The 144,179-nt window shown below is 43.5% G+C and overlaps 4 protein-coding genes across 14 annotated transcripts; 2 read left to right on the top strand and 2 right to left on the bottom strand.

Moving 5' to 3' along the window:
- Positions 1–70,037: 70,037 nt before the first annotated feature.
- Positions 70,038–109,373, bottom strand: ERMARD (ER membrane associated RNA degradation). Of its 4 annotated transcripts, XM_084828062.1 has the most exons (20): positions 109,044–109,373; positions 105,051–105,302; positions 103,754–103,922; positions 102,511–102,650; positions 100,674–100,775; positions 97,778–97,867; positions 97,354–97,451; positions 94,269–94,405; positions 92,445–92,559; positions 90,985–91,087; positions 88,408–88,437; positions 87,101–87,169; positions 85,058–85,228; positions 83,017–83,100; positions 82,322–82,401; positions 79,598–79,726; positions 78,388–78,597; positions 76,411–76,524; positions 74,536–74,724; positions 70,038–72,694 (listed from the first exon to the last, which is right to left on the bottom strand). In XM_084828062.1, the coding sequence occupies exons 2-19, from the start codon at positions 105,051–105,053 to the stop codon at positions 74,565–74,567; spliced, it is 2,004 nt and encodes a 667-aa protein (XP_084684188.1). In that variant the 5' UTR covers positions 105,054–105,302; positions 109,044–109,373; the 3' UTR covers positions 70,038–72,694; positions 74,536–74,564. The 4 variants fall into 4 exon arrangements, with proteins under 4 accessions (XP_084684188.1, XP_084684189.1, XP_084684190.1 ...); XM_084828063.1 differs by lacking the exon at positions 105,051–105,302 and having other exon boundaries at positions 109,044–109,349; XM_084828064.1 differs by lacking the exon at positions 70,038–72,694 and having other exon boundaries at positions 73,292–74,724; positions 103,805–103,922; positions 109,044–109,349.
- Positions 109,091–114,831, top strand: DYNLT2 (dynein light chain Tctex-type 2). The gene is made up of 4 exons (XM_084828065.1): positions 109,091–109,331; positions 111,208–111,420; positions 112,901–113,059; positions 114,633–114,831. The coding sequence occupies exons 1-4, from the start codon at positions 109,233–109,235 to the stop codon at positions 114,741–114,743; spliced, it is 582 nt and encodes a 193-aa protein (XP_084684191.1). The 5' UTR covers positions 109,091–109,232; the 3' UTR covers positions 114,744–114,831.
- Positions 114,832–115,377: 546 nt separating this feature from the next.
- Positions 115,378–136,589, top strand: PHF10 (PHD finger protein 10). Of its 6 annotated transcripts, none has more exons than XM_084828054.1 (12): positions 115,378–115,541; positions 117,495–117,601; positions 118,208–118,338; positions 120,616–120,693; positions 121,774–121,907; positions 122,030–122,179; positions 124,794–124,903; positions 125,644–125,794; positions 126,920–127,069; positions 134,307–134,415; positions 134,649–134,837; positions 136,213–136,589. In XM_084828054.1, exons 1-12 carry the CDS (start codon positions 115,473–115,475, stop codon positions 136,296–136,298), a joined length of 1,464 nt encoding a protein of 487 aa, XP_084684180.1. In that variant the 5' UTR covers positions 115,378–115,472; the 3' UTR covers positions 136,299–136,589. The 6 variants fall into 6 exon arrangements, with proteins under 6 accessions (XP_084684180.1, XP_084684179.1, XP_084684178.1 ...); XM_084828053.1 differs by having other exon boundaries at positions 120,610–120,693; XM_084828052.1 differs by having other exon boundaries at positions 118,187–118,338.
- C1H6orf120 (chromosome 1 C6orf120 homolog) lies at positions 136,004–140,262 on the bottom strand. 3 transcript variants are annotated; one of them, XM_084828058.1, is made up of 2 exons: positions 140,147–140,262; positions 136,004–138,588 (listed from the first exon to the last, which is right to left on the bottom strand). In XM_084828058.1, exons 1-2 carry the CDS (start codon positions 140,253–140,255, stop codon positions 138,023–138,025), a joined length of 675 nt encoding a protein of 224 aa, XP_084684184.1. In that variant the 5' UTR covers positions 140,256–140,262; the 3' UTR covers positions 136,004–138,022. The 3 variants fall into 3 exon arrangements, with proteins under 3 accessions (XP_084684184.1, XP_084684185.1, XP_084684186.1); XM_084828059.1 differs by lacking the exon at positions 140,147–140,262 and adding an exon at positions 139,960–140,048 and having other exon boundaries at positions 137,215–138,588; XM_084828060.1 differs by lacking the exon at positions 140,147–140,262 and adding an exon at positions 139,254–139,305 and having other exon boundaries at positions 137,215–138,588.
- Positions 140,263–144,179: the final 3,917 nt, after the last annotated feature.

Raw genomic sequence — 144,179 nt, 5'->3', positions numbered from 1 at the left:
TGGTAAATGTAATGAATCAGTCCAATTCTCTAATCATCCCCAGCTTACTGTACTCTCCTGCCATTCAAATTCATAGCCTCTCCGTGGTCCTTTCAGGTTGTTGTTGTTTTAAGATCAGGTCAGTTGTCCAATTCCAGCCTGAGTTTTGTGAGGGAACGGCAGGACCAAAACATAATGAACCGACCAAGGCTGAGGAGGCAGAGCACATTTTCATCCCCCTGACCTTAAGGATCCTTGAGAAGCTATAAGTTTGCATGGAGGAAGGGGGTACTGCTTAACCCTTTGTCTTTTTTTCCACCTCAGAATCACACATACATCAGTTGTGCACTCGCTCTCGCTCTCTCTCTCACACACACACACACACACACACACACACACAAAGTACCCAAATCTGTCCCCTTATGGGTGGAAAAGCAGTCTGGAAGTGTGTCATTTTGAGCAAAAAAAAGTGGTTAATCTACCTCTTAGTCCTTTTACCTTCAGCAATCCTCCAAGAAGCAGGGCTTGCTGGTTGCTTGTCCATCCTCATTCCTCACCAACAAGACCTCTTGCCTTTCTCCTCCCCCTCTTCTCTCTGCCTATCTCCCCATGCCATTTATATCTCATTCTCTGCCGCCTGGGCTCACTGACCATAGGAGGCATCCTCCTGGCCCCACCTCCATATGGAAGGCTGTAATAGTTTTCAGGTGGAGCAACAAGCCTAGCAGAGTTTCCACCCAGGCCCAATATCTCACACAGGGCTTCCCAGGTCATATACAAACACCTTGCCCACTGCACTGCACTGGCTCATGTTGGTAATGCCATCAGAAAGGGTGCTATGCCAGAAAAGCGGTAAAATTCACTGTACTCTGACCTGAACTTTTTATTTATTAATGCAGTGGTGGCAGGATCCGAACTACCTGTAACAGTAAAGGGGAAGCCAGTCCCACTGCTTCACAGAAATAATATTCTGTACATAGCTTAAGCATGTAGAAAAAGCATAGTTTGTCATTTTTGATGCAACCTTGAGTTAAAAATGAATTAATATCACAGTGAAACAAATGCCACTTGCAGTTCCAAAAATGTGGCAGCAAACTATCATATAAGTCACCAATTCCTGGCCTCTTTCCAATATTCTGAAGTCTTGTTATGATTTACTGGACACAAGAATGTCAGGCAAATCTGTTATCTCTCCAGTGACTGTTTATCTCAAGCCTAGTCTCCAGGCCTCGACTTTTTTTTCAAGCCATGAAGTGTTATCTTGAATTCACAGTGACTGACCTGCATGACTCCTGAAAGAATACACTATGGTTACTTTCCAAACTATTCATATAGACATATATATATGAAGGAAGGTGTGTGTGTGTGTGTGTGTGTGTGTGTGTGGAGGGGGGAGGAAACTGCAGCAGTGCCTTTTTTAAAAATACGACTAGTGAATTCAACTTATCAAGATACAGTCATCATGTAAGCATGCTTTCTGATTATGTAAAATGTGAACTTGACTTTCTCTCTACAGCGGCAACAATCCTGTGACTACACAAGTGCCATTGACTCAGTGGCAATTAGAATACATAGCTTTACTACCCTGTCACGAACTCCTTACAAGTCCCACTTCAAAAGAAATGTCAGCGACCTGTGGGCCATGCATTGCCCATGCAGGTGTGTGTGTGTGTGTGTGTATGCATACATGTGTGTTTTCTCACTGTGTAGCTCTGAGCCTTTCTTTTCTGAGGCATCCTGTTATTCAAGGACGAGAGACCTTTGGCTGCAGTCCAAACCATATTGGGGCCCTTCTAAGGATCACTTTTACAGTTCAGGCTTTACCCAAAGACACCAGGCCTCTGTTTTCTAACAAACAGCTTTCTATAAATACACTTGCTTGTGCAAGGAGGAGACTATAGACCAGCCAGTGGTGAGAGGACAATAATAAGTCATTGTCCATCCCAACAGCTAGTAAATATCTATAAGGGCATTATCCTCAACCCTAGGCAATGGTAGGTCTAATACAAGCAGCATTCATATCTTGATAACATTTTATTTCACTCGGCTGGTGTAAAAATATTCTTTTGTGGTTTATTGCTTTGTAATGGGTACGGCATATGTAAAATAAGGGCTTGCAGCATTCAGTTTCCCTAGAATAGATAAGTAGCCTCTGTCTGTTCGGTTAGCCACTTCGCACTGTAGCCTCAGCAAGGCTGGTTTGAACATCAGGAGTCCTCAAGTAAACAGAAGCAGGCAACATGGAGGTAGACAGTGAGCAATAGGGTTAAAAACGCACTGAGAATCAACCAAGTGGCTCCCCTCGGTGAACTGAAGTGCAACAGCAGGCTGTGTGATTTACACAGAAGGAACGTGATTGGTTCCTCCTGATCACCTGATTCCCTGGCTAGAAAGGCTCCACCCAGGAGTTTCTCCCTGCCACCTTGAAGGGTCTGCAGTGCCCCCTTCATACAAGCTGGCATAATGAGTAAGAGTCCAGTGTAAACTATTACAGCAAACAATGTGTTCATAAAAATGACATGGTGCAGCCTGGAGCAGATGAAGCTGCATTGTACCAGGGCACCCTATCGGTCCATCTAGCCCAATATTGTCTACTCTGACTGGCAGCATTCTCCGGGGTCTCTTGCTGAGGTCTTTCCCATCACCTGCTACTACCTAATTCTTTTAAAGGGGGATAGCAGGGACTGAATCTGGGACCTTCTACATCAGGGATGGGCAACTTCAGGGGGTCTAGGGGCCATTTCACCCCCTGACCTGCTGACCCCTGTGGGCCATACTCCATGGGGCACTGCACAGTCTACAGGGCACTGGGGGGGGGGGCATATTGGTTTACTGCTGAAAGTCAGCAGCAAATGGTGATAGACTGCTAAAAAGGTCACATTTGGCCAAAGGTCAAAGAACAAGCTAAATGTGACCTTTTCAGCACTCTGTAGAACTAAAGTGGCCGATTCTGTGGCGCAGAAGGGGCCACATGCGACCCCTGGGCCATGCATTGCCCGCCCCTGTTCTACATGCTGCTAATGCTCAGCTATAGTCAAACCGTCCTAGGACTGTGCCACAAAACTGCAGGTAGCAGATTCTTCCCAATATCATAAACCAATACCTCAGGGATAAGGTTAGGCTCTAATCCTTCTGACATGTACTTTTCCCCAGATGGAGCTTTTGAAGTGGGGAAGCATTCAGTAATATCATCCATCATCTGCAGTCTGGTGGGACAGTTTGGGAAAAGCTGCGAAATGAAGCACCCCGCAATACACACAATGGCCACGTGAACTGGCTATTAATACGTAGGGTGGCCATTTACGCGTTGTGCAAAAAGAGGAAACACGTCACCCAAAAAGAGAGACCAGTCTGCATAACATTTACATATGTATGGATGCAAATTTAGAAGTAATAACTATAATTTAAATAGAAATACAATACATCTCACCACAGTGGAGATGACCAGGAGATCTGTGCACTTGCTTGGTCTGCTGTCCAGGTGCTGTTGATGGGCAACCTCAAAGCCCCTGCTCTCTCTCCTTATGGTTCTTTGACTTTAAACCAGGCTTGGACTGCCCATTCCATCAAATAAAGGACACCTTCAAATAGAGGACTGTCCTTGCAAGCTCTCCAAAATAGAGGGCTGTCCTATGTAAAGTAGGACACCTGGACACCCTATGCATGAAAACAGTCTAGAGACTGTAAATAATGGGGCTTCCTTGGAAGTTTGTGAAGAAAAGAGAAAAGAAATATAATTTTCTTTCCACCATTTGTGCATCGCAGGCCTAAGGAGGCTGGGAGAAAGAAGTCTGCCTGTCTCGATAGTTTTATATTCCAAGTTGTGGAATATATTTATTTAAGGTACAAGTAGCAAAATGGGTTTCCGTGCACTTTAGTATCTCAGGATCCATCAAGAGCTTTAGAGTACACAGTGTTTCCCCTGGAATACTTTCAAGGTCTTCTTTTCTCTTCTGAACCGGAGTTGGGAACCCTCATATAAAAGGTCTTAGTCACAATTGCATTACATCAAAGAATGTTTGTCTTGGTTAGGAGCCTGTTTGGGTTAAAACCAAGAAAAATTTAAAATTGGCAAACTGTGCTCATAAACATCACCCCCGCACACACACCCTTTAGTACACCACATTATGGATAAAGAATATAAAGTATACTTATAGTTCATATTTTTACCACCCTATCCTGTCCTTAGTCAGCAGTTTGGAAAGAAAAAAAAAAAGCAGGCTCTTTCATAATGGATCTTATTTCCTTTTCTACATTCTAGAAAACACAAAGGAACAAACCACAGCAAACCCTCTGTAATCTCCCTTCTTTTTATCTTCTATTTTGTTATTTCATGAATATACTATCATTCAGTAAGTATTTCCAGGGCAGCTGAAATGAAACAGAGATGAAGCCATAAATGCACTATTAACACAGCAATGAATAAAAAAGCAGAATACAAAAAAGTAGCATAAAATATCTTGAGTTAAAAGGCCTGGGAAAATAAAAAGGTCTTCATTTGGTATCAACAACCAATTTAAAAAAAACCCTCACAAAGTGGGATATATAATGTAATAAAAATGAACAAATGTTCCAAACACATATACCAACTTTATAACCTCAAACTTTTAAAAAATAAACAACTCTTACCAAGTTAAAAGGCCCGGGAAAAATAAAAAGGTCTTCACTTGGCACCAAAAAGACATTAACAAAAGCTCCAGACAAATGTCCCTGAGGAGAGAACTCCATAAGTGGGTCACAACAACTGCAAAGGCCTAGCTGAGGTTGCACTTGACTACAGGATATAGGAATTTCTCCATTCTCTACTAGCTGGGTCACAAAGTAATGAGAGGAATCACTGTGCTTGATCAGAGTCAAATCTGCCAGGAAAGCCATTTTTAGGGACTGACTGGTGATCTGGTGGAGACTGTGTAGCCCATTTCATGACTTTGATATAGAGCTTGCAGGCGTGCTTTTTTTTATCCCTACCATATAAGTCATAAATATATACACATTCATCTATAAATCTCCATTTATTCATGCCACATATAAGCAAATAAAAATACATGTGTTTTCTCTGAGCTTATAGAAGGACGAATCCTGACTCCCTGGAGGGGGTGAGGACGCCAGGTGTGGAAAGAGAGAGGGGTGTCTGGAGCTGGCTCCGGGCGTGCATGTTGGGCCAATCAGGCTCCAATTGGCAGGCCAGGGGGCAGGACTTCCAGGCAGACCAGAGGGAAGACCGGCTCCCTCTGGCCTGCCTTGGGGTTATTTAAGGTGACAGCCTTAGAATGTTCACCCTAATCCATTCGTTCAAGCGGTCTCTTTTCTCACCTTTGCCTTCATGAACTGAAGCACAGCATCAGAGAGATCCAAGGACTGAGGAATGCTATGTTCAATCGATTCAATAGCAAGGTATGTCAGTCTCTCATTGGCCATTGTTGGTGACTGGAAATATGCTTTAATGAGCCTGAGCTCCGAAAATCTACTTGTGCACCTTAAACCTAAGGGTGGTATAAAAACTGAATCGATAGATAGATAGATAATAAATAAACAAACAAATAAATAAAGCCTGGCACCCCAGACAGTTGCATGGGTTGACTTGCCCCTAAATCTGGCCTGGCTGAGGAAGACTAGGCTGAAGCAGCAGGCTGTAACTTAACATGAAACAGTTCTAGAAGGTTATATATGGTTGGGCATGGTATTATAACAACAACAACTGTTTTCGGTTTTTAGAACTTTTCTACACGAGGCAGTTAATCCACTGTGGCTACTTTTGCTTGGTCAAGACCTTTTCCTTTCCTGCTTTTCTGCTACATAACCTCTAGGTGGCACTGTGCTATAGCAGAATAATGCAATTAGACAAGTAGGAAAATATATTTCCTTTCATTTTCAGAAATAATACTTCATTTTCCCCACTATTAAAAAAAATGGTTAAGTGCTGTTAAAAAACAGAAGTGAAACTGTAGGGTCACAATGTCATCTAAAGAACCCATAAACAACAGTGAGTAAGGAATGATGAGTGTACAATAAATACTACATGTAGAAAAGGTCTTAGGGAAAAAGAAAGACTGGAGCAGGGAGTAAAGAGGAAAGAAAGAATTATTCTGTTTGAGACGGGCATCTGTGTAAGAATTCAGGCAGACTTCAAGTAACAAATACTTTTCTTGGAGGTCTGTAGGCTTCTCTTCTCTTTTTGGCTTTTCTTTTTGGTACACCTATGAACATTCTTCAGAGTGAACTCTCCCTCCCCCATCTCCCCTCCACCACCACCCCGCCCTTGCACAATCATGTTTCACTGCACAATTTGTCATGGTGTGACTGGAAGGCAGGCTAGAGAGGCACAGGAGTTGCCACATGTGACCCTACAGTGTGACAACCTGACTGGTGGGGAGGGGAGGAAGGGAAGGCTCTGAATGGAGTCGCTCCTGAAATCAGTTCGAATCAATTTAATTGTTAAAGTTGAAGGGTATGAGAGGAAGCACAACTCAGACTAATACTGTGTGGCTAATGGGACCAGAAGTGATAAAATATAACTTTGCAGCCTGCTGTGTAGCAAGTCTGGGAGAGATTAGCAAGTTATTGAGTGAGAGGACAATTAAACTGATTTGTAATTAACTCTGCAGAGAGTGACACAGCAGTGTTAATGGAAGTCTAAAATGCCACTTGCTGTGTTTGTCCCTTAAAACTGTTTCTGTTCCCAACCCTTACCCCCTTCCCTGCTTCATAATAACGTTGGAGAGTTGGCAAGATGGCATTTTGGGTAGCTAGCTTCACTCTGGGTGGTTGCATAATTAACACCTTCATTGCTGGGGTGTTCATAACACATGGAGCTTTAAAACTAAAAAACATGATTACTAGACAATCCCTATACATCTAATGGTGTCATAAAACTAAACAGAAATCTATTCTGTTGCCTCGCGTGCCCATATAAATGATCGCAAACATTGTGATCCCAAAAATGTTTTAACAAGCGATGCCTATATTCTCCTTAACCTGATACAGCTCTTACATTCCAGCAATTCATGTTCAGATCAGCACTGTAGTAATGCTATGTATCAATTTGCATGGGCAGAGCCGGCCCTATCATGAGGCAGGGTGAGGCACCTGCATCAGGCAGTGGTGTGGGAGGAATACTGAATTGCGCCACTCCCCCGCAAGGAGGGCCCGCAGTCACCACTGCACCACTGCCTCCAGCAGATGTTCTCCTGCTGTGGCATCTGTTGCAGCAAGAGAGCATCTGGTGGGGCTCTCTTGAGCAGCCACCTGCTCTCTGTTCCCCATGGTGTGCTCCTTCACCTTTACCACTGCGTGGCTGGAGGAAGCAGCTGCTGAACTCTTGCAAGAGTCCCACAGCTGGGAGAACCAACGCGGCAGTACAGGGAAGGGGACACATGACGGCAGGAACTGGATGTGACGTGGCAGCAAGGAGCGTGATACAATGGCAGCAAGGGGCGTAATGTGGTGGGGGTGAGGGGAAGGGGAGCCATGCAGCAGAGGCACATGTTCTGTCCCGCCTCAGGCAGTGAGAGACCTTGGGCCAGAGCTGTGCATGGACATGCACTGTGCAGAACCTACTTTGTCAGCCTTATACCCAGATCGGACTATTTATTCATTCAGCCCAGCATCTCATACTCTTTCCCCCCATTGGTTTGTATGGCCAGTACCCATGGAACCAGGTTCAGCTTCTCACATGCTGCCAAACCTAGAGTTGGAGTCACCAGTTTAGGAACTAAGAGCCAGTGTGGTGTAGTGGCGAGAGTGTTGGACTGGGAGTTGGGAGATCCAGGTTCTAGTCCCCATTTGGCCATGGAAGCTCACTGGTGACTTTGGGCCAGTCACAGTCTCTCAGCCCAACCTACCTCACAGGGCTGTTGTTGTGAGGATAAAATGGAGGAGGAGGATAATGAAAGCTGCCTTGGGTTCCTTGCAAGAGGAAAAAAGGCGGGATAGAAATGCAATAAATAAATAACTATACTAAATGCCAAGTTATACACAGTGTGTCTTTGTATCTGATGCTGGCAATACAGCACCCCTTTACTGGCATCTTTACTCCAGAATACCCAGTTAGTTGGATACCTGTGGGATGTATTTTCGGCCTTACTTAGAGTCTTTCATAATCTTTTTCAGGCAACACATTAACCTGAGCACGTTTGTCTAGCTTAAAGGACACCATTGTTCCTTGTACTTCCACTGGCAGATCCCAGTCCTTCTCATTCTCTCTGCCTGATTCCACGACATCCACAAAAAATTGCTTCTGCTGCTGAACAGCATGTACTTATGGTTTTAGTACTTGTGATCTGCAATATTTTGCAAAGTGATTCTGCTTGCCACAGTTATAACAGACCTTCCCAAATGAAGCACACTGTTTTTGCCCATGCTGCCTGCCACAGTTTCTGCAAGCTTGGCTCAACCCTCTGTTTCCTTCCCCAGGAGCTTTGTTAGGTGGCTGCTGCACTCTCTCCTTTAGCTTTTGCTGACCCTGTTGTTGCTTGCTTAATGCCTGGACAGTCTCTTCAGGTGGCCTCAGCTCTTTCGCTTGGGCCCTCACTACCTCTGCTGCCCTGCATATCTTGAGAGATTTTTCTAGTGTGAGATCTTCTTCATGCAACAGCCTTTCTCGTATTGCATTCTCCCCAGTACCACACATAATCCTGTCTGTGATCAGGGAGTCAGTTAGGGTCCCATTGCCACAGGTCTTGCTAAGAGTTTTTAGCTCCATCACATATTGCTCTATGCTTTCATCCATTTCCTGCATGCATGTAAAAAAAATTATGCCTTTCAAAGGTTTCATTCTTTTTGGGGATACAATGCTCCTAACATTTTAACATTACTGCACTGAACTTCATGTTTTCCCCTTCCGCAAACTGGACGTTATTGTAAATCTCTAATGCTTCCTCCCCCACCACATGAAGTAGTATTGATGATTTTACTTTATCAGGTTTCCCTTCAGCCCCTGTGGCTGCTAGACAGAGTTCAAATCTTTGCTTGAATTTTCGCAGTTTTCTGCAACATTCCCAGACATTTGCAGGCTGGATGGGGGTTGTAACAGCTCCGAGGTCGGTTCCTGGAGAACCGACCTTCCCCCTCTTCTGTATTGCCTCGTAGGCAGCGCAGAGAAGCCCTGTGCTCCGGGCTTACAAGAGGAGTGCGGAGCAGCCAAAATGGGGTGTTCCGGGGGGTGTTCCAGGGCTGAGAGGGTGGAAATGCCTGTACGTCACATCCAATGTGTCGTACGGCAGCCGCCTCCTCTGCTCTGCCCTCCTGTGGCTAGACAGCCGAAAGCAGCTGTCTAGCTGAAAATGCAGGGCAGGAGGAGCGCGGAGGGAATGATCCCCTCCGTGCTTCTCCTGCCCTGATTTGGATAGGCGGTCACCTCTGAGTTTGGAGGCGGCTGCCTATCTGCATAGGATTGCGCCCTAGGGGCACAATCCTATGCATGTTTAGACAGAAAAAAAAAGTCCTACAATTCCCAGCATCTCTCCAGCCAGGTATGCTGGCTGGGGTCATGCTGGGAGTTGTAGGACATTTTTCTGTCTAAACATGCATAGGATTGCGCCCTAAATGTCTAAAGTGTGTATATGTTGGTATCACTGCAGTGTTTCACATTTGGGCTGTGAGGATTGGAGAGGAGGGAAGTGCCTGTGGAAAAAGAAAATAAATATAAACTCCAAATGTAGGATTAAAAAATAATCACGCAATGGTAAGATTGGGAAGCCTGCTGCCCGGTTATTCTTGTTCCTAGCACCAGTACTGGATTCTTTTTGTTAGAAACTTGACAGGTTTGTGTTGCCCAAATGAATTAATATCTCATTTCAACATGAGATTCTACCCATCATCAGACAACGCAGTGTGTGGTTGCGTGATCTCTTTCCCAGTCTCCCTAGGTGGAAGCCAAGTCTTGACCTTTCTGCAAGCATCTCTCCCCCACCTCCCTTCCACCACTGCGCAGCAGCCGCCCGCCCAACCCCCAACTTCCAGTAGCTAAGAAACAACAACAACTTCTTTACATCTTTCTTGCCGAGACTGCAGAGGAGTTCATTTATTGCCACTGTGGTAAGTGGTTTCAATAATGCGGACACCTGTTCCCTGAAAAAGGAATCAAGTCCAATTTGGCACGGTCAGCAAATAAGCTTCAGCAGCAGCTACAAATTGCTTTTCCAAAAGCCAAAGCAGCTTTGTTTATCAACTGCTGTACACAGTCTAAAGGTTTCATGACAAGAGCACGCAAGTAACAGCCATTACACTACTATAAATAAGTTTATTCTGTACATCTGCCAGGCTGTTGCAAAGGCTGCTGTTGTACAACTAAAATGATTATGTTGCAAACTAGGTATGATCACAGGGCATATATATCGGATATGCACATATATATCAGAGTTGAAGAACATTCCATCAGAAACTAGAACTCTGCTTCCAGTTGGCTTGAAAGTTCGAATCAGTTTATGAAATCTACTCCTTTTCCACTATTTTTTGGCCCTTGCTATTCCCCAGGATAGATAGGTCACAGTTGCTGTGGTGTTGGGAGACACACATAGCAGAACTTTCACTTCTACACAAAGGTACAGGAGCTCCTCTCAGGGTCTTGATCCAGCAACTTTATGCTCCCTTTGGTTCTTTGGGGCCTCCAAAGCTCCCTTGCCTATTCACTTATTGCCCATTGCACACAAAGGGATTTTCTACACAAGGCATTTATCGTGCGCTCCTCATTCCCTACTCACGGTTGTTTATAGGTTCCTTAGACAACATCGTGACCCTCCAGTTTCACTTCTGTGTCTAACCAGCACTTTCAGTGAGTCTTTTTTAGAGCAGGGAAAATGTCACATTTAATTATGAAAGTGAAAGAAAGCGCAATTTCCTCTTGTGTATATGCTATACCACCTAATGCCACCTAGAAGTTGTGTAGTTGAAAAGCAGGAAAGGAAACACTGCTCATGTAGTGCTTGGATCTCAGTTCTGCGACCAACCCAAAGTAGATACAGCAGATAGAGGCTGGATCTACACTTACCGCCTTTTTTTTGCTTCCAATGAAGTTTCACCGCCCGCCTTTCACACTACGCAGTAGCCGTCTCAAATTGGAATCAGAATTTCCCACTTCCGTGCTCCTGCTTTCAATACCCTAATATGCCGGTATTTCCCCTTAATGTGCTCTGGTTTTCTGCCTTCGCTACCGTATCCGGTCATAGTCCCCTCCCCCGCCTGTCCTCCCCTGCCTGATCTTCGAAGCTTCGAAGTTGTCAACCAGCCCTTTGCTTGTTGCTAAGGAGACAGGGGGTGCTGAGAAAGCTATGTGATCGGTAGCCGGAAGAAGACAAGAAGACATGCCTCACAACTTTGAAGCTTCGAAGATATTGCCTCAATTAGGAAAAAAAAAATCGCGGAGAAGCCCTGATTCTGTGACGATAACGCCTGAATTAAAAAACAACATCCAGAGTGGGGGATAGGAGGGGGTAAAACTTAGTCTCATTTGAGGGGATACAACAACCCCCTGCTCAGTGCAGGAAGCCTGATTCCCAGGTGATCGCCCATCCAACTACTGACCGTGGCCGACCCCGCTTAGCATCCGAAATCAGACAAGCGCGCGCAGGAAAACAGCAGGAAAACAGCACAGCGCTCAAGTGTGAACCGAGCTTGTGCATTCAGTGAAGCACTGCAATGGGAAAAATGGGTGAGTGTGAATAATCACGTTTTAATGTGAGAGCGTTTAACCTGACGGGACACCAAATTCATTGCGATGGCGAGTGCAATGTAGATCGGCCCTAACAGCCTCATGTAGAAAAGCTGAAGGTCACTCAGTTAGCCCGGCCTGCCCTCTGACCCTATATGAGCTTTTGCTCCAGCCCCATTTGCTCCTTGGACCCTCCCTTCTTAAATCATATGCCCCTGCTAACCACTGTTTCCTCAGGTGTCTCCTTTTCAGCCTCTGCGTACTCTGCCTCACGTTCTTTAGCTAACCTGGCTCTTTGGCAGCCTCCTTGCACTCCTCTTGAGCTGACAACAACCCACAGCCACTCCTGGCCTTACACCCTGTGAGGTTTTTCCACCATTGCCCCCTCCATTGCCCCCTTTTCTTCATTCCCCACCTTTATCTCCTCTGTCCAGTAGCGCCCTGAGGGCAGGCCTTGGGGGCAGAAGTCCAGGGCCCAACTCTGCAGAATGAGGAGGAAGGCTCAACAGCTCAGCAGGGCTGGCTCAGCATATTTTGATGTAAGTGCGGAAATACGAATCACCATCTAAACCAGTGCCAGCTCCAGGTTTTGGGGGCCCTTGGGCAAGACACCCTCAGTGGGCCCCCTCCCTGTGGGTCTTGGTCCTCCTCCTCTTTCTCATCAATGCTACCACTTGCTTTCTTGATAGGCCGGGAGCCAGTGAGCAAGCAGGGAGTGGCATCTACTGCTCTTCCTTCTCTCCACCACCATTGTCTGGGAGCATCTCTACACCAGCCTAAAATCCCGCATTTAAAGGGGGGCTTTCTGCTTCGGTTTTAAATGCAGGATCACGATGGACTCCCTTGACACGCGCTTCCTTCCCCCCCCTTCCCCCCCTTCCCCCCCCTTCCCCCCTTTATCTGAGTCTCCCATATGTTTCATTGATCTCACTCCTCTTCTTGCAGCTTTTCCTTTTTCAGGGAGGGAACTCAAGCGGAACACAAGCAGGGTAATTTGATAGCTCATTATCTCCAATCTATTTAAAAACAGAATAAGGGTCATTTAGTGCAGGAGACGCCCTGGAGGTTCACGACATCATCTAAAGGGCCTGCAAACTTCTGTGAGCGAGCGATCCCAGTAGCAGGATAAAGGCTCCGTGTGAAGGAGTCTTGGGCCAGAGTGAGAGGCAGGTGAACAAGCAGGTTGCAAGGGTGAAGAGGAGGGACAAGTCCAGATGGTCAGTAGCACAGACCAGCTGAAGAGATAGATATGCGAAAATTGCACTGTTCAGAAGTAAGCCCTATCACGTTTACTTGGACTTACTCCTAGGTAAGTGTGTGTATATATAATGTCACCTTACATTTTATCCTGCATGCACCAGCACTATTCAGACCTGTTAGTAGTACTCCTCCTTCATGCAGCAGCCTCTGCCATCTCCAACTGTAACCTTATCCCATTACTCCAATACTGATTTCTTTCCTCCAGGATCAGGCATTGGCTTTAACTTGAACCTGCATAACTGCCTCGCCCGAGCAAAATGCCATTGCATACCTGCTCCAACTCTTGGCCTGCTCTGACTCTGGCTCAAGACAGGCCCCTTGACTTCCCCAGGCCTGACGTCCAGCAAGGTGTGTGAGGATGGCAGCTTAAGGCTTACAGTTTGGAAGTCTCACTCCTGCCTGTGTTCCCATAGGGGTCTGATCCTGCCAATCCAGTTATGTCTTCAGCCCAGCATATGAAAGATACGTGCAATATCGAAACTCAAAAAAAGCTGTACAATACCATAGAATGACAGGGACATTTATATATTTTTTTTATAATATTTCCTGGCCGCCTTTCAGGGCAGAAACCCTACCAAGGCGGCTTACAGCAACAAAATACATTAAAACAGTTAAAATATTGAAAACAATGAAAACATAAAGACAGTAAAATGCCAATGAAAACAACAATAAAAGCCAACAATAAAACCGGCAGCAGCAGCAGGAACAGCAACAGCAGCAGTCATATTAAGGGAAGGCCATGGTAAAATAATATGTTTCCCAGACCTTCTTGAAAGCCTGCAATGACAGAGCATGGCAGACCTCCAGTAGCAACTTGTTCCAAAAGTTCAGTGTTCAGAGAAAATTGAAGAATATATGATTAATTTTTTAAAAAGCAAAACTGTAGCACAAAAATAAATGTATGAAGTAACTGAGTTAGAATGTAGGGGCGTTAAAGCCACTGAAATGACACTCTTCTAAAAGAGAGGACAGCTATGAAAAAGGAGCAAGGACGGAACTATCGAAATGGGCTAGTTAAAAGATTCCCCTCTCCTCGTCCATTCTAGTTCCTAAGTGGTGGTGACTGGCAGGCCCAGCTGATGTTGCTGCCACTGATCAGGACTCATCCAGTGCTCCTGACAGATGTTTTAATCTGCTGTTTGAAGAATGACTTCTGCACAGCTCTGCTGTTCAAACATCTGTTTCTGTTTAGATAGACAGAGGCATTTCGAACTGCACCGGCTATGCCACACACTGGGAATTGTTTAAACGGCAGCCCAGACTTGCTTACATTACTCCATTACAGCAAGAGAAGGATTTACTGTAGCAAAGCCTGACATATCTTTAAACTCTGTAAAACAGATCATTCATGAAAAGGGGCAGTTTAACTTCCTAAATGCATCCTTTAAAAAAGAAAAAGCTGTTTGTGTGACTCCATCCTATAAAGACATCTCTAAAACAAGGCTTCTCAGATCTACTACACTTGATCATATCACATCTAGGAAAACATTTATTTCACTCATAATCCTGCCTTTTCTAAATTCCCAGGGCTAAAAAGAGAACTCCTTAGAATTTGTTTGTTTTTTAAGGGGGGTATGGTTGATATTTTCTATCCTAACAGGAAATAGCAGGATAAAGCCACAAGCGTTAGGTCAGAATCTTTTTTCTTCACTAGCCTTGCCACTAAAATCTAATATAATTCAGAATATTCAATTAATCAGTATGTGATCACTCCAGACCTTTATTGTAAGACTCAACAGTAGTAGAATATGTAAAGGTAAAGGTAAAGGTGTCCCCAATCAGTCGTGTCCGACTCTAGGGTGTGGTGCTCATCTCCATTTCTAAGCCGAAGAGCCAGCGCTGTCCGAAGACGCTTCCGTGGTCATGTGGCCGGCATGACTGAACACCGAGGTGCACAGAATGCTGTTACCTTTCCCGCCGAAGCGGCACCTATTTATCTACTTGCAATTTCTTGCTTTCGAACCGCTAGGTTGGCAGGAGTTGGGACTGAAGTTGGGAGCTCGCTCCGTCACGCAGCACTCGGGTCTCGAACTGCTGTCCTGCCGACCTTCCAGTCTGCAGTTCAGCATCTTAACCACTAAGCCACAGCAGCCAATAAGCATTATCATCATCATCATCATGACCAAGGACTTTTCATTGCAGGATCACTTTGCAGGATCATCTGGATACGCTCTAGGTCAAGTATTCTAATACTTGAATTTGTTCAAATCACATTGTTAAAGGTATGTTAAAATCACACACACACACACACACACACACGTGCACACCCTGCCCTAGCAACATTGCAAACACATGGGAAGCTTAAAGTGCCTTTGAGCCTCTGGGAAATTCCCTCTAGCTGTCCCCGTTGTGAGTGGTGTTAATGCTGATGCAAGAGTGACTGCAGATGAAAAATCTAGTGGGAGAAGGTCATACGGTTCTTTTACTTCTTATAATCATAGATCATCACAACATCAAATTATATAGCAATATCGCAAACTGAAGGCAACGGGATCAAAGGTGACAAATAAAGTCACATAGCCAGTGAAATATACTATCCATCAACAATCAACTAGTCTTGGTTATCTCTAGCTATACAAGATGGAATTTAAAGGTAACAGACAGAAAATAAGCTACATAGCGAAAACCTGTATTAAACACTCACAGGAAAAAGGAACTGCAATCAGTTTGATACATTTGCTTCAGATTTTTTTTAATGCCATAACAACATATAAAGCAACTGATTTATCATAATCAAAAAGCAGAAAACATAGATCAGATGCTTAAAAAAAAAAGTAGTCAGGCAAAATTCTATTTCTATGAACAACCTGCAGTAAATAAAGTCCTCAGTTCTTTTCTGGCTGATTTCTAATGTACGAATTTGAATCAATATAGATTTTACATTGAAATTACGGTTTATGAAAGGAAAAGCCAGTTTAAGCATCACATGTCCTTTCATTAAAAACTGCTAAATTGTTTGAAGGATTGTTTTGGTGCTGCTTGATCTCAAATGCTTGCAAAAAGTAATTAGTATTTACCAATTGATGTTAGGTTCTAGCAAGGAGCTCTGCTATAGGAACTTTCTTCCTAAAGTGAATTGCTCTGTGTTTGGCAGTGGCAGGGGGTGATTTTCATCAGGATCATGGCAGGGCAGGGAAGAGTTAAACCTCCCATTGCCCTGTGCTACAATTCCAGTGAAAGTCCCACACACACTTAGTTGTTGAAGAAGAAGAAGAAGAAGAAGAAGAAGAAGAAGAAGAAGAAGAAGAAGAAGAAGGAACAACCATGCAGGCACACAGAGAAAGCTGTGCACTATGCACCTAATGTGACCTGCTGTTTGTCCCTGAGTTCTTGGAAAAGCTAGCTCATTGTTGCATTTGTCGTAAAGTTCTTTGGAGAAACTCTGTGAAGAGAATCAAACTCTGTAGTGCCAGCTTCTCACACAACTGCAATCACCACGCAGCAAGGTTTTAAGCTAGACTTCCCCATCCTTCTACCCCCCAGATGTGTTGGGCTACAACTCCCACCATCCCTAGCCCAATTCCCATAATCCCCAGCCAGTTGGGGAAGGCTCTTTCAAGCACTCACCATAGGATAGATAAGCCATCTCAGTCAACCCCTGTTTGGACCCCCCCCCCCCCAAAAAAAACCCAGTCCTGGATGAATAGTTATCTTTTCTTGCTTTGCTTGCCCATTTTCTTCATTTCTTCTCAAGCAAATGCAGCTACGTTGATCTAATAATAAATTCTATAGTGCAATATGGTGTTTGTTAACTTGCTACATTTGTTGGGGAAATATGTGGCACTGTTTGTCTGGGATCTAAATATTTTAAAACACTGTTGGTTCTTGTGTGTACATTATACTGTGTATTCAACTATCCAACTTACAAAGGCCAGCGGATGCAAATTGTCCAAACAATCCACAGATGATTTGATTGCTATTATTCATATCCTACTTTCCCTCTGCAACCTCTTTTTTGTACGTTTGGGCTTGCTGGAGCACACTGCAACTATAGGTGGAGGCAGTAGGCTGAGAGTTGCCCATGCTACAAAGCAGGTCTGACTTGCGTCAGGAAAGGGGTCCCCATCTTCCAGAATGATTTCCTTCATCTTCAAAATATTGGTGAACACTCTGTGGACAGTAGCAGTGGAGTCCACAGGGAGTGTTTTCATCTGGGGGAGGATAAATGGGTACGTTTGATCAGGGTTGGGGTTCTAGAGGGGCCTGGACTACTCACTTTACTTTTCAGATTGTTGTATCGGCCACTTTTTACATCAGGTATAACACAGCCTTTACATGACTTGCATTTTTGAACTGCAGAAATTTAGAACTGCCCATCCCTCCCGCTCCCAAAACTGCACATTTTGTGTCTGGTTGCACATTTGGGGGGAGTCTGTCTCTTTTGTTAGGGAAATTATATTAGTGCGGTGCCAAAACATACACACTTGCACATCTTTTTTTTTTTTTTTTACCATTCTCATTCAATGTATAAAAAGAAACTGCTTTTGAAAAAATGTTCAAAGGAGAAGATTTTTTGCTGAAATTCTCATGGGTGGCGGGTGGGGTTCTTGCACTAACCGTAATTATGAGGTGGTTGGGGAGTGTGTGTGAGAGTGTCCTGAGATTGTACAATTAGAATAATCTCTCTGGCAGTCTGTAGTCTCTCTGACTTCCCATACTTCAGTTAAAGCCCTGGGGAAGATGTCACGAGGTAATGCATCTCCCATGGGGCTTTTTCTCTCAGGAAATGTGGGCAGCCAGGCAGGGAGATTGCAGAGTGATGGAAAAATGTGTGTCTTTTTTCTCTCTATTACACAGCACCCTTGGCCACCGTGTAACGATAAGGTAAGCACAAAAACACCACCAAAAGACATTCTAAAGCACCCCAAGAAAGAGGCAAGAAAACCCAGAAGCCTCTTTCACAGGGGAAGAAAACTTTTAGAAAATTGGAAGACAGAGTTTGGCACATCACAAAATTATAGGATGGTGATTCTCAAAAGCTGGCCTAAACAATGGCTAAGAAAAAAATCTAGGTGATGGCTTTTCTTCCCCCTCCCAGCTGAGGATGGTGTAAGCAAGGAGTTAGTGTGGAGAACAGACTGGCAGCTTGAGAAGCAGACTAAAGACAAAGTCAGAGAGCTATGTTTTAGGGCTTTGAGAAAAAGCAGGATCTTGGGTTGTTGGCAATTGCCCTGAAAATCTTATGTGGGAGTTTAGGATTCTGGGACATCTGTTGGAGTGTTAAAATCATAATTCCACTTGTGCTTAATCTATATATTTGTAGATAAATGAAAATATTACGAAAAGCCAGATATAATGCCAGAAGCCTCCTATGACCTCCTTTCAAAGGAAACCAAATCTGGGGAAATGCTGCATCTCTGAAATGTCTCACTGCTCAGAAAATTGGGGTGAGTGTAACAATATGTATATATAAACCAGGTGTGAAGAAAAGTAAATATGGTCATTTATGATAGCAAGTCATCATGTGGTGACTTTCCCATGTCATTCTCCCATTGTTAAGTTTTTGTGGCTCCTCCCCGCCTCTGTTCTGCTCCCTTCGTTGTGTGCCAAATGTGCTCTTGTGGTAGTATAGGGGTGGGTAACACATGGCCGATGGCCTGCATGCAGACCCCGCCCCCAGCCTCTGATGCGGCCCCTGATGCCAAGGTACTGAAATTCAGCAGCACTGTGGTGGCAGAAAACAAACACCCTCCCCCCCAAAGTGCAGTTAAATCTGTCACTTTTAGGGCTGGATGCGCCTGATCTTGTCTGATCTCAGAAGCTTAGCAGGGTCAGCCCTGGTTACTTGGATGGGAGACCGCCTGGGAATCAGGCTTCCTGCATTGAGCAGGGGGTTGGACTCGATGGTCTTTTGGCCCCTTCCAACCCTATGATTCTATGACATCTATGAGAATGTCCTCCATAGTGGTTAGTCACTGAAATTCAGCAGCAACCCATCAATTCTTTGCATTTATTTTTGCTGCTGCGCACCCCATGAAGGGGGGCCGCAGGGGGAAATGGCCCCAGAACCCCCCCAAAGTTGCCCACCCCTGCACTAGTGTTATCCTAGGCATTCTGGAGCTGGGCTCTTTGGGAAAATGCACACATGAATGTTCATCAAGTGATGACACGTGTGAAACAGCCATCACTGCTCATGCACCCCAGATATAGTTTTCATATCACCCACAATACAATACAGTGGTTTTCAGTGATGACAGTCCATACATTCAGGGGCTGTCTTCACAAGCGATTTAGTGTGAAGTTAGAGCAGTCTGGGTTCCTTCACAACAGATGACATTGTCACCAATCCGCTGTCAACCAGACGCTTCCCTCTTGAAAAGCTGTATTTTCTGAAACTCCTTTTACTCCAACTTTTTTTACTAAAAGCAGCTCCCTGGCAGTTTTACCACAGTGTTCCATGTTGTGTGTCCCCCCCCCCCGCCAGATTAAATTCTGGGTGTTCCTCTGTGACGTGGCCGTGATGTGGTCAAGGGGGTGGGATGTCCCATTCTCTCCTGTTTCCCAATGGAAGTAGTTTTTCCCCAGGAGCGCAGCAGTGACTCCTCATATTACCACAGTAGTTCATTCAACTTAGGTAGCCTGCTTTCAAACTTTAACATATCCCCCCGTTCTGTGCATGTTTACTGAGAAATAAGGAATAAATCCTGCTCCCCTGCAGTGAAAGGGTTAAAGGCTAACGTTAGTAACTCCCCTTAAAGTGCTCTTTCGCTTCTCTGATCCTCTCTTAAATTGCTATTGCGATGTTGTGCTTCTTTGATGTCCTGTAGTTTCTCTGATGTAAAGTTGTTTCTCTGTTGTTATGTAAAGTCCCTTTTCTGCTTTATCGCAGTAACAATCTTTCAGGTTTACAGGAGCTTCTCATTGTGAGCAGGGGAAGGAGAAAGCGAGAAAGGGGGGATTGGAAGCAACAACTCCATGGCAGAGTGCTGGAATGGGGCAAAATTGGGGTGGGAGAAGTTCTCAGGGGGAGCCTTCAGATACTGCACTCGAGAACATGGGCTTTGGGCTTCTTCAGGGAAATCTGCACACATGGGGAAAAATAGTTGCTCTCCATTCATACTAATGTAGTAGCAGTGGGGAGCCTGGACAGGGGCAGGAACAAGCCTTTGTCAATGGTTGAGCAGGCATTGCCAATTTGATGATGTTCAGTTCTACTCCCCCACCCCACCCAGAAGTGTGTTCCTTTCAAGCACTGTGTGACCCCTGAAAACCAGATTTTAAAAATACAGTACATTGGGCTTATCTCGCTTCGTTTGTCCCTGGCAGACCAAAGCCGGTTCCATGAAAATCCGGGTAATACTCCAACGCGCTTCTCATTCCGTTGTTGCGAAGATCTTTGAGTGACAAAATATCAACTCATAATGAAACATCAAGTGACATACGTATGCATGTGTGAATAAGCCTTATGCAAACTAAAGGCTTGTGTGACAGAGTTGCCGTAAGAATGAATACAAACTCTTTTTTACATTCAAAGAGCTTGTCAAACATAATTCTAAGCGGTATCTCTTTATCGATGTTGTCTTTTGAATTACTGTACCTACATTAAAAACAATTTAAAGGGGAGAACAGAAGGAGTTAACCACAATTCTAGTTTACCATGGCTCAGAGCTGGCCCGCTGATTAACTTCTCAGCTGACGAAACAGGCTTCCCCAGTGACGTGCCCTCCAAATGGGGTGAGCCACAACCAACCACCATCCTCCCTGGCCAATGTGGCCAATGGCTGTGCTGACTGGGGATGATGGCAGCAGCTATACCTGTCTGGAGGGCATCAGATTGGGGATGGCTGTAACAAGATCCGGGAATGACTGGAGCCAGTGTAATGACATTTTGCTGTGCTGCACATTTGACCATATCAAGAAGAGCCAGTTCCTTCACTTCAACTTACTGCACTACAAAAACATGTGTAGCTGGCAGACCCCACCATTAGGCAAAGTGAGGCAGTCACCTCAGGCAGCAGATGCTGGGGGGTGGCAGGAAGGTGTTGGAGGAAAGAGCTGTGTGCCATGCAGCTTGCCCTGCTAGCCTCCTGCCTTCAGGTGCAGCAGAGGATACTGTCTCCTAGGGAATGTAAAAGGGAGAATCAGCTGCCAGTCCAGCTGGTTTAGTACATGGAATCAGAGGGGGCGTCATCTTGTTCTTTGAATGCATTTGAGCACTCCTGCCATCACACCTACAGTGCCTTGCGTAAGTATTCACTTCACTTTGACTTTTCCACATTTTATTGTGGAATTAAAATGGATTTAATTAGGATTTCTTGTCACTGATCTACACAAAATAGTCCATAATGTTGAAGTGGGGAAAAAATCTACATATTTTACAAAATGATTTACAAAAAAAAAAAAAAATGGAAAAGTCTGGATTGCATAAATATTAATTCCCTTTGCTGTGACACCCCTAAATAAGTTTTGGTGCAACCAACTGCCTTCAGAAGTCACATAATTAGCTGAATTCACCTGTGTGCAATTCAAGTGTCACATGACCTGTCATGTTCCCTTGGCCCCCACCTTCCTCATGCACACACACAAGAAGAGAGGTTTCAGTCTCACGCCTTTAATTCACTATCAACAGGTTCATTACAGATGCAAATCCTCGAAGACTCTCAGGCTACAAAGGAATGACAACAGGGAATCCAAATGGGAGCTTCAATGTTGCCAGCTGTTTGAACACGGACTTGCTGGCTAGAATAACTTAGGGAGGGAAACCACTCCCTTCCAGTGGTGCTCCCCTACATCGACCCTCACGCATCGCCAACCAGGTCAACCATCTGACCTCTAACTTTTCCCACTTCACTCTGCGCCGCAGTCTAGCATCACTCAGATCACACCCCGTGCTCTCCTCCTCTTCTTCCTCCTCTTCCTCCTCCTCCTGGGTTCTCACGGAGAACAGAGAGGGACAGGGCTTTGGGCCCAGCTATCTGGATGTTAGCATCTTGAGAAGCATGCCTATCCATATCTGAACTCACTCGGGAAAATGCCTCCCCCGGTTCTGGCTGTTCCCCTTCTGAATCTGAACTGCTAACTAGGGATGTACAAATCCCTTACCTCGTTCCGTGTGGGGTCATTCGCGGTGGGGGAGAGGCGCTCTGTTCCTCCCCCCGAAATTCTCCCTGGCCGGCTCCGCTCTGTGGCAACTCTGTGGAGCTGCCGGCCGGGGCTGCCCGCAGCTGGACATCCGGCCGCTGGGCTGCACAGGGATGCAAATGGCGGCCACCGTAGCCGCCGCCATTTGCATTCCTGCCTATTGCCGTGATCGGCTATGTATATATTTACATAGCCTATCACAGTGTCCCTGCATTAGCTGTGATAGGCTACGTAAATACTTACGTAGCCTATCAGGGCCATTCGACGGAATGCGAATGGTGGCCGCAGACGCGGCCAGCATTCGCGGAGCACCAGACGGCCGACATAAGATAGGCTCTGTTCCCGGCCCATTTCGCGGGGTGGTGGTGGGGGGGTTGCTTCATTCCACCACAGATTCCGGGAGGCTGAATTCACTGGAATTCAGCCTCCCTGGGATCCATGGTGGAATTATCTGACATCTAACGATCTCCATACGCTCAGAATCAATCCTGACATGATCTCAGGTTAAATACACCTGTTTCTGGAAGGCCCCAGAACAGCATCATGAAGACCAAGGAGCTATGAAAACAAGTCTGGGATAAAGTTCTGGAAAAGCACCAATCAGGAGTGGGTTATAAAAAAAACCCCAAACTGTGAACATCCCCTAGAGCACCGTTAACTCCATTATTTTTAGATATATGTTGTCTTTGTGTATACTGTCTGTGTGTTGTTTATATTTTAAATTTCACATCTTGTACTTTTAATGTTTTAACCTTTGTAAACTGCTCAGATAGCTTTGGCTATGGGGCAGTATAGAAATGTAAATAACAACAACAAAACAACAACAACAACAACAACAAAATGGAAAGAATATGGCACAACTGCGACTCCGCCTAGAGAAGTCCATCCACCAAAACTCAGGAACTGGGTAAGGAGGGCATTAGTCAGAGAAGCAACTAAGAAGCCAATGGTAGTTCTGAAGGGGCTGGAGAGATCCACAGCTGAGATGGGAGAAACTGTCAATGGGACAACTATCACCCAGACACTCCACAAAGCTGGGTTTTATGGAAGAGTGGCGAGAAGAAAGTCATTGGTGGGGAAAAAGCACCATATCCATATCAAATCCCGTTTGGATTTTGCCAAAAGGTATGTGGGAGACACAGCTAGGGATGTACGAATGTCACTTTAATATTTATTTACGTAGCCTATTAATAAATATTTACGTAGCCTATTACGGCAAAAGACAGGGGCGCAAATGGCAGCCACTACACCGTAGCCGCTGCCATTTGCGTTCCCTTTTTTTTGCCGTGATAGGCTACGTAAATACTTACGCAGCCTATCACGGCTGCGTAATAGCAAAGCAGCGCGAACGGCAGCAAGTAAATGTTCCGTTTTGCGCACCTTTCGCGGGGCGGGGGGGGGGCTTCGTTACGCCACGGATTTTGGGGGGCCGAATGCACTAGCATTCAGCCTCACTGAGATCCATGGCAGAATTCTCTGACATCCCTAGACACAGCAAACATATGGAAAAAGGTTCTCTGATCTGATGTGACCAAAATTGAATTTTTTGGACTTACCGCAAAATCCTATGTTTGACACAAAGTCAACAGTGCTCATTGCTATGAGAGCACCACCCCCATGGTGAAGCATGTTGGTGGCAGCATCCTGTTGTGGGGATGCTTTTCATTGACAAGGACTGGGAAACTGGTCAGGATTGAGGGCAAGATGGATGGAGCCAAATACAGGGCAATTCTAGAGGAAAACCTGTTTCAGTCTGCAAGGGACCTGGGACTGAGGCAGAGGTTCACCTTCCAGCAGGACAATGACCCTAAACACATAGCCAAAGTGACACTGGAGTGGTTTGAAAACAATAACCTGCGTGCCTTAGAATGTCCCAAAGCTCAGATCTCAATCTGATTGAGAATCTGTGGCAAGATTTGAACATTGCTGTCCACCAACGGTCCCCATCCAACCTGACAGACCTTGAGCAATTTTGCCAACGAAGAATGGGCAAAAATTGCAGGATCCAGATGCGCAAGGCTGGTAGAGACTTACCCCCAAAGACTCAGAGCCATAATTGCTGCCAATGGTGCTTCTACCAAGTATTGACTCGGGGGGGGGGGTGAATACTGATGCAACCAACGAGTGCCACTTTGCTTTTGTTTAATTAACTTTTGTGCCACAATAAAAAATATTTTGCACCTTCAAAGTGTTAAGTATGTTGTGTAAATCAAATGGTAAAAATGCCAGCTAAATCCATTTTTATTCCAGGTTGTAACACAACAACAAGTGGAAAAGCCAAAGGGGGCGAATACTTATGCAAGGCACTGTCAGCACTGGGCCCACCAAAGGGGCCCTTCCAACCTGGAGCCAGGATTCATCCCCTCATCCTTGGGTGAATGGGCCCCGTCAGCTGCTCCTCTTTGGTGCCTAATGTTCCGAATGATCTCTCTGCACTGCAGGCATTCAGCGTAACACCTGTCAGTTCAACATTTCAGCCCTAAGGAACAGCAGAACATCACAGCGTCTGTGTTGCTGGTGTGTTCTGAAATATGGGAGATCCCTTTAAAATTTAAGAGGTAGCGCGGCAGCTGTCTTTGCTTTCATTTTTACCACAGGAGTTTACCAAACAATCTTTAAAACATAACCCACACACAGTAAATAAATTAACAAAGGCCTTGCACATGATGATCTCTTTAAGAAAAGGGAAAGCTCAGATCACAGGATATTCTATATTATTGTTAGCAGCCCACTCCTAAGCTTATCTATGCATATTTAACGGGAGACAAGCCCATCCAACTCAGGGGAACTTACCTCTGAGTAAAGAAGCATAGTTTATCCTGGAACAGTTAAACAAAATAGCAAATTTCTGAAGACTTGCATGGAGGGAGTTTTCCAGGGTTAGTCCTAACATTCCATACTGTTTCCCTAATCATCTCTTCTTTCCAAACAGCACTGGTGTGCGGGGTGGGGGTTGTAGATTGTGTCTTATATTTTATAGTTTTTACTTTTTTGTCAGAAAGCAGCCTTGCAGATTTTGCATTCACACAAATAGCACAGGATTGTAACAGATGGGGTCTGTATAGCTTTAAAAACAACAATATCTAGACAGAAAGGTTCTCAGCTAAACTGCATTGGGTGAGCCATCAGTTAAAGAGTTCAGTCTGAAAAGGAGGGGAGGGATGGGAGGAGGGGAGGGAGAATCCCACTCATTTACAGCACTCGCCTCCCAAGTTAAAGCCCCTCTCGCTTGACAGCAGCAAGTGGCAAACTTAAGGAAGCAATGGGTCATGGGAAAGGTCCCATTAGATCAGTGGGAGCACACACTAAACAAATACAGCCACACGGATGCGCACATTTAAATACTGCCCCAGGGAATATGTAGACATATGTTCAGTTGGCTGACAGAGGCAGGCATGGGGCCTCAAGAAAGCTATGTTTTTTTAAAAAAAAAAATCCATCAATCAGTCTCTGGGTCTGTGAAGTATGATGATGAAAACTGCAAAAGAAACATGTGCTCAGTTCTCTTCACCTGCTGCCCCAGTAAAGCAACACCACCACCTTGGAGATGCTGTGATTTCAATTCCAGGCCACTTTGGCCACAAGAAAAAGGGGGTGGGAACAGAGAGTACAGGAGGGCGAGGGAAAACAGAAAAGAGGCACATCTCCCATAGCTTTACTGAGACACCTTCCCAAGCAGTGTGAAGACAATTTTGCTGTGCCTTGGCCATCTTTCCATTCTAGAGGGCTGGCAGGGTTCCTCCCCACTCCAAGAATGAAGATGCTGCTTTTTTTACACTGCGCGGTTGAAACCAGTGTCTGGCAGCCCCAGCGTGCCAACCCAGCAGGATGGCACCGAGGCTTTGTCGTGCCATCTGGGCTTGGAGACATACGATGCAATCAAATTAAAATAATTATATCTCCTGCCTCGGTGTTGCTCACAGCTGTTCATTTGTCAGGATAGAACTTCTCCATGTCGTTGCCACCAGATTGAAAGGAGGGGGGAATGTGTGATGCAGAATAAATGGCTGCTTGCGATACTGCGGCACGATGCCGTTCAAAGCCACTGGTTCGCCAGGGGAGTAAGTCAATAGCATGGTAAACGGCTACCACAAATATAAATGGCTGGTGCTACTACCAAAATGCCAGATGGATTCAGGCCATTGGTATGCAATGGGGTGAATAAAGGTGATGATGGTGATGATGAAGAAGGTGATGATATTTGAAAAAGCTGTAACAGCCAATTCTGTAGTGATAAGGGCTACACACAACTTTAACACCTCATTTTTAGGGTGAGGACGTCTGACTGAAAACTCCAAAGCCATCCAAGTCAGACAAAACACTTGTTTTCAAGTGTACGACCGGGTGTAATTCTTCATCATAGTTCTAAAATAGTTTTTAAATTGCTTTTAGTTGCTTGTGTGTTTGCTATCTGTTTATATATATTTTATGTGAAGGGTTTTGCACTTTATAATGTATTTTTAATGGTTGTTAGTTTTTGTGAACTGCCCAGAGAGCTTCAGCTAAGTAGGACTAGTCACATCACTTCAGAAGAAATTTAGGGATTGGCCTTCAGACACAGCTATTGCAAGGGAAACTTTTAAATGTTTATCACATATCAAGATATCGCCACCTGAGTAATATCATCCTGATCATAGGAAATGGGTGATATTGTTTGACTCCCATTAGAGCCAGTGCATCTGTGCTGGAATTCTAATAGAACCCTTTCGTAATGTACATTGTTCTTGCCTTTAATTCTGTCATTCTAGTAATTGGAGCAGCTGCCAGAGATATAATTAAAAAGAGAGGACAGGGGAAAGGGAGACAATGTAACCCTTCAAAATTGGGCACTGGGGTTGCCTCCTCTCAAAGGGGATTGGCCTTGCTTGATAATCAATTAATAACAACTCATAGAACCCAGACTTTGGTCACAAGGTTGAAGCATCATTGGGGGGTGGGGCACAAAATTGTAAGACAAGGCCTCTCCAGCACACAAACCACAATACCATCCCATGCATACAATCTCATGAGGCATGAAATAAAAATTCTATTTTAATTCTGAAATCACATTGTCCACATTTCTGAAATTACACCACGGCCGTCACTAGGGCTTTTCTTACATGGCTCCAAACACCTCCCTTTTTGATGTTTTTATTTAATGAAACATCCAGTCTGAAGAAGCATCCCAGAAAACCTTGCTATTTTGTAACTTTTTAGTTGGCCCTGGCTCCTAATAATCAATAATGGCATTTCCCATGGGAATGTTTTGATTTTTCTTTAATCCTAATGTACCAGTGTGGCTGCAGACATGTTATAATGTACCAATTCATTTTAACAGCTTATTTTTCTGGACTTTCTCAGCAAAATAATGAATGTTCTCCCCAACAGCAATTTCTCTTACATTTTCTCCTGCACTTAATAGACAAAATAGCTAAATGGCTTAACTGTCCTTCCCACATAGTAGACCACTTACTGTTTGTGATGAGTAATAGCTGCTTGCTGAAATTTCTTTTGGGCTTCTGCCACATGATGCACATAGGGATGGGTGAACTTCTAAATAGGCCCTATTCTCTCTCTCTCTCTCTCTCTGTGTCTCTCTCTCTGTCTCCCCCCCCACACACACACACACACACGCACGCACATGAACACAGTCACTCAACCCATTCACACACATTCATACTAGGGATGTGGTAATCAACAAAGTCTGAGCTTGCCAAAGTTCTCCAAATTCTATCTCAAAGCTCGTTCCGAGTTGAGCCCATATCAGATTGCTAGTTTGGGGTTTTTTTTTTCTTTTTGCATGAAAATCTGTGCATATTTTCATGCGTATTTCCCCAAATATATGCATCAATTGTCTGCATGTTTGAAATATATGCATTTATCTCCCTTTGATTAAAGTGAACTTGCATGCATTTCTCAGAAGTATGCACTTTTTCATGTGCGTTTTTCAAATGCACACATGCTGTCAAACACATTTTGGAGGGTCCATGAATCACATTGCAAGCTCGGAAATGTACTGACTTCAACCGCAAATTGCATCTGAGTCCATGTTCAGTTGAAATGGTGCAAACGTGGTAAATCCTGATTAAAAAAATGAACTGAATGAATTCCTCATACATCTCCAATTCACACTCACCCCAACAGCAACAGATCTTGCAGAAACAGCATCTGTTCCATGTCACAGTATCAAAGTATGGAAGCTACCCCAACCCAATAGTTCCTCCCTCACAAAAAGAAAAAAAAATGCTCTAGGAATGGGCTCTGTGGTTCCTGCCATAGAAGTAGGGATGTCAGAGAATTCTGCCACGGATCCCAGGGAGGCTGAATTCCAGTGAATTCGGCCCCCTGGAATCTGTGGCGGAATGGAGCAACCTGCCCCAACACCCCACCGAAGCCCCCCGAAATGGAGCCTACCTGGCTGCGGTTCCGGCTCTGGTGGCGGCAGCCGCAAATGGTGGCCGCTACACTGGCTGCCATTTGCGTCCCTTCGTTGAGCTGTGATAGGCTACGTAAATATTTACGTAGCCTATCATGGCAAAAGTGGGGGTGCAAATGGCGCAGCAGATGCCTTTTGCGTCCCCGCTCTTTGCCGTGATAGGCTATGTAAATATTTACGTAGCCTATCATGGCTCAGCAAAGGGACGCAAATGGCGGCCGCTACGCCGGCTGCCATTTGCGTCCGCAGACCTGCCATAGCCAGATGTCTGGCTGCAGATGCACCCAACCGGCGGCTCTGTGGAGTTGCCGTGGAGCGGAGCCGGCCAGGGAGGATTCTGGGGGGAGGGACGGAGCACCTTCCCCCCATCGTGGATGCCACTTACGAAACAGGTAAGTGGTTTCGTACATCCCTACATAGAAGTTTCATCCCAAGGCTATCTCCAGAGCATCCTAGGAAGCAGGCAGGAATCTTCACATACTGCTTCCTAGGACCATCCATTGTTCCCCCACCCCCATTTCTCCCCTTTTTTGGTGGCAGCAGATGCTGAGGGACTTGCGGCCGCCAGACAAGGCTTGGGGTTGCATTTTTTGTACCCCTAGAATAGGATTGCCATGACCATTAAATCCTTCTATGCCATCTGGGACATTTGGAGTTTAGGGTTCTGGACAGCTTATGTGGCTGGACAGCTCCGGAGATTGGTACTGATTACCATTCCATTCCATGAGAATTGTCTTGTGGGTTGCTCAAGCATTTTGTCTCCAATATTATTTTGTATTTATGTGAAGTTGCTGGGTGAGATCACCCAGAAGATTAGTATATGTCATCAATAGGCTGATGCTATCCTGCTCTTCATCTTTTGCTGATTCGGTTGAAATTATTTTGAATACTGAACCAAAGTTGGTATGCTGGGATAGATTGGATGAAGTTTATCAAATTGAGCCTGCATCTCAGTAAATCAGAGATTACCATGGTCTGTGTTCACATAGGGCAAGATGTGGTCATACTCTCCCTGATGAGGCAGGTTTGTAGTCTGGGATACACCTGGATCCAGCCTTGCTCCTGCATGCTCAGTTGGCAACTGTGACCAATTTCACCCCTTTCTGGAAGATGGTTCTTGCCATAGTCATCCTGTTTCTTGGCCAGCTTCCATAGTACTCCTGCCTTGCCCTGCCTATACTAATATTGTTGTTGTTCAGTCGTTCAGTCGTGTCCGACTCTTCGTGACCCCATGGACCATAGCACGCTATACTAATATACAGGCCCTTAAAACTGCTCCTCCTCTCTGGTTAACGTTGTCTCAGTTGTTTGTCAGCTCTGCTGTTTTCCTCAAGCCTTCTTCTCCCCTCCTTGTTAGCTCAGATTCCTCATTCTCTTAACCCTTCCTTCAGCCACCTTGCTTCTGGTCTTCCAAGTCTTCAGCCTGTCCCACCCACAAAACTACACCTTCCCCCTATAGCCTGTGTGAGGACTTGATACAAGCCAAGCCACCGACTTTCCCTTCCTTCACATTATTTGAACTGCAAGCATTCTGACAGCTGTGCTTTTTATTGTTTACTCAGGGCCATGGGAAGGTCTGTAAACATTCCATGTCATCAAGCCAGCTTAGCCAGTTGGAGAGCCACTGTGGTGCAGTGGTTAGAGTGTTGGAGTAGGACTGTGGGAGACTGAGGTTCAAATCCCCATTTGGCCATGAAGCTCAATAGGTGACTTTGGGTAATCACTGACCCTCAGCCTAACCTACCTCACAGGGTTGTTGCAAGGCTAAAATGGAGGAGGACGATCATGTATGCCACCTTGGGCTCCTTGGAAGAAAAGGTGGGATATAAATATAACAAATTGATGATGATGTCCAGGGGCTTTGTCAGTGAGTGAACAGGTTTTCTACCACGTGGTTTCTGGGTAATAATGAAGAGGGGATTGACTTAAGCTTCTAACATCTTAAAGGACAGCTGTTGCCTTTCCCACCCTCCAGAACCAACCCTCTTTGCCCCACTGTAGAGGAGTAAGTGGCTCAGGTTTGGAGCCAGCAGAAATGTCCTCTAGCACTATGTAGCATAGCAGACAAAGGTTTTTAACTCTCCCCACTCCCACATGAGGCCTTAACAGGATGACAAGGCTCCTGTCCTAGGCTGGCTGAAGCCCTGAACTCCTCTTAGGGGCTGGGGATATACTCCAACATTTTGTAGCTTTCCAACTTAATGTCTTTTAAAATACTTATTTACTATAAAAACACCACTCTGGTATTTTGAGGTAGCATATTTGCTTAGCTTTCACCTTTCCCACTGTATCCTGGTTGATATCGTCTAATTTGTGGAATGACATGTTCATCAGAGCCCTTGTAGCCACTGAATTGTATGGGTTTTCTGACCTGCCCCAGATCACATTATACATCCATGGCATTTCCTAGAATAGAAGCTAGGGTTCCTGTCCGCCAACCCTCCTGTGCTTCAAAAAGTGGCTTATGCTTCCCACCTTACACTGTGGTGAGTTTAGTTTAAACAATGCACAACCACAAAAGAGTGACAGAGTTCACACAGGGGCAAGTTCCTTTAGGGCTCCATTCTACCAAGCCCTGCTACTATATGCAGTCTCCCTTTCTTTTTCTAGCCCTAGTTCAAGCCGTCACTTGGCACCCACACAAAAACACCCGTCTCATATTATTCTCTGTTTTAGAACCTGCGTCTTGGTGCTGGTGCCTCGGTGGCTCCTTGGCATGCTGAGTACCAGCCAAAATTTCCTTACTCGCATTGAACTACAAACCACCACTGTAATGAAGAGACCAAGCCTAGGCCACGTAACTATAGAAGCTCCCGCAATAATTACAGAGGCAGAGCAGGGAAGCACAAAAATAGATGGCAAACCGCATTTAAGAGAGTCTGATAATAAGTATCCAAGGACTGGATTCAAGGGAGGAACACACCACAAGCACATCGCAAGAGGTGATAATCCCCTCCCTCCTCGGTAAGTGTGGTGTTTGCTGCAAAACCACTGGCAGCTGTGGTTTCATTACGTGTACCACAGAGGAGAAAAATCACAGTGGTTAAATGATCTTACTTCATCCCACCTATTCTTGTCCTGGGCTCACAGAAGAGCAGAACAGAGGCAGGAAGAAGGCTTTCCGTGGCTATTTGAATTTACTGTGAATGTGTAGCTCCATGTTGATGCAGCTCTATGGAAATGTCTCATTTATCCTAACTTCAAATTGTTTTGGATGTCCTGCCAGCGTTTTCAATAAGTGAGATTGTGTAGTATTTGTGCAGCTGAGAATCTTCAGCAGCAGACACATTCTTTTCTTCCACTAGAGGCTTATATTTCCATTATTTTCTTCTGCTGCTCTTTCATCTCCAAAACAGCTGTATTAGACACAACTTTTTACTTCCTGCTCTCACAACTGTTTCTCTCTTTATGATGCGGTTGCCTCCCTTTTTCTCTCACAGCTCTACTGTTTCTCCTCATTCTTTCACATTCTTTTGCCAATGAAACCTCATCTATCCTTTCTGTGCTGTCTTTCTGCTCTCCCCTAGCCATGCTTCCTTCAGCTATACCTTTTTCCTCTTTTTGCCTTTTAAATTCTGTTTCCACTTTTCTTCAACTGCGAAGTCCAGTTCTTTCAGTCTTATGGCTATCTATCCCATTGACTTTTCTTATTTGGTTCTTCTATCATCCCTTCCGTTCAGGTTTTTAATTTATCAGTATCCTTAGATATTTTTTCTTGAAATTTAAGTAAATTACAGTCCAAGATATTTCTGTAAAAGAAAAAAGGACGCTCTTTCAAGTCGCTACTACCCCATTTCTCCCCAACACCACCACCACCATTTCTTTCAAAATTCCCTAAGGGCATCTCTTGTTGTTGTTCAGTCATTAAGTCATGTCCAGCTCTTTGTGACCCCATGGACCATAGCACGCCAGGCCTTCCTGTCCTGCGCTCTCTCCCGGAGCGTGCTCAAGTTCATATTCATTGCATCGGTGAAGCTATCTAGCCATCTCATCCTCTGCCGTCGCCTTCTCCTTTTGCCTTCAGTCTTTCCCAGCATCAGGGTCTTTTCCAGGGAGTTTTCTCTTCGCATTAGGTGGCCAAAATATTTGAGCTTCAGTTTCAGTATCTGTCCTTCCAATGAGCAGTCAGGGTTGATTTCCTTTAGGATGGACTGATTTGACCTCCTTGCAGTCCTGGGGACTCGTAAGAGTCTTCTCCAGCACCACAGTTCAAAAGCATCAATTCTTCGGCGCGCAGCCTTCCTTATAGTCCAGCTCTCACAGCCATACATTACTACTGGGAAAACCATAGCTTTGATTATATGGACCTTTGTCGGCAAGGTGATGTCTCTGCTTCTTACTATGCTGTCTAGGTTTGCCATAGCTTTCCTCCCAAGGAGCAAGCGTCTTTTAATTTCATGGCTACAGTCACCGTCTGCGGTAATCTTGGAGCCCAAGAATATGAAATCTGTCACTGCTGCCATTTCTTCCCCTTCTATATGCCAGGAAGTGATGGGGCCAGATGCCATGATCTTAGTTTTTTTAATGTTGAGTTTCAAACCAGCTTTTGCACTCTCCTCTTTCACCCTCAACAAGAGGCTCTTTAGATCCTCTTCGCTTTCTGTCATTAGGGTGGTATCGTCTGCGTATCTGAGGTTGTTGATAATTCCCCCAGCAATCTTAATTCCGACCTGTGATTTATCCAACCCGGCGTTTCTCATGATGTACTCTGCATATAAGTGAAATAAGCAGGGCAACAATATGCAGCCTTGTCGTACTCCTTTCCCAATTTTGAACCAATCGGTTGTTCCATGTCTGGTTCTTACTGTTGCTTCTTGACCCTCGTACAGGTTTCTCAGGAGACAGGTAAGGTGGTCTGGTACTCCCATCACTTTAAGAATTTGCCACAGTTTGTTGTGATCCACACAATCAAAGGCTGTAGCGTAGTCAATGAAGCAGAAATAGACGTTTTTCTGGAATTCTCTTGCTTTCTCCATGATCCAGTGAATGTTGGCGATTTGGTCTTTAGTTCCTCTGCCTCTTCAAAACCCCGCTTGTACTTCTGGTAGTTCTCGGTTCATATACTGCTGAAGCCTAGCTTGTAGGATTTTGAGCATCACCTTGCTGGCATGTGAAATGAGCGCAATTGTACGGTAGTTTGAACACCCTTTGGCATTGCCCTTCTTTGGAATTGGAATGTAAACTGACTTTTTCCAGTCTTGTGGCCACTGTTGAGTGTTCCAAATTTGTTGGCATATTGAGTGCAGCACTTTAACAGCATCATCTTTTAGGATTTTAAATAGCTCAGCTGGAAGACTGTCATCTCTGCTAGCTTTGTTGTTAGTAATGCTTCCTAAGGCCCACTTGACTTCACTCTCTAGGACGTCCGGCTCAAGTTCAGTGACCGCACTATCATGGCTATCAGGGACATTAAGATCTTTCCTGTATAGTTCTTCTGTGTATTCTTTCCACCTCTTCTTAAAATCCTGCATTTAAAACGGGGCTTTCTGCTTCCATTTTAAATGCAGGATCACAACGACTCCCTTTACATGCGCTTCCTTTCCCCCCTCCCCTTCCCCGCTCCTTCTCCCTGTCTCTGAGTCTTCCATTATCTTCCATTGATCTCGCTCCTCTTCTTGCTGCTTTTCCTCTTTTCATGGAGGCAACTAAAGCGGAACACAGCAGGGTAATTTGATAGATCTGCGGTCTATTTAAAAACAGAACAAAGGGCATTTAGTGCAGGAGACACCTTGGACGGTCACGGCATCATGTAAAGAGCCCGCAAACTTCTGTGATGGAGAAAGCTCAATCGCAGAATAAAAGCTGTGTGAAGGAGCCCTTAGCGCTCAGTCTATACTCAGAACTGAACATATCATAAGGGAAAACACTAGGCTCATTATCCATGTTTTCTTCCTCAGACAAATCTGAGATGAACTCAAGGGGGGGAAGTAAGCCTGACTGAAGGAAAAACAGGTGGGACAATTGCAGGGGAGAATTGATGGGCTCCCTAAGCACCCCTCCTTCCAAGTCTCCTCTCTGAATGTGCCTTCTGTGCTCGTACTCACATTACCTCAGCAAATCCAGTTCCCCACTTACCGGGGAGCCGCCACTGTGAGTGCACACAGGTCCTGTGGCGGAAAGGAAGGGAGCTGGCGAGAGCCTGGGCAGCAGTGGTGGCAGCGCCTTCCCGCAGCACGAGTAGTACTGAGCCAAACGCTGGTTGTCTCCACTGGCTGGAACAGCGGCCGGCAGTTCCCTCTCTTGGCCATCTGGGGCCCATAAAAGAGCACAGACTCGTGCAGCAAATGCGAATTCCGGAATGTGTCTTTGCCAAGCTAACCATTCTGTCCTCATTTTTCTTTCTGCAACCCTCCTTTTTGATATATGCCAATGTGACATTTGCCCTTATTGTTCAGCTGAGATTGCTCTGACAAAAATACATAACGGCCTTCCTGCTAAATTCAAAAGCTCTTATTCTTTTCTCCTGTTCCTTGATCTTTCTTCCATCCCTTGACATGGCTGATCACACTGTCTTGCGTTCTTCTATTCCCAGTCTGAGCTTTCATGGATCTGACTTTGCTTTGTTTCATTTCTATCTTTTTCACCTTTCCTTTGGGGTCTTTATTAATGGTTTTTTTATCATCAACCATCTCCACAGAGTGGAAATGCTCGGCGTTCTTTGGTGTAGCTTCTTAGGTCCTTTGAAAGCTTAACTGGAGTTCCGCAAGCAGCGGAACAGCTTAAAGGCAGCTTGCCCACCACTCATGATTGTCCTTGGCCATGTGCTGTCACAGGGGGATGATGGGTCTATGCTAAGACACCATGGCCAATGGTGAGGTCCAACAGTACCCCATGTGCACTCTAGAATGTGCACCCTAGAACATGCCCCAGAAGCCTCTGCAGTGTGCAGTGGCAGAACTGCAGAGGTTGGTGTCAATTTGGAAAATATGTCCCGAAGGTAGAAAGTATGAAAACCACTGTGATCCATCACATGAAATCATTGCATGTTAACTATCCAATATAAACAGAAAACTATAAAGTGTCAAAATCAAACATTAAAGTCAAATATCAGTAAGTCTTAAACATGAGATATCAAATCAGCACCAGGTGAAGACCTTCTTATTTTCCCAGGCATTTTAGTCGTTCAGTTTCTGTTGTTTTAAAACTGTTACTGTATTTTAAATCTTTGTATTGCTGCTAGGTTTTATTTTGTTTTCTTATGTTTATTTTATATGGTAGTTTTAAACTTTTATATTGTATTTTATGGTTGTAATTGTTGTGAACCACCCAGAGAGCTTCAGCTATTGGGCGATACAGAAATGTAATAAATGAATAATATTCAGACAATGTGTGAGCATCTGGGGTGGGGTGAGGGAACACCATGAAGAAAATTTGACACCAAGATTTCCATAGGAGAATGGAGGCAAATTGGTTTTAGTGCTCCATATGATGAGAGAGCAGTTAAATGGGATACAGGAAGCACACAAGAAAGCTGCAGGCACTACCATGTCACACTATTTCTTTCGTTCCCTGCCTTGTGCCTTGAATTTGACTAATCTTTTGCATCAGTCCATGCAAAGGAGAAAATGAAAGGAAAACAAGCCCTGGCCTAAATATCTCCAGCAATAAAGTGTAAAGGGGTGCATGAGGAACTAGAGACAGAGACAGACACAGACACAGACAGAGACACAGAGAGACACACACACACACACACACACACACCAAAAAACAAAAAAAAAACCCACACACCCCAAGCAACAACCCAAGAGTTGTCTTCAAATAGCAGCACTTAAATGCTAAGCTCCAGCCATGGCAGGTGTTTGCAATCCTTGAGCAGGTGCAGCAAACGGGCCATTGGGGCTGGTGATGCCCTGCAGCCAGATTAGAGCATTCATTCAGGGAAAGAAAAGGAATGCGCAAAGCCATCGGGGAGCTGGCCAAACACCGGTGACTCTTGTGAAGAAGGCCACTGCCTGTAATGAGCCCCAAGGCCATAATAATTGGAGCCTCCACTTTTGCTCCTGCTTTGCATCTGTCGCACTATCTCTCACAAAGAGTCTGGGCATTCAAGCTGTGCAAAGGAAGAAGGAAGAAGAAAAGCGGGTGGGGGGGAGAGATGTGTCTTTGCAAGGCATGCCAAGCTCTTTCCAGGGAACAGATCGGGCATCCTGGCAAATGAAAAACAAATGATCCTGTAAACACTCTCTCCTAAGTATCGTGCTGCTAGTCCCCAGAAAAAGGATGGAGGTATTCAGGACAGGACCTCGGGTAAATCTTGCCATCGTTTTCATCTCAGATGTGTAGCTGTGCCTTGAGATGTGTAGCTGTGCCTTGATGTGCAGATGATTATGCATACTCCAGCTTCCCCCAATGTGGCACCCCCCCAGATGTGTTGGACTGCAACTCCCATCATTCCCAGCCAACATGGTCATTGGGATGAAGGGAGTTGCAGTCCAACACATCTGGGGGGGTGCCACGTTAGGGGAGGCTGACTCACTCCATGCCTTGGTAAGCGTCACTCACCAGGTGATTTCTGTATATTGCTGCTGTTAAGAGCACAAGAGTGAGCCAGGCTGATAGGACACAAGTCAGTTAGCAACCCTGTTCCATGACTCAGACTGAAGTAGTTTCATCTGCCTCCAAGGCAAAGGCAATAAGCAGGGATAAAGCATGACTTGGAGCCAGTATGTAATTCCTTATTCTCAAACTAAATCATATATGTCTAAATGGGGGCTGAACATGTAAGTATGGCATGGCTGAAGTTCTTTTGTTTGCTCCAAACCAAGTGGCTCAGTCCAGCACAAGTTACTTTGTGCATAACTATTTGGGATGGTTGGAAAAGGGTGCCAGGGGCACTGTTAGGAATGGCAAGGGTGGGACAGGATTCAGACAAGTTCCAAAGAATCTTTGGAGGTGTTCAAAGTGAGACTGAATACAGAAGCAGTTTAAATTCAGAGTATTATTTGCAGGGTTGGACCAAGACATTTTGCTGCCTGGAATGGGAGAACAAATGGTGCCCACCTCCACCATGTCAAGGTGCATAGTACCCCAAGGCCAGCCAAGTTATTTTGGCACCTGAGGCAGAAAATCCGACAAATGCCTCTTCTCCCTCCCTGGCAGTAAAAATATAAGAACAACAAATGAAATAGCTAACAATGTCCTACCATGACACCCAAAATCAGTTGCCTGAGGCAGCCACCTCACTCTGCTTAATGGTAGGGCCAGCCCTGAGTATTTGTGATTATATTCTCTTTAATACAGCCCCAACACTGCCCCCACCAAATTGTTATATAATGGGGCGGGGGGGGGGGATGGCATCTGGAGCAGCCATGTTTGATGCTTGCGAACAAGCTAATTTTGACCCTTTTGGTGCTCTGTAGCTGCTCAGGATAGCATTAAAAAAAAATCAGTGCTGCAGGGGAGTGCAGCCTACAGGGGGGATATGGGGGAAGAAATGGCCCCCAGACCTCTCAAAGTTGCCCACTTCTGCTTTAATACCTCATAATAACTATAGCAATATGACCACAGAGTCCTATGGCACCTTTAAAAATCAACTAATCTATATTGTTGCATAAGCTTTTGGGGGCCTACAAAAACTTATGCCACAAGAAGGTACCACAGGATTTGTTGTGTTTCTACAACAGAGTAACATAGCTACTCCTCAGGAACTTATATCGGAGTCATTAATATGTGACATTCACTCTTTTTTTTCCCTTTTAAACAAAGGGATTTGCGGCTTTGCTGTGCATACCTAATGCATATGCCTGTTCTATTGTTTATAACACTAGTTTTCAACCTTGGGTTCCTCAGAAGCTTAGCAGCCATGAGAAGGGCAATAATTGTAGACAAGATTCCCCCCAAAAATCATTAATCCCCTGTGCCCATCATGAATACTCAGTTATAGAACTGAGTGTCTTGCCCACGCTCAGCTCCTTTAGGGCTCTGGTGAGGCTAAAACCATTGAATGGCATCGTACATGAACCCTGGAATGCACATCAAGCTCCTTTGAAATGAGCATGGATTTTATGGCAGATCCACTGTTGTGAAAAGCAGGGGGGATGGAAAACAGTTATTTTGTAATAACACATGCTCAGTGTGTGGAACTAGTGAGCTGGCCAGGGATCCTGGTACACCTGATCAGATGGCCACTTATGTATCAGCCCCAAATGAAGAAGATGGGGACATGCATCAGGTAAAAAAAGGCACAGATTTGCATCAAATTGGCTTATGTTAACTTATATGTGTAAATGCAAATTTAGAAATAATTGCTATAATTTAAAGAGAAGCACAATCCATCTCACCACAGTGGGGAAGACTGTGATCAGGTGACCTCAGTCTGCTGTCGAAGTGCTAACTGTTGATGGGCAACTTCAAGGGTCCCCTGCTCTCCCTTTTTATGGTTCTTGATCTTTATAAAGCAGACATGGACCAGACACCATATACATATGTATGTATAATTACATTTATATCCCAACTTTTGTCCTCTCAAGGAGCCCAAGATGGCTTACATGGTCCATTTTATCCTCACAACAACCCTGTGAGGTACACTAGGCTGAGAGTCAGTGACTGGCCCAAAGTCAAGTCCCAGTCCAAGGCTCTAACCACTACACCACACTGGCTCAAATAAAGGGTGCCTTCAGGTAGAAGACTGTCTGAGAACTAGGGCATGTGCCCGTCGTAGCTCCTGAGACATAACTACCTGTGTCTCTCTAACATACGAAATGGGGAGCCACTGCAAGCCTCTGTACCTGTGAAGGTAACAACACACAAATAATTTGTCTAGCATCTTATTATGAGAAATGGAAATTTTGTCTCATCACATCTCTGTGAAGCTGAGGTCATGGGAAGGACATGTGTGCCTGTGAAAGGATTCTGGAAAATGCATGGCAGCTGAAAGCCAATTGAAAAATAATGATCAGAACGAAATAACTGATCAAGGCAGCAGTTATGAGCATGTGTTCCCTAAAAAGCAGTCTGGATCCAATACATGGCCTTCAGACTCTAGAGCTGAAGTCTATTAATTGGAAGAAAGCAAGGATTAATCTTTTCCTGTGTACAGTTTATGTCTCCTATTCACTATTCTACCTCTTTATTAAAAGCAACCATCATCATCATTTTCCCCTCTTCCCTCCCCATTCCTTTTTCCTTGTGTGTAATGTCTTTTTTATATCGTAACCTTGTGAGTAGGGACTGTCTTGTTTTACTGATGATATGTTAACTGCTCTGGGAGACTTTTTGGCTCATGAGTGGGACAAAAATTCTTTAAATAAATAATAAATAATAACAAATAAATAAACAAACAAACAAATCACTACTTTTCTTCCCTTCTCCATCCAATTTCCTGCGAAGCACTCACACTGAGCAAATATGTTTTAAGGCAAAATCTAACATGACCATCACACTGGTGGGTTTTTTGTTTTGCTTTGCCAGCATGTACATGATTGTACTTATGCCAGGAAAAAAAATAACCCCCTTGGCAAAGGGACAGGATCTTTTGCGAAGGAACAGCAGAGCCTGTCATCTCCACCGTGCTTATTAGAGGAGACACCTCATTAACAGCTTGCAATGATCATCAGCAAATCGTGTGCTGGTAAATAATAAATATATGGTGGTTAACTGGTATGGCAATTACAAGCCCACAGCTGATTTTGGGGTTGCCCTGCTCTGGAATATTATCCAACTGCAATCGTTGCCGGATTCATTAGCAAAGGATCTCATTTCCTCAGGCTTCTGGCCTTTAGATATAATCCTATATGCCATTCCTTTTGGATCTCCTATATCAGCCTTCCCCAGCCTGGTGCCCTCCAAATGAGTTGGACTACAGCTCCCACCATCCCCAACCACTGGCCAGTGCTGTCTGGTGATGATGGGAGTTGCAGTCCAACACATCTGGAGGGCGCCAGGTTGGGGAAGATTGCGTAATTGTATCACTACATGTTTTCCCAGTAGCAACGTATGGCTGTGAGAGCTGGACTTTAAGGAAGGCTGAGCGCAGAAGAATTGATGCCTTCGAACTGTGGTGCTGGAGAAGACTTTTACAAGTCCCCTGGACTGCAAGGAGGTCAAATCAGTCCATCCTAAAGGAAATCAACCCTGACTGCTCATTGGAAGGACAGATACTGAAGCTGAAGCTCAAGTATTTTGGCCACCTAATGCGAAGAGAAAACTCTCTGGAAAAGACCCTGATGCTGGGAAAGATTGAAGGCAAAAGGAGAAGGGGACGGCAGAGGATGAGATGGCTAGATAGCATCACTGATGCAATGAATATGAATTTGGGCACACTCCTGGAGTGTGCAGAGAGGACAGGAAGGCCTGGCGTGCTATGGTCCATGGGGTCATGAAGAGTCGGACATAACTTAATGACTGAACAACAACAAAATCACTACATGTATGGGCTGACAAATAGCGCACGTAGAACAGACACAGTTGACAGTGCAGCAGCACATTATCAACAGTGATAACTGGAAAATGATACAGACGGGTGCGGGAATAACCCCAAATTCTCATACAACTAATTGGTTTCTGAATAAGCTTCTACTATTCTAAAAAGAACGTACTGGAAACATTGTTGATATAAGGGCAATGTGTGTTTTTGTAAAGCACATAGATACATACCAAGGGGAATGTAATTATTAGGTAGCAAGGCAGCAAAAAATAGAAAATACCATCATCTTTCTACGACTAAAGTTGACATCCTATACACACCTACCTGGGAGTAGGTCCTATTGAATTCAATAGCTCTGACCTCTGAGAAGACATGTCCAAGACTGCACTGTAAACAATGCATTCATACATATGGCATTGCGTGCCGACCTGGTCAACAGCTCAAACATTAATAACCTAAAGGAGAGTGAGGCTAAAAAGATCAAGATTCTTTAGCATAGAAAAAAAATATGAGTAAGGGAATAGAAAGGGGGCAATATAACAGAAGCAAAGCAGGGGGGTAGAATCATTGCTGTACCTGGTGGTTCACAGAGTGCAAAATCGTGAATGGTTTTTGATAAATGAGTACAGGATTATTGAGGGGTTATCACTGTCTGTCCCCTTCCCCGCCTTCATGGACTGGGCCAGATCTACACCTTGTGTGATATCAATATATTCCCATCATGGTAACGCTATATCCCTCTTGTGCATGTATACCTTGTAGGACACACAATGACATTTGTTGTGGTATTTTGGATAATATGGAATAAAAAGCAGGAAATAACACTACAATAGCAGTATATAGAATGTGTAATCTGTCCCAACAGTTATCAGTGCATTTCGATACTGATCACTGCCTTGTTGTGGCGAAGGGGCTTGCGTAACTCAGTGAAGCCATAAGCTATGCCATGCAGGGCCACCCAAGATGGACAGGTCATGGCAGAGAGTTCTGACAAAATGTGGTCCACTGGAGAAGGAAATGGCAACCCACTCCAGTATTCTTGCCAAGAAAACCCCATGGAACGTAACACAAGGCTAAAAGAGATGACACCGGAAGATGAGCCCCTCAGGTCGGAAGGTGTCCAATATGCTACTGGGGAAGAGCAGAGGGTATTTCCAAGTAGCGCCAGAAAGAGTGAAGCGGCTGGGCCAAAGCCGAAAGGACACTCAGCTGTGGATGTGTCTGGTGGTGAAAAGAAAATCCGATGCTGTAAAGAACAATATTGTTTAGGAACCTGGAATGTCAGATCAATGAATCAAGGTAAGTTGGAGGTGGTCAAACATGAGATGGCAAGATTGAACATCGACATCTTGGGAATCAGCGAACTAAAATGGACAGGCATGGGCAAATTTAATTCAGGTGACCATCATATCTACTATTGTGGGCAAGAATCCCTTAGAAGAAATGGAGTAGCACTCATAGTCAACAAAAGGGTGGGAAAAGCAGTACTGGGGTACAATCTTAAAAATGATAGAATGATCTCAGTACGAATCCAAGGCAAACCATTCAACATCACAGTAATTCAAGTCTATGCCCCAACCACTGCTGCCAAAGAAGCTGAGGTTGATCGGTTCTATGAAGACCTACAACACCTTCTAGAACTAACACCAAAAAAAGATGTCCTCTTCATCATAGGGGATTGGAATGCTAAAGTAGGAAGTCAAGAAATCACCGGGATAACAGGCAAGGATGGCCTTGGTGTACAAAATGAAGCAGGACAAAGGCTAATAGAGTTTTGCCAAGAGAACACGCTGATCATAGCAAACACTCTTTTCCAACAGCACAAGAGACGACTCTACTCATGGACATCTGCTGTTCAGTCGTTCAGTCGTGTCCGACTCTTCGTGACCCCATGGACCATAGCACGCCAGGCCTTCCTGTCCTGCGCACTCTCCCGGAGTGTGCTCAGGTTCATATTCATTGCATCGGTGATGCTATCTAGCCATCTCATCCTCTGCCGTCCCTTTCTCCTTTTGCCTTCAGTCTTTCCCAGCATCAGGGTCTTTTCCAGAGAGTTTTCTCTTCGCATTAGGTGGCCAAAATATTTGAGCTTCAGCTTCAGTATCTGTCCTTCCAATGAGCAGTCAGGGTTGATTTCCTTTAGGATGGACTGATTTGACCTCCGTGCAGTCCAGGGGACTCGTAAGAGTCTTCTCCAGCACCACAGTTCGAAAGCATCAATTCTTCGGCGCTCAGCCTTCCTTATAGTCCAGCTCTCACAGCCATACATTACTACTGGGAAAACCATAGCTTTGATTAGACAGACCTTTGTTGGCAAGGTGATGTCTCTGCTTCTTATTATGCTGTCTAGGTTTGCCATAGCTTTCCTCCCAAGGAGCAAGCGTCTTTTAATTTCATGGCTACAGTCACCGTCTGCGGTGCTCTTGGAGCCCAAGAAAGTAAAATCTGTCACTGCTTCCATTTCTTCCCCTTCTATATGCCAGGAAGTGATAGGGCCAGATGCCATGATCTTAGTTTTTTTAATGTTGAGTTTCATACCAGCTTTTGCACTCTCCTCTTTCACCCTCAACAAGAGGCTCTTTAGATCCTCTTCACTTTCTGCCATTAGGGTGGTATCATCTGCATATCGGAAGTTGTTGATAATTCTCCCAGCAATCTTAATTCCTTCCTCTGATTCATCCAACCCGGCATTTCTCATGATGTACTCTGCATATAAGTTAAATAAGCAGGGTGACAATATGCAGCCTTGTCGTACTCCTTTCCCAATTTTGAACCACTCGGTTGTTCCATGTCCGGTTCTTACTGTTGCTTCTTGACCCTTGTACAGGTTTCTCAGGAGACAGGTAAGGTGGTCTGGTACTCCCATCACTTTAAGAATTTGCCACAGTTTGTTGTGATCCACACAATCAAAGGCTTCAGCATAGTCAATGAAGCAGAAATAGACGTTTTTCTGGAATTCTCTTGCTTTCTCCATGACCCAGCGAATGTTGGCGATTTGATCTCTAGTTCCTCTGCCTCGTCGAAACCAAGCTTGTACTTCCGGTAGTTCTCGGTTCACATACTGCTGAAGCCTAGCTTGTAGGATTTTGAGCATCACCTTGCTGGCATGTGAAATGAGCGCAATTGTGCGGTAGTTTGAACACTCTTTGGCGTTGCCCTTCTTTGGAATTGGAATGTAAACTGACCTTTTCCAGTCTTGCGGCCATTGCTGAGTGTTCCAAATTTGTTGGCATATTGAATGCAGCACTTTAACAGCATCATCTTTTAGGATTTTAAATAGCTCAGCTGGAATACTGTCATCTCTGCTAGCTTTGTTGTTACTAATGCTTCCTAAGGCCCACCTGACTTCACTCTCGAGGATGTCCGGCTCAAGTTCAGTGACCGCACTATCATGGCTATCAAGGACATTACTATCATGGCTATCAAGGACATCAAGATCTTTCCTGTATAGTTCTACTGTGTATTCTTTCCACCTCTTCTTAATCTCATCTACTTCTGTGAGGTCCCTGCCTTCTTTGTTCTTTATCATGCCCGTCTTTGCACAAAACGTTCCCTTGAGATCTCCAATTTTCTTGAAGAGATCTCTAGTCTTTCCCATTCTGTTGTTTTCCTTGACTTCCTTGCATTGTTCATTTAAGAAGGCCTTCTTGTCTCTCCTTGCTATTCTCTGTCTATCAGGTCTAATCCCTGAAATGTATTCCTCACCTCCACTGTGTATTCATAAGGGATATGATTTAGGTCATATCTGAATGGTTTAGTGGTTTTCCCTACGCTCTTCAATTTCAGCCGAAATTTTGCAAGAAGCAGCTCATGATCTGAGCCACAGTCAGCTCCAGGTCTTGTTTTTACTGTCTGTATGGAGCTTCTCCATCTTTGGCTGCAAAAGACATAATCAATCTGATTTCGATATTGACCATCTGGTGACGTCCATGTGTAGAGTCGCCTCTTGTGCTGTTGGAAAAGAGTGTTTGCTATGATCAGCGTGTTCTCTTGGCAAAACTCTATTAGCTTTTGTCCTGCTTCATTTTGTACACCAAGGCCATGCCTGCCTGTTATCCCGGTGATTTCTTGACTTCCTACTTTAGCATTCCAGTCCCCTATGATGAAGAGGACATCTTTTTTTGGTGTTAGTTCTAGAAGGTGTTGGAGGTCTTCGTAGAACCGATCAACCTCAGCTTCTTCGGCCTCAGTGGTTGGGGCATAGACTTGAATTACTGTGATGTTGAATGGTTTGCCTTGGATTCGTACTGAGATCATTCTATCATTTTTAAGATTGTACCCCAGTACTGCTTTTCCTACCCTTTTGTTGACTATGAGTGCTACTCCATTTCTTCTAAGGGATTCTTGGCCACAGTAGTAGATATGATGGTCACCTGAATTAAATTTGCCCATTCCTGTCCATTTTAGTTCGCTGATTCCCAAGATGTTGATGTTCAATCTTGCCATCTCATGTTTGACCACCTCCAGCTTACCTTGATTCATTGATCTGACATTCCAGGTTCCTAAACAATACTGTTCTTTACAGCATCGGATTTTCTTTTCACCACCAGACACATCCACAGCTGAGTGTCCTTTCGGCTTTGACCCAGCCGCTTCACTTTTTCTGGCGCTACTTGGAAATACCCTCTGCTCTTCCCCAGTAGTATATTGGACACCTTCCGACCTGAGGGGCTCATCTTCCAGCGTCATATCTTTTAGCCTTGTGATACGTTCCATAGGGTTTTCTTGGCAAGAATACTGGAGTGGGTTGCCATTTCCTTCTCCAGTGGACCACATTTTGTCAGAACTCTCTGCCATGACCTGTCCGTCTTGGGTGGCCCTGCACGGCATAGCTTATGGCTTCACTGAGTTACGCAAGCCCCTTCGCCACAACAAGGCAGTGATCCATGAAGGGGCACATGGACATCACCAGATGGTCAATATCGAAATCAGATTGATTATGTCTTTTGCAGCCAAAGATGGAGAAGCTCCATACAGACAGTAAAAACAAGACCTGGAGCTGACTGTGGCTCAGATCATGAGCTGCTTCTTGCAAAATTTCGGCTGAAATTGAAGAGCGTAGGGAAAACCACTAAACCATTCAGATATGACCTAAATCATATCCCTTATGAATACACAGTGGAGGTGAGGAATACATTTCAGGGATTAGACCTGATAGACAGAGTGCCTGAGGAACTATGGACGGAGGTCCGTAACATTGTTCAGGAGGCAGCAACGAAATCCATCCCAAAGAAAAAGAAATGCAAGAAAGCCAAGTGGCTGTCTGATGAGGCTTCACAAGTAGCTGACGAAAGAAGGGAAGCGAAAAGCAAGGGAGAAAGGGGAAGATATATCCAACTGAATGCAGAGTTCCAGAGAATAGCAAGGACAGACAAGAAGGCCTTCTTAGATGAACAATGCAAAGAAATTGAGGAAAACAACAGAATGGGAAAGACTAGAGATCTCTTCAAGAAAATCGGAGATCTCAAGGGAACGTTTTGTGCAAAGACGGGCATGATAAAGGACAAAGAAGGCAGGGACCTAACAGAAGCAGATGAGATTAAGAAGAGGTGGAAAGAATACACAGAAGAACTATACAGGAAAGATCTGAATGTCCCTGATAGCCATGAGAGTGCGGTCACTGAACTTGAGCCGGACATCCTAGAAAGTGAAGTCAAGTGGGCCTTAGGAAGCATTACTAACAACAAAGCTAGCAGAGATGACAGTATTCCAGCTGAGCTATTTAAAATCCTAAAAGATGATGCTGTTAAAGTGCTGCATTCAATATGCCAACAAATTTGGAACACTCAGCAATGGCCGCAAGACTGGAAAAGGTCAGTTTACATTCCAATTCCAAAGAAGGGCAACGCCAAAGAGTGTTCAAACTACCGCACAATTGCGCTCATTTCACATGCCAGCAAGGTGATGCTCAAAATCCTACAAGCTAGGCTTCAGCAGTATGTGAACCGAGAACTACCGGAAGTACAAGCTTGGTTTCGACGAGGCAGAGGAACTAGAGATCAAATCGCCAACATTCGCTGGGTCATGGAGAAAGCAAGAGAATTCCAGAAAAACGTCTATTTCTGCTTCATTGACTATGCTGAAGCCTTTGATTGTGTGGATCACAACAAACTGTGGCAAATTCTTAAAGTGATGGGAGTACCAGACCACCTTACCTGTCTCCTGAGAAACCTGTACAAGGGTCAAGAAGCAACAGTAAGAACCGGACATGGAACAACCGAGTGGTTCAAAATTGGGAAAGGAGTACGACAAGGCTGCATATTGTCACCCTGCTTATTTAACTTATATGCAGAGTACATCATGAGAAATGCCGGGTTGGATGAATCAGAGGAAGGAATTAAGATTGCTGGGAGAATTATCAACAACTTCCGATATGCAGATGATACCACCCTAATGGCAGAAAGTGAAGAGGATCTAAAGAGCCTCTTGTTGAGGGTGAAAGAGGAGAGTGCAAAAGCTGGTATGAAACTCAACATTAAAAAAACTAAGATCATGGCATCTGGCCCTATCACTTCCTGGCATATAGAAGGGGAAGAAATGGAAGCAGTGACAGATTTTACTTTCTTGGGCTCCAAGAGCACCGCAGACGGTGACTGTAGCCATGAAATTAAAAGACGCTTGCTCCTTGGGAGGAAAGCTATGGCAAACCTAGACAGCATAATAAGAAGCAGAGACATCACCTTGCCAACAAAGGTCTGTCTAATCAAAGCTATGGTTTTCCCAGTAGTAATGTATGGCTGTGAGAGCTGGACTATAAGGAAGGCTGAGCGCCGAAGAATTGATGCTTTCGAACTGTGGTGCTGGAGAAGACTCTTACGAGTCCCCTGGACTGCACGGAGGTCAAATCAGTCCATCCTAAAGGAAATCAACCCTGACTGCTCATTGGAAGGACAGATACTGAAGCTGAAGCTCAAATATTTTGGCCACCTAATGCGAAGAGAAAACTCTCTGGAAAAGACCCTGATGCTGGGAAAGACTGAAGGCAAAAGGAGAAAGGGACGGCAGAGGATGAGATGGCTAGATAGCATCACCGATGCAATGAATATGAACCTGAGCACACTCCGGGAGAGTGCGCAGGACAGGAAGGCCTGGCGTGCTATGGTCCATGGGGTCACGAAGAGTCGGACACGACTGAACGACTGAACAACAACAAATAAAGCAGTAGTGTAGATCTAGCCCTGGTTTCACCTACTACTATTGACCCCATCCTGCAAGGGGAGAGCTGCACTTATATGAGGACTGTGCCATGCACAGGAAACAGGCTGGATCGCACCGTCTGTTTTCTACTTTGCATGATACCAGAGTTAGAAGCCTCTGTGAAACTACCACAAAGCAACTTTTAGGGCTTTACTGGCTGGGGAATGCTGGCAGTTGTAGGCCTTTTCTCTGTCTAAACATGCATAGGATTGCACCCTTAAAGCAGAGACAGACAGACAGACAGAGACAGACAGACAGACACACACACACACACACACAGAGGATACAGTGATTCCTAGAATGTACTGCCAGCAGATTATGGAAAATGGAACCAGTTAATAGCGTTAACTAAGCTCAGTGAAGGATTAGCCAGATCCTTATAAAACAGCAGGATTAACGTTGCTGTGACTGGCCTGCTGCAATACAGGCTGCCCCAAAGTGTAAGTATGGAGTATTTCATTCAGAGAAGTCTAATCTCCATCTGATCCCCTTTCACCCAGACGTCATTGATAAAATGTCACACTAAGGCCAGTCAGGTCCACATTTCGTACACACCATAAAATATTTGGTGCTTCTGGGTAGTTATTGCCAGCCCTGCTAATGCTTCAACAGTTTTGTTAAGTGCCCCCTTACATTAACTTCTCTGTTTCCACACAGGTGGTCTGGCTGATTCGGGGCTGACAAGTATGACTGCTCAGCTTGTGGCCACTGCTTCCCTTCCCTGCATGTGAACTGAACTGGTCAGGAGGAGCAGAAGCCGGTTGTCTGAACTGGTCAGGAGGAGCAGAAGCCTTCATTCATTCCATTTAGGATGCTTGCCGTGGCAAGCAAAATCATAGCTTTTGCTTGTGTTGTGATATGGTATGGAGTGCAGGGTGTCTAAGGACAAGCCTTCCCCGACTTGGTGCCCTCTGGATGTGTTGGACTACAACTCCCATGCTGATTGCAGATGGTGGGAGTTGTAGTCCAAGGGAAAAAACTGGAGGGGACCTGGTTGGGGAAGACTGGCGGAGAGGTATGTACAGATATGAGTGCAAGTGGGTAGGGTGAGCTGAGTTTTCTCTGTCACCCCAACACACCTTCACTCTTCAAATTACATGTGTACAAGCCTCTGCAGCCAATGCTGATATCCAATTTTTTTTATTTATTTATTTGCATCATTATACTGCCCATTAGTCCCCCCTCCCCAGCAATCCATTACACTTCCTCTTCCCCTCCTCCATTCATCAGTCAGGTTGTTTTCCCCATCTCCCAATCTCTCACATGCCTTGCACATTTATCCTTCTTGTTTGGTGCCTTATTATTATTAGTGTTGTTGTAACTCTTGAGTGATGTCACAATGGTTAGGCAATATGTGCTATTCACAGCCAGCCAGCTTCTGCTGAGAAGTAGCAGAACCTGTTTTTTTTCCCCAAAGCTCAGTCCTGCAAGGAAGATTGTACGTCTGATCTGACCAAAATGGGGTGAGTGTAGTTTCATAGTCAGGGCCAGCTCAAGATCTTTTGCTGCTGGAGGTGATGATGGGCAAGATGGTCCCCACCACCACAACACAAATAGAAGTCAGCCACACTGGCAGCTGAATCTTACTTCAGTACTGATCATGGGATAGCATCCCCCATCTCACCTGAAGGCAGCAGGCTAGCTTAGGGGGTGCAGAACAGGCCATAGAACATGCGCATCATTGTCTTCCAACACCTCACTCCCACTTCCTCCCAGCATTTTCTGCCTGAGGTGTTGCCTCACTCTACCTAATGGTAGGGCCACCCCTATGCATAAACATTTGACCATTCTAATTATATAGGGTGGTATCCAATTAATCTCCCCCTCCCTGCTGCAGCCCCCCCCCCCGTCTTCTCGAAATCTGCTCTGGAAGGTGGGGGGACCATCTGGAACAGATTTGGGGGAGCTACAGGGCATGGAGAGGAGGGGGAAGCCCTACTGCATGAGCGGAAGTCTGCTCATGCAACATTAGATTTTGCCCATATGTCTATGTGCTCCTTTGGGTGAGAAACAAGGGTAGGGGAAAGCAGTGGCTACAAACTAAACAGCCTTTAGTCCTCACCCACTAGGCGTTGATTCACGTGATTAGCTTCAAAGCATAACCCACCTTGTAAGCGCTAAGCTACTTCCCCACATTGGCTTGAATTTTGTAACACTGCCTTTGCTTTATGACCTGCCAGCACAATCCCATGATCTGACTCCTGTATATGCGATGCCCATACAAGTGTAAACCAGAGAAACAGAAAGAAGTGGAACCTTGTGTGACTTCTCAGCATATATTGTTCCAGAATTGCTACAGAGTGCCAACATGGCACAATCAGGAGCAGATGTTTTAGCCTATAGTCTCCATGATGATGCCATCAAGCTGGAACAATAACACAACAAACTCCTCAACGCATGGAGAAAGGCAGCCACCACATGTTGACAAAGTTTGAGAACAGGCCGTGATGCTGTATGTAGGCTGGAATGTGCATTATATTCACTCAAGTTTTATATCACTTTAACTGTCACAATTTCCTCCAAAGAATCCTGAGAATTATGGTTTGGTGAGAAGACTTTGCTATTGGAGAATCCTACCCCTCCCTTAATTACCAGAGCCACTTGTAAGAGAGAATGGCTGTTAAATCAATTTAAGACTGCAATCCTAAGTGCACTTACGCTGGAGTAAGCCCCACTGAACACAGTGGGATTTCTGAGTAAACATGTAGGATTGCATTGTAAGTTCTACTGTATAGATACACCCTGCCTTGACACCTTCATCAGACACAGCACTCCCAAATTTTCAATGCAGGTTGATGTATTACTCTAGCCTTCCCCAACCTGCCTCCCCCAGATGTGTTTGACTGCAGCTCCCATCATCCCTAGCCATTGGCCATGCTGGCTGGCAATCATGGACATTGCAGTTCATCACATCTCAAGGTCACCTGGTTGGGGAAGGCTCTATTACTCTCTCATCACATAGGTGGCAAAGAGTCAGTCAGTGGTAGTTTGATAAAATGTATGCTCACATTGGAGAAAAAACACCACGGAGTTGGGTGCATGGAGAAGAGTCTTACAACTGCTTTACTGCATGCCAAGTTCAGCTTCAATTTGTTTAATGAACATTCCACTTCCCCAACTCCACCTTTCAGGATCTACACAAGGCATTTATCGTGCACTCGCCGTTCCCTACTCACAGTTGCTTACAGGTTCTTTAGACAATGTTGTGACCCCCCAGTTTTGCTTCTGTGTCTAACCAGCACTTTCGGAGAAGTTTTTTCTTTTTCTTTTTGGAGTGGCAAGATGCAGCATTTAATTGTGAGAATGAAAGGAAGTGCAGTTCCCTCTTGTGCATTTTCACTATTCCGCTATACCATAGTGCCACCTAGAGGCTATGTAGTGGAAAAGCAGGAAAGGAAATGCTCATGTAATGCTTGGAACTCAATTCTGTGATGAAACCAAGTGTAGAAAAGCTTTTACTCTCATTCTCTTGTGTGGGCATTTTTGAAATCTTTACTCCGTACTGCTGAAGAGGAAGTTCCATAAAGAAAGAGGAAGTTCCATAAAAGGAATGTGAGTACTGATACATTCAGAGCTGGATCCAGATTTAGGCATACTTAGAGCAGACCTATTGAGACTAAGGTAAGTCCCACTGATTTCAGTGGCTCTACTCTAGGCATGACTAAATCTGGATCCAACCCTCAGAGTCTCTTCAGTTCCCTGCAAAAAAGAATGTGGCATAAGCTGATCACAAAAAGTGAAATTGTTTGGATTGTCATTAGGTCTTATTTCCTGTTGCTCCTGTGAGTTAAGATATGCTTGTTATGTTCTTTTTGAGGAGGTTTATTTATTAACTTCCCGAAGAACCTTACAGAATAGCCAACTTTCATAATTGTGGCATATCTCTTCTCTGTTTACTTGCCCTTTCAAGTTGCATGTGGGTTCTTTTCTTTTTGGTAAGGAGAGCATTGTTGACGAGCTTCCAACAATATGCTCATTTTACAAATCTTCATAATTTTTTCAGTAGTTCCTTGGAAGTTGCCATTTCCTTGACAAACACCCCCTGCCACCACCACCCGTCTTTGGCTTAACTGGCTGCCAGTTGTGCAGACACGGGGCTCGTCCAAGTTCTCCTCCCAGCTCTCCCAGTAACCTTTACAGGAAAAAGCATCCCATTAAATGGTAGGTGTTCAGTGCTCTCCTGACCACATATTCCAAGATGTTTCCTGCCTGTGTTTCAGAAGCAGCCTTGAATGCCACAACCTTCCCTCTCCCCCATAGGGGCCATTCTGTCAGTCCAGGCATTTAATTAGCTAATTACAACCTGCTGACATGAATACACCAAATATGGAGTTTGGAGACCAATTTTTTTTTCCAGTTCATTTATTATTAACCCCCCAGTAAACATCTGATATGCTCTTCCCTTAGGGGACAGAGTGGTAATTGGTCCCTTGAACACTACGTTCTCTTACTAATCTGCCTGAGCTGGAACCGAGTGTCGCCATCTGTCCGTATTTACACATACACCCCACCGTGCGTTTCACATTCTGGAAAAGACAGAGAGAGAGGAAAGGAGTCTCAGAGAAGTATTTTGAATTCAGCCAGGACCAGCTGCCTTTATGTAGCACAATTCAGGCATATGTGCCCTGCCCAGGAACAGAGATGCAACAGTCAGTGAGGGGGGGAAGTATGTGTCGGGGGGGGGCACACCTCTTACAGCATCGTGTTGTAAGATGCTGTCCCTCTTTCCTCTATTTCCATTCTGTGAAACACATAAGCATGGAAATTACACTTTGCTCAAGCAACTTGATGTCAAGATAAAATGAGTGAAGTTCCCGATGTCAGGCTTTCAAGGGGGAAAGCGGGCCTTGTGACTTGATAAAACACTGGATATCAAATGAACGGAATTAAGAGATCTTTCCCATCCCAAATTAAGCCCTTTATCTAAAAAAGATATGTCTACACATAACCTATTAGCCTATGCTTCATGCAGCAGAATTGTTTTTGTTGTGAAATGTGACAAAAAAGAGGGGATGGACTAGCGACTACCAAAGTGATAATTCAGTAATCAAAGGGTTGGGTAAGATGCAATTCACACAGTGCTACATTGCTGATCGAGTCATATGACCAAACTAGCTTGGCAGCAGGATTGGGCCAAGTAGCGTTTGGGATTGCTGACTGACCAAAGGCCAGCCTGGCCTACTCCTAGTCTTTTTGTGGTAGCTTGAACTGCAGAAAACAGAAGGTGAAAGTTTTCATGCAAACTGCAAATATATCCATCTAAGGGTGCTCTTAGTCAAAAGCTTTTCCATCTTTCTCCTTAACAATTTTTTTTCTGGTAAGAAAAAAGACAGAAGAAATGGGAAAACCCAGGAGGGTTACAAATGGAAGATGACAACAGCGATGACAATTTAATAGATGTATATACCACTGACTGTATTTTAAAATATCTCTAAGCGGTTTACAGGAAAATTAAACATTAAAATACATTATGATATGCATTAATACAGAATGTCTGGAGCCCTGTAAAATTCCGTGAATAAGGCAGGGCAATGGCATAACAAAAGATTCATATGGAAGCACCCCTGATGTCTCAGAGCATACTTGAAGGCATAAGTTAGAGATGTAAAAGTTCTGGAAATTTTTCATGGGGAAAACCCCTTGGGAGGGGGAGGGGAATGGACATTTGGGGGGAAATGGGAAAATATGCATTTTTTTTAGCGCTTTTACAGATCTTAAGTCACTTTGCTGCTTTAGGACAGCATTCCCCAACCTGGTACCTTCCAGATGATTTGGACTTCAGCTCCCATCAGCCCCAGGCAACATGGAATGCTGGGAGTTATAGTACAAAGCCTCTGGAGGGCACCAGGTTGGGGAAGGCTGTTTTTGGAACATAAATTATATTATGTATAACTTGGTTTGCTCATAAAAATTATCACTAAAATTTAAAAAAACTTTAAAGAGTAAACTCAGTAAATTTGTAATTATTGTCTGAATAAATGATACTTTTACATTTAATACACTAAACATGATAATTTTATGAGCAAACCAATGTATTTTAGGTTCCTATTTTATGTCTGACCAGAAGGAACTTCAGCAAGTAGTCCCTGAAACATATGAATCCTCCCAAAAGCTAGAAGACGCAGGAAGAACTGGAGGCAGAGGAAGACTGGTTCTGTTTGTAAGGAGGTTTAGGGAAATTCCTAAACTTTTTCCTGTTTGTGGGTGGCAATCTGGTCTGAAGGAAAGCTATTGAGATTTTATTTAATAATAGGTGAGAGAGTCTTTCCCAGCTAAATAAAATCTCAATAGCTTTTCTTAATCTCAGCCTTTTATTTGAAGCATGGCATTTTATTCTCATTTGCAAATAATTCCCATTAATAAATATTTTTGTTCATTTTGAAAGGTTTGTCTCTAATGGTGGTGTCAGTTCCATGCCTTATGCCATAGGAACCCGGCTACTGAGATTTTTTTAGACAGAGAGGGTTTATTCTAGTGGCAGCAATTAAACGTTTTATAGCTAAGGCAGGATTTCCTAGTGGCAAGGTCTAATTGGGAACTTTATTAAAAACTGTGGCACTGAGTTTCTCAAAGTTATTATTCTTTAAAGAAACATTGGTGGGATAACCCACATGCAGCTCTAATGCGTCTGGTGGCAGCGGCCAGATAACCAGCCTATAGTGTTTCTTTCACATGTACGTTTTAGATTAGAATTACATTAATTGACTACTATAGCATCTAAACAGAACAAGTCCAGAAACACAGGACTCTACAGGAAAAAAAACCAAAACCTAAAACTGTCAAGAATGTACATTTTCTTCCATATTATGATATGGTGGCTCTACTCACATGCTGGGAAACCGAGCATGACCTGGAGTGTCCCTAAAAGTCTATCAGTAAAAGATACATTATATCAACAATTCTAATAAGGAACAGAAAAAATAACTATGCTGGGAGTGTTAGAGAGGATTAAAAAGTATTTCTCCCCATGGCTTCATTATTTCCTGAAATGTTACATCTCTAGTCTTTCTATAAACCTTCTATTACATTCTGTTTAGAAATCATCTGTGGGGAGTAGAAGGTGGGTAGCAATATATAAACCACTTGTCTTAAATATTGTATTCATCATTCTAAAACAAAATATTTCTAAATTTAAATTGTTTAAGGGCGCAGTCCTATCCGGATAGTTGCCAGCCTCTGAAATCAGATCCTCTCCTCCATGCTCCAGCCACCATGCATTTTGGCTAGACAGGCGATTTCACCTGTCTAGCTGTGGCTTTGGGGAGCGGGGGGGGGGGGAGGAGTCTGGAGACCTGATAGGAAGCTATGCAAAGCAGCTTCTGTGGTCTCCTCCCCACCCTGCCCCTGGGATTGCCCCCTTTTTCCCTGTCTCCATGCTTTGTTTCTGAGTGCAGAGGCAGAGCTGGTGCAGAGAGAACCATGCCGTTTACAAGGAGTGCGGTTTCTGGGTTCCGAGCTTGGAGCCCTGTTTCTGACCCCAGATCCCAGAAACGCTGCCTAGGGGCCATAGGATTGCTCTCTAAATTGTTTTAGATATATGTTGTTGTTGTTGTTGTGTGTGCTATCTGTTTTATGTCGTTACATGAATCATTTTTTATACTTTTTATAATGTATTTTAGAGACCAATCCTATGGCCCGCTAGACACTGTCTAGACACTATGGTCTGCTAGGCACTAGGATATGCTCTGTTCCGGGAACTGACCTCAGAGCCTGTGCTCCAAGGTCGGTTCCTGGAAATCCGATCTCCCCCCTCATCCATGCTGCCTCGGAGGAAGCGGGGAGAAGCCCCGTCCTCTGCGCTCAGAAGAAGAGCGTGGAGCGACTGAAAAGGGGCGGGGCTGGGGGGCGTTCTGGGGCAGGGAGAGCGGAGCTGCACGTATGACACATCCTATGTGTCGTACCGCAGCTTCCTCTCCTGGCTGCCCCCCCCCCCCCGCCACTAGACAGCTGAAAACAGCCGTCTAGCGAAAAATAGCAAGGCAGGAGAGGCACAGAGGGAACAATCCCCCATGCCTATCCTGCCTTGCTTTGGATAGGCGGTCGCCTCTGAGGTCGGAGGCGGTCACCCATCTACTTAGGATTGCGCCCTTAATGGTTTTTAATTTTTATCAACTGCTTAGAAAGCTTCAGCTATGAGGCAGTATAGAAATATAATAAACGAAATGAATGAAATAATCATTCATTGCACTGTTGTTTGGTACTCTGTGTGCGCGTGTGTATCAGAATATGACTGGGAATATGGTGAACAGGAAGGGATGTTTAACCCTTTTATCCTCCTCTTGCTTTAGTCCTGAGGAAAACTGCCCCTCCCTCAAAGCGCTTCTTAGCCCCAGAAGGGAAGCTTTCATTGGCACCTATGGAGGCATCCCTTTCCGGGGCTAATTGCAGGTCATGGGGGGGGGGGTGTCCATTGAGATCACAGTGGGCAGATCTGGTGTCAAGAGTAGGCATGCTTGGGAACATCTCAGCAGGGGCCAACTGACAAAAGCTCCTGGAGTTGCGTATTCTCTTCACCACTGCAACCGGCTTGCTCACCTACCTCTTGCTCCGGCCCAGATGACAGTGATGGTGAGAAGGAGCAGTAGATGCCACTGCCTACTTGCTCCCTGGCCCTCTGCCTGTCAAGCAAGCAAGTGGTAGCAATTATCAGAAAGAGGAGGAGAAGCAATAGCAGCTGGTGACAATGGTGATGAGAAGGGAGACTCACTGAGGGTCAATCCATTAAGGGTGCCTTGTTCAAGGGCCCTCAAAAACCTGGAGCCAGCAGTGACAACAGGGAGGGGAAGGGTTAACCCCCCGTTTCCCATATGCTATAGCTCTGATCCTGATGGGAGGGCCATGCGCCTCCTATTAACAATAAGCAAACACATAAACCCAAACACAACTGGAGCAGATGTTTAGCATCTCAATGTTTGGCTCTCCATTCCTTTCCTTTTTGCAGTGGACTTCCAAAGCATGGCTACAAGTGAAATCTTTAAAACTATGTTTGCGCCAAGAAGGCCTATAAGTGTGAGTCAAGCAAACAAACCATGGAATGGGGAGGGGAGGGGAATGTACAGGCAAGGAGGAGAACATGCACAAACAAGCGAGCATGGGCCACTGCAAACATCTCAAAGTTGATGTCTTCTTTAAAAAGAGAGGCTCTGCTGCTCTAACGTGCCAGGAAGCCATAAGCTTCCGGGTGGAAATGCGCTAGATATAGCCGCCTCCAACCCAACACCTGCCAGCTCTGTTTGGGCTACTGCTCCAATCAGCCCTAGCCAGCTAGCTGTGGGTGATGGGAGTTGTAGCCCAGACATAGCTGGAGGGCACCAGATTGGGGAAGGCTACTACAGGAAGTAGCTCAGAGGCTTTCTCTTCCTTATGATTTTATGATTTCAAATCAGGCTCTGCAGCATAACTACTTCCTCCTATTTTCTGTTGACATCCTAATAAAAGGGAATCTTCAGTGTTACAGCCTTTGTCCTGCTTTCCCCCACCTCATGACATGTTCCATAGAATCACTAGCTGTGCCCTGTAAGAACCTGAAGCTCAAAGTGAGCTGGGCCCATCTCTAATGGTGGGGGAGAAAACCAATTTGTTGCTGTTTTCCTCCTCTTTCTTCTTGTTCCATTTTCATGGTTACGTTCAGACAGGTCAGTTCCTGAAAGCTGAGCTTATGATGGTAAGAGCAGGGTTATTTTTTGTTGGGGTTTTGTTTTTGGAAATCATGAATTAGTTATTTTCTACTGGGCTTGGCTGTATCCATTACCAGACACTCAACAGGAGAGCCACCCCAGCTTGTTACCATGTCCCCAGTAATAGCTCACTGCTTTGTTTTCCCCTTTGATCAGACACAGGTGGATGACAAGCCTTATACTTGTCTGTTGAAATAGGTGCACATTGTTGTCCGGGTGATTATATCTAATTACATCCTGGTTAATTATCAAACATGATTAATTATAGCAGAGCCACTTTACTTTTCAGGCTGGTGCATCTTCCAGATGTCACACTGCTGCCTACCATGGTACAATTTCCTAAGGACTTGTTTTTGCAGTGGAGAGAAACACAAGAATGCATGATAAGTATCAAAATAATTCAGGGTTATTTTTCTTTGTCTTAGCCTGATGGCTTTCTCCCCTGTTCCAGTTGTAAGAGAAGCATATTTTCAAAGATAGAAATTGCAATAAGACATTTAGCTAAGACTTGTTGGCTAGGGTGGCCATTTACACATTACCCAAAAGGAGGAAATGCATCACCAAAAAAGAGAACAAAAGAGGACACCAATTTGCATAGCATTTGCATATGCTAATATACATGGATGCATGCAAATTTAGAAATAACTGTAATTTAAAGATAAATACAGTGCATCTCACCATAGTGGATAAGACTGACCAGGGCCCTGTCTCCATCCCAATGGAAGGAGAAGCGAAGGGAGGTTTACCCAGATTTTTCCAAGGAATCAGCTTTGGTGTGCTTTGGTCCATGCAGCGCTCCACAAGCAAGTGCACCACTTCAGTATAAGTCGCTTCACAGTACATACTTCCAGGTGGGGTGAGGGGAGGTCGGAGTGGACATCATCTGACTGGCAGGGACTGCTCAACCAATAAGAAAGCCTCCCCCCGCCCCCAGTCCAGGCTCTCCTTTTTTCCTTCCCCTGATACTCCAATAAAGTGATGGATGGAAGCTTAGCCTCATTGACCACAAAGGGGGTTACTTCTGAGGAGTCCCCTTCCCCAAGCTATGCCCAACTCCACCAATTTTTTTTTATTTTTTCTCCCCCTCTAAAACCACTATCTTACTTTGTCATTATCGCACGACAGTGACATAGTGAGAGATAGGGGGCATAGCTGTTGCTAGACAAATGTGTGATAGTGACCTAGTGACATTGAAAACCCCTTTGTAGGTGTGATTTTTTAAACTTCTTCCTTTCTGGATGGTGATTTCTTTTATGCCTCTATCACACAAGTGCTCTATCGTTCTATCATGCAATTGCCTGCCCGTGTGCCTGCTCTCTCTACTGTCCAGATGCTAACTCTTGATGGGCAACTTCGAAGCCCCCCTGCTCTCCCTTCTGATGGTTACTTATCCTTAAACCAGAGTTGGACTGGACAGTCCTCCAAATAGACCATGCCTTCAAATAGAGGATTGTCCTCCATAAAGTAGGACAGCTGGCCATCCTATGCTATTAGGTATTGTGACTTTTTGCTACAGCTGAGTGAACAACTGCTTGCTGTTTAACCAAGAGTTTATATAAAATCCCACAAACAGTCTACTTGTGTTTGTGGTTCTGTTTACTTCAGTGGTGGAGTCGTGGAATATGCAGCCGGAAAATAGGTTCAGAGCTCCCAAGCGGGGGAAGAAAGTATGCCTGACTCTTTGGGGGTACATATGAATGTTCCCTGCCATTCAGTGTTAAAGTTGAGGAAACACAGACACACACACACACACACACAGAGAGAGTGAAGAAGGGAAGGGACTCTGTAGTAGTGGCCATTTTGTGATATCTCATACTATCTTTAGATGTGTGACATTACAAGCAATATGACAGACACAATGACAAAATAGGCACAGGGGAAACCTCTGTTTTTCTATACCCATGATGGCTAGCCACCGTTTAATACTTACCGTACAGTTACCTTTCAGTTGCACATTCACATTACACAAAATAGCTATGAAAGTTCGAAAGGGATTTTATCATGGAAATGTGAAACTTTTCTTCCCCAGTGTGAGTATCTAGTGCTCAAAATGTTTCCCTGAACTTGTACATCTTACATGGGGCAATCACCTTTTCCCCAGCAATTTGTAGTTTGAGTATTGGAAAAAATGTGATTTCCTCACACCAAACATCCCAGCTGAGGGAAGGATGTTCCTGCACTGGGTGCTCAAGCTGGAGGAGAGAGACCTGCAACAACCGGGCAAGCCTCGTGCATGATGCTACCTGTGCAAATGGCAATCAGCTTGATTTTGTGTTGTTTTGAGAGAAGAAAGGCACCCCGCTCGCCCTCGAACATTGCCCAGCCGACTCAAAACATGGCAAGATACAGAAAGATGGGAAAGGTGCCAAGTCTGTATTCAGCCTGCGTTTGGTTGGAACAAAGCTGTCCAATGCAGATGTGAATGGGGACATAAAGAGTCTAGTGATGGTTCCACAGAATTAATTTTCCCCAAATGAAAACGGCAACCAAGGAGAAAAGACAAGGCAAATTACCAACACTAATCACAGTCCCTTGCTTTTGCTTTCTTCCCCTTTCTCTTGTATGATAATTATGATAATTAACAAGCTAACAAGCTCCTAGTAAAAACAGTTCCTGGTTCTCAATGTATAATTAATATTTACGTTCATAACAAGCTTCCATTTATAGTATACTTAGAAGAGAAATCCCCTCAGAGAACACACATTACAAATGCTGCTCACATTCCTGATGCGTTTATTATTTTAGAAGGAGAAAAGCTTGCCTGATCTGCCAGTTTCTGGCGTTTCAAGGAAACACATACAAAACCTTTAGATTGATCTCCTGGTATCTTTGCTATCAACTAATGTATTAAAGGAAAGGGTAACTTTAAAGTCAGTAGTTCTTTTCCTGTGCCATTATTGAAGGACAATGATACAGGTCTTAAAACATGGTTTTGTTTTTTGTTTTCCTAATATTCTCTCCTAAATACTTGATTTAAAAGGCCAGATCACCCCAACCACTTATTGTTTGGGGATCCCCTGGCTTTTGTGCAGTTTTTCCCCATTCTAAGGGGTTAAAATGCTTCTCCCAAGACTTAGTGACTGGCAGGAAGAGCTTCAGGCTAAAATATGCTGGGATTTGGGGCCCTGCTCATTTAGTTTTTGCTCTACCCACCACTGGAATGTCCCCCCACCCCACCACTTCTCCAAAAAAGAATTTGGCTTTCAGGCTGAAAGAGGCTCTCCACCCTCCACGGCCATGCTGCCTGGGGATAACAGGAGTTGTAGTCTAACATATCCGGAGGACACCAGGTTAGCTTATTTGGGGGAGCGACTTGAAAAAAGAGAGAGGTAGCACCAACATGTCCCTGTTCAGGGAGAGTGACTGAGGCAGAGGAGGCAGCATGGGAAAATGGGTGGAGTCATTTAAAGGATCAGTAGACCTTCATTCAGCTGCGGCTGGTAAGAGTTGGAGGAGTTGAACTCACACAAGCAAATGGATAAGGAGAAACAAAGGCCAGAAGATAGGATAGGGAGTTCTTCTCTAACCTGGTGCCCTCCAGACCCCCACCAGCTCTAGCCAGCATGACCAGTGGTCAGGAAAGCTGGGAGTTGAAGTCCAAAACATCTGGAAGGCACCAGTTTGAGGAAGACAAGGCTGGGGTAGAGCAAGGACACAGAGAGCTTTAGAGGTAAGGAGAAGGAATTTTGGCTGGATACAGAAGGGGGTGAGAAGTCCATGAAGGGATCTGAGGAGCTTTTTTTCCTGAGCAATGGAAGAGGTGAATAATTTTGGCAGCAGAGTTTTGGGCAGAGGACTGAGATGTGAAAGGTGATGGCCAGAGAGGAGAAGATTGTAGTAGTCAACCTGTCTTGAAAGGTGACTAAGATGGCCACCAACTCAGACGGCTTTAAAAGGAATTGCACAAACACTTGACAGATGAGGCTATTAATGGCTACTAATCATGACGGCTATATGCTATATCTATTGTCCTGCTTGTGGACTTCGCATCTGGTTGGCCATTGTGGGAAAAATATACTGGACTAGATAGGCCACAGATGGGCAACTTGTGGCACTCCAGATGTGTGGCCTAGACTGCCACCAGCCCTAGCCAGCAAAGTAAGGAATGCTGGGAGTTGCAGGCCAAAACATCTGGAGGGCCACAAATTGCCCAACTCTGAGATAGGCTTTTGGTATAAACCAGTTGGGCTCTTCTTGTGTTCCTAAGCAATTTAAAGTAATTAGGATAATAACAACAATATTTAAAGGGCCAGTAAAGTCCTCTAACTGAAGCTGATTAATACAATTAAGGTAAAATATCCTTCTGTGATAAATGCTGATATAAATCTCAGGCTTGTCATGTGATAATGCTGTTTCTGGTCTAATTAAATAGCATCTCCTGCCTATTATGGGAGAGAGAATCAATAAACCAGCACACTGAAAAGTAAGATGCCTTCGTATAGGGTTTCTGGGCATGCAAGAGATGGGATCAACTTTCTTCCTAGAGTCAAAATAATACATTTGTCTAAATGTAGGCATAATTTGGAAGCTAGATCCAGGAAATATGACTATAAGCAACACCCAAACTTTTCAGCTACTCATTTTATTAAATAGTTAGTACCTGCTTTAAAAATTACTTTTTAAAAAAGTAGAAGCCTAAAGTTCAGATACATTCTGTGCAATGATTAAAAGGCTGTTTAATTAAGGGCACCAGGTGAGAGGATGATAATGCAGAGAATTATAATACTGTGCACACAGTGGCGCACCGTTCTAGACAGCTTATCCTGCAGGCCTCTGTGTACACAGGAGGCTGAAGAGGGAAACATTAACTAAATCACAAGATTTGGATCATTTATCTTATCGGCAGATGGGGGAATAGGTTATCATCCAAGCCTGCACACCTGCTCCCCTTTGTAAAACTGTACTCATGCCATTACAGGGTGTATTGTTGTTCCTTGTTTAAACATTCCAGTGAAGGAATGGGATATATGGGCATCAAGTCAGCACAGGGCAGGGCACACATGGGGGTGGGGGGAGACACCCCTCCACTGAAGTTTCAGATAATATAAGGGAATGGCGGGCACCCTCCACTGTCGGGTTGTAGGTCAGCAATATTTTCATGGGAGAAGAAAGTAGAAGGGAGCCAAGTGAGTACTTAACAGTGTAACTGTGGAATGCAAATGTCACTCGGCTGGGCTCACATTGCGATTTTTTTTTTCCAGCTGCAAGGTTTTTTATTTATCAATTTATTGAACATTATATGTTTACTTATTCAACTTACATATTGGGCTTTAACAGAAATCATCAGGGTGGTTTACCATTAAAAATACATAATCATAAAACACAAATAAAAATCAACAGTTAAAACAGGAGGGAGAGAAAAGGTGACAAAAAATGAACACCCACATTGGTACTAAAGTCTTATCGGATGGTAAAAGCCTAGGAAATTTTTTTTTTAAAGATATTTGCCAAAAAGACAATGTAGGTGGTGAGCCTCCAGGGGAGAGAGTTCCACAGATGGGGTGCCAACACAGAGACAGCCCAGTTGCCTGGTGCTGCTTGCCTTACCTCAGTGGAGGTACCTCGAGGAGAGCCTGCAAAGCAGAGTGCAAGGTTGGTATGGGCAAGACAGGAGGGAACTGTTTCTGTTTATGTGGACTCTATGTGTTCTTCTGCCTGAGGTATGTTTCACTGCTCTTCCTAATCTCTGAGGGAGTTTTGTTTCAGGATTACAGAGCTAACCAAAAGCCTGTGTGGGAGATGTCCAGGGGGAGTGAGACAGAATGCTTTACCTGTGGCTTATCCTGCACTGAGCAGGGGGTTGGACCAGGTAACTTTCAAGGTCCCTTCCAACTCTATCATTTTATGTGGATGGTTACGGGTTGCCAGTTGGGTTCTTGTAATGTGGAATGGTGGCTCCAGTTGTGTGTAAGCTTCAGTTGGATAGACTCCATCTGTCTATTCCAGTGAACAGACAAATCTGGGACTTAGGTGCACTACTCTAACAATGACAGCTATCCAGATCCAAGGTGGTGGTGAAGCTGGAATTACTCACAGCATAGGATACTATACCCATATTGCCCAAATAACTCATCTGATAAGGGAGTGGCCCTTAACAGCTGTAATTTCTCAACATTTTTGAGTTTGAGTGAACATGGAAAGCCCTTAACATAACATTAAACCAAAAAGTTTTTTTGTTGATTGAATGTTCTCTTTGCCTGGCCTCAGCAACTTAGCAGCTGTATTTTGTACTAAGATTAGTTTCTGAACAATCTTCAAAGGCAGCTCCACATTCAGTGCCTTGCAGCAGTCTAGACTGGAGTGTGTCAGAGTATGGATAACTGTAGCCAGGCTCTCTTTGTCCAGAAAGAGTCATCATTGGCATGCAGGTCTCACCTTCACCCAGCACCAACTCAGTCTGTTTGCTTGCTGGTGTTGGGATGACGCGCAGTGTGCAAAGCCCCAGAGACTTGCCGTGCAAGTCTGTGATCGTCACATTTACATGTTTGCTGTGGGAAACCGTGGGGGAAAGGCCACACTGTTTCCTTCAGCAATCATAAGGTGTAGAGCTGCCATGGCTTGATTTACTGAAAGAGACGAAACCTGTAATGGATGGACAGTATGCTTATAAATTTGAAGGAGTTGTGCTTGGAAGGCACTGTTGCCTTCCAAGCACTGGGATGTATTTTGAATGATAAGCTTAAAAACAAACGCCATCAAATAAATAGCAAGGGTCAAAGTTTTAATTCTCCAAGCCAGGATTCTTCTTAGCAAGAAGCCACTGATTCATCTGAATACACGTTAACCTCAGATGGCAAGAAGATTGTACAACCACCTCACTAAATCCTGGATCTGGAAAGGCAGGCACTGAGCCACATCTGCACATTGGAACTATTACTTATTCCCCTACACAAGCCATTATTCATCTCTCGAAAAAGACCCTATCCATTTTTACAGCATACGACCCCAGAGACCCCAGACATGCCATCCATTTAATGGCTATCACTTCTGTAATTGTCCCTCAGCTGCCTCCTTAGAGATGTGGTTATCATCAGATTCATTTTATTTTTTTTTAGACAAATAAATTGTCAAGTCTGCAACATTTGTTCACCCATTTCTGACACCTTGATGCCACATTACAGCAGTATAAACAATACACCCGATGCAGTTCCATGAATTGGCAATTCCAAGGACATTTATTGTTTCCCCTCATTTGCTTGCAACCCTCTCAAGAATACATATACATTTAAAGTGTGAGGGTGACATGCTTTTAATAATCCCCCAAAGCAAGGGTGGGTGGAGAGAGTGCATAAAACGGAAGAAGCAGAAGACACGAATAAGGCCAGTGCTAATGCTCAAACATTCATAATTGGAGGGAGCAATCCCATGCCCCTGAAATAGCAGCAGGGTGGGGGTGGCAGATGGGGCAGTGCGGTTTCCTGGATTCAAGGTCAGAGACAGGGCTCTGACCTCAGAGCCAGGAAACCGCACTCTCCACCCCCTTGTAGCCAGGTGGAGAGAACCACACTGGCTATCTCTCTGTGCCTGGAAAAATAGAGTGCGGAGAAAGGGAAAAGGGGGCATTCCTGGGGACGGAGAGGGGACCGGGCTGGCTGTGGTATATCATTTTCTATTGCCATGCCAGCCTCCTTCCCTCCCCCTCCGAGGTGCTGCTGCTAGATGGGCAAAATCGCCCATCTAGCAGAAATGCAGGGTGGCTGGAGCACAGAGCGGCTGCTTTCCCCTGCCCTGCATTGGATACTCAGCAGCCTCCGAGTTCACAGGGTGCCGGGTAGCCATATAGGATCGTGCCCTAACTCAGCCTTCCCCAACCAGGCACCCTCCAGATGTGTTGGACTACTGCTCCCATCCTCCTCAGGCAACACAGCCAATGGTCATGACTGCTGAGAGCTGTAGTCCAAACCATCGGAAGGGCACCAGGTTGGGGAAGGCTCGTTTAACTGTGAACACTGTTTTTGTTTTAGTGGGGGTGTCAGTGAATGTTTTTATTGTGTTTTATGGGTTGCATCCTGCTTTGGGATTATAATGAAAAGTGAGCAATACATTTCATAAACAAGTAGCTTTGTGGCTCATGACCCTGAAGAGCTCAAGTCCCACTGACAGCCAATGTGACTTGTACTTTTCAGCCTCACTGGAATTGTTGACCGTTTCATCTTTAATTGCCCCTTCATTTGAAACTACACAGTGCACACACACACACTTCACCATGTAGAATAAGAAGTCTCATTTTAAAAACGCAGCTCCTGAAATGTTTGATTGCTTTGTCAGGGCCAGCCCTACCATCAGGCAGAATGAGGCAGCCACCTCAGGTGGCAGACGCAGGGGAGCAGCAGGGAGGTGTTGGAGGGCAGGGCTGTGTGTGCTCTGTGGCTGCCTGAACTGTGCCTCCTAAGCTAGCCTGCCATCCCCAGGCATGATGGAGACTGCTGTTCCATTGCCCATGTTGAAATAAGATTCAATTGCAAGTCCAGTTGGCTTTTGCACATGGAATGACGGAGGGCACCATGGCGTCTTTCACCTCAGGCAGCAAAATGCCTTGGGCTGGCCCTGCAATTTGTTACTGCTTTGAATTTCACTTGAATTTGTGGCCTTGCAAATATGTGGTTGCTACATATTCCTAAAGAGTAGACTGAGAACAGGTATATGTGAGGCATTAAAGCGTACTTCATGTTCACACTGTAATATGCAATTTGTGCAGATTTGCAGAGCTGTGAAGAGGGTGGAGTTAACGTTTGGCTGATCCTTGGAAGGGAAAATATGGTGACTAGTCTCCCCTCACCTGGAAAACATGGCAGTGGAGATGGCAGTGATGGGAAGGGGGGCAGTAAAGATGCCCAAGACCTCCGCTCTCACTTCCAGAACTGGGCCTGTGGGCAGCTCCCATTCTTTGCACTGGAGCTAGCACAGGAGGACCTTTGAGGGGACTGTGCTTCAGCAGAATGTGGCTGCAATGCTATGCTCACTTGTCCGGTCGCAAGGCTCATTGAACGTAGTGGAATGTACTTCTGACTAGATCTGTAAAGGATTGCAATATAAAGGCATTTTGCATTGCCTCTGCCTCTCTCTCTCTCTCTCTCTCTGACCTGGTTCACATGACATGCAGGGCTCACTGTGGGTTGTTTAACCCCCAATGAGCCACCATTTTGAATATGCACATTCACAATGCTGCCCAGTACACACCACAGCTCTTCAGAGGTTAAACAACTTATGGTGAGCCCAGCATGTTGTATGAAGCAGGCCTCTCTCATTCGCCTGTGCAGGACTTCACCATTTATTCTGCAGCTTTAAGGAAAGCTAACATAGGTCAGTCCCTCCCTCCTGCTGCCAACTGCCATGGCTGAGACCATCAGAGGAAGCAGAAGCCCTTCCGTTGAGTTTAGATCCAACACCTTAACCTGATGAACTTTGTAATCTAGTACCTAAATTTGCTTTTTTCCTCCTCCCTTCTAATTCCCTTTTCTTTGGTGTTGTGTCTTTTAGGTTGTTCGCTTGTGGGAGAGGACTGTCTTATATCTGATCTCCGGGAGCCTTTTTGGCTGAAGGCTGGGATAAAAATATTTTGAATAAATATAATCTTGCTAAAGAATAAACTCAACAAATATGTTTTTAAAGGCCCTCAAAGGATATTTCAGAGAAAAGTCAATGTTTTCGTATGAAAGCATCATTCAAATGACATGTTTGGGGACAGTCCATATGAAAGCTGAGGTATGCCTATACTGAGATGTTCATGCCAATGAATGTATTTATACAAAATGCGATCTGTGCACAAAACAGGCCGAAGACTTGGAACCTAAAGGTGAGCTCTTACCACATCTAAAAAGAATGTTTTATTTTTAGCTATAGTTTTTAGAAAAGGAGACTTGTTTATGTATTTGAGTATATGGGAGGAGTATGTTCAGGCCCAGATCCTACATATCTGCCACGAAAGCCCAAGGATGTACAGGTAGGACAGTAGCACCTTCACTTGCTAGGACAGTAAGGAGCAGAAGTGTCAAGAACTACTTGACGTTTCTTGAGAATCAGGGATGGTGTGAAGCAGGAGAGTCTAGCACAGCCTTCTCCAACCTGGCGCCCTCAAGATGTGTTGGACTACAACTCTCATCACCCCCAGCCAGGATAGCCAATGGTCAGGAATTCTCTGAACTGTAGTCCGAAACATCTGGAGGACACCAGGTTGGGGAAGGCTGTTCTAGGAAATGGGAAAGGGGACAGGTGTCCTTTAAGATGTTAGGGGATTAAGTCAATTGGTAAGGAGTTGCAGACCCTGGGGGCCACCCCCAAGAAGACCTTCTCTCATGATGCTGCCAAGCATGCTTCCAATGGCGTCCGGACAGGGAGAGGGCCTCTCCCAAGGGGCTTAAAGCAACCATATCAGCCTGCTCAGAGGATCCTACAATGCTGTGCCATTCATGTGGTACAGTTGTGTAGTGATATACAAGCAGTGTGAGACCAGGCATTCCTTTGCACTACAGTAGATATAGCCTAACTGCTCATTCCTTCACACTGGTGCGTGTATATATAATTAAGTACCTCTGTCATCCTCAGTTTGTTGCTTACTTTCCACCGAATTTGCCTCAGAAAAGCAAGTGAGTTTATTATTTGCTTACTTCCTGCTTTGTGCATTAGCACATTGCTTCTCAAATTGGAGGGGAAGGACAACCCTCTGTAAGAGGACGCAGGCTAGCAGTGAAGGAAGACTCAGAATAATTTTGTATACCTTAGAAGTCTAGAGGGTTACAAAAGTGTGGGTGCAAGCAACAACCCCACTGGGGTTGCTGAAAGGGAGGCATTTAGTCCTGTGAGCCCCTGATGCTGCAGGCCCAGTGACCTCACAATGGAGATGAAGTGAGAGGATGCTGGAAGGACCAGCATAACCATGTATTTGCATAGTAGTGTGACCCAAGAGGGACAGGAGCTTGACATGTAGATCCATTTGGTTCTGGGCATTGGGGTGGTGGCATGGTGGGTGTAGGAAGTTCATGGGGCGATATCCAGGGACCCACTCAGCAAACTGAGCAAGAGGAACCCCCAAAGGCAGCAGGGCTGGCTTATCACATGTTGAAATAAGCGAAGCAATGCCCATAACTGTCTAAATGGGGTGGGTGGGGGTTGTAAGACCATTGGGCTGGATCCAGACTGAGTCATGCTTAGAATATACCCATTGAAATCAATGGGATTACTTGGCCATGTCCCATTGATTTTAATGGATCTGCTGTCACCATGACTCAATCTGGATCCAGCAGCCCCTTAAGTCCAGACTCTAAGGGTGCAATCCTATCTGGATGCCTGTCAGCCTTCAAACTTGGAGGCTGACAGGCATCCTATGCAAAGCAGGAGAGCGTAGAGGTGATCGTCACCTCCACACTCCCCCCACTCTGCGTTTTAGCTAGATGGGCATTTTTGCCCATCTAGTTGAGGCGTCGGGGAAGAGGGAAGGAGGGTGGGGCGGCTGAAGCATTGCTTATAAGCTGGCTGCCCCGGTCTCCTCCCTTCCCTGCCCACAGAGCCTTTCCCACCTCTCTGAGCAAGCAATGGATGGACCAATCTCTGTCCGTGGTCGCTGGGCACTTGCTGTGCTGCCGCCCACTCGCTGTGTGAGCCTCTGGATGCTTCAGCGAGTGCCCAGCGAGTGCTGCAGGCCACCTGTCCCCTCAGCAAGCCATTGTTTTGCGTAAGTGGTGCATTTACGCCTGCAATATTGCATAAATGGCCCCTTTACAGCCACCATTTGTGCATCATTTTTATGGTGAAACCCAAGCCGCCATTTTAACGCAAAATGGCAGCTCGCTAAAGGATGGGCAGCCGCTGGGTGCTCACAGAATGTGCAAGTGCCTGGTGATCGGGTCTGGTAAGTGGCAGCAGCTTGGCAAGCAGGGGGGGCAGTCCACCCCCCTCCTCAAGCCCTGTAACATCCCTACTCTGTGCTTGCGAGCTCTCTGTGCCAGCTGCAATGGGGAGGGGAGCTCGGACTCCTGGGTCTGAGGAATCCGAACTATCCTTTGGTCCCATAGACACTGTCTAGAGGTCATAGGATTCCCCTCTCCAATGATTTAACCATGCAGGGATAGGACAGAAACCTTTTTTGTGAAGTCTGAGAAACACTGGATTATCAATTTGTTAAAAAAACCCAAAACCCTTTTTAAGGAGACTTAATCTAAGCAGATGATTAGTTTAGGTTTACAAATGCCAAGCAAACCTATCTTATTATTTAAACTACTTCTATAACTCTTGATATCCTAAGATCTCTATGTGGTTTACATAAAACTACATATAACACAATATAAAATATTGTAGGATAGAAATGTTTGCCAGTGATAACTAAACTATGCTTGTCAGCAAAACCTAACTGTTAAACATGCAGCTTCCGCTGCATTTCTTCCAGGGCAAGAAATAAGAGAAACTGAACATAGTGGTATTCCATTTTAAATTAAAACAAAAAGTTTAATTAAATTAAAACAAATTCCTCTATTGAGCAAGTCTGTAGAATGTAAAGAATAATTTCCCACCTTTTAGGCAAGAACCAGGAAGCAGAACCAGGAAAAAACTGAAATATTATAGGTTATGGAAGATTGCCACCTTGTGTTTATTTTGTGTTTTTTCAGTTTAACTTACTTGACAGAGTAGCTTTTTTTGAAAAAAGGAAAATTTGTGGAGCTGGTGGGCAATAAATGTTCTGGAAGAGTGAACCTTTTTTGGTTGACTAGGAATTGACTTCCTAGTTAATACTGAACTCTTAAAATACAAAATCAACTGGTTGGTTTTGTTCATATACTAAAGAAAGAAAACTGGGGAAGGGGAGATAATAATCCTCAAAATCCACAGCTGGGCAGTACTTTTATGACCAACCAAAATGGCACAAAATAGCATGCAAGATTTCGAGTTCTCCATAACTCTTCATCATGCTGCGTAGTACAAAGCAGCAGAGGAAAAGGAAAACAAACCAAAAATGTAAAAAACTAGGCCAGATGGGGCCACAAATTCTGCATTTTAGACCCAGTCTCAAGATGGAGATTGCAGACTGAATAAATTAGTCACTGATAGGTACTGCAGGTATGAGGTTAAGCAATTGCTGTCCCCCCTCCTGCCATTTCTGAAAATATAAAGGCCGGCTGTTACCCAGAGCTGGTTCTTGCCTTGGGTGAAACACACAAGTTCCTGGGTAGGCAGTGGGCAGAAGCAAAGAGAAACATGGCAGTCTTTACATTAGGAAAGGAAAGGAAAGGTTCCTCCTGTGCAAGCACCGGGTCATTACTGACCTCTAGAGGGACGCCGCTTTCGCTAGTGTTTTCCTGGCAGATTGTAGCGGGGTGGTTTGCCATTGCCTTCCCCAGTCATGACTACCTTTCCCCCAGCAAGCTGGGTACTCATTTTACCGACCTCAGAAGGATGGAAGGCTGAGTCGACCTGAGATCGAACTCAGGTCGTGGGGAGTTTCGGTTGCAATGCTGCCGCCTCCCACTCTGTGCCACACGAGGCTCCAGATATTAATTTTGGGTGGTGCAGTAGGCAAAAAAGTCAATTGAAGCCAAATTATGTGGTATTATGTACTAGGGGTTGGAAGGAATGGAACACTCAAAATTCAAAGTCCCTCTTCAGGTGGTGGAAAATAATAATCCTCTGGTTGTAGTTTCTGCCCTGAGTGGCTAAATATGGTGTTCGCAAAGGCACATGCAAATAATACAAGCTATAAATACAAGCATAATTGCTACATGCAGTTGGAGAAAAATTATAAGAATAAAAACGTAAGAAGAACTCTGCTGGATCAGACCAAGGAATTATTTAATCCAGTTTCCTGTTTTCAACTCTGGTCTGATGTCTCCAGGAATCCCACAAGCAGGCATGAAGGGCAACAGTCCTGCCGTTTTGTCTAAATTGTCTCTTGATCATGGATGGGGAAGGGGCGCCTGCCCAAATACAGTTGAACTGCATCTCCCATCATTCCTCACCACTGACTAGCTGGCTAGGGCTGATGGGAGCAGCAGTCCAACAACAACCTGGAGGGTCACATGTTCCCCATCCTTGATCTATATAAAATTCAGTAAGATAGAACACCAGCAATGACTGTAGCACCCATATGTCAATTCAGCACAACTGCAGGAGTGATTTTTTTCCTCTTGCAAGCCAACTGGGAGGGTCCAGTCCTGTCCCAGTGCCATGGCTGACCTTAGGCAAGATTAAAACAGGGCTAAAAACACAGTTCCACTAAGGCTTCAGTCCTAAACACACTTATTAGGAATTACATCCAGTGGGACTCAGAGAAATTTATTTCCATGTAAACGTGTCTCAGGTTGTAAAAATCTATTCTGGATCATGATCGCAATGTACTCTTTTAGTTGGCAAGCAAGGCAAAGCAACCTGGGCTTAGGGACAGGATGCAGGGCCCAAGTTTGGCTTCAGAGCAGGAGCCAGAAGGGGGACAAATGAACTTCATTTGTACTTATTAAAAAAGTTTTAGAGTGCCTTTCAAGGCAAAACCTCAAGGTGGTTTACAAAGTAAAATGTTAAAACAATAAAATACAAAACACGACAAAAACAGCAGCATAAAACATTTAAAACAGCCACCGTAAAAATGATATGATAAAAATGGGCACCCATTCTCATTTAAAAGCAGCCTGGAACATCTGGATCGTTAAGGCCCATTTAAAAAGTCAGGGAGGGAGCCATGTGTGCATCCCATGGTAAGGTGTTACTCTTCTCTTCACCACAGAGAAGGTCCTCGCTCTTGTGCCCGCTAACCTAATAGGTCTTACCAGCAGAGATGTGAGCAGGGCTCTGTGGCCAGTCTTAGGGCCCAGGCAGGTTCTTATAGGTGTAAGCAGCACTTCAAATAACCTGATTCCAAACCATTTAGGGGATCATCAGCACGTTAAAGTGGGCCTGGAAACACAATGACCACCAGTGCAACTGGTACAAAAATCAGTTATATGCTCCAATCTCCTAGTCCCTGCAAGAAGCCAGGTAGCCGCATTCTGCACCAGCTGTAGCTTTGGAACCATCCTCTGACTGGCTGGTGGGACAGACTTGGCAGAAGAGCTCCAAGCTTGCCTCTCCAGTGGTCCACCTGAAGGCGGCAGCTAGACCAGACACAGACAAGAGAGAGAGAGGATGAGACATGATCCTGGTGATAATTTTGTCTCAAGGAAAAAAAGCAAGCAATCCCGCAGAACTGATTAGTACTCTTTCCGTCGCATCCTTGAAGGCTTCTTTTAGATTTCAAGCAGTCATTCACGGTACAATCTGGCCTTCCATCTAGGAGCAAAATATGCACACAGCCACAGGAACTTCCCAAACTCCTCGAGAGTTGTGTGTGCCTCCCTCCGCCGGCTCAGTTTTACCTACCACTCCCTCCCCTCATACTGAGGGGAGGGGGTGCACACCTGTTCTCCCCATTGCCTGCACTGAGTCACTGCATGAGCTCCCGTCACGTTAAGTGTCTCTCCAGTGGGTGATAGGAGAGAGTTGCGTGTGACTGCATAGAGCCACTTCAACAACATCAGTTACAGGTAAGTGCAACCCCATTTTCTCATTCATGGCTCTTGTACAGTCCATCAGTGGAAGATTAGTGAGCTCACCAACTTGGTGGAAATAATAATAATAACAACAACAACAATAATAATAGCAGCAGCAGCTTATATCCCGCCTACTTCCCTGAAATGGAATTCAAGGAGACAAACTAAATCAACAATATTTTAAATGATCTTAAAAACCAAATAAATAAGCAATGATGATAAGTTTATAAAAACATCAGTTAACCATAAGGGCTAAAAAAACACTAGAAGGCTATTAAAATGTGTAACTAAACATCATCTTAAACAGCCACGCTTTTACATGCCACCTAAATTAGGACAGCAGGAGTAGGGAACCTCTATAGGCCTGCCTACTTGGCTCTCAAAGCCCTGTTGCTGCCTGGCCTGGGAGGCTATCGGAAGCTTGGGGAGAGAAATTCCCTTATCATCTTGTCCAAAATCGTGTGGAGAGCTTCCACAGATACAGGAGGCTCTCCTCTTCACAAAGTGGCTCTCCATGAGGGGGTATGTGTGACAGAAATGTGTGAGGGGAGGGCTAACATGCCCCCCCCCAAACACACATTAAATGTTACTCAGATTTGTAATGCCTGAATAGGGCTTATGACAGGATACCCAAGAATCTAAATGCTTCTATACAAATTTAGCATATGTATATGAAATTTTATCTGCATTACAAGTAAAGTAACTGGATGACTTCTTATGTATTTTATTGCTGTAAGCCGCCTTGGGAGGGCTTTTGCCCTGAAAGGCGGCCAAGAATTGTTTTAAATAAATAAATACATAAATAAAATAAATGATTAAAGAGTAGATTCCTAAATATGAATGGCTGCTACAGAAATCAATGGAAACCTCAAGCACACTTCTACCTCTATTAGGTAGAGATTTAACTGATATCCACTGAACTTTCATCTGCATAAATGCATTTAGAACTGGGGGTTACCAACCCATTTTAATAGAACAATTGTAACCAAGTGTACTTAGGATCACAGCTTACGGCAGCTTTGAGGAACAGTGGATGGCATCTTCAGCTGGTCTGGGCACCTCACCCAACTCAGCCACCTCAATCAAAGACGAAATGAGAAATAATAGCGACTTGATTACTTCTTAACTGAAGTTCCTCTAAGAAGAATGTATTAAAATATTATAAAATACTTTAGATCAAATGAGCAGTGTGTTGTGAAGAAGGAGCATTCAAGCACTGTTTGAATGCTCCTTCTTGAATGCTCAGCACTGTTGTATTTTTTGCTCAGAAAATGTGATTATTCATCCTAACGGAGAAAACACACAAACAGCAGTAGGTGTTGCTGGTTCTCACACGCAAACAACGTGCCAATTTTGATCTTAAAAACAAGCAAGCAAAAACAAACAGAAATGTCCATTGAACAAACCTATAAAGGTTTGATGAGGATTATGTTCTTTACTCAGCTAACTGCAAAAGAGTTAACTGCTTCCCTAAGAATGTTCTGATTTTTAGCAAGGCTTTATGTGTAAGCTCCATGGTTTCATCCCATTTATTCTTTTCCAGGCTGGTGTAGGTCACCAAGTTCTCAGTGTATTGCAAGATCACCTTTAGAAACCTGTGGAGGAGAAGGAAAACATTCCTGATGAAAAGCAGTGGGTTAAAAGCAGTGGTTTGATTAAAAAGAAGTTCTAAAACCAACTGAAAATGCTTTTGTTTTTAAAATCCCTGGAAGGTCAATTATTCCATCACTTTTGCAGCTGGTGAAAGACATCACTTACAATGCAATACTTTGAATGTTTACTCAGAAGTAGGTCCCCCTGCATTCAGTGGGGCTTACTCACTAGTAAGTGCATTTAGGCCTGCCGCCTTAGACGAGGACTGAACACACAAGATACATTAAACGCATGACTGCATTTAACTTGCCTGGTTTTTATCATTTTAAAAACAGTAGCTGCAGGGGGAAGAGTGCAGGGAGGGAAGCAACCCCACTCACTCTGCTGTAGCACCAATGAAAATCCCCTCAAACAGTTATTCTCTCCTAGAATAGCAACTTGGAGGAGGCATGGTTTTCATCAGGAGGGATTTTTTTTAAAAAACTTTCTCTGTGCACTATCAATCCTGATCCACGCCACATGGCTGCTATGTTTAAAGAATACCCCCCCACCCCAGCCCAAGGCATGTTAAATGCCATCACTTGTTTAATGTATCATCTCTTTAGGCCAGGGGTGTGGGCAACCTTTCTTCCGTTGAGGGCTGCATTGCCTTGTGGGTAATTTGTCAGGGGCTGCATGTCGGTGGTATGTGGGGCCAGAGCCAAAAGTGCATGGGTCACCCCTTTTCTCTTTTTGCCACCCGCTTTTCCCTGTCTTCCACTTCCTTCCCATGCAGTGGGCTGCCAGGGAAGGGCCAGATCACTCTTAGCAGAGGGCTTTTGAAATTAAACCCAAGAACTCAGTGAAATTAGGCCAAGAGCTGCCTATGGCCCAATGGCTAAAGGTTACCCATGCCTGCTTTAGGCCCAGAGTCCTTTTTGAACTCAAACTACTACTAAGAGGGGTAGTGGCCGGGCGGTCAACTCATGTGACACCAATACTGTACCAGCTGCACTAGTTGCCAGTGTGTTTTCAAGCCCATTTCAAGTGCTGGTTTTAACCTTTAATGCCTTAAATGGTTTGAGCCCAAGCTACCTGAAGGGTCACCTTCTCCTGTATCAGCCTGCTTGGACTCTGAGATCATCACTAGAGGCTCTTCTCACCCACCCACCACCAAGGGTGGTTAGGCTGGTGAAGTACAAGGGAGAGGGCCTCTTCAGTGGTGGCCCTGCACCTCTGGAATCAACTTCCATCAGGGTTCATCAGGCCCTTGTTTGCAGGTCATCAGGAATGCTCTGAAGACCCACCTGTTTTTGCTGGCCTTCCCTTACGTCTGGACTGTTGTATTTTATTGCTAAGTTTTGTTTCTATTTATTTTAATTGGTAATCTCTGTTTTTATGGAATTTACTGAAACATATTTTATGGATTTTTGTATTGCATCCACTTGGTATGTTTTTTATCTTGTATACTGCTTTGAAAGGCTTCCATCCATAAAGGCTGCATAGAAATAATTTTAGACATATAGATAGTTCATGGATATTGATGGCATACTGGGAGGTGTACTGAAGAACATCTTCAGCTCATTCATCATATTGTGGCTGATAAAGGAATGCAAAGAATTATAAATCACTGGGGATTGTCAGTTGGATGGTTAGCAGTGGGAGAAAGAAGCAGCTTTGCACATTTCTTGCAGCTAAAACGTACTCACTTGAGATATTGTTGATATTCAGAGGCATTCTTTTCACAGACAGTGTGAATATTGATTAGTTCCAGAGTAATCAAAATTAAAATTATTTGCAAGACTGGAGACAGAAATTTAATACTAGAAGAAAAGAAATATGAAAAAAGAATCTTAGAAACGATGATCAAGCCATACATCTAAATTAAGAAAAAAATAAATGGATTACGCTAAAGATATGTTGGTCTAGACCATGTGGCTCAAGATATTCTGCCAGGCTAGACTTTCACTATTTTCCATCTGAAAATCTCTCTCTCTCTCTCTGTCATGGGTTTGTCCGCTTGTAGCCCTTTAACTCCTCTCATTACACTCCGATCTTAAGCACTTGTGCCAGCTTACCTGCCCTGCACTGCCAACAGAATATTGTGGCTTATGACAGAGCACCAGGGCGTGATGTCTCTCTCATCTGAAGCTTTGATTATGCTTTGATTTGGCAGAGCCAAATTCCTAATTATGCCAAAGCCCTAAGATTTACTACATGTCTAGCCCATCACACCATGATTATTAGAATAATCTGACAATGGGACATTTGTACATATCTCCCAGAAAACTGGGGGCATAGTTGCACCAAACATGGCTGAGTTTCCACACTAGCTAGAAAGCTGAAATTGGATGGACATATAGCCCAAGATGCCCTGAATATTAGGAGTCTGAATATTGGACATATTTTGCACCTTACAATCAAAATGTGGCATACAGGGAGGCCAGCATTCTGCCACAGCGCCAGCCTTGTGCACAGGTGGTGGAACGCTGGGCTGTGAGAGTTCCACTGCCTCTTCAAGCTTAGTTTGGGGGTAGGAGATACTCCCAGTAGCAGTCAGAAACATAGACCCATGCTTGCAGAATGCAAGTTTCATTTACTAGTGTATATATGTGCTATACATATTGGATGTGAAGCCAGACTTAACTAGTTGCTGTATCCCCAAGCCTCCCCAGCCTCCTTCCCTCCCCATCCCTGATGCCTCAGCTAGATGGGAGAAAAGCCCATCTACCTAAATGGCAGAGTGGGAGGCGCAGTGGAGGTGAAGATCACCTCCGTTGCACCTCCCACTCTGCCCTGGATGCTCGTACGCCTCTGGGTTTGGAGGCTTACGAGTATCAAGGGCGGATCCAACAGGATTGTGCCCTTCATCCTCACAGCAACCCTGAGAGGTAGGCTAGGCTAAGCGTTGATGACTGGCCCAAGGTCACCCAGTGAGTGTCATGGCTGAGTGGGGATTTGAACTTGGGCCTCCCCAGTCCTAGTCTGACACTCTAATGACTGCATCACGCTGTTTAGTCCCAGTGATTTCAATTTCATGAGACTTTTCATGAAAATTAAGTACAACTAAGGGTGCAGCCCTATTGGATTGACACCTGACAGATGGAAGCCTCTGCTCTCAGAGGCTTCTGAGATTCCTATGTTCTGTCAGGCTGTTGCTGGCAGGAGCAGTGGAGATGATTTTTCCCCTACATCTTCCTTTCTAAAGAAACTTTTTTCTGTAGATGGGCCTCTGAGTCTGTCCAGAGGAGTCACACTGCTGAGGGCAGGACCAGGGCTTGAGAGGGCACATGATTCTGCAGATCCCAGCCTCTCCCCTTCTGGCCCACTGGAACGCCCCCTTTTGGACCTCTACAAGGTCATGTGAGGTCACTTGTGTGACCTTGGAAAGAAGGTGCTGTGATTCTTTCTGCAGTGGCCGTGAGGAGGCAGGGGGTGGGACCAGATCTTGAAGTCCCCCTCCTGAAGTCATAGCTTCGGGGTGGGGTGGGGATCTGAAAAATTCAGTGTCCCTGGGACGTTCTCCAAGGAACCATAGGACTGCACCCTAACTTGGTCTGGATCCAACCCATTATGTATATGTTGTTTTGTGTAATCCTTGAGATTTGTTTAATAAATTGCTTGTTTTAAAAACAATTTACTTTGAGTTAATGTTAATTTTCGTTCCTTAAAAAACAAACAAACACCTCTTTCTCATACGCAGATAGTTATGCCGCTGGCGTGATCGTAGTGACTTGTCTATCCACTGCTTATATCTGGTTTCACAAGTAGAAATGACTTGACACGATATGTGATGGCACTGGGCGCTTATCTGACGAAGCACCACAACAATTTCCAGGACAGACCGCGGGCAGAAAAGGATACGAATGGGCTTGCTGCACAGTTCATTCAGTAACCTGAAAGGCAGAAAATATCGCTTTTTCCTTCAGTGCTCTTTAAAACTACAGCGAAATATAACCAAACATGTTCAACTTGACTGTACTGGAATTGGCTTGCAGTTATGGCAAACTACATCTATTTAAAGGGCAAATTGTTTCTTCCATATTACTTTGTGATAATCATCACCAGAACTAGAAATATACAATTTTAGGTTCAAATAATGATACAGAAAGCTGGGGAATAGATTTAGCCAAGAAGGTGATCGCCCCTGGTGTGCGTATTTTAAGACACCATTATATTCTTTAGTATCTAGGTTGGGAATCTATATCACATTGTGGGCTGATTTGGACCAATGCTGTGATTAATTGAAACACACTAACTTCAAACCACAGTTTATGACACTGGTTTGTTTTCACTAGCCAATTAAGATGAACCACAATTTACAATTTGTTTGTTTATTACATTTCTATACTGCCCAAAAGCCAAATCGCTCTGGCAGTTATAACAACTGTATAACTACAGTTCATCTAAAACAGAAGTGGAAGCTTCTGACGTTGTGGCTGTGCTGAAAGGCGGGGCACATTAGCTGGGGGGTGGGGGGAGACTAGGCTTCTTTTCATAATGTTACACCATGCAGTCCCTGGCTGAACTCAGAGGTAACTTTCTTCATTTCCCCAAACTATAAGCTGCAATCCTAGGTTGGAGGGATCACTCAAACCATAGTTTGCTGGTTCAGATGTTGTTTAACAAAGAAATGTTCTATTAGCTGAGTGTGTGATGGGCGAGAGGAGGAGGAAGTTTGCATGCACACAGCTTATTACCAATCTTCCACACCATTATTAAGAGGATTGAAGAACATTACATCTGAACACAGGCATTATCACGCAAACTTAAACTCTGAGACAACCTCCATATTTAATAGAAAGGGAATTTCAGAGCACCACAAAAATATAAGTCATAGAACTAAAGTGTATTTTCAGATTTGATACAGAACATGGGAAATGTTACAGAACTTACTTCTCTGTTAGTAGACTGTTCACAGGATCAAATAAATGTTTGATGTTCTGAGACAAGTAGGGTTGTAGCTGAGAAAAAATATCAGCAGTCACAAAAATACAGGGAACATCACCAGTATCTTTTGCAGACCTTAAAAACCAAAGCAAACAAAAAACTAAGATAATAAAAACTGCTTTCAGAATTTTATTCAAGAGTTTTTAATATGTTTTACTTAGGATATAAAAGAGCCATCGAATAGTAAGTCTACAGTTCTATTTTTTTTCTAAAACCCTTATACTATCTTATAAACAGTTAACGGATCCTTGGGTGTGTCATCCTTGGTGGAATTCTGTCAATTTCCTGTCAGGGTGGAAACTGAGCCAATAGAGCCCCAGAACAGTTTTGATTCTGAGGAGGAACTGCAATCCGTGGGAGAGGAGTGCGCTCATCTCTCACAGGCACAGCAGCTGGCAGAGATTCCTCCTGCCAGCATTCCTGGGATAGATAGTGACCCTGGCAGTGAGAGAGCGCTGGAGGGGGGCTTGCTGGATGCTCGGCGCAGACACAGGGAGCGAGAACAGATGGAGGGTGCCGAAAGGAGGCATAGCGCTCGTTTGGCGTGCAAACAACGGTCATGTCCCGAGGACCCAAGGGAAAGAGGGAGGATCTCTCCCTAGCCTGTAAGTTCAGGGTCTTCCCGTGATTCTTCTTCAAATGGGGACCAACTGCCTTAACTGGAGCTTAGGCTACTCAGCTATCTTTCCCCAGTGCTGTTCCTTGCTTTGGCGCTAGCGACTAGTATTCTGAAAGAGTCATAAAGTAATAAAGGAATAAAGTCTTGGAAAGAATTCCTCGTCTTCTGTGTCCTGAGTTGGCTATTGGTGGGGACTGCAAGAGGCAGCTAGGGCACTCCTGACATTTCCTATGCTGAGATCTTAGAATGTGATGAAGAGGTGATGGTTGGGTGTTCCTTTTTGTTTTTAAAAAAAACAAGCACAAGACTACATAGGCTTGCTGTGTTCACTTCCTCAAAATGCATCTGTCATGGTCACTGATTGGTGACTCTTACAAAATGACAGTGTCTCTTCTTGTTCCATTTCATCTAGAATATTATTGCAAGGTCCTCTGTTACCATTTGGTACCATAACAGCCAAATGTCTTATCACAGTTAATCAACTCTCTAGTGAGTTGTCTCTTTCTGTGGTGCTTTCATAAAGGGTTATGTGCCACTAACCCTTCAATCTGTTTTCTATCAAATCTGTTTTCTATCAAAACTGCACATATTTTTAAGATTCATCTCTGCATATTTTTGTAATGTACATCATCATTATCATTATTATTAATGATTTAAAATAAGAAAGCATGTAAAAAACCACAAAGTTACATTTGTGTTATCTAACCCATGAAGGTAGGATTAGATGGATCTACAGAGCTAAGACTATAAGGAAGGCTGAGCGCTGAAGAATTGATGCTTTCGAACTGTGGTGCTGGAGAAGACTCTTACGAGTCCCCTGGACTGCAAGGAGGTCAAATCAGTCCATCCTAAAGGAAATCAACCCTGAGTGCTCATTGGAAGGACAGATACTGAAGCTGAAGCTCAAATATTTTGGCCACCTAATGCGAAGAGAAAACTCTCTGGAAAAGACCCTGATGCTGGGAAAGACTGAAGGCAAAAGGAGAAGGGGACGACAGAGGATGAGATGGCTAGATAGCATCACCGATGCAATGAATATGAACTTGAGCACACTCCAGGAGAGAGCGCAGGACAGGAAGGCCTGGCGTGCTATGGTCCATGGGGTCACGAAGAGTCAGACACGACTGAACGACTCAACAACAACAACAACAACAGAGATAAGAATTGGAACTGGTGTTCGGGGTTTTCCAGAGCGGAATCTGTAATATTGTATAACCTCTGAGCCCCAAACATTCTAACAGTTGCAACACATTGTTCATTTATAAGATGAGGACCTTGCTTTCACTGTGACTTTTTCTGATCCGTTACAATAGGATGGAATAGATCATCTACATACATACATTCATATAACCAAACCGTCTTGCCCTTCAAGCACCCCTGCCCCCATGCACACAGGCAATTGGTTAACGTTTGAACAGAATCATGGTCATGCTGAATGGAGATGATGGGAGTTGTGGTGGAACATATCTGGAGAGCATCAGGTTGGGCAACAGGGATGGGTGAATCTGCCAAGTTCAATTTTACTCAGGTTCTCATTATTCCAATATTATGTTTATGTCCTGTTTCCCCATTGGATTGTGAATAACTTTTCTCTGCACGAAAATTCGCATGTATTTTTCAAAATACTCACATTTAAAAAATATATATGTATTTATGTGGGTTCTTTTTCAAATGTACACATTTTTCAAGCACTTTCCCCAGTGAATAAAAGTCAGCATGCATTTTTCAGAATATATTCATTTTTGTAAGCAGTTTCAAATGTACACATTCTTTGTGCGTGCTGTTTCATTTTTGGTATGCTTTTTTTTTTGCGAACTGCATTGCAAACATCCGAAAAGTATGGATTTTGAGACCTAAATGCATTCTGTTTAGTGTTTAGGTTTAGGAAATGCAAATCCAGCAAATTTACATGCCCCTGTTAAGGAAGGCTGTGTCTAGAATTATGTGAAGTAGGAAGAAGGCTTGCAAGTAAACTTAGACATATTGAATTCTTCATCCACTGTTGCAACCCCTACCTCCAACCAGAAAAAGGAAGAGGGGGAAAACATTACTTTGTAATTTCTTGAACTTGCTCTTCGGGCACAAGAGGAAGATCAGACCATGAATTGATGCTTTTTATACACTTCAGTACCTAGAAAGTGAAAATAAAGCTATATAGAAACCAAACCATTCATCTTACTTTCATTAGTTATTTAAGAGCCTTATCATACAATGGTTTAGATCCAAAGGGTGTCTAATGTGAGTAGAAAGGTATTTTGGCTTGTGCAAGGAGAGGGCTACAATTTCTATTGACACGCCTGCCACCCACACCATATCTCATGCCATTCCCACGCCCTCATGACTGGCTTTTTAGGTGGTACTGGGGGCTGCAGTGAGGAGAGATGGGAAAGCTTAATTATGTGATCATTACTAAACTTGTTGTCTTTCGGATCCAAATATCCAGTGATATTTGATTCATTCAGTTTTAGTATTATTATTGTTGTTATTATTATTACTATATTTATATCCTGCCATTTTCCCAATACTGGGACTCAATTCCTGATTAAACTTCTTTGGCTTTCAATGGCACTCTTAGGGTTCTGTCAAACATCCATTTGACATTCTGGAGGGTTTTTTTGCATATGCACATGTTTGACACTCCCATTCACATCAACAAGATTTTAAAGTGTGTAATTATGGCTGTTACACAAAAAACGTTTTGTGGGACAAACTCACTACTGAACAACAATGAAAAATGGCTACATACCTGTTTCTTAAGTTGGGCTACTGGATGAAACTGGGAAGAATAGCCATTTGCACAGGTCATTAGTGGTTTTAGGAATGTGTGGTCCTGGTTTAAAAAGGAGTTACAATAAATGACACAAATGTAAATATATTTAAATCCTTCTTCTGCTAACAGTTATGCAAGTAACCCCACTAAAGATAATGGCACTAAATGATTTCCGGGGAATAGGTTACACATGATTATTAAAGAAAAACAAGTCCAAAAATAAACATGTAATGTAATGTTATTGATTTTGATGGAACCTCCACACATAGAGAAGTGGTTTGCGACATGGGAAACCTCCTTACTGTGGATTAAGATTCTTGTGGTCAAAATTGGATTTTCAGATCATTACTTTTAAAAAACAAATAAAGTAGGTGTTGTGGGGAGGGCAGACCTTGATCAGAGCAGTGGTGGTAAGGGAGATGGTCTTAACCTTTTCCCCAGTCTAAATCATCCTGTATTATTTTCTCCAGAGGGGCTAATAGCAGCTTGAGGAGGGGATTTATATTTTGCAAACAGCATGGGAGAAAGGGCTGAAAACTCCCTGTCCCAGTGCCATTTCACTCATGGATCTGTTTTGCTCCTGGAGAGTTAGTAATATAAGCCAGAACCAACATATGAAGAGCTATCCAAGAACATATCTGTGAAAACCACCCAGTAATTTTAAAAAAATCAGTGAACAGGAATATTAGGAAACCAGAGGGAAAACGATGATGGTCTTTCAAAACATTACTCAAAGGACACATACAGCATGTGAGATCGTCAGTGTAAGTCATGTACAGCACAGTCATGGTTAGGGATGTATGGACTGTGTAAAATCCGTTCCATCTGCATTTTGCAGATTGTCAGGTGCCTTTCGTTCTGTCGTCCACTCATTGGCAGGATCGAATTTTTTCCAATTTCCCCAATTTCCTGAAATTTCCCCTTACAAAAATGCACAAATCACCCGCAAAATGCCCAAAGGGCCCCCCCTCCCCCCATGCACATTTTCATGCTTTAGCCTATGGGGGAAATGCACATTTTTGGATGCTATTTTTTAATTTTACCTACTTTTCTACATTTGCTAAATTTGCGAAAAATTCTGGAATGTAAAACACTCCACAAGTCCACGGAATCCATGCAACTCAGGAAAAGGCCGTCTGCTGCAGAATCTGCTGGTCAGATTCATAGAAATCCAAACTCATTTGATTCCATTGCAAATTTCTCCAACGTCCCCAGTCATGGCCAGTAGTACAGTGTGTCCCTTACCAACCTGCCTGGTCCCTGAGGTCATCAGAGGGCTTGCTCCTACTGGTCCCACATGGACCTATGGCCCAACTAGAGTCCACCAGAAGAAGAGCCTTCAGCGTGGTGGCCCCCTTCCTGTGGAACTCCCTGCTCCTGGAGGTCAGGCAGGCATCAACACTGCATTGTTTCTGGTGCCTCCTGAAAACAGTACTCTTCCAGGAGACGTTCCTTAACTGACCAGTTATGATTTTTATTGGCACTGTGTTTTTTAAACAAGTATAATTCTAATGTGGTATTTTAATCTTTTTGTTTTTTTACTGTTTTATTTTTTGCGTTCACTGCTCCAAAATCTGTTCTAGACATGGAGTAGTATATAAATATTGTAAATAAATAAACAAACAAACAAACAAATAATATAGCACATTGGCCACAATCCAAGTAGCACTATGATACATGCAAAGGTATGCATGCACACAGAGGGACTGTCGAGTTCCCATAGCTGTAGCCCTTTGAGCCACATCAAATGCTATTCAAGACGGTCCACTGGCATTCAGAAGTAACTTTTCAGGGGGTTTAACAGGTTGTGATGGGTATGGAGGGGTCTAAGAGTGGAACTCCACAGCCCTTTGGAGCCTGGTCACTGTGTCTATAAAAAGAGAACCCTATAAAACATATAGATATGGCGCATGATAGAGGGGTAATAAGATATGCCCCAAATACAAAAAGATCTGGATTTGAAAGCTAAAGAAGCATGGTTTTAAAGTAAGTCAGTGTTACTGAACCAAGACCCTACCTTGATGGCAGCAATGTCATCCTTGGAAAACCTGCACAAAAGTGTAACAGAAAACGCAAGAATCGAATTTGCTATTTCTCTTGGGAAATCCTTTAAGCTGCACTCTCCATGGCTCAGACGATCTCTAACACGTGGACCTTCTTGGTGGTTCAAGAAATCCCAAAGAAATTCCTACAGAAATGTGTGAACAAGACAAGAAGTCTGTTTCCTGATGACAACTAGATTTTATCAACTCTGAAGTTTCTAGATGTTTACGGTTATGCTTCTAAGAAGGGACTTTTCTTGGGAGAGAAAACCCAACTTGGAGCTTGGCTTGCTATTTGTGTTGCAGCAGACAAAAAGGGGCATGCTTCCAGATGAAGCTTTTATTGGGCAATCTCCCTGCTTCCTGTGTGGAATTTTATGGGGTGAGTCCAGATACCATTTGCAGTCCTCCTGTGTTTTCCCAGTGCTACTTCCTTTTTTCCCCCCTTACCGTAGAAAATCTATTAAAGGTGCAATCCTATGCATGTATAGACAGAAAAAAGGCCTAGAACTCCCAGCACACCCCAATCAGTCATGCTGGCTGGGGCACACTGGGAGTTGCAGGGCTTTTTTCTGCCTAAACATGCATAAGGTTGCGCCCTAAGGAGGGAAAGACTGAATTGCGCCCTAAGGAGGGAAAGACTGAAAGGCACAACACCTTTTGACTGGCAGCAATAGCAGTCCTCCGTCTGGAAGCACCCAGCTCACTTTTTAAATTGAATAGCAGCTTGTCTCTTTAGTCATGAAAACTAGCATGGCAAAAACAGCAAGAAAAACTCTGGCTGTGTACGGGGCTCTCTCTTTCATACGCTTGTCCCTTTTTAGGATTGCAGCCTACAACATGTTAGCATGTCAGTCACCCCTAGCATTAGACAAACCTTAATATGGGAACCTCTTTTGCCCTAATATTTCTATGTCAGACTGGTCAATGATATCTTTCTTCCATTTATTTTCAGAGCAGTAGACAAGATTTATAATGGAATAGAAGTCTAGAATTTTACAAAATAACATTCTGCATAGTAAAAAAAAAAAAAAAGGATGATGAAAAATATAGGAATCTAAAGAACCCTAAGCAGAAAGTAAAGAGCTGCTAGCACTGTTCTGAAAATACTTCCATAGGAGTTCATAGAGCAGTTCAATCTACTGCTTCTTGCACAAGGGCAACATTGTCTCTGGATTTATCTTCATTTTTTCCTCTGCAGTGTGAGATATAAAGCAGCCCTTCTGTGAGCAAAGATGTCTTCTGCATTCAGAAGGGGACCTTTGGATCCAAATGAAACTGAGTAACATGGGGCGGCGGGGGGGGGCGGGGATAAAGCCAAATAAAATATTTATTTGCTGTTTTTCTGTAAAAACCAACTCTTACTGGGAGTTAAGTTTCTGACATTAGATGATCGTGCAAAACCTGCTTGTGCCACGACTAACACTGTGAGAGCTTGTTCCTCCTCACTGTTCAAGAGCTGCCACGTCTCCAAGAGACATTGCCAGTGTATTTGCATGTGCACAGACTTAAAATAGTTTCTTGCAAAACATTAAAAAAAACTTGTCAGGAAGCAACAAACGAAAATCTCAGTTGAATAGTTTTAAAGCCAGCAAAGATGGCAACCTTATCAACATGGTTGCTTTTGTTATTACCACTTTAAGTCCACAAACATTCTAATTTTTTTAAAAAACAAACAAACTTGTCGTTACTTGTCAATGCTACAAATATTCAGTCCACAACAACTGCTTACTTCAAAGAGAATGCAAATTATTTTAACTATTCTTCCACAGTATTTGAAGATTTGCTTATACTGTAGGTTGGCACTATGTAATTGTCCCTGAATAAGGAGCCAAGCATTGATATTATAAAAGCAAATGGCCTTATTATGAAGCACCTACAGTGCAATCCTGTTCATGCCCAGTCAGAGGTAATCCCCACTGGGTCTTACTCCCAGGGACGTGTGTATAGGATTTGCAGCCCTAGAAGGATACAGCGTTCCCAATTCAAATTCAAAGAACCAAAATCCATGGTCTTACTATTGCTGATTCACCAAGAACTAAAGGGAGCTGATTGATTTCTTCATTATTCAACTGTTTTGCTAGCATCTAATAGGGAGGAAAAAACGAGCAAGATTAATGTCAAATAATCCCAAATACTCAAGGATGAAACATTTCAAAGTTAAAGGGACGCACTTTAACTTACCGGGAGCGTAAAGGAAAATCAGGCAGAACTATTACTTCCTTTGCTACATCTGTTTGCTAATAACAGGTTGCTCCAATGCTAGCTAGGATTTAAGGGGGAGCACTACCCATCCAAGACAACTTATAATGCTGATGCTACAACAACCATACCTCTTTCTTATCTGGATTGCATTTCAGTTTGTTCTCCCACATCTAGGGGGATGGAACCTTGCAGAACCCTACAGATCAGGCACCAAGGGGTAGAGCAGCACTACCCCAACATCACCTTCTGAGTGCTACCATCCAGGAATGACCAGAGACATGGCAAAATGATGCTTCCCAGTCCCATTCTTGCATCCTTGCAGAAGGATATCATAAATTTTACGATACTGAAAGCTGCTGAGTGGTCTAGGACTACCAACAAGGATTGCTCCCTCATCCATTTCTTGGTAAAGGTCATCCATTGGAGCAACCAACACAGTCCCCACTGTAAAACCAGGTCAGAAGCCAGACTGAAAAGGATCCTAGTCATCAGTCTCATCCAGAAATACTTGGATTTGGGCCACCACTACCAATTCATGGGCCTTGTCTAAGAACTGTTTATTGGAGACTGGCCAATAATTGTTCAAATTAGCAGGATCCAAAGAAGATTTCTTTAATATGGCCCCACCACAGCCTTTTTCAAGGCCACAGAAACCAATTCCTCTTCTATTAAGGCATTAACAATCCCCATAACCCATTGCATGCGCACGCACACAGACACAGCTGATCTAACAAGCCAGGATAGGCATGGATTGACACAGTGCTTCTCAAGACTAGAGGTAGTCAGATCCTATTAATACCTAATCCAGTTACTCAGACTGAATTGGATATCATTATTTAGAAACGAGTTCAAGGTTGGCAAAGAAGAGGTTCACAATTTCAATACTAGGATTTCTACCCCCCTGCTACCTGTTGGTGAAATGCTTTTCCATTTCCGCCCCCTCAGAACATTCTCATACTATTTATACTAATATAATAGTTTTATAACTGATACATTTTATATATATTCCAAATATGGCAGCTTTCATTTTGTCTGCATTTCAGTTTTATAATTAGCACGTCAAAGTCAGAAAAAACTGGCCACCTCTATTATTGTATCAAATACTCCTAAGTTAACTTACCTCATCAAAAGTGGTGTAGAGAGAAGATGACTAGGAATAGAAAAGAAATACATTACTATCTAAAACGTTTCATGTCTAAGGGCAAAATATAATAGAAAACATATTTTACATATATACTGAAATTATATTTACTAGTAGATTGTGAAGTGCTCATATACTGTTAAGCTGGAATTCTACTTCTAACGAATACGAACAAGTTTCTAGCCCAACAACTACAGTGAAATGGCTACACTGTTAAACCCCTAACATTTGTTGGGGACAGAACAGCTGGCTCCACTGTTGGATGGCACTATTTTCTCCCTTAATAGGGAGGGCACAGGAGGACCTCAAATCTATAGCCATGTGGCCACTGCTCCAAAAAGAGAGAGAAATGTCTAAGTGGCGCTGATTCTCCAGCTGATTTCCATCCTGACTCCAAGCATTTTCTAGTCTTCAGCATAAATTATGAACCAAATAAAACAGTCCACCACCCTGCTCTGAGTTGATATTTGCTCCACAAGAGAATACCACAATGCTGGTATTCATAATTCCAATATGGTTTTCCCACGGGGGAAAACACACCAGCAAAACCACAAGGTGTGTTTTAAGATCCTGGTTAGCATACTGACATTAAAATGAAGTTCCCTGTTTTGGATTTAATGGGGAACTACAGTTTAAGCTAACAAGAATCAGCTGAGATGGGCTGTAGCTCGGTGGTAGAGCAGAACGCATGCAGAAGCACCAGGTTCCATCCCTGGCATCTCCAGGTATGGGAGGAAAATTCCTGCTTGAAACTCTGGAGAGCTGCTGCCTGTCAAGCTCAATGATATTGGGCTAGATGGACCAATGGCCTGACTCGGTATAAGGCAGCATCTCTATGTGGCGGGAGAGGAGAGCACACGGTCCCAAGAGCAGCATAAGAAGAGCCCTGCTGGATCAGACCAAAGGCCAATCTAGTCCAGCATTCTCTTTGCACAGTGGCCAAATGTTCCTGTAAGCCCACAGGCAGGACAGAAATGCAGCAGCACCCTCCCACCCATGTTCCCCAGCAACTGGCATAGAGAAGCATACTGCCCCTGATAATGGGGTAGCAATTGATAGCCTTATTCTCCATGAATTTGACTAATCTTTTTTTAAAAGCCATCCAAGTTGGTGGCCATCACTATCTCTTGTGGTACTGATTTCCATAGTTTAATAATATGCTGTGTGAAGAAGTACTTACTTTTATCTGTCCTGAATTTCCTACCATTCAGTTTTACAGGTTCTAGTATCCAAACCATGCATAATTTTATGTACCTCTATCATGTCTCCCCTTAATAACTTTATTTCTAAGCAAAACAGCCCCCAAATGTATATGTTCCTCATCAGCAAGTTACTCCAGCCCCTTGATCATTTTTGTTGCCCTTTTCTGCACCTTTTCCAGCTCTACCTTTTTGAGGTGCAGTGACCAGGTCAAAGGAAGGTAGGTGGGTGGCTACAAGAGAGAGGGCCTTCTCAATGGTGGCAGCCCACATATGAAATAAACCCCTCAAAGAGGTTTGCCTGGCATCTCTGTTATCTTTTTGGTGCCAGGCAAAGACCTTTTTTTTCTCCCAGGCATTTTAGAGACCTGGTTCTTGCTTATTATGGCTGTTTTATCCATTCCTGTGGTGTTTATTGTTTTGCAGTAGATTGTATTTTTTTTTATATTTGTATTGTATTTCATATTTTTAACTGTGTTTTAAAATTACATTTTAGTTTTTTATCTGGTTGTAATCCACCCAGAGAACATTAGTTATTGGGCGGATTAGAAATGTACTAAATAAATCAATAAAAATAAACAATACACACTAGTGTGGCCACACCATAGATTCATTCCTGGCAACATGGTGAGGGGAGACTCTGTGTTTACCATCAGGACTTGGCTGTTACTACCTGCCTTGCCCCACCCCCAGCCCTAGGAGCCTTTTGGTTTGTGTGAATGTGCTTGTGCTGTCTTTAGGACAGCTTGAGGGCATCTGCCCAAGGAGAGATTTTTTCTGTCTTACTTCTCCCGGTGCTCTGCTGCTAAGAGACAGCCAGGAGGGGAACTGCCGTGGAGATGAGGTTGTCCCTTCTCAGCTCAGGACATGGGACTCCGATGAGAGGAGAGTCTCCTTCTGCTGCTTGAAGGTGGGTTGTTTGAAGTGGCTTGTATGGCTTCTTTTTCTTTTCCTTTTTGGCTGTGAGGTTGATGTGGATGAGGTATTGTTGCGTCTCTTAACTAGTGAATTGCGTAATTTGGGTAGAGTGTTGATATTATTGGTACTGAATATTGTTAACTGGCCTATTGGCATGTCTTGTGCTTATTTACATTTTCGATACGTTTAAACAAACTGTAATTGAATTAATGTTGTATTGTAATGTATTATAATTATGGTTATTCCATTTGATTTTGTGAACTGCTTTGAGCACAATGTATTGTGGAAATGTGGTACAAAAGTAAATTGACTATGACTATTCCTGAATGATAAACTATGATTTAGCAAGCTGGAAAATGTACATCTGAACTGGACTGTTACACACCACCAGTTAAATGTGACTAGAGTTAAGTGACCTCTTTTTTCTTTCTTTTTTTACCTCAGCTGTCATTAATCTGCTTGGACAGTTATTAACTTGTGTGAAAAGCAATCTAAGTCCACTTTCCAGCTGAGGAAGTAACAGTATAATGCAGTCTGCATACCTGAAAGAAATAATACAGTAAGATTGATTTCTAATACACACTTTTCCTCTTTCCTGAAAAACTGGTTTGCTTTTTATAAACATATTAAACCAGCGCATTCTTTTATGAAGTTTAGCCCTCATCTCTGCTGGGTATTGCATCTCATCTTCGAATTAAAGATGCTGGGAGTGGAAACAATATGCAATGGGAGAGAAAAGAGTTTAACAGCAATGTTTACTCATTTCCACTCCTCCACTTCAAGGCAATATTACATTTCAAAAAACATGAAGGGCCACAATTTGTGCACTTCCTAAACGCTGCATATCCTACTGTTTTAGAAGATCCCCCCAAATAATTAATGAAATTTAAATTTCATTGCATCCCAGTGAGAAGCCCAGTTACTCCACTATAGCTCAATGTGTACAGATGACAGAAAAGAAAAAACATGCATTGCCTATTCCTTTCTCAGGGAATGTAATCAAATGCAAATGACCCAATTGCACTGGTAATCAGGAAACGCTGCAGTCCATCGAAGTGGCATAATCTGAGTACTAGTTGAGGTTACATCCAAAGTGTGATTTAAGGGTTGTTGAGCTTCTTGCACAATCCACCTCCCTCTTCTGCCCCCGTTCTGTCTGCCTGCCCTGCCGAACTTGCTCTTACTGCCTAACTACCTAACTCCCAGGTAACTCTTAAAATCTTGGTCAGCTATTTCAATGCACTTATTTCCTTTGCCGAAGGCTTTCCAATATAACAGCATGCCTTTTCTTAATCTTGCAAACAATTTAGGCTGCAATCCTATACACACTCACTTGGGAGTGAGTCCCATTGAATTCTATAGCACTTACTTCTGAGTAAGCATGCATAGGATTGCACGGTCAGGTGGCGATCCTGTGCACACCTTTGCTAGAGAGTAAGCGGCATTGAACACTATGTGACTGACTTCTGAGTAAACATGCACAGCCATGGCCGTTCAGCTGTCAAAGGTGTCATGCTCTCCTTACAAAGTCATGGGGCAAGTAAGTGGCTCCTTAGGGCAAGGGGAGATCCTTTGATTCTGCATTCCAAATTCCCCAGGCAACACTGGGCTAAACTAAAGATCAACATAGTGTATTTTACACAAAGGTCTTTCAGAGGTGCAGAATAATCTCTGATCTTTTTGCTGGAAAAGGATAGACTTCTCTAGCCTTATATGATAGGGTATTTATAGTTTTTACATAACAAATTGGATGGCCAGGTGTGGCAACCTATGACAAGTAGGCAAATGAATCCTGTAAATAACAGATGATGCCCTGGATCCCAATATAGTTAAATCTGTAACTGGTAAAAGAAAACTCGTAAAAGAAAAGGATTAGGAAGAAAAGGTTACAGTGGTTACCTGGATTGTCTGAATGATGTTAGTGCGGTAATCCAAAATGGCAACATGGTTCTTAATACAATATTTGATTTGACTGCTAATTCTTCAGCCAACGACAATAGTTCATGATTAAGATCTATGGAACAGCGGAAAGGAACATGCATTGCCGTGCAAAGCTTCGTCACATTTGATGAAGAAGAATGATTCAAAGTGCACATATTATTAGGTGGGCGGGAATCATAAACTTTTCTGTCAAGATTATCAATCAGAACTATATAATCCATCAACCCATGTGATTGGACCAATCCTATGCATGTTTATTCAGTCCTGCTGAATTCAATGAGACCTTTGCCCAAGTAGGTTTGCATAGGGACTGTGGCAAAATTATTTATTAAAATAATTCATTTATTTGAAGCATTTTCACCACACTCTTGTACCTTGTTTTTGGTCTGTAAGCTTCCCAAGAGTGTTTGTTAATGGGCAGCCATGTAGAATGAATGAATGAATGAATGAATGAATGACTAAATACACACGCACACACACTTAGGGCCACACTAATTTTTTAGTTGTGCATCTGAGATGTTTTAAGTGTACACCTAAAAATGTTATGCGAGAATGTGTCAAACATTTGATACACCTATTTGTAAATAGGTGTATCATATAGGCATACTCATTAGGGAGTTTTGTTGGCTGAAGCTCCCTGTTGAATGTACACTTGGAGCAAACCCATGTCTGGGACTGCATAACATAATTAAACGGCTGGGGACAGCAATCCCATTGCCCCTGGGGGAGTGTCTCAGGGACCATAGGATTGTTAGAGTCCCCCTCCTGAGGCCATAGACACTGCTACAATCTTGGGAGGGGGACTCTGAGTTCCAGTACCCCTCCCCCACCCCTTGGAGCCATGTGGAAAGAACCACACTGACTGCTTCCTGAGGTCGCAAATGCGGCCTCAGAGGGAGAGAAAAGGGGGCATTCTGGTGGGCAGGGAGAGGAGAAGAGAAGCCAGGATCTAACAAATCCTATGCCTGTCCAGTCCAAGCCCAGCCCCCAACAGCATACCTTCTCTAGTCAGGCTCAGAGGCCTGTCTAGAGGAAAGATCTGTAAAAGGAGGACAGAGAGGTGAAAATCACCCCCATTGCTCCTCCTGACTTGCTGGGAGCAGCTGAGCAGGGCACTGGATACTTGGAAGCCTCCAAGATCAGAGGTTCCTTCTAAGGGGATGCTTCCTAAGTTGAAATCAGAGGTGGGAAACAGGTGGCCCATAGGAAACAGGTGGCCCCCACTGCTCTCTCGTGTAACTCCCACTGCTGAATTCAGTGGCAACAAACAATAGTTTATTTTACCCCCTCCTACACACAAAATTGGTGTTTTTAGCGCTACAGAGCACTACAAGGCTCAAATTTAGCTTGAGAACATTAACTTGTAGCTAGTGCTACATAGCCTTTAGCACTACGGAGCGGTTTGCCATCAATTGTTTTCACGGTGTCCCACAGACTGGACATAGTGAGGCCCACAAGGTGAAAATGGCCCCTGGACCTCCTGAAGTTGCCCACTCCTGGTTTAAATATTCATGCTCTTAAAAAGCCATGCTGTTCTTAAACTGAGAGAACAGCCAAGACTTTTATTAAATCTGGACAGCTTTGCTAGATGTATGCTGGCTCTTTCCCTACAGTTGACTTCTTCACACCCAATAGACAAGATTCATGTACAGAAACCTGTTTTTGCATAAAGACTGCAGTCTCTAGATCTGGGCAAACTTCTTAAAAGAGAAACCGAAAAAATTCAAGCAGCATAATGAGTCAGATTAAACCATCACAAATGGTTAGCCATAACATACTTACCTGGAAAAATATGTAGCTCTTTCAGGTTAGTGAAAGATACGTAAGGCCGATGAATTAAAGTGGACTGTGTTTGCAGAAGGTAATCCTTTAGCAGTTGCCCCAATCCTGCCGTTAAAAAAAGCAGCATAGAGAAGTATCTAGGGAAAATATGACATACAATAAAATTATAAATATCACACACATACACACAACAGTAAGAGGCTAGCAATAGCTATTAGTCATGATGGCTGTATATTACCACTAGTACTGGAGGCAGTATGCCTCTCAATATCAGTTGCTGGAGAATATGAGTGGGAGGGGGCTACAGCACTCATGTCCTACTTGTGGGTTTCCCACTGGGGCATTTGGCTGGCCACTGTGGGAACAGAGTGCTGGACTAGGCAGGCCTGGCTCTTATGTTTAAAGGGTTCTGAAACAAAAAATATTTGAGAGACAGCTTATAACAGGATTTCCAATATGCAAAAGAGCTAGATGACCTTGTGACTAAAATTATTCAAAATCTAGCTATGGTCACAAATGGAGGAAAAACAAAAAGACTTACAGGCACCAGGAAAAACTGTCTCCTTGCGACCCCATGTGTTGCTTTTTACGCTACCCTTCTTGTTTGGCCCTTCTGTTTAGTTTGTAAATCTCAGGAACTTCTCTTCCAAGACAGAAGGCTATGTGTTTCTTATAAGAGGACTTGCCTGGTCACCCAAAATGTTAACTGGAAGTTAATACTGAAAAGGTTATTGAGAATATGTCTGCAGTTGCTCATTTTCACATGTTCCATCACTTGAAAACAGGACAAGGTTCTGCTGCAGTTGCACCTCATCCTGTAGCAGCCTATAATTGATTGTCCCTGACTACTGCTTCATTTCCTGGTTAATTCACGGGAAAAACAGTTCCTCAGATCACTGAAAAAGTCTCACAATCTTCCCTGTCCTGAGGTCCAGCCACTGGCCTGTTCTCCCCACTCATCATCGAAGCCTTGCATAAATCCACCTCGCCGTTATAACTGTTTCACTAATTTCAGTTCAATATTAGTTTCACCCATTGGCCATAACAATACAATTTACTAAAGAAGGGGAAGACAAGGGGATTGTTTTCCAGTTACTTCATACAATCCTGTGGAGATGTCACATGTCGTTGTTCAGTCGTTAAGTCGTGTCCGACTCTTCGTGACCCCATGGACCACAGCACGCCAGGCCCTCCTGTCCTCTACTCTATATCTAAATCTCCTACCATTCAGCTTCATTGGATGGTCCAGGTTCTAGCATTGTGAGTATTATGTCCACTTTTTCCACACCATGCCTAACTGTAAACACCTCTATCATGTCCACCCCCAGCTCACTTCCCCCCCACAAACTAAAAAGCCACAAATGTTGCAACATTTCCTCACTGAGAAGTTACTCCTGCACTCTTACCATTCTCATTGCCCTTATTTGCACTTTCCCCAGCTCTACTATATCATTTTTGAGATGTGGCTACCAAAATTTGATACAGTATTCCAAGGGTGGTCACACCACAGATTTCTACAAAGGCATTATGATACTGGCCGTTTTATTTTGATCCCGTTGCTAATGATCCCTAAGATGAAATGTGCCCTTTTCACACCTGCCACAAACTGGGTAAACATTTTCATTGAGCAATCCAACAGGACCCCAAGATGTTTTTCCTAGTTAGTCAATGCCACTGCCATCCATGTATATATGAAGTTAGATTTTTTTTGTTCCCATGTGCATCAATTTACATTCACTTACACAGAACTTCTTGGCCCTTTGGTTGCCCATTCATCCAGTTTGGAGAAATCTTTTAGGAGCTCTTTGCAATCCCTTTTTGTTTTTACCACCCTGAATAATTTGGTGTCATCCATAAACTTAGCCACCTCATTGCTCGCCCCTAAGTCCAAATTATTTATCAATAAATTTAAAAGCACACATCCCAACACAGATCTTCGGAGGATCCCATCTCATTCATGCCCGTATTATGAGAACGGTCCATTTATCCCTAGTCTCCTATTTTTTAATCAGAAATTATAGTATATCATTAGAAAACACAGCTTTCTATGTCAGCATAACTTACAATGCAATCCTATGCATTTCTACTCAGAAGTAAGTCTTACTGTGTTCAGTGAAGCTTACTCCCAGGAAAGTGGGTATAGGATTGCAGCCTTAGGGTGCAATCCTAACTAGATAGGTGACTGCCTATCCAAAGCAAGGCAGGAGAGGCAGGGGAGGGATCGTTCCCTCGGCGCCTCTCCCGCCTTGCTCTTTTTCGCTAGACAGCCGTTTTCAGGGTCTAGCCGCGGGGGGCCGACTGGGAGAGGAAGCTGCTATACGACACATTGGATGTGTCATATGCACAGCTCCTCTCCCCCCTCCCTGGAACGCCACCTGGAATGGGAGATCAGTTTTCCAGGAACTGACCTCGGAGCTCAGGCTCCGAGGTCAGTTCCTGGAAATGAGCAAATCCTATGGCCCTCTAGACAGTGTCTAGTGGCCATTGGATTTCTCCCTTAATTCATTTTCTTGCGAGCATAGTAGGTTGAGTGACTTGTATATTACCCTGAGATAATTTTTCTTAAATCATCTACACTTAGATAAGTGCTTGCATTATACAACTTAATAAAGTGATTTTCCTCCACTCTGCTGTCTTTTGGTCACCTTTCCCCATACTACAAGATCACCTGCATTAGCTGAATAATATTTCAACTTGTAGCAAAACCAAGAAGGAATAGGACGTAGTAGGGATGGAGGAAAGTATTCAGGAAAGTGCGTTAAAAAACAGCGGCAGTATCCAACACTGCTGCTCCACTTACTCCATTGACGTAGCACTAGTGTAAGTGACCTGTAGTACAACACCAATAACGTTTGTTGTCTTGATGGGTCTCCCCAGGAAAACTGTAAGTGGAGCAGCAGCATTGGATACTGCCCCAAGGCTGTTATCCTGCTCAGTTAACCTTCAATGGGATATGAGCAACCTAGCCCGTTACAGACTAGAACAGTATTCTGCTCTTAGTCCAACTGTATTGCTATCCCTACTGGGACTGGTAAGAAAGAAAAACAACAACCCCAAACACAACCGATCTAACTTGCAGCCTTACTTTATAGGAATTTCTTGAGGTGATGCAAATCCATGCCACAAAATATTACGAAGATTTAGACCCCTTGGAGATCCAATGAACACTCTGAGAACATCCATCTAATTTGGACAAAGAATAATTACTTCAGGAAACATCTAAACTTTGACATAGCATCAATGTCATCACTGGAGGAGAGAGGTTGCTATGAATGCACACACAGACAGCCTATGTGGTAAAGCATCAGGCACAAAGTGCAAAAGCCTAGCTAGCTACTAGAAACCATGGTTGGCTACCAACCCCCATCACAATTTGTGCCCCCCTCTGCATACAATAGTTATCTAAGCCCTAGGGATATTGATATTGCTGAAAATCAGCCAGTGGACAAAAATAAAAGGCTTGTGAATAAACATAAAAGCCATATGAATTTCAGCATCCAGGCACTCACCACTGATTGCCCAAAGATTGTAGCAAGTTCCTGAGATGCAAGCAAGTCTCTCAGAAGAAAAGGACAATCTCTGCCAAGTAATAAGAATACCTAGGAATCAAAACAATGGATTTTAATTTCCTTTCAAAGCTTGCAACAAAATCAGTTTATTAAAAGTTTTTTTTCAGTTTTCTTTTTGCTAAAAAAGAATAGTTTTAAACAACGGCAACAACTGCGATTGAAGCTTTAATCCTATCCTCCAGGCAAGAAGCTATGAAATTTTTAGGATCATACCTAAGTGTCTTTAGCACCAGTCCAAGATTCAAAGCATCAAAGCATTAAGAAGATATGGCTGATGCTCCTGCCTAAGGGACATGCAGTCCCGGGGCCGGCTGTATCATCTTAGGCAGCCTGATGTGCCTGCATCAGGTGGCGGAGCGCAGGAAGAGCAGCAAATTGTGACGCTCTCCCTCTCCCCCTGCCCAGAGCACCTGCCGCTTCTTCTGACCACAACTGCAGCCACTACAGCCTGCCCACCCTACCCACCTAGCTGGTCAGCTGGCCAGCCAGCCAACCAACCTGAGTGGCTGGTTGCTCCAGCCTGCCAGACTGCTTCTCCTGCCTTCTGCCCCAGCTGCAGAGCTCCTGGAAGAGGTCGGCCAAACTATCGCAAGAGGCTGGGCAACACAACCTCCCACAATAGTTCGGCCAACCTCCCCCAGGAGCCCTGCAGTTGGAGCACAAGGTGGGAGTGGCGGCTGGGTGGGCAGGAGCATGTGGAGAGCTGGACTGGCTGGCCGGCTGGCCAAGTGGGTAGGATGGGTGCACGGGGTTGATGCCTGCCGTGGTGGTGGCGCCCGCCTGTCTGAGCGGGTGGGGGAGCAGCGGCAGCACTGCCACCTCTCTTGAGGCAGCGATGTGCCTTGGGCCAGGCCTGTGCAGTGCAAGCTTGTGCACACTTATATGAGGGAATAAGTCCCACTGAATTCAGTGGGACATTTCCAAGTAAACGTGCATATATGAGCTGTAAGGCAGGAAAACTGGACTAGCTTTGCCAAGCTCACAACTTCCGTCAAGTAGGAGTGGACAAGAAGCGATGCCTCATTAATCATATGAGAAGACAGGGGCCTGGAGCAAAAGAATCACATGACTGGTTTCATGAATGCAAAAGGGCTTCAGAGTCAGAGAAGAGCAGCCCTCCCTCCATGCCACATGACAAACCCACTTTGAACCTGAGGGGAGATTTGAAGGCAGTTTGTGGCATGTCGTAGAGGTTTGCTGTTCAAGGGGAAAGTCAAAAATCTCAGTGGGTATCCTAGCCAATATTTGGATAATGAAGTCGACAAAATACCTCAGCAAAATTCAAGGAAAGAACAATGACAACATTGACTTAAAATACGTATCATGATTGTCTGCCCAGGTTCAACGGACCATTAAATAGTATTTGACTGAAGACTTTCCACATATGTGATATGTCGCTCCCCAGCAGAATTATTACAAATCTATAAACCAGAGATTGCAGCTCTCAGTTTTCCATGTCTTGCTGACAGTTAATCAAAATGGAGTTCTTGATGAACTATACAAGGATTTTCCATAAGCAATAAAAGTTGATATTTTCTGGATGCTATTCCACACGCCAGCGTTCAAACTCTGTGAACCTTTACTTCTGGTGAATGAGTTTTACAATGCAGCTCAAAATAGTTATTTCCTGTGAAGTTTACAGTGCATCACACAGGCAAGAGTCACTTTTGATTAGAGGACAGCATTGTGGAAAGAGTGAACAACAACAAAAATCATTTTGCTATGTGGGGAACAGAATGATGTTGAACTTTGGCCTAGCAAGAAAAGTCTAGCTGAATATTCAGAACCATGGGAGCAGGAACGGAACAAGGAACGACTTCAGTGCAGCCATATGATTTTAATATTTTAAAATTAAGGAGATGGGGCTACTTTAATGGAGACAGTTTCTCTTTAAGTCCTTTATCATCTGATAATTAGGCAATAAAGGGCTTAAATTGGGGAGGACACTGCTCAGGCAAAGTGTCCCTGCTCTAGCCGGTGCCTGGAGCACTCCTCCAGCTCTCAACTCAGGTGGAGAGGCTTTGCTGTATGCGAGCTTTCACCCAACAGGAGAATCATCATGTGCACTGAAGCCAGGTCCTGGCTGACATGCCAGATGGATCATCCACCCAGTGTGTTGGCTAGGAACTGATGTCAAGGGGAGTGGTCACGCCATCTGGCTCACAAAAGGATGGGTGGGGTGGGGGTCATCCAGCCCCCTACCTGAAATTTAATTCCCCACTCCTGACCTAATGGATCCGATTACTTGGGCTGCAATCTGCTCTCCGCTCATGGGGCTCTGCACATGGGTAAGCCTCACCTCATCCCTCTCTTCCTGTGCAGCAGTAATAGCATCTACTGAAGAGTGGCAAGGGTGGAGCAGGGAAGAAAGAAAAACCAGCCCAGCATACTCCCATCTTCCCAACCCTATGCATCTCACTGGGCATCCAGCTTCAGAGCTCCTCCTCCTCCTCACAGCAGCAAATGGCACAGGCCCTACCCTGTGTGGCACTTAACCCTATTCCTGGAAGGCACCGTGAAAGCTGTATGCACCAGTGGGAGAAGAAGAGGGCATCCATTACTGTGCCGTTGTCAAACTTCTTGCTGCGCATCTGGCATGGCAGGAGGCCCTCCACACGCAGAGAGCAAGTTGCAGCCTCACTTCCTTTTACATTCATTCCTGTAGTGAGCATTATAAGCAAACCACTCACATTGTCCCAAAATGGAAAGCAGCTGGTAATTATATTCAACCTGTGACCTTCTGATTATTAGATGAGGAAGTGAAAAACGGGTTTCTTGAGTACGAAAAGATCTTGTTAACTTAAAGCTTGGCAGAGTCTAAGATTTTAGCACTTACATCACCCAAGGCTCGTTCCAAACATGACGTAAGCTTCATTAAGCCGAGTGCAATTGCTGTAGCAGGTGGACTCTTTATAGTATCAAACAAGTCAAGAAATATCTGCAGTTTGGAAGACAGGAAAATCAGGGGTAGGCACGTGGGTGACTTTTTCCAGAGCATTTACAGTAAGAGAACAGAACCGTCAAATAAACTTACAACTATAGTCTGGGCTAGAACAAAATTTCACAAGTATTCCTTGATTACCATTTTACGTATTGTGACAGGAAAAAGCCTCCTCCTGGTCCATAAAGAAGTGCTCCGTTGTGCTTAAACCCTTGTTTAATCTATACAGCTCATGAGGAGGGCTGTCAGGTTGCAACCTAGAGATGCTGCGTGTCCTTTTCAAAGTTAGAAGGCTACAGGAGACAATGCAGTGGGTAAGTTTCCTCCCTGCCCTTCCTTCAGTCCCCTCACCTGCCCTCCTCCCCTAGAGCAAGCAGGCCACCTTTACTTAGTTTACACTGAGAACAGGTAATGCTCACATGAAGTGCCTAGAGATTTTGTGAAATCAGTTCTGCACGGGTTTTGCAAATTGTCAATGCCTTTCGTTCTGTCGTCTGTTCATTGACAGAATAGAACTTTTAGCTCCAGATGACGCAAACAAGGAAGCCAAACCACACACTATAGAAGTAATTCCCAAATTGTGCACACATAGAGGAGGGTGACCGCTGTCTCTCTGTATGGCTTGCTGGCCTTCACTCCTTCTAATCAGCCTCTCTGTGGGGTAGGGGGCAATTGTGCCACATCTCTGCATCAGGGGCAACTGGATGATCACTCCCAATGCAGAGATGTAATGGAACTACTGGTCTTTAGAAAAGTCCCACTTCAAAATAAACAGGTGACACATTCCTTTAGGGAAAGCAATTATTATTCCACCTTAAAAACACACCTTTCTGAGTGTAAGAATGAAATATCCCCCCACCCCCATTAGAAGTTTGGGAGAATAAGTTTTTTTTTCTTTCAGTATAGCTCTGGATGACTTTCGGATTTTTGACCAATGTGGTCGTATTCAGGAGGTTACTATGTTTGGGGTCTTCAGTGGACATTGTAGCAGTCAGTTTGTTCTGGGAAGATCTGATTCTGCTCTTTGTGAGGTTTGTGGAATGAATGAAACTATAGATCACCTTCTTTGGTACTGTTATATAGTACAGAACGGAGCTTTCTTATTATTGAGTTCCAGAGCTTGGGGGTTGAAGGCTTTTCTCTGGAGTCTATTCTCCACCTTAAGAATCTTAGATGCATGTTCTTCAAAACCCTATGGAGATTTGTTAAATTTACAGCCATTTATGCTTGCTTGTAAGGATGAGTTGTGATTTTTTCCAGTAGGTGGTGGTCACGAGGCCTTTCTGGCCTTGATCTGTCATTAAATCCCAAAAGTAATAGTTTGGGAAACACAACACTGTGTGGAAGGCAGAAATGTACCCCTGCCGCATCAATAGAAAATGTTTGTGTAGGAAGTGATCATGTTACATCGGCATGCCTATTTTCCCTGCAGCCAGCCTAGAGTCTTCAACCACACACATACATTGCACATCTAGAATGGGTTGACTCATATTAAAAGCTGCCCAGTTAACACATTTGATTCAAATTCCATCCCTTTATATCCCTTTCTTTCCCTCTCTTTGTTGCCTTACCCACCGTTGACATTTCAGTTGTTAAGCACCCTGTCCTTTTTTGCTTATGTTACCCTGCAAAGTGCCATGTACAACAATGGCATTATAACAATTATATTTGGATCATGGATCAAATTCCACACTGTTTTTGTTTTCTGTTCAAACAAAATTTATTTTCCTACCTCTGAGCAGTTTGTCCACTGGAACCACATCACACACTGGTCTTCAAATTGTTCCATAGTAAGGGATTGTAAATGCAAGTGAACAGATTCACATAAAGGACCTAAAGATCTCACACTTTCTACATAATCCAAAGTTTGATCTGAAAAACAAGAAAATAATGTCTAGTCAAGCAGAGCATCAATTATCCCATATTCTATAAAGTAAAACATCATGTTCCTAAAGAAGGGTTTCTCCCTAAAACAATTAAAGGATTGTGAGCACATTTCTTTTTCTAAAGCAACATCTGTATAAAAGAATGACATATAATATTTGTTCATTGTTGTTGTTGTTCAGTCGTTCAGTCGTGTCCGACTCTTCGTGACCCCATATTAAAATATACACAAATGTGTTTTAGGGTCATTTTACTACCCCAAGCCATTTTCCAATGTATCCTGGAGTAGCAAAATGACCCACATGCTCAAATGTGTCTGTGGTGTCATAAGAAGTATGTTTTCAACTCAAAATAATAAATAATAAAATACTAGAAAAGTATCATAAACTGTCAAGGTAACACTTTAGGGAAAACTTTGTTATTACTACAAGCTAACATTTCTTGGTCTTGTGGGGCATTTTTCTAACCCCATAAGAAATCTGTTTCTGCTGAGGTAAATGTTCTCCCCCATCTCACACATGAAATCCCATGGCTTGTGCCAATCTACTGTCCCCCAGAGTACCTAAGCCTGCTTCCCTAGACCTATTTTCTTTGGAAAAACCCATGGGACATTTTTACATTCCAGGACATTGCTTGTTTTGGGGGCATAAAGACATCCCAATGGTAGAAGCAATAGATTCTGGGGATATTTTATGGCCCAAGTGTGTGTTTCCAGAAAGAAAATGGAATGTGGTAAGAGTATGAAATTTCAGGATATAGTGCAGGTGACAGTACCCAACAATGTCATGGGAGAACTGTGTTGTAGATCTACCTTTGTGTAAATTCTGCAATGTAAAGTGCACCTAGGGAAAGTGTGTCACCCCAACTGATTGGAGGAGGGTTAAAAATTAATTCTACTGAATTAGATAAGCATGATTGGCCAACAATATGCAGATATCTAAGACTAAGATACATAATTCACAGGACAATCTTCTATACGTTTACTCAGAAGTTGGCCCCATTGTATTCAGTGGGACTTACTCCCAAGAAACTGTACTTTAGATTGCAGCCTTACCTAATCAATAAGTGTGCCATTTAAAAGGAACACACACCTGTTTCTCCATACTGTACATGTTCCGTGATTGTTCTCCAATATAGCTCACCATTGTCAGATACAATGCTACTAATAGCATGGTTTGATTTTATCTCAGATCCAGCTTCACAAACCATATAGTGCACTGCAGAGGAAAGGCAAGTAGAGACTGGATCAACTAGCAACATCTGAAATAAAGTGAAAAATAATGACTAGAAGGGAAAACAATACAATTAATATAACTACTGTAGCTCTCATGTGTATTGACTTCCAACAGTCACTACCACCATCTACTACAAACCTTCCTCAACCTGGTGCTTTCCATATTTTTTAGACTTCAACTTTCATCAGCCCCAGCCAGCATGACTAATGGTTAGGAATTTTGGGAGTTCTGCTCCAAAACATCTGGAGGGCACCAGGTTGGGGAAGACTGATCTTCTCTATACCATCAGTGTTATAAATTTTAAAAAATATTTTGTATGGGCAAAGACACTCCCTTCCTTTACTCCATTTTATCTATAGACCAAAAGAAAAATGAAATTCTGTCCTATCCCGGCAATTTGATAATCTGGAGATGGGATTTCTGGGATACTTTTGACATTTTTTCCCCCTTTGCCTGTGGGATTAAAGAGACAGCTGCTCAGAGGGAAGGAGAGGAATAAAGGGCTCCGGCATGACCGACGTGATTAGGCAACAGCACCCCCCCTCCAAAGAAGGTACAAGCAGAGACCATTTATATTCTTTCTACCTTCATTGAAAATACGATCCCACCGCTCCCAGTAACTTTTAAACATTGTAAAAATTGCATTGTAAAAATTTGTACTTTGCAGCCAAAGATGGAAAAGCTCTATACAGTGAGTAAAAACAAGACCTGGAGCAGACTGTGGCTCAGATCATGAGCTTCTTGTTGCAAAATTTTGGCTTAAATTGAAGAACGTAGGAAAACCACTAAACCATTCAGGTATGACCTAAGTCATATCCCTTATGAATATACAGTGGAGGTGAGGAATAGATTTAAGGGATTAGACCTGATAGACAGAGTGCCCGAGGAACTATGGACGGAGGTCCGTAACACTGTTCAGGAGGCAGCAACTAAATCCATCCCAAATAAAAAGAAATGCAAGAAAGCCAAGTGGCTGTCTGATGAGGCCTTACAAGTACAGTCAGGGCCAGAAATATTGGAACAAGGATAACTGTTTTGGCAGTTGGCCTCTGTACACCACCACATTGAAGTTGAAAGGAAACACAGCCAGATGGGAGCGAAGTCAGGACTTTCAGCTGTAATTCAAGGGGTTTGAAAAAAGTGGGGCACTAACCATTCAGGAAGTACAGCCAGTGGCACGCACACTCCCCCATCGTCGGTGGCTCATAAGTAATGGAACAAATGGCTGACAAGCAGCTGCGTGGCCAGATGTGGCCTGTTTCCTGGGTACCCCATGACCAGTCAAGCAGATAAAAGGCCTGGAGGTGGTTCTGAGTATTACACTTGTATTTGGTAGCTGTTCACTGGAACCCCCAACATGAGGTCCAAAGAGGTGTCCACGCGAGTGAAGGAGGCCATCATAAGGCTGAGGAAACAAAATAAACCCATCAGAGAGATAGCAAAAACAGTAGGAGTGGCCAATACAACAGTTTGGAACATCCTGAAAAAGAAGGAATTAACTGGCAAGCTCAGTAACAGCAAAAGGCCTGGAAGACAGCTAAAATGGATGATCACAGAATTCTGCTCATGGTGAAGAAGAACCCTTTCACAACATCTAGCCAGGTCAAGAACGCTCTTGCAGAGGTAGGCATGTCATTGTCAACGTCTACAGTCAAGAGATGGCTTTATGAATGTAAATACAGAAGCTTCACAACAAGGTGCAAACCACTGGTAACGCTCAAGAACAGACAAGCCAGATTAGCCTTTGCCAGCAAACACTTAAAAAAGCCTGCCCAGTTCTGGAAGAAGATTCTTTGGACTGATGAAACCAAGATTAACTTGTACCAGAATGATGGGAAGAGAAAAGTATGGAGAAGGAAAGGAACAGCTCATGATCCAAAGCCTATCACATCATCTGTCAAACATGGTGGAGGCAGTGTTATGGCATGGGCATGTATGGCCGCCAATGGAGCCGGGTCATTGGTGTTTATTGATGACCTGACTGCTGAGAAAAGCAGCAGGATTAATTCTGAAGTGTATAGGGCTACATTTTCTGCTCAGATTCAGCCAAATGCTGCCAAACTGATAGGACGCCGTTTCATATTGCAGATGGATAATGACCCAAAACATACAGCAAAAGCTACCCAAGAGTTTCTCAAGGCAAAGAAGTGGGATGTTCTTCAATGGCCAAGTCAAATACCTGATCTCAGCCCAATAGAGCATGCTTTTCACTTACTGAAGACAAGACTGAAGGCAGAAAGACCCATAAACAAGCAGCAGCTGAACGCAGCTGCAGTAAAGGCCTGGCAAAGCATCTCAAGGGAGGAAACTCAGCATTGGGTCATGTCCATGGGTTCCAGACTTCAGGCAGTCATTGACTGCAAAAGATTTTCATCCAGGTATTAAAGGCGATCCTTAAGTTTGAAATGATGTTAGTATGTTCCATTACTTATGAGCCACCAACGATGGGGGGGGGGGGGTATGCCACTGGCTGTACTTCCTGAATGCTTAGTGCTCCACTTTTGTCAAACCTCTTGAATTACAGCTGACAGTCCTGACTTCGCTCCCATCTGGGTGTGTTTCCTTTCAACTTCAATGTGGTGGTGTACAGAGGCCAACTGCCAAAACAGTTATCCTTGCTCCAATATTTCTGGCCCTGACTGTAGCTGAGGAAAGAAAGGAAGCGAAAAGCAAGGGAGAAAGGGGAAGATATATCCAACTGAATGCAGAGTTCCAGAGAATAGCAAGGAGAGACAAAAAGGCCTTCTTAAATGAACAATGCAAAGAAATCGAGGAAAACAACAGAATGGGAAAGACTAGAGATCTCTTCAAGAAAATCGGAGATCTCAAGGGAACATTTTGTGCAAAGACGGGCATGATAAAGGACAACGAAGGCAGGGACCTAACAGAAGCAGATGATATTAAGAAGAGGTGGAAAGGATACACAGAAGAACTATACAGGAAAGACTTAATGTCCCTGATAGCCATGATAGTGCGGTCACTGAACTTGAGCCGGACATCCTACAGAGTGAAATCAAGTGGGCCTTAGGAAGCATTACTAACAACAAAGCTAGCAGAGATGACAGTCTTCCAGCTGAGCTATTTAAAATCCTAAAAGATGATGCTGTTAAAGTGCTGCACTCAATATGCCAACAAATGTGGAACACTCAACAGTGGCCACAAGACAGGAAAAGGTCAGTTTACATTCCAATTCCAAAGAAGGGAAATGCCAAAGAGTGTTCAGACTACTGTACAATTGCGCTCATTTCACACGCCAGCAAGGTTATACCCAAAATCCTACAAGCTAGGCTTCAGCAGTATGTGAACCGAGAACTACCGGAAGTACAAGCTGGGTTTTGAAGAGGCAGAGGAACTAGAGATCAAATCGCTAACATTCGCTGGATCAACGAGAAAGCAAGAGAATTCCAGAAAAACGTCTATTTCTGCTTCATTGACTACGCTAAAGCCTTTGATTGTGTGGATCACAACAAACTGTGGCAAATTCTTAAAGGGATGGGAGTACCAGACCACCTTACCTGTCTCCTGAGAAACCTGTATGAGGGTCAAGAAGCAACAGTAAGAACCGGACATGGAACAACCGATTGGTTCAAAATTGGGAAAGGAGTACGACAAGGCTGCATACTGTCGCCCTGCTTATTTAACTTATATGCAGAGTACATCATGAGAAACGCCGGGTTGGATGAATCACAGGTCGGAATTAAGATTGCTGGGAGAATTATCAACAACCTCAGATACGCAGACGATACCACCCTAATGGCAGAAAGCGAAGAGGATCTCAAGAGCCTCTTGTTGAGGGTGAAAGTGGAGAGTGCAAAAGCTGGTTTGAAACTCAACGTTAAAAAAACTAACATCATGGCACCTGGCCCCATCACTTCCTGGCATACAGAAGGGGAAGAAATGGAAGCAGTGACAGATTTTATTTTCTTGGGCTCCAAGATCACTGCACACGGTGACTGTAGCCATGAAATTAAAAGACGGTTGCTCCTTGGGAGGAAAGCTATGGTAAACCTAGACAGCATAGTAAGAAGCAGAGACATCACCTTGCCAACAAAGGTCCGCATAATCAAAGCTATGGTTTTCCCAGTAGTAATGTATGGCTGCGAGAGCTGGACTATAAGGAAGGCTGAGTGCCGAAGAATCAATGCTTTTGAACTGTGGTGCTGGAGAAGACTCTTACGAGTCCCCTGGACTGCAAGGAGGTCAAATCAGTCCATCCTAAAGGAAGTCAACTCTGAGTGCTCATTGGAAGGACAGATACTGAAGCTGAAGCTCAAATAGTTTGGCCACCTAATGCGAAGAGAAAACTCTCTGGAAAAGACCCTGATGCTGGGAAAGACTGAAGGCAAAAGGAGAAAGGGACGGCAGAGGATGAGATGGCTAGATAGCATCACTGATGCAATGAATATGAACTTGAGCACACTCCGGGAGAGAGCGCAGGACAGGAAGGCCTGGCGTGCTATGGTCCATGGGGTCACGAAGAGTCGGACACGACTTAATTACTGAACAACAACCTGTTCAAGGCCAATACTGATATTGTCAAGTGCTGTTGCAATGTCTGTGTTTTGAAAGTATACTTCCAGGCTTGCAACATGATATCATCTAATTTGTATGCATCTTTTTTTAAAAAAATCACGAATTTCACCCGTAAAATTATTTGAGTTCTCTTAAAGTCACTTCTGAAAAGCTGACTACAGCGCAACGTTCGTACAATTAGGGTTGTGTGTGAAACAGTGATTTAAATGGCCGCAGTGGATGTTATATATGCCCTCTACCCTCTTTACTTTCTGTCGGTAGCTGTTTTAGAATTACAGCCCCCCACCCCACCCCACCCCTCCCCACCCCACCCCTCCCCACCCCTCCCAAACCACACTTCAGCTTGCAACAAACGTAGTTCTACATCAAACCCACGCCCGCCTCAGAGCCCAAGCTACATGGAATCTCCATACCAGCCTTTCCCAACCTGGTGCCATCCTGATGTATTGGGACTACTATCCCCATATGCTGGATGCCGTATTATGGGACGTGTAGTCCAACCCATCTGAAAGGCAACAAGTTCGGGAAGGCTGGTCCATACGGACGCGTTCCGCCTTTGCCCAGCGCCCCGCAAGAGCGGACGACTCTCCCCTCTCTATCTCTAGGCGCTCACCTCCGTCCCTTCCTGGTTCTTTTATCTTTTATTTTGTCGCGCGTAGTGACGTCATCTAGAGAGGAACAGCCTCGTCGTCGCGGCTTTGTTGAACCCGTTCGCGGGCGGCGGTTGGCCGAGCGTTTCTGAGTTCTTTCCGCGACTGTTTTCTCCCCGCTCCCCCAATTGGTGCCTAGTCAAGGGTCCACCATGGAGAAAAGCAAGAAAAAGCTGAGCACCACTCCGTCTTCTCATCCCGCGGGGGCGACGAGAAAATTCAGTGTTTTTGACAAAGACGCGCTCGGCCGGGTTAGTCTATGGTAGCGCGCAGTCATACGTGCGCATGCGCCCGACTAATTTCCCGTTTTGTCCGGGCGGCTGGGCGGGCTCGACGCTCTCGCCTGACCTGAGGTTGGCGGAGCGACGCATGCGTGTGAGCGCGCGCCTGCTTTTCCCCGTGCCCATGAGAGGGGAGCAGAAGCGGAAGGCGACTCCTCACGCTCAGTGAAACACCCCAACGAGAACAATCCCGAAGTCCCGCTGTGCATATTCCGAAATGAGCCAGGCACTCCTTGAAGTTTCCTTCAGGGGAATTGAAAAACAAAACAGACTGCCTTTGCATCTTGCTAGTGTTAGAATATTGGCTACTTTTGATCATAAATATTTGATAATAAACATTTTTGATAATAAAATCAAATTAAATTAAAAAAAAAAATCTCCATGAAGGCAAATTGCTTAGAAGTGTTGGATTCATTTTGGTTGCACTATATGCTGACTCTGTACTGTAAAGAAGTATATTTATATATGTGTACATATAGCAGTTCATATAATTGCTTTTCCGGTTCATCCTCTCCGTTTATCATCTTTACATCTGTTATCTCCTGTGAGGATTGTGTGATGGTGTGTCCAAAGGTCCATAGGTCTTTCGACACACGCAACTCGCACATTTCTCTTTTTTGCCACCACCAGCCCTTAACAAGTCCAAAAGATTTCTCTGCTATCTAGGCAGGAGGAGGAGGACAGCCAGCTAAGTCTCCAGTCTCCACTGGTCAGTACATAGCCTTTTTTTCCCTTCCCTCCCTCAATGCCTCACTCAGCAATTCCAGGGACAAACCACCAACTTTTGAAGGTGTAAACAGAGAACCCAGCCCAATAGTTGAATTTAGTAAGTTTAGTTAAAATTAAAATAGGGTAGGAGAAAGAAAGAAGCATGCACAATAAAACAAGCAAATCTTAAACCAGAAATCCTAGTCTGGCTAAATTCTGCACTGAGAAAGGGTGCAATCCTATGCCTGTTGAGATAGAAAAATGTCCTACAACTCCTAGCATTCTCCAGTATTGGGAGTTTGGTACTTTTTCTGTCTGAATGGGCATAGGATTGCTCCGTAAATTAAGATAATTTCAGGGTCCCTTGTTGGCATTCCTTTAAGTATCTTGTGTTTGTCAAGACAGATGGAGTGGAACAGGAAAGAGACAACTGAAAAGGGCATTTTGCCAGGTTTTATGCTGTTTGGTTTGAGATTACTTTGACAGCAGCAGTACCCGTCCAGTGTTTTCCCACTGCTTCTTCTGTCTTTTTCCTTACAGAAAATCCATTAAGGGAAAAAAGACAGAATTGCTACACAATGCCTTCTGACTGGTAGCACTAGGAGTCCTCTGTCTGGAAGCACCCTTTGTCCAGAGACATTAATTGGATGTGTTTCTGTACACTGCTGGATCATATCACCTTCAACGCTCTTAATCTCCAGTCTGACAACTTTCAGTGAATTACAAAAGCTCAGAATACAATTCATTTTGTTTTCATGTTTGTTCTACCCTTCCTCTGAGCTCATAAATCCACCCCTACCTCCAATTTTATCCAAATAGCAAACTCTTTTGAGGTAGATTAGGCTGAGAGAGAGTGACTGGTTTGAGACCACCCACTGAGAATCATGGTGGAATGGGGATTTAAACCTGGATGTATCAAGTCTAAATCCAACACTGCCCACTGAAAAAAGCATACTGCTAGCTTCAGTACTAGAGACCATGGATAAGGAGATTAAAGGTAAACCTTTGCCAATAATTTAGAATTAACAATGGTTGCAAAATGAAAATTCAGTCATCTTCCATTATTTGGAAGTGTTATCATTTTTAAACTATGATTAAGTGTGATAAAGGATTCCTAAAATTATTGGGGGTTTTCCAGCCTTCGCAGATTGGTAAACATAGAGCGTCAAGCCATGATATCTCAGGCTTTGAACCAGGAGAAGATGAGTCTGTCACAGATTTTACAAGAAATGAGCTCTTTGCATTCAAGACTAGTTTTGCAAGACCAAAATATGCTAACACATACAGAATGGAACCCTACAGAAAATGTGAGGCTTATGTAGTAAGGAAGAGAGCTGAAGAGATCCTAAAGGTAGATCAAGATTTGTTCTTAACCAGAATTAGTACCTAATTCTGCATGTGAAGCTGCTAAATTTTATACCTTGCATAATATAACTTGCTACTAATAGTGACACTGTAACTTAACATTGTATCTATTCATAGAAATTCTGGTTTATGACTGTTGATTATTATTTTAAAGGGAGCCTGTTCATCATTCTCATTTGTCATAATGTATCATATTAACATATAAGAACTGTGTTTTTAAGGGACAAATCAAATTCTGTTGACTTAATCCACTGTCCTCATACTCTATAAGAATATTTGCATGATTGCACTATTGATGTACCAATGAATGTTTACTCAAAAGTAAGCCCCACTGAATGCAGTGTGGCTTAAGTTTAGGTAAGTGTTCATAAGATTACAGTTAGTACTCAAATTATAGGACAGGTAGGGAGCCTTTAATAAAATCCACAAGCCCCACCTGTAGACTCCCTTGAATTTTAATCAAATCGCCTCCCTGGTAGCCTTCTAAATACCTAAGGAAATCATGCAATTCGAGCCCAGATTGTAGCTTTACCATATATACTAATAGTGAACTTAATTCTCCGAGTGCTGATCCTTTATATAGTCAAAATGGCACCATCGACATGCAAAAGGAAGGTATTAGCAGGTTCAGAGAACTCAAGGTTTGCAGAAGTATAAAAAAATCTTTAGGGGGAAAAAAGCCCTTAGTGTGTGAGCTGGGGTGTGGGGGCAAAAACTGTCTAATGAGGACTGAGTGTGTTCAATGGCCACAGAATGCTGACTTGACTGATGGGTGGGGCGGATCGGAAAACTGAGTGGGAGAGGAAATAGAATGAAGTATTGGGGAACAGGGCATCGCTGACTTAACTGAACAGTGAACAGGAACACTCTACGCAGCAACATTTTGTGGCAGGTCCTATTTGTATTACTTTAATAGTTCTTGCCATGGAGTATTGGGAATTGTAATTTTGTGTGGGAGAGCTAGAGGTCTCTAAACAAAATTCACAACATTTTCCACAAAATATAATTCTCAGAATTATTGGGAAACACCATCTCTAACCTTAAAGTGGTATAAAATAAATATGTTTGTAGTGCAGATGTGTCCTAAAATCACACAAAATCATTGAGCATTTTCATTGCAGTGGTCTTTAACTTTAAAAATAAAGGTTAGTGTTTGATAATCTGCTATAGTTTCTAGCCGAAGCTCTACATGAGGTAGTTTCACTGAAGTTGGTAGAACTAAGCAAAACATATTCAAGACTGAGGTTGCAAAACTCTAATGAACCAAGCTCCAAACAAGGCAATAGATTGTTGTTGAGAGGGGTAGGGAAAATAGTATTTGATGTTCAGTTATGAATATTACACAACTGAAAAGGCTTTATGAACAGGGCTATCATAAAACCCTTTAAAAATATTAAAATGAGAATAAAACTTCTACAGAAATATATTTTATATGAATGTTGGTAACTCTGTTTAATACTTAATAGAATAAACTTCAAGATTTCAAATACAATGGTAACAATGGCTCCCTCATGTGTACAGCCCTCACAGAAGATTTATTAGCAGCTGTTAAAGAACTGGGCTTTGATCGTTACAAGTATATAGTCCAAGTATTTCTTGTGGAAAAGACGGGTCAGTCAATACATGTGAGTAAACAAGTTGTCTTGTTCTCAAAAGGCTGCCTAACTACACAATCTTATACATGCTTAATCAGAAGTAAGTCCTGCTGAGTTCAGTTGGCCTTACTCCCAGGTAAGTGGGTATAGGATTGCACTGTAAGAAATCCATCATTCTCCTCTGTTGTGGTTGTTCAGAAAAGTGCTTCTCAAATGGGAGCTCACAAAGCTACTACAGCAGAGGTGGGCAACCTGTGATCCTATGGCAACATGCAGCCCTCAGCCTAATTTCAAAAGCCCTCTGCATGCAATCAGTTCAGATCTCTCACAAGAGGTATCTGTTCCTTCCCTGGCCACCCGCTGGCTGTGAAAGAAGAGGGAGGGAAAAAAGGAGGTGGCAGAAAGAGAGTAAGAGTGATCTACCCACTTTGGGCTTTGGCCCTTCCCACTGCTGGCTTCGGCCCTGCCCACCACCGGGTAGCCCCTGACAGATTACCCACAAAGGCATGGAGCCCTTGGCAGATAAAAGGTTGTCCACTCCTGCTACCACAGCATATGAAATTGCCTTGCTAAATCAGGCCAAGGCCCATGTAGTCCGGCATTTATTTCCAATAGCAGCTAGCCAGATGCCCATAGTAGCTCACAAGCAGGTGATAGCCATCTCTGTTTGGGGGGGGGGGGTGTCAAACTGTTAATGTTCAGTTCAGGTCCAGCTGCAACTGAAGTTGTTCCAGTTCAGGCCAATAAAGGTTCAATAACCGGTTCGGCACACATAGCCAACTAATTCAGTTCTGGTTCACATGAGAACATTTAAATATAATACATTATTTATCGTGATTATTGGCAGTGGGATGGAGCAAGCTAATGGGTGTAAAACTGCTGCAATATATAATTTTCCTAGCACTAAGTGTTTGAAACATTTTGAATCCCCTGGGAAGCAGCAATCCACAGAGCCAGCCCAGATATAGAACACCCTTTCCAAAGAGCCTTCCCCTGCCCCCCAATCATCATGTTCCCCATTGCCTGGACTGAAGGCTCCCTCAGGTGTCCTGGGCCTCAGAGAGCTCATCTTTGATTCTCAGAGCCCAGATTAGGTGAGCAGGCTGCTGCACTGTGCTCTCAGCTCTGCCTGGGGTCCTGGCGATCAGGAAAAAGTAAAGGCTCGTTCTGGCTTTTGGTTTAAGTTTTGTTTGACTCTCTGCCCTGCTGGTTGTTCTCAGCATCTTGTAGAGGTATATTGCCTCTGTACATGGTGGTTCCATCTAATGATACAAGCTATAATCCATAAATTTGTCTTACTCATTTTTAAAGCCAAGCCCACATCTTGTGATTGTGACTCCTTAAATCAATTCCATCAATTGCACGGGAGAAAAAGAGAAACTTCCCTTTGTCCTGTTGCAGATGGAACCACGTTAGACTTCTTGTAGCTATCTCCCTGAAATAAAATACTTGTGATTTATAAGTAATTCTGTAAAAATGGCCAGGAGTTGATCCTGCAGCCTTTATGCACGATCTCCTGCTGCAAGAAATGTGTTACGTGCTTATGCTATGTGATTTTGCTTGAGCCAATTGGATCAATACTTTGCTCTTTTCTCTCCTCTAGATTGCCAGCAGATGGGTCTGGGATGTTGCAAGGGACAACTGGGTTCAAGGCCAATATGAATCTGAGGACTATGTTGTAGTGGCTCTGATAGTTGCTTGTTATTATGAGTAACGTTTTGCAAACAAGCACTGTAATTCTTGTAGTTCTCTACAAAGGTATTCTGTATTTGCTCAAATAAACGTTCTCATCGTTATTTCTCAGTCATGCTATTTGAGTGATATTCATTTACAAGACAAAGAATGTTTACAACAAACTCTGAAACCACATTTGATGGAGACCCTGCTACATGATGGCAAATATGTGCGGTGGCCTGTAGTTATCAACAGCTGGAAGGAAATGTACTCCATGCTTGCTCAGATGTATGATCATGTCACATACTCCAAGGACAGATTTATGCATGTCTGGATTATCCACATGAGTTCTTTACATTTTGTTTTTGGCCCATTCTCCCCCCCCCCCAATGTATTAACTGTATTTCTTTACATATATATTTAATAAAACTCTCCTCCCCTACATGTTTTAACACGTGTGTCCAGAAATAATGAATCCATGAGATATAATCAGTCCATACATTTGGTTTGTGTGCTAGTTACAGCTATGCTCCTAACGCGAGCAAACGTCTTTTCCTCGGTCACGCGCTAGAGGCGGCCAGCTGGCAAAGCGGCGCGCGGGGAGGCGCACGCGGAAGGTCCTTGTAGAAACCCGGGGGCTGAGGAGGGCGTACTGCGGCTGCGCTGCCATCCCCAGGCGCGTAGGTGGCGCTGACCTACGGCGCGCTAGGATCCGGGGGGAGGGAGTGGTCTCTCTAGCCCCCTCCATCCGTGGCCGGCTGCGGCGGCGATGGCGGCTGTTCTGTCCCCGCGGGTATGCGACAGCGACCCGGCCACGCCTGGAGCCCAGTCTTTAAAGGTGAGGAGACGTCTTCTCGGGCCCCGGCGTCGGTGCGGACGGGTGTTCGTCGACATCCCGAGCCCTCCGCCGTGCCCGTTGCCCGGCCGCCTTTTCGCTTCCCCGTCCTTGCGAGGCGGGCGTGCGCTAGCGGCGGCAAAAAAAGAAAAGCCAGTGAGCCGTGCCGTTGGCGCCCGCCAGTTTAATCTCCGCGCAGCGTGTCGGGGGCGGCGTCGCTCAGTCGGGGCCCCCGAGGCGTTGTGAGGCGATGAAAATGGTGGGAGCCCGGCTCACCGGCAGCACCCCCTCGGAGCTGTTAGCGCGGTCCTGCCTCACCGCAGGGGAGGGGCCGCTCGAGAAGGGGCTGCGCCTCTGCCTTCGCCGCCCCGGGTCGGGGAGCTTCATCATCTCCGCCCCGGCACCGGGGGAGAGGGCGGGGGCTGCCCCGTCTACGGTGGCCCTGCAGGCCCTCTCGCGACATACAAGCGCTTTTTCCTTTCCTCATGTACTGGTGGGGGCTTTGCTAGTAAATGTGGGTGAGGGGTTGTGATGCTAGTAATCTAGGGCAGGCAGCCTTTCCCAACCAGGTGTCCTTCAGATTTGTTGGACTACATCTCCCATAATCCCTCAGAGCCAGCTACCTACCGCCAGCCCTTGGACGAGCCTTCCTCAACTAAGCGCCCTCCAGATGTGTTGGACTACATCTCCCATAATCCCCCAGCTGCCTTCTTGGCAGCTACTTAATTCATTGTTTCTCCTCTTGGGTCCCTCATTATGTATTCCCCAGTATGCAGCAGGCTCATGAGAAGGAATATGGCCAGCATCAGGTTTAGAGGGGCTCTTGGCAACCCTTGCAGGTAGGGCCTTTGGCAGCAGATCTCCTCTCCTTTGTTGGGTGGCAGAGCTGGCAAAACCACTGTCTTGCCTCCCTTTCTCTTACTGTGAGGTAGGCTTGAGCCGATAGCAGGAAAAAAACTGTTCTAGTTGTAACCATTGCTGTTGACACCCACCATTTTAATGCCCCCAGAAAGCCTCTGGGACCCTGAGTGAGTAACCACTAATTTATATATAAATAGGAGATTCTCCTTTTGATGCTGTCATTTGCTATTTGATAATTGACTGTGCTATGCCTGCTTACTGGAAAGTATGCCCCATCAATTTCAGTGGGACATTCTTCAAGCTTAGGTATATTTAGGACTTCAGTTTCATTCAAACATTCTACAGCCCAAGACCTTATGCCCAAGCATTCTACAGCCCAAGCAACAGCCCCCCTCCCCCCGCCCATTCTTTGTGAAATTATCAGCGATCCCAAAGTAGATCTACTCCTCTTGGACAGTATTCTGATTTGTTGGCATCCCTGAAAATATTGCTATCCCAAATGACTCATTGGGTTGTTTTTATCATATAAAGCCCTAAACAACTTGGGACCAGGATACCTAGTAGACCACCTTCCCTTGTATATACCTAGGCAACATTTCAGATCTTCAAAGGAGATCCTGCTGGTCATTCTAAAACGAATGGAATGTCCCCATGAAGAACTCTGATGGCGGGCCTTCTCTGTAGCGGCACCCAGCCTCTGGAAAACCCTCCCTTGTGCAGTTCAGGAGGCAGAAAATGTGACATCTTTTAAACGTCTCCTGAAAACACACCTTTTCACCTAGACTTTCCCTGGGCTGTTTGTGACTGCTGCTGGGTTGTACTTTGATTTTATGTGGTACTTTTAAACTTTTAAAGTTTTATATTGTGTTTTGTCATGTAGTATTTTATGGTTTTAATTGTTGTGAACTGCCCAGAGAGCCTCAGCTACTGGGCAGTATAGAAATGTAATAAATAAATAAGCAAGTGTGAGGGAATCAACATGAATGTCCCTAGCAGCACCTGATGTCTGAATACAGGTAGCTTGCAGAGAAAGGTTTTAGATTCAGATTTCCAATGTTTTGCTATTCAATATTTGATATTTTGCTTTTGTCTCAGGATGACACAGAAGATAATTCAAATGATGGCAGCCAACCATCTAAAAGACGACGAATGGGCTCAGGGGACAGTTCTCGAAGTTGTGAAACTTCAAGTCAAGATCTTAGGTATTGTTGTGTTTTTAAAATGTTTTGTGTATATTGATATAGTATCTGTCCTTTCCCAACCTGTTCCTGATTGCTTTAATATCAGTATAGAAATTAAATATATAAATGCTTGGGCCTCACTCACAAGAGTATTGATAATATTAGGGTAATGCTCCAGGAACCAGAGCCTGGAAATTTGGTACCCATGTAGTCAAAGAGGTTCATTAGAAGAATTTGAAAATAGGATATTGGTGTTTTCCCCCCTTCAAAATGGGGAACTGAAAGTGTACCTCAAAATGGTTAAGCTGTACTGACTCATGCAAGAGAGCTGAAATTAGGTTAAAAATATAGTGCAAGACACCATGATTAGTAGATTGGTTTGAAAATAGGGCCTTTTAGCTTCTAAGAGTTGAAACACAGTTCATGAAGTTTGTTTCATAATAAAGGGCAACATTTATTTATTTAGAAAATGTGTACACTGCTATTCCATCTGAGGATGCCCAAGGCAGTTAACAATACAAATGCATAAAACAAGCTAGTATGGAGTGAGTGATGCTGTGTGTCAGATGCAGTGTGTGACTGTGGAGTTAAACCTAATTGTTTCAGGCTTGATATTTCTGTGCTTAGCTTTAGCTACTTTCCAGCTGAAAACCTGATAGAATATAAATGGCCACCTGATGAAACAGGAGAATACTATATGCTTCAAGAGCAAGTCAGTGAATACTTGGGTGTGACCTCCTTTAAGCGAAAATATCCAGGTATTTATGTTACAAATGCTCATGTGAAAAGTTAAAATATGTACTTTCTTAAAATAGGGTAGAACCAACTGGCCCATTCACAGGATCCTGTGACTGATAGGTCTTGCCTCCAAGTTCAGCCCATATTATTTATTTAGGGTGCAATTCTATGGGGATAGGCAGCTGCCTCTGAACTTAGAGGCGACCACCTATCCAATGCAGGGCAGGAGAAGCATGGAGGGGATCATCCCCTCCATGCTTCAGCTGCCATACATTTGTGGCTAGACAGCCAATTTTGTCTAGCTCTCTAGCTGCAGAAAGGCAGAGCAGGGGAAGCGGCTGCCCAACAACACATAGGATGTGTTGTACAGGCATTTCTGCCTTCCCCGCCCTGGAACGCCCCCCAAAATGCCCCGTTTTCACTTCTCCATGCTCCTCTTCCAAGTATGGAGCGTGGGGCCATTCCAAGCTGCCTGCCAGGCAGCACGGGAGGCAGGGAAGGTTGGTTCACCAGGAAACAACCTTGGAGTGCAGGCTCCAAGGTCGGTTCCTGGAAAGTGGCGTATCCTATGGCCGTCTAGCCACTGACTAGCGGCCATAGGATTGCTCCCTCCATTTCTGTACTGCCCAATAGCCAAAGCTCTCTGGGCGGTTCACCACAAGTGACAAGATAAAATATAGGATAAACATTTAAATATACAACATTTTAAAACAATTTAAGCAGCTAAAAACAATTTCAGTATAATACTAGACCTGCTCAGAAAGCTGGCATAAAGGATGATTAGAGGCTGAAGTGCAATGTCACTCTCTTGTGGAGATGCTTGTGTGTGTACATGATGTTTGAGTCCATAATATTATGTGACTGTGTGTTCATATGTTAATATTGGGGATCCAATAATATTTTTTGGTCTAGGCTACTGAATTTCTAAAGCTTCCTTTGGGAGTATAGTCATGAAAACAAAGCATTCAGTTTTCATCTCTTTTCTTACTATACTGATATTTATGAAAATGTATTTGACATTTTCAAAGGTATTTTTGTGGTATTTGTCTTTTTAAATGTCTGACCCGAGATATTTTAAATAGACAAAGTTTTGAGGGATTTTATTCATCTGTGAAAACCTTGGGTAAAAATAGATCCAGATCATCTTTTATTTGTTCTTTGTAGTAGCGAACAGTGCAGTTGTTTGGTTTCCTCAGATTGCTGGTAGCCTTGAGCTAGCCACTCTCTCTCTCAACCTTCAGGTTTCCCATATGTTAATAAGGGAGTAGTAAGGACCTTCCTCTCAACATGGCTGTGAGCATGAATGATACAAAGATTGTAAAAAAAACTTTGCACAGCTAAAAGAGTTCTGTAGAAATGATCATATCCATGTTAAAAAAAAACACAAAACCCTGTTAGAATAGTTTCCATCTGAACAATTTCAGCAACGGTCTGAATACTTCAAAGACAGTATGGTGTGTGGGAAATCCTCTGAGATGGTTTATAGCCCAATGGCTCAGATTGCTTCAGACAAGAAGCAACAGATGAAGCACACGTGACACATGCTTTCTCTTTATATATTTTCTGTGCTAATGGGTTCCATCAAACATCACACGAGCAGACTTCCCCTTGGTCTCTTCCCCCTCGTCCTCCCTTAGAACCACTCCGTAGCTCCCCCCCCCCCAAATCTTCTGGAGCAGATGTGGGGGGCTGCAGGGGGGGAAGGAATCTGTTCTTCCAGCAGTGTCTGTTCCGCTGGCAGATGGACACAATTGGATACAGCCCAGTGTGTGAAATATCATATCTATTCTGTGGTCTGATGTGGATACTCCAATTGTACTTGGAATTTGTGCATTTTACCATAGGGATAATGTATGAGTTCATGCTCCATATGTTACAGAGGAAGCACACAAAGAGAATGAACAAGTCACTCAAGTTTCTTCAGCTGCTGCTTATTTAATTGTTTGAAGCTGCCCTTTATTTGAGCTGGGGCTATCTGCAGATCAGTCTCATTGATGCATAGGTGGACTTGCTCCTATTCTTGACTTTGCAGAAAGGTGGGCTAGAGTGAGCAGCACGGTTTTCATTCCTCACAAACCTGTTTCTCAGTTTTGGCAGAGGCAAAAAGTATGATGTTTCCTGCTCAGGTTATTTTAGTATTGTTTTTCAAGTCAGTAGCAGTAGCTTTTAATACAAGTCTTGAGGGAAATATAACTTTAATACAGATGAATATATTTTAATACATTTGGAGAAACTGCAAAAATCCTTTACACTTTCTTTTTTTACTACTTTCTCCCTCCCTTTTCCTGGAGATTTAGAAAGACGAGATCTATCTCACAAAGAGAAACTCTACCTCAGAGAGCTAAATGTCATTACAGAAACACAATGTACTTTAGGTAAGGCCCCCAAAAGGCATTTTTGTTGTTTATGAAGTCTAACAATTTCCAGGAGAATAAAATGAAGTTGGAGGTAAGAATGTTCAGTTTCTGCTTTTTGTTTAATGGTTGTGAAGATGTGAAAACTGTCCTTCAAAAATTACTTCATTGTTTCTTAAATAGGATGTTATTAATTCTAATATTCAAGAACTAGAGAACGTTGAAATCAGTTTCTTGAGCTCAAGGGGCTTCAGACCTTCCCTCACTGCATTCCAAAATGTGTTTGCCTTTGTATTTAGAACTTCATGGGGGGGGGGGGGCAGGTAGGAAGTAGCTTGGGGGCAGTTTGGAGCAGCAGATGGGGATTGAGCTAAGAAGCTCCTCTACCCTCTTTCTCCGTACTGTTTCTCTGCTTCACGTTGCCTCCTTTGAAGCTACCTTTTTGGAGGACGGGGAAGGGGCCATTGGAAGTAAGCTACATGCAATTATTTAGGATGTATTTCAGCTCTTCTGAAGTTCCATAGCATGCAGGCTTTATTTTCCTGAATCAATGTGCACTGGCCACACACATCGGCCCGGTTTGGATGTAACAATAAGCCAGGGTTCAAGGGGATGAAATGTCTGCCCTGGAGACAAGTAGATCTTCAGGGGAACCTTGGCTTATTGTGCTTGAGCAGTGTGCCACCTCAGGGGACCCCAGCCTTACTGTGCACTCCAGGTGCTAGTGCACACTGCCCTATCACTTGTGCTTGGCTCTTCCTGCAAGTGGGAGTGGCTAAACAAACTCTCTGTGGATTGTTTATCATTATCTTCCAACTGGGAATTCTGGCTCGTCTCTCCCCAGACACTGCAGAGAGACAAGCCAGAGCTCGTGGTTTGCACATAACGATACAGGAGCCTTGGACGGAGGTGATTGGGCAGTGTGCACCAGCATGCTGCTTGAGCATGGTAAGCTAAGATTTTCTGAGCTGTTCTCTTTGGTAATCTTTGATTACGATTTCTACAAATATTTTAAAAGGATTAAAAAGAAAAAAGCCCTTAATTTTGTCTCTCAAAATATTTTTTACAAAATCGCACAAATAACTTTTTGATGTAATCTAGGTCTAACAGCCCTACGCAGTGATGAAGTAATTGATCTGATGATTAAAGAATACCCTGCCAAACATGCTGAGTACTCTGTGATACTTCAAGAGAAAGAACGTCAACGAATAACCGATCACTATAAAGAGTATTCTGTAAGTACTCTCTCAAATTTTATTTGATAAGATGTTTAAAAACATGGGAGTATGATATTAAGTGCTTTTTGGGATATCAAGATTCTGCAGCTTGTGAATTAATCAAAAGATTTTTGTTTCAGCAAATGCAACAGCAGAATACACAAAAAGTCGAAGCAAGTAAAGTTCCAGAATACATTAAGAAAGCTGCCAAGAAAGCTGCTGAGTTCAACAGCAACTTAAATCGAGAACGAATGGAAGAAAGAAGGGCCTATTTTGATTTACAGACTCATGTAGGATGGCTTAACTTTCTTGCTCAAATGACTATAGGTAGCTTCTTGCTTATAGTAGAGATGTCAGATTTGATTTTTTTGTATTTTTCTTGGGAAACAGGATTGTATCCAATGTAACAGTAATACAAGAGGTGGTGTTCTGCTACTTGTAGCACAAGTGGAGCAACCACCACAAGCAACACCTGGCATAATTGTAATGACTTGTAAAAGTGCATGCACAACCAATTGTGCAAGCGGAATCAGAGTATTAGATTTGACACTTGTGCAAAGAGGAAAATAGGTTTTTTGCAAGGGGTAGAAGCTTTGCACTTCCAGATTGACACCATTTGATACTACCCATACCATTTAATGTTAGTTAAGCTAGAGATTTCTAAGGAGCTACAGCTGGGAGTCAGAAGGGAACTGAACACAACTTTCTCAAAGTATGGGTGTAATGCTATCTGGATGCTTGTCAGCCTCCAAACTCGGAGGCTGATGGACATCCTACGCAGAGTGGGAGGAGGTGCTTCTCCTGCCCTGCATTTTTGCTAGAGGGGTGTTTTTTGCCCATTTAACTAGAGCTCTGCTGAGGAAGAGGGAAGGAGACGGGATAGTTCATATCCCTGCTTCACCAGTTCCCCTCCCTGCCCACAGTACTGCCCCCTTTCCCTCCTCTCCGAGGATGCTTTTGCGAACTTGGAGAGGCAGCCGGTGCATTTGCAAGGGGAAGGGGAGTTCGGACTCCTGGGTCCAAGGTCGGAGCACTGTCTCTGAACTTGGATCCAGGAATCTGAGCTATTCTGTGGCTCCCCAGATACAGTCAAGGGGCCATAGGGTTACTCTCCCCATGTACTATCCTTTGAACTACCTCGGTTGTCACCGTTGGTCTAGAATAGTAATACATTAGTCTGATTGGTTCTTGTCACTCAGTGAAATCACTGTGAGTTCACCCTCTGATGTAGGCATGGGCCACATGCAGCCCGCAACCACATGCAGCCCTGTCTATCCCCTGCTGTGGCACCTGCTGCTAAACTACCAAATCAAGATTTGGTGGTTTTAGGCTTCCTTAGTGGTTTGCTGTGGATTTTCACAGCCTTTTTTTCCCCACTACCCTCTGGAGTATAGTTCTCAGGCATGTGTGAAAATGGCCCCTGGGCCCCCCGCAGTTGCCCACCCCTGCTTTATTACCTTGATGCTTGGAGACCCACAGCTAGTTTTACTTTTTCACAGTTTTTTATTTATATAAATTAAACACACAATAAAAGCAGTACAATAAATGTTATATACAATAAGACATCCCTTCTCTGGTTTACTAGCATACGGTGTATGCGTTGTTCACACTAGCTTATATGCGCATTATATATTTCATATGCAGAATCCAAAAGGAGAGTTACCAATACATTTTCTCTTTGTATATTAATCAATTTTATAAATAACTAAGTTATTGAAAAACAAAGTATTGGGATATATTGCTTCTACAAAAATTAATAAAGCATGCCCAGTCTTATTTTATCCCCTTTGTCTTTTTTTCTGCAGTCCTGATACAGTGTGTTAATTTTCCAAAACCGTAAAACCCCATATTTTATCCAACCATTCGTGCCTAGAAGGTATTATTTGCACTCTCCATTTTTTTTGCAGTCAGTGTTCTTGCTGCAGCCAATATAAGGTGTTAATTCCTTATGTTGTTGACTAACAAATCCATCCCTAAAATTAAGGTGAAGCAAAGGATCAAAGGAAATTTCATACCCCAATATTTTCTCCATAGGTCTATTAATCATTCTCTTAATATCTTTGCCAAAGGACATTCCCACCATAAATGATAAAAAAAAAATCCCTTATTTGTTTCTGACATTAACAACAATTAATTGGATCCTCTCTTATTTGTTTTATTTATTTTAACTGGTCAACTTATAAACACAGCTAGTTTTTCTTATTCCTGTATAACTCTACTCCCAGTGAAATTGCTCACCCTTTGCTTACAAAAGCAGTGTGAAAATATAATAATTAGATTTGTTTCCACAGTTACATTTCAGATTACTAATACATTCTGTTCATTTTATTTGGTATGCAGCAGCTTTGATTGAAAAGATAAGTTTTTTAAAAACAACAACAACAACATAGTATTTAGGAAAACACAGCCACATTCTGTGAACCTGTGGTCCTCAGGTTTTAATTGCATGCATACATACAGTGGGACCATGCCCTTCCTCCACCCCACCATGCAATTGTCTGTTCAGATGTTTGGATATGCAATGGAGTGTCGTGCGACAGATACTCCTACTCATTGTGCTCATGCCATACCATGTGATCTAGGAAACACAAGTATACATGTCTACAAATATATACCCCAGCTCACATCATTTTTCATGGGAGCACACAGAATCCTACTGCTCACTGTGCGTACAAAGTTTTTAGTCAGCAGTTGTGCAGTCCACTCCATGGGGGCTAGAGGATTCTGGGAGTTGGATCATTCACTCATAGGCCCCAGGTTACATGGTACATTGTACAGGGCTGTGTGTGTGGCAAGTTTCTGGTTCTGATCAGTCTATCTAAATATTTCATGATCATATGGAAAAGCAAATTAGTTCATAAAATGAGGGAAATGAGCTCTTTATTTTTTGTGTTAACAATGCAGATTATCCAGGTGCCTCAAGGGAAATATAAAATCTTATCTACGGAAAGGACAAGGATTAGTCCTTATCCAGTGGCTCTCATACCAGGCCAGTTTCAGGAATACTATAAAAGGTACAGTAAAAATAATGAAATAAATTTGCTTTGATTAACGTGGTTACTTTAGGAGAACATCATTTGTAGAAATTGCTAAGAAAACACAACTTTAAAAAACCCAAATATTTATACTAGTTAAGTACTACCTTGGCAAACCTGTTTAAACATCCTTTCTCTGTAAAGTAGGGGTGGGGAAACTCCAGCCCATTCCGTAGAGGCTTGGGCTTCCTCTGTGGGCCCCTCCTCAAGCCCCGCCCTCTTGCCTGAAGGGTACTGGGGGCTTGGGAGGAAATGGGGAGAGGAATTCCCTTGTTATCTCCAGTCACAAATCAGAGATAACAAAAGGATTCCTCTCCCCACCTCTTGCCAAGCTTGGGCTCCCTCTGTGGGCTGAATTGGGAACCTCTGTGGCCTGGATGAGGAATCTCCGTGGGCTGAAGGTTCTCTGCCACTGGTCTAATGGTTAGCTTGGAAAAGTACTTGAAGTGAGAGAGATATAAAAGATGCACATATTTCTCAAGCGTGCGTGTCTCCCCTGCATGAGTTATCCTTTGGGAATAAAAGTAGAAGACCAAAAAGTGACTTATGTACACAGTTCTTGTGACCTTTTGGATGCAATTTTACACATCATAGATGAAGTACTGAAAAGCTGCTTTTTGAAGTTCAGCCTCATTTTTTTATTTGTCATCACACACAATTGTTCGTCAAAATATCTGTATAAACGAAATACGGTACTGAATATAATTACTTCACTTCAGATACTCTCCAGATGAGCTTCGATATTTACCACTAAATACAGCTCTTTATGAGCCCCCCTTAGATCCAGAGCTGCCTGCACTGGATAGTGATGGAGATTCAGATGATGCAGAAGAGCGAGGTGATGAAAAGCGGAAAATCAAAGGGAACTCGGTGAGCTAAAACTATCTCTCTGTGTATTTTTCTTTAATTAACAGAAGATTGCCAAATACATAAGGTCATGAAAATCAATGCTATGTGCTAATTATATTCATACAATTGATGACTTACTCTTGGCAAGTGAGCGAGTTGTATGACTGATTAGTAGATTTGAACTGGAGTCTTCCATATCTGAACTTAACTGCTGAAGCACAGTATCTTCATGCAATTTAGAGGTGCGTTTTTTAAAATGTCAGAAAATTAAATTGCTTTGACCATACAGTGTTCTATAAAGGTAAAGCAGTTGAGATTTTTTAAATTATATTGTTGTTATCTGCACTCCTCTTACTTCCAGAGGAGCACTGGAAGCTTCCTTCTAGAAAACCAAAGTATCCAGATTGAGAAACTATTACTCTATTAAGGGAGCAGTCCTATGGCTGCTAGTCAGAAGCTAGATGCCCATTAGGATATGTGGTTTTCTGGGAACTGACCTTCCCCTCCTTCCACACTGCCTCGCAGGTAGCGTGGAATGGCCCCATGCTCCGCACTTGAAAGAGGAGCGTGGACCTGTCGAAACGGCACATTCCAGGTGGGGGGGCATTCCGGGGCGGGGAAGGCGGAAATGCTGGTACAACACATCCTATGTGTCGTCTGGCAGCCTCCTCCCCCATTCCACCTTAGCCACAAATGCAGGGCAGGAGAAGCGCAGAGGGAACGATCCCCTCCATGCTTCTCCTGCCCTGCATTGGTTAGGCGGTCACCTCCGAGTTCGGAGGCAGCCGCCTATCATCATAGGATTGCGCTGTAAATAATAGATTGGTGAACTTTGAAATGCTCAGCTGCTGGTGACTACTGCTGTGCTAGTACTACGGTTAGGTCTCGGCCAATAGGACCTTACATCATTCTCATGACCTGTTCAGTATGATCTCCAGTGCTCCATTAGCAGAGCACTGAATTGTTGTGTCAGGCTATTTATTGCTCCTTTCTTTGGGAGACCTCAGTGGTGAATGAATATCCCGTCCCTATTCTTGAAAGTAAAGAAGGTATGGTTCTCCTTACACTAATTGGTATTATAGTTTAGAAAGTGCTATTTTTGTCAACCCCAAACAAACAAATAAAATTATGGCATTTTTTTAATAGGACAACTCATCTGGCAATGTATCTGAAGGTGAATGCCCCCCTGAAAACCAGGAGGAACCTTTTCAGGGAAGACAAAAAAAAGAGAGAAATTCTACTCCAAGAAAAGAGGGTTCCAAGCGATCTGTATCCAAATCAGTTCCTGGGTACAAGGTAGAAGAAAAAAGCCCCTGACTCAGCTTCTTTACTGACCAGCCTCTCTCCCTGAAACATTTAACTTTGTTTTTCAAAAATATGGAACTTCTGCTTACTATACTTGACTAGCTGCTCTCCTGTTGTGCATTCCTGTTTGCTTCCTTACTTCCTGTTGCTTTATTTTACTTGGGGCCTTACTGTTTGTTACCCTGGCTGTGAAGTGGCTTTTCTGTACCTAAATGGGTTCCTAAGCAATTCCAGTATGAAACCCCATTATGAAGAAGGGTTTTTCCACACTCATTTTGTGGGGTGTTGTTTTGTTCTTTTACTGTCTTCAGAAGGTAGATGGTTACATATGAAATATGAAATTTGGATTTAGTTTAGAATAAAGTAACTGAGCTAGCACTGTAAAATGCAACTAAAACATTGCATATATATTTTCTTACCTTTTTCCAGGTGAAAAACATGTTAACTGTTTTGATAATAGTAAACTTAACAAAATTCCCTTGTATGTAGGAAGTTGGAAGGCTGATTTTTTATTTGAACAACACTGCAGTGTTTAATTTTTAAAGGGAAATATCTAGTTCACCTAATGAAACCTATTCAGATAACACTTTTTCACCTTCATCTACATATGCAGGCGAGGTCTTGGACTCACATACTTCCTCCATACCACTGCCCTCAGTTTGTGAAGAATGCCTGAATCCGAAATTTCCCACATTTATTTGAATGTGAGATTTCCCTGTCCTTGCAGCATAGAACCCATGTTATAGACCCCTGTCTCTCCACTTTAGAAAGTGGTTTTGTATCACAGGGCTAGGGGAGATCCTTAACTTAAAGTGGAATCTCCTGGTTTGGTTTGCTGAAGGGACAGAGAGGAAATGTGTGATCCCAAGATTGCTCCAGATAACACTGCATGCTGAGGTGAGGAGGAAGAAATATTACCCAGAGAGCCCAGAATCTCTCTACCTTAAACTTTCCCAGGACTTGTGTTTTAAGCAGTGGTTATTACATCCAGTATTTTAATCATCAGTATTACTGATGAATTTCAATTTAGGATTAAATATACTTTCATATTTCAGTGGGATTTCATTTTGAGGGTTAAGGAAAATAGGAAGCAATTAGCTATTTGGTTTCCATTCAAACCAATGGAAGGTTTGTTCTATACCGCAACTGGAACAAGATAAGGCATATGTATTGGAAAGAATACAGGAAGAAAATTAAGGAAGGTATTTCTGAGTTGCCAAAAAAGGGGATGAAACAATGTCTAGTCTGAGAAGTTGTGTAGCATAAGTAATTTAATTTTAAAGTTCTGTAAACCATTACCAGACTGCATAACTTATATGTTGAATGTTTTTATAAAATCATTCAAAATAATCCCGTCACTTTCCAGTTAGAGTTGTGCAGCTTTCTTTGGAAAAGGCTTCCAGGAATACTGTTTAACTGCATAAATGCATGTTTTCAGACTATATTACAGAAATGTTAAATGTCAGCCATATCGCCTTTCAGGAATTATTTTTAAATGATGCAAATAAGAGATTTAAAGTTTTGCAGAACATGTCTATTTTTACATACTTGCATTGCAAAATGTTTACTTTATTGCAGATTCAAATGCATGCCAGTAATTTATGTAATTTATGAAATCCAAAGATGAAACTTGAGAAGGCATTGTAGCATTTTTGAACTTTAGGTATTATGTGAACAAAGTCCATAACATACAGCAAATGTTTAGCTAATCTGTCATTGTGAAGGCACAGCATCAAGAACTGACTGGTAAGGCTCTTGACTGCTAAAGATAGAACTCTTTTTTTTCAGTACTTGGATTTAAAAATGGATCTAAATTATTGCTGGCCACTGGTTCAAAACCATCCACATTTTAGTAATTCTGAGGATAATCCACTGGGAGGTTCCCCTATGCAATCCGTCTTGAAATGAGTGTTATTGTGCCTCCTTGCACAGCTGCCATTCATTTCAGTGGCACCAGTGCAGGAAAATTTCCTGGCGCATTGGGCCCCCCAAGAAGATAGCACAAGCTACTTTGAGAACATAGTGGTGCCAGCTTCTTTTTCTATTTATGGCACTTATTCTTTGTTAAGCATAATTTTCACCTTAGAACCCATTACTTCAGCATAGCTTTCACCTTAGAACACCTGTATGTAAGGTCAGAGTGGTTTTAAACAAATGGTACATTTTATTATATTGAACTCAAGACATGAGCATCTTCAGTGGAGATTATCTGTCTTTAACAGGTATTGGTATATCATGTGCCTAAATAAGCCTATAAACGGGGCCTTAACTGTTGTCCCCAGGAACTCCTACAATGATTTTATTATGCAGCATCCACTACCCATATATCCTTTAACGCTAATCTTTAGATCATAATTTTCATTTTAAAACTAAAACTCAAATACAAGCTTTTAGGATATGCAAGCATGTTAATATGCCATGGAAAGCAAGTGTTACAGTGGGTTTCTCATACTTCTGTTTTTAAACAGACAACCTTATTTGTATTAAGCTTTTAAAACATTTGTTTCTTAATGGAGAAGTGGTTCCCCATATCCTGGCCCTTATTTGTTGCTCTAACTGATTAAGGGCTGATGGTAATAACTGCACATGCAGTATTCTCTTCTCAGAGTAAGGGAGATTTGCATGTAAGTTGAGCATACAGCAAGAGAGTGGGATGCAATCCTGATGTCATCCCACTCGCCCTTTCAGAAAGCCTTATTTTCTTGCAGCATAATTTCCAGAAACACAGTATGCTATTCTTGTTAGCTACAGTTTAGCTGCTTAAAATCATTGGCCTGGGTCACACATAAAATTCATGGCCCAACGAATCATAGTTGGTTGAACTGGGAACAGGGAACAAGCTCAAGCACTCCTTCATCCACTCCTCTTGCTTTCCAGCTTCTGAGGCGACTTCTTGATTTGTTAAACCACAGTTTCCTGTGATATGTGAACCAGGAAACTGGTTTAGCAAACCACCAAGTCCCCTTGGAAGCCAGGCCTTAAAGCTCCTCACTTGTTCTTATTTCAGCAGACCATAGTTCGTTTGACTTGGAATGTTATAGATGAACTGGGCCAGTGCCTTCAGTGGAATTAAACAGTCTGTGTACATGATTGCATTCTTATGCTTAAAAAAAATTCTGGGAGCATCAGGATAGAAAATCCTTTCCCTCACCCTCTCTTGTTGAGTTGAAAATGACTAGGAAAAACAATATATCAGACAGTGTTTTCCAGTGTTCCCCAAAAGCCATTTTTATTTCTTTCCAACGTCACTTGAATTGCTTTAAAATGTGAATGGGCTTTCCTTTGTATTTCATTTTTATATGAGAACACTTCCATGTTCTTGGAGGTTCTTTTAATTAGTATGCTGTGACTATTTCACTCCTAGATTTATGGAACTGGGAATAGAGGGAAGCATTATTAATAAATGCACCTTCAGTGGTGTAGTGTTTAGCATTTAGGCTATATTGAAGTATTAACTGCACATACCACAGCGCAGACATAGTAACTCAAAGGTAGTTTTGCTTTGAGTGATTGAGAGGGGAGTTTGCTGCTGTATACTATAGCAGTAGAATATACATATGGTGAGAGAATTAGAGAAGTGCACTTGCTGTATTCTTTATATTGATATAGCTTAAAACACAATGAACCTTACTCATAGAATGTAGCAGTACAAGAGGGTGAACACGGCAAGAATGAGGTTTAATCCTTTTGTTGGGTGGAGCAGGGTATAAAAAATATACAAGTAGGAGTAGAATAGCTAATAGAAAATTTTTATATGTACCTTTTCACTTCCATGGTATTTATTATTTTGTAGAAGTATTTGTGAATGTTAGGCTCCTTTTATCATTTGATTATATTTATGTATAAAACAGGTGGACTATGCTTTTTTAAGAAATAAATAAGCAAAAATTATTCATCAATGCCTCTGTCATCTTTTGAAAAAGAGCTGTTTATAAATGCCTTGTGGGTGTTTAAACAAAACTCTGGAGGCCAGGCAAGTTAAAGGAAACTGAGGCCCTAGTTCTTTAAGTATAAATGGATTTAACAATTTCAAAAATTCTGAAATCAGGCTAATGCATATTAGTACAACATTTTTCTGAAAGTGTAGTTCTTCAGAATTATTAGGAAATGTCAGACTAAAATACCATCATTAGATGGAACATTTTAAAAATCAGTTAATGGTTTTGTTTTTTCACTTCCATTTTGCTTAATACCATTTGAGTAAAATGAACTTTGTTTTCTCCATTTGGTAAATGTGGTTTTCTAGACCAACACTGTTGATTACTTAACAGCAATCAGAACAGTTCAAATCCATGCTACTTCTCTCAGCATAATTAAAATATTCCCTACAGAGACATGTACTTGGCTAGGGTAGCCATCAGCATTTCACTGTCTGGGTGTTTTGAAGGCCAGTATGAAGGATCATTCCACGTATATTTTTTGAAGTTGTTCCTCCTTCCGTTATTGGCTTGGCAAAGTTCTGCCTGCTCACACCTCTCGTTCCTTCAAAGTGTGGGATATGTTCAGACGTTTTGGTCCTTAATTTGATAAACAGTGGTTCTTCTGCCAGAAGGAAACCTCTAGGTAAAATAGTGAGCGCTACCCTGTAATATGCTGCCATTCTGATACCAAGTAAGCAACCCCACATTTACTACAGGCTTTCATGGTGCCAGCATAACATGAGAAGGATTTCCAAAGTAGAGGTATAGAGTTAGAAGGTTCCTCAAAGGTCATCTAGTCCAGCCCCTATTGATGCAGGAAATCCTCTGCTCCAGCATCCCTAATAGGTAGCCATCCGGCCTCTATTTAAAATCTCTAACACCTTGAGAAATGGTCTGTTCCACTGTTGAACAGCTTGTACCACCAGAAAGTTCTTCTTAATGTTTAGTCAGAATCCCCTTTCTTGTAATTTGAACCCAGTTTGGGTTTTACCCTTTGATGTAACAGAAAACAAACTTGCTCCATCACCTATGTAATGTATCTTCAGATATTTAAAGATGGCTATCATATTACCTGTGAATTGTCTCTTCTCAGGGCTAAACACGCCCAACTCCTTCAACCTTTCCTCATAGGACTTGGTCTCCCAGCCCCTCACCATCTTTGTTGTCCTCCTCTGGACATGTTCCAGTTCACCTTAAACAGCAGTTGTTAAATATTTCTTAAAGCCAGCAGATGTTGCCTTGTATGTAGGTGCAGGGAGAACAAAAAAAACCTTGCCAACTATCCTTGACCTACACAAAGGATAGGATTGGTGGCTATCCTGTTGAAGTATAAGACACAATGCTTGTACTAACTGTGTTGGTATTATTTACAGAAGACTGTTGTTGAAATGCTGCATTATCCATCAAAATGTCATTTGTGGCTTTTAAAAAATTCAGATCTGGAGTGGAAAGAACAACTAATTAGGCTAAGGCAGCTGCCCTACTTGCTACACAGTTCAAAGTTTGTTAAAAAAAATCAAGTATGAATTGTTTTCATATTGAGCTTTGGTATGAAAACAAATTTAAATTCAAAAGAAAATGGATTTTCTTTTTACTGATTTTTTATTTCACATGCTGTTTGTCCTTAAGGTGGTATTTATTAATATAGCGATTCAAACAATGGTTTGAGAGCTACATATTATAACTTAATATACACAGTTTATCCAAAGTTTATTTTTCATGATTTGTTAAAAATGTTTTCATTAAAATATTTATTGGAAATTAATGTAAAATATTTAGAGAACTTTAAAATGATAGTGGTTGATGTTAATTTGCTGAAATGTGCAAATAAAACTCCAGTTCACATTAATGGTACCAGATTATAATTAGGATATTCTGTATTCGGGACTCCCGCAGGGGATATTATTAGTAATTATAAAAATTTGTTCCTGAGTTCCATCGTTTTGTCACACAGGAACAAAGAACAAAACATGGCAGTATTACGCCAAGTGGAGGTGCAGGCTCAGCTGTTAGTGGGACAAAGCAAGCATGATGCAATTTGTGAGACACAGTTAGCTCTTATGTGTAAAACCTGCTCTATACTAAGATATTGACCCAGTTCACACAACATGCAGGCTCACTGGGGATTGTTTAACCCATGATGAGCATGGGTGTACGCAGGCAACATTTTGAATGTGCAACCCCTGCTCAGGGGTTGGTGTGTCATGTGAACCCAGACATGTTGGTTTAATATAGGGTTATGCAAGGGTTGTTTAACCTTCAAATAACCCTTGGCCAGGTTCGCATGACATGGCTAGCCCCACTTGGGTTTGCATATTAAAAATGTCGCCCGGCACATGCTGCGGCTCATTGTGGGTTAAATAACCCACAGTGAGCTGGCTGTGTCATGCAAACTAGCCCATTGGAATCACTAGTAATGGGGAATAAGACAGCTTTTGTTCCCCATCCCCATAACTAAGTGCCAATTGCAGCTTGCTTACTTCCTTCACTAGCTTTGATTTATTGAAGATGAAATAAACAGGCTTCAAATCAGCAAGACTCCACGGTGCTGGAAACATTTCTGCCCGAGACTTGGCAGAGCTAGGTTCAAGATCTGCTTTTCAGGAATAAGAATACTAGGCTAAATGGGTTATTTGTTGGACTTGATATTGTGAAAAATCTCGCTGGTGTTAATAATAAAATTGTTGGCATCAGTGGGTCTTTACAAGACTATGGCCTTAATGCAACACACAACCATATGAACTACTTAATTCAGTTCAGGATGTTTTTCCAGTTTTCTGTGTAGGGCAAAAGCCTTTTATATTTAGCATCCTGTTTATATATGCATAGTTAAAATAATAACATATGGAAAGTTTGAGTATTTACTTGAATTTGTATGAGTTTCAAAAGACTCATAAATGTGTCACTGATTTTCATGTACTGTGTGCAGGCTATAGACAGACCATAAGTTGGTTAGCAAGTCAGTTTGTCCTTTTAAAATTCATATTGATTGTATGATTTGATTATTTGATTTGACTTTTAAAGAAAATTATGAGCTGACTTGCACATGCTTTCTTGTGCTGGATAGGTTTAGTAAAATATACTTTACTTCAGTTTGCACATGCTTGAAAATTTGAAGTTCAAATAGTCTGCTCATTTCTACTCCCAGTATCAATGCTTGTCCATTTTTAATCATTCCTCTTTGATTCACACCATCCAGAAGGTTCATTAATTTATAGAAGTTAAAATAACAAGATACCTTTTTTGAAAACAAAAACCTGTTATCAATTCTTCTGGAATGAATTTATAGCCCTCTTCTACCCTTCCAGCCAAAGGCCATTCCAAATGCTATATGTGGAATTTGTCTGAAGGGTAAGGAGTCCAACAAGAAAGGGAAGGCTGAAGCACTTATACACTGCTCCCAGTGTGATAACAGTGGTAAGTAACAGACTCTGCTTTAAATATCTCTAAATATTTAAAGTGATGACCCAGTTGAAAAAAATCTGAAATGCAGAATCAAATATTTTGCAGTGCTTTTAAAAAAAAAGTTGCTATAGCGTATCTGACATGCTGAAATGAATGTTAATATTTTGTAAAATAAATCAGTTCATTATTCTTGTTAAAAAATACTTCATTTCACCATTCTAGTAATGATGCTGGTTTTGATCTAGGCCACCCTTCCTGTCTGGATATGTCTGCAGAGCTTGTTGCAATAATTAAGACCTACCCTTGGCAATGTATGGAGTGTAAAACATGCATTATATGTGGGCAGCCTCACCATGAGGAAGAAATGATGTTCTGTGATGTGTGTGACCGTGGCTATCATACATTTTGTGTGGGGCTTGGTGCTATCCCCTCAGGTAATTATATAAATTACTCTTCTTCAGAGACTGAACTAATATCCAAGATTAATGAAGCATAATCTTGTTTCCCTCCTTTTTTTGGAAAGATGCCCTCTGAAAATTTCATAAAATGAACAATGATCTTGTGTGTCGCTTATATCAGATTTTTAGTGAAATCTTGAGTGTAGCAGTTTTAAAACAGTTCATTACTTTCACAATTCTTGCTCATAAAAGGTTTTTGCAATTTAGGATTTCTTTTAAGTCATATCATAAAAATCACTGAAAAAAGTAGAATTGCTTTCCTACCAAAACTTGACAGAAGTGGCTGTGACGGGCTGCAAAGAAAATGCATGATAGGCTTTGTGAACCATCAATGAGGTTTGCAGCACTGTGATTTTTTAAAAGAAATGTTTGCAAACCAAAGGGTGTAAGACAGTATCTGAACTGTAATTTGAGATGCCAGTATGTCTAATGTGATCAGACTGAAATTTTATCACAGAAAAGCTAACTCATGATGAAATTATTTTCAGTGGGTTTTGAAGTGTGGCTGTGTGAGTTGAGCTCACCTCTTCCACCCCCCCAGAGTATATTTGTAGTTACTGTCATTCAAGCCACTGTGAGCTTCTTGAAGAAGATATCTAGTAAAACAAACTAGTTTGAATCTAGTGCAAAACTTAGGTGCTTGTTTATGAAACAGTTGCTGCTACAGCCATTTAATTTCCACCATTCAGGGATATAATACTAAACTACCAGTTTTCTCACTTGGGTAAGGGACTCGCTTGACCACATTCACTATTCTGCTGTTTCCCCACAGTACATGGAACAAGTATCTGCCAGTGTGCTGCTGCCCCTACCTTTACTTAGGGGAATGAATAGCAGCAAGTTGCTTGACTCTTAGAGGGATACATTTCAATATGAAACACACCTTCTGAGTCCTTTGGGGATTAAAGTGGTGCACTACCATTCCTCTAGTAAACAACCAAAGAGACACAGCTACACATTTCTTGCATGACTAACATGCACATGTCAGTGTCATTACTCCCTTTGAGTAACTTTATCAGCATATGATTTGAAGAACTGAAGTTATGAAGGTCTCTTCCCACCATTGTGTGTGTGGTGTCTACCCTCCACTGGGGAAGGACGAAAAATCTCAATTTTCCTGAAATTTATTTTTAAGTTACATGAAAATGAAAAAAAATTGCAGCCCAATCTGAAGCATGTTTGATTGGAAGGAACTGCCACAATGTTCGGTGCGATTTATTTCCAAAGAGTGCAAATTGCAACCTTAATTAACTACACTGTGTCCCACCTACTCACCCCCAAAAGGCATGTGCAGCAGCCTTTTTATATTAGATGTCTGGTCTGCTTTTAACTGACAGCTCTGATTTTGTAGGTCGCTGGATTTGTGACTGTTGTGAGAGACAACCTCCAGTACCCAGGGGCAGAGGAAGAAGAGGGAAGAACAGCAAGGAAGGATAAAATCAATATTTACAAAAACAAGTGCTAAATTTGGTGCTATTTAACCAACCACTCTGTATAAGGAAAAATACCACTCAAGACATTTTTCACCAAATAAAAGTTTTTAATTTTAGTATGGTGGGGAAGGTTATTGGGTACATTCTGTTCCAGTAGTTTTACTTAACAGTTGACCAACGCAGAGGAGAATGCTCTGTCTGTATTCTGTAAATGTATAATTTGTCCTATGGATTCAGTGCTACATAGCAGTCACTTCTATATAGAAAAATATAGCAGACTTATTTATTGCATAGCAATCACATGTGTTCTCTGTTCTACTCAAAAGAAAGGATTAGATTACTAGTTGGTGATTAAGTGAGGAGTACTAACAGAAAACAGAATGGCAACTCCCAACACTTCACAAGAAAAAAATTCTGCTTTCTGAAGTATATAGCATTCAGATTATGACTACAGTAAGAGTGGTAAGAAACACACTTATCTTATGCAGGCCAAATTGCTTCTGTTGAATGATGCCTACCCGTGTTCCAGCTCAAGAGAAGGAGTATTTAGGTCTCTGTCCACTCCAGCAGACTAGACTGCCGTTACATATTTTTAGAACAGTGGACGGAATGCAATGGGGTGCTTATGTCTCCATCAATTCCCATCCGCAAGTGGGACTTGTCCCTTGCATAACGATGATTTAGCACTTCTGGGGCAATTACAAACTACTGAAAATGCTTGTTTCTGGAACATGGCAGGTCAGCAGCGCTCTGTCCCAATCGAGAAACAAGCACTCCTGTTTGTTTCAGGACTTCCTCTGGGAAGTGCTAAATCTCTGTTGCGCAAGTGGTGGATCCTGCTCATGCAACGGAATCGATGGGACCCACTGCTTGTACAACAAAATCAGCAGGGTGCAAGAGAATCGCCAGAGGCATAATCACCCTGTTACATTCTGCCCAGAATTTTTTTTTTTAAGGTAGTGTTAGAAAAGGAACTCTAAATTCTGGAGTTTGCCACAAGTAATTGTTACTTGAATGAGTGTCTCTTTAAAAAAAAAAATGTGTTGTGACCTGTGGAGTGGCTGCTTGAGTTTGCTTCCGCTAGCCTAGTTTCTTGTTCTTGAAACATATCTGCTGTTTGTATTCTTCTGAAAGTGCTAAGACCAGGAAACGAATGAGAAATGCACTCTTAAGAGTTTGAGAAGGGAACTCAATTTTTTCCTGTACTGATACATAGTGCACTTTGGAAACATCAGTCTCCCACATGGTAGTTGTGAACTCCCTCTTCAGCTATTTCAGAAATAGTATTCCCTTTCCAATACATCACGGCACACAGCACCCTTAAAGGGCTTTCATGCTCCAAAGGTTATTAGCCTTTTAAAGCAGATCTTTGTCCTAGCTGATTCATAGGAAAGAAAAGATCTGTCATGTTTATAAAGGTAATGAAATACTGTGTCCAGATTTATATTTCTAAAATTCTCAAAATGTTTATAAAGAAAATAAGTTTTATTCAAAGTCACAGTGAACTGTAACATTCATATTTGACCCTGATCAGTTAAGGGAAAACTGTACAAATACTGTGCATGCTACAGTGTAGCTCTGGAAAAAGTTTACAATACAAAATTAGTTATGGCTTTATTTTTCCCTCCCCAACACAGAACACAGCAGTTAGTACTAATGCTCATAAAACATCATTCATTCAATTTGACAGATTGTCCACAGCTGAAGACCAGTTGTCTAGGTATAGATCTAAAAGAGAATTTCAAGTATTAATTTTAGTATTCCAATCAATATAGTCCAGAAGACTGATTCTTCATCCTGAGACTCATCTTCTGTTGAATGAAACTGCTTCTGGTTCATCTCCATATCTTCTGGATTGTAGGAGCCACCACCAAATGGAGATTCTACAACTGTTTGATCATAGTATACTTTCATTTCAAATTCACTTTCCAGGTGAGAGGGATGGCCATAAATCCCTATTCCCACTGGGCGGCGAAAGTGTGCTGGCACGTAAACCACATCTTGGCCACAAGTTACAGACTGTAATTCATAATCATCAAAACTGGGGTGAAGGGTCACATCAGACACATACAAGTCTGCATCACCTTTTAAACTCTGCATTTGAAGCACTATCTTCCCTTCATGATTTAGCCTCAAGTAGCTGTAGTTTCCAGCACCAATCTGACCTTGAACCACATGAAGGAGAAACCATTCTGCAGGTACATCCTCCTCTTCATTATAAGCACTTGCTACTAGATGTTCTTGAAAAATAAGCAGTATTACTAGTATCGTCTTGCAGTATGCAGCCATCACACCTGTGTTGGATATAGTAGAATGAACTTGTTCTGTCACATGTAATTATACTGTTAAATGAGATTATTTCTCATAAGAGTGTTTATGAAAACTAACAGCAAGTCAAGATAATCATTTAGGCATGGCTGGCTGGGGAATGCTGGGAGCTGTAGGCCTTTTCTTTGTCTAAACAGGCATAGGATTGCGCCCTAAGTACCTATACTAAGTTGTGTTCTGTTAGCAATTGCTATTACTATCCCATATGTTTGCAAACGTACATCCATATAGGAGATAACCTGCAAAGGTAACAAGTGAATCCAAATTGCACTAAGGGCCAAACTACTCGTGATGCAGGAGATGGACATCATGTGCAGTTTGATCCTAAATTAAAGCACTTAGCGAGCTTTATCTAATTACACATTTTGTAAACCCAAAACCAATGACATTCAGCGTAATTTTATGTGAAAATGTTAGTCACATTTTTCTATAAGCCCAGTTCATACATAAGCCATGCCCCTGTACCACACCAATTTTTTACTAACACGTAGGCTGCAATCCTATGCACACTAACCTGGGAATAAACCCTACTGAATACAGTGGAACTTATGAATAAACAAGCATAGCCTTGTGCTACGGGACTGGCACAGTTTTCATAGAAACGCATTAGAAAGGCTGCAGGTATAACTACCTAGAAGAAAGGGCTGGCTCCAGCCTCTGCAGTAACTGGATAGGAATTCACCTTCTGCGTGGAGTACAACAAAAGGGAGGTAATCAGGTGTGTGTGTGTGTGTGTGTGTGTGTGTGACGAATACAACTTAAAGGCTAAACCCCCCACTGATTCCGCTTACCAAAAGACATTAAAATACCAGTCATGAAGAACACAGAAATGGGAAGAGATCTTCAAAAACACTTAAGGGTGCGATCCTGTGCATGCTGGCTCGGGCATGCTTGGACTTGTAGGGCTTTTTTCTGTCTAAGCATGCACAGGATTGCCCTTTTACATCTGTCGTCTTTTGGTGTCTAATAAGGTACGGAAGAGACAAAACGTCCGCTGAAAGTTAACTATAATCCAACCAGTCCGCTTAGGGAGTTGCGTCCAGTCTTGACAGAGAGTCCCTCGCCTGTGGGCCTAACACAAATATGAACTTTCCAAGAAGAAATTCAAGGAAACCATAGCCTGTGTGTGCAAGGAAACTATGGGTGAAAACCATGAGGAGAACACCTAATGTGGTGGAGAGAATATGGGAAGACACTGCCGCTGCATTTACAATTAGCTTTCCCATCCGTTCTTTCGCGTGTTAAGGGCTTCGGGGGGGCGTACCCCGCCCCCCGTCCTTTCACCGTAAAGAAGACCTGGGAGGAAGCAAGAGCGAAAGGAAGAGGAAAGTATTTACCCCGCAGAGCTCCCTAAAGGGGCTGGCTCTGTCTACTCAGGCGGCTCTCCACAGTGTCAGCGAAGGGGCGGGCCAGCCCACTCTCGGTTTCCCAGCACCCTGTCGGTCCCGCGCCCCCAGCTGCTGAGGCGGTCCCGCGCCCCCAGCTGCTGAGGCGCCCCCCCCCCTTGGTCGAGCCCGAGCTCACCCCAGCGCCGACCCACTCTGCTCGCCCTCCGGTTACCACCGAGGAGGCCGCCAGAGCCTCTGCCGGAGCGCGCGCCCAACACAGCTCCGCACGCGACCGCGAGACTCATCTGCAGTATCGCGAGACTTGGGGCAGAGAGTCCGGTTCGCTCCTCTTGGCGCAGTTGTTCCAGCGAGGCGGGGAAGGGGAAGGAAGGCGGGGCAGGCGAGCGGCGGAGGGGGGGCGTCGGGCGTCGGGCGAAGTTTGCCTCGTTGTGTCACCATGGCAACAGGGCTCCAAAGAAAACATTATTCGAGCGCTCTGCTCAAATAATGAAGCGGGGTCAGCCAGTGGCTGCAAGGAACTTTTTCATTAACAGTTTGAAGTATGCGAGCGACTCATACACTCTGACCACATTCTCAGGCTGGAGACTAGTCCGTGACTCTTGGGGAAAGGGAACCAAGCAGCTGGGAGAAGACAGCAATCTGTGACTATGGGCCAATATTTATTTAATCGTTTTTTATTCTACCTTTCCGGTAGAATAGCCCTTGAGGCAACTCACAAATCAGTTTAAAAATGAAAAAAATCAAATAAATCCTTAAAGGCAAACTAAAGCAACATTTTTAACAACATAGACTTGAACGGATTCTCTACTATGATTCATCTCCAGCATTGTCAATGACTATTCTGTCTTGCTGTATCTGTTCTCTGCCTTTTCAAGTATTCAGAAACCTGCATGGTACCAGAGATAAGTCTTTCCTTTGCTATCTTAACTTTGGAAAAAATGTGCACTGGAATCCACCACATTCGGTGTGCCCCTATGAAAGGAATCTTTTTCCTTGCACTGTGATATACACATTTACGTAGCTATAGGAATGCTCTTCCTTGATCACAGGTTACTGGGAGTCTCGAAGTCCAAGTTAAGCTTACATCATCTTGCCCAACAATAACTTCTTCTAGAGAGCAAAGTGCAACTTGCCTTCTACCTTCCGTAACAGCGCAATCCCACACAAACATGTATTCTCAGAAGTAACACTGAGTTCAATGGGGCTTACTCCCAGGTAAGTAGGTATAGGATTATGGCCTAACAGTATCAAAAACACTAGAGTTTTCTCACTGCTAAATTGGGAAGGAGGAAGTGTGGGTATTTGGGAGCAATGGAGAAGGAATGTGGTCTGTGACTAGAATACCAAGATCCCATGGGGCTCTGACTGCAGAAAGATACAGATCCCAGCATTGAACTTGTATCTACAAATAATTGCTTCACAAGAGCTGGGAGCAATACAATAGGGTTTTTAAGAAAAGACAGTTGAAAACACTGCTATCATAATTACAGGCAAGTTTCTCTGACCAGGCTACTTATGCTTCAGTCTGTGAACCATTTATTTCAGAGTAGCTCCACTGATTTTCATGGGATTACCCCAAACTGAGTAGTTTGACGACGCTAGTCGTACTGCAAGTTCCTCTTGTGGCAAAGTAAATATTTAAGGTAAGATACACTGACAACTGCAACAATGTCGCTGTCAAGGGCTCCTCGGCAGCCTCTTTCAGTCTAATCCAGTAGCCAAGTCCAGACACAGACAGAGGGATTCTTTTCAAAGCTTTATTCCTTTTTTGCAACTTAACAACTCTACTATCAGCGACTAGCTATGAGCAGCAGAGTACCTATGCCCTAAGTTGGAACAGTTGGTCCCCGTTGGAAGGAGAATCACTGGCAGACCCTGAACATATGGGCTAGGGAGGCGTAGGGATGTCAGAGAATTTCTCCACGAATCTCCGGGAGGCCGAATGCCAACGCATTCAGCCCCCCGAAATTGGTGGAGAAATTCTCCGGCCCCCCCTGAGATGGGACTTACCTCGTGCGAATGTCCCTCGCGGTGGCGGGTCCTGGCGGCGGTTCGGCGGCGGCCGGTCTTCTGACCGGCTGCCGCCGCCGCCATTTCCAAGTAAAAAAAAACAAAAACGTGATAGGCTACGTAAAGATTTATGTAGCCTATCACGGCTAGATTTTCCAAAACCACCATGATAGGCTACGTAAATCTTTACGTAGCCTATCACGGCTGACTTTGAAAAAAAAAAACGCGTACGCAATTGGCGGCACCCATGGGCGCCGCCATTTGCGTTCCTTATTTTGGCACAGGTAGTCTACGTAAAGATTTACGTAGTAGATTTACGGGTAGATTTACAGGTAGTCTACGTAAAGATTTATGGGTAAATAATATAGCGTTGCCCTTATTTTCGCCATAGTCTACATAAATCTTTACATAGACTACCCGTGTCAAAATAAGGAATGCAAATGGCGGTGCCCATGGGCACCGCCATTTGCGTACGCGCTTTTTCTTTCCCCCCCAAAGTCAGCCGTGATAGGCTATGTAAAGATTTACGTAGCCTATCACGGTGTTTTTGGAAAATCTAGCCGTGATAGGCTACGTAAATCTTTACATAGCCTATCACATTTTTTTTTTTTACTTTACTTTTTTCTTTTGCGGCCGGAGAGGTGGGGCGCTCCCCCCCGGCCAGAATTTCGGCAGGGAGGGACGGGGCGCCTCCCCACCCACCAAGAATTTCAGGGGGAGAAATAGAGCGCCTCCCCCCCCCAAAAAAAAGCTGCGGGACCAGGTAAGGGACTTTCGTCCATCCCTGGGAGAGTCCCTCCCCTTTTCCCTTGGATCCTCTGGGCGCAACCATTGTTCGCGCGCCAACCGGGCACTACGCCTCCTTTCCGCGCCCTCCATTTGGCGCTGCTCCCTGCGTCGGCGTCGCACATCCAGCAAGTCTTCTTCCCGCGCTCTCTCACTCCCGGGACCGCTATCTATGTCAGGAATGCCGGTGGGAGGAATCTCTGCCAGCTGTTGGCCCTGGGAAGGATGAGCGCGCTCCTCTCCCAGGAGCGGCTGCTCCACCTCAGAATCAGAACTACTCTGGGATTCTATGGGCTCAGTGTCCACCCTGACAGTCACAGTCTCTGGTGTTCTTCAAGTATTCTGAACCATTTTAGAGCAGCATATAGAAATATATCAAAAAGGGTTAGCGTGTGTTGCTGAATATCACTTAACTGGATGTAGATGGCATGTGACAGACAATGACTTGTCTGCATACATTCTAGAGCAGAGATCTCCAGCCTTTTCCGGTTGCTGAGCATACTTGGAATTTTGAGTGTGTCGTGGGTGCTCTCAGAGAGAGCTGCCATGGGATGGGGGGTGGGGACTTACCCATTACAAAAATGGCTGCCATGGTGGGCATGGCCAGCCACAAAACTGATTTTCCAGAAAGCAAGCTGGTGAGAATATAGAAAAAAAGTAATGTGCCTAAGAACGTAACTACAAGACAGAAATGGGGATCTGAGTTTCAAAACATATAACCACTCCTTTGAACCCAGTTTCCTACTCCAACACCCATTTCACGGAAGGCAAACTCATGAGGCTCAGAGACAAGTAACTTGGCCAAGAAACTGAGTACAAGGCCAGATGCCAAATCACATATTTGCCCCCACAAAGCACAACAAAATATCCATTTCACAGAAGGCAAATTGGTGATGCTCAGAGAAACATAAGCACAACAGACCACATACAAAAATCAGGCAAAACACACACACCAAAAACAAACCAACAAACTACCTAACACATACACAGCAGAGTCAAAACACACACCCCTTGCTCCCCAGGACACTCCCTACTACAGCCAGCATATATTTTTCTTTCTGGGTTGCTGGGCATGCTTCAGGACAAAGCACTGGGCCACAGCCAGAATGCCAGTCTCCCCTTTTTTTTTAATTCAACAAAATCTTAAATAAAAATCAGGAGGGAGAGGGAGCCTGATGGGCACCATGTTGGAAACCTCGGTTGTAGAGTAATTTTTACCGTTACAAAGCAAAGAGTGCCATTGCAACCCTGTCTGCCTGATGTTTGGTAGAAAGCTTTCATAACGGGATTTTGACTGACTGGCAATTTAGCAAGCTTGACCAGCTTCACTGGCCAAGTGATACAGGGTGGAAAATTTTCGAGGGCCTTATTTTTCTGCAGAAAATTTTCTGTTTCATAAATTCATTAGTAAA

Source organism: Heloderma suspectum, chromosome 1, assembly GCF_057233095.1.
Source record: "Heloderma suspectum isolate Gila_16-S chromosome 1, 16-S_ref, whole genome shotgun sequence".
NCBI lineage: Eukaryota > Metazoa > Chordata > Lepidosauria > Squamata > Helodermatidae > Heloderma > Heloderma suspectum.
The sequence above is the reverse complement of the archived record's forward strand: the minus strand, read 5'-3'. Positions and strand labels throughout refer to the sequence as shown.

Bases quoted from the DNA above. Each gene is read 5' to 3' on its own strand.
- ERMARD (XM_084828062.1), bottom strand. The intron at 100,776-102,510 runs GTAGGAAAATAA...TCCAAACTGCAG, and splicing joins AGTGGACAAACTGCTCAGAG to ATATTTCTTGACTTGTTTGA. The intron at 82,402-83,016 runs GTATGTAGCCAT...TTCACTTTCTAG, and splicing joins TAGCCCAACTTAAGAAACAG to GTACTGAAGTGTATAAAAAG.
- DYNLT2 (XM_084828065.1), top strand. From the start codon at position 109,233: ATGGAGAAAAGCAAGAAAAAGCTGAGCACCACTCCGTCTTCTCATCCC. The intron at 109,332-111,207 runs GTTAGTCTATGG...GGGGTTTTCCAG, and splicing joins ACAAAGACGCGCTCGGCCGG to CCTTCGCAGATTGGTAAACA. The intron at 111,421-112,900 runs GTAGATCAAGAT...AATACTTAATAG, and splicing joins GAGCTGAAGAGATCCTAAAG to AATAAACTTCAAGATTTCAA.
- PHF10 (XM_084828051.1), top strand. From the start codon at position 115,473: ATGGCGGCTGTTCTGTCCCCGCGGGTATGCGACAGCGACCCGGCCACG. The intron at 115,542-117,494 runs GTGAGGAGACGT...CTTTTGTCTCAG, and splicing joins CTGGAGCCCAGTCTTTAAAG to GATGACACAGAAGATAATTC. The intron at 134,416-134,648 runs GTAAGTAACAGA...GTTTTGATCTAG, and splicing joins CTCCCAGTGTGATAACAGTG to GCCACCCTTCCTGTCTGGAT.
- C1H6orf120 (XM_084828058.1), bottom strand. From the start codon at position 140,255: ATGAGTCTCGCGGTCGCGTGCGGAGCTGTGTTGGGCGCGCGCTCCGGC. The intron at 138,589-140,146 runs GTGAGCTCGGGC...TATCCAACACAG, and splicing joins CAGAGTGGGTCGGCGCTGGG to GTGTGATGGCTGCATACTGC.